The following is a 121,711-nucleotide window of genomic DNA, read 5'->3' as shown; positions in this document are numbered from 1 at the left end:
CAGTGCAGGGGACACGGGTTCGAGCCCTGGTCCAGGAAGATCCCACATGCCACGGAGCAACTAAGCCCGTGCGCCACAACTACTGAGCCTGTGCTCTAGAGCCCGTGAGCCACAACTACTGAGCCCATGCGCCACAACTACTGAAGCCCATGTGCCTAGAGCCTGTGCTCCGCAACAAGAGGAGCCACCGCAATGAGAAGCCCGCGCACTGCAACGAAGACCCAACGCAGCCAAAAATAAATAAAATTTTAAAAACCAACAAAAACACCATTAAAAAAAAATAGCTATCTGGAATGATCTTTACAAACTGGTCTTAAAGATCAAGTTCCATTTTTAAAATTTCCCTTTTCTTTCTGCCATTTAGTACGTTTATTTCATAATTTTCATAGGTACTTTTAAACATTTTGCTTTTAGTTTTCTTACATTCTTTTCAGCACATCTGTCTGTTGCTGATGACATAGCAGAGGACTGCAAGAACCTGGTCTAAAATTGCTGCTATGTAAAGAAATACTTGTGGAGACTAATGATTCTTTTCACTGTTACCAGCTGAGAAGGGATGTGAATTACACCCCTATAAATAGAAATTTTTATTTAATGCTTGTTACAAGAGTACAGAATCATCAGACCACTCCATCCTTTTAAATTGGGGACCCTGCAGGCCCCCAGTTATTCATAACTGGCTTGGGATAACTGAGTCGGTCTTGTATGGTTAAACCTCCCGACATTTAGGAATAACAACAATGAAGCAGGTAAAGCAACGTAATGTACAAAATATGCCCACTTCTGGGATCCCAGCACCCGGGAGGACAGGTCTTGGAGTGAAACCAAGTGGTAGTAAGTAGTGGGATGAGTACTGGCCAGCATCAAATCACCTTCCCGACCTGCTACTCATTTGCCGTTTGGGCTTTATTTCTATTTCCTGATCCATAACTTGGGACTTGGTCTAGGTGACCCCTAAGGCCCTTTCCACATCTGAAATGTCTGTAATTTTTAAACCCCTAGTTCAGACAACTCTGAGCTGTAAAGTCATCTGGGTTCAGACATAAATGAGTTTGAATCCTCTTGCTTCCTGCAGAACACTGGGCTTGTGAAACTCCTTCAGAGGGTGTCACAACATGTCAGAGAGTCCCCAGGGTTTTAGGTGGTAGTGGGGCTGAGTGGATTTGATTGTGCATCTTGGGAAGACTTTTTTCACTGAAACGTGAGCTATTTTTTTTCCCAGCAGGTTGGTGAAGGAACTTTGTGAAAAGGCTGGTAAGATCCCCCTGACGGGAAGCTCTGTAGAAGGCTGTCTCCAGGCTGGGGCCCTGATGGGAAGCTCTGTAAAAGGCTGTCTCCAGGCTGGGGCCCTGATGGGAAGCTCTGTAGAAGGCTGTCTCCAGGCCGGGGCTCGGGGAGCTCAGCTTGGCTGAGCAGTCTGACGTGACGTCCAACTTCAGAATTTGATTCTTTACTGGGTCAGACCCCACTGCCGGTCGCCGCCCTGCAGCCCGATGTGAGAGAGAGAGAGAGAGAGAGAGAGAGAGAGAGAGAGAGAGAGAGAGAGAGAGAGAGTGTGTGTGTGTGTGTGTGTGTGTGTGTGTGTGTGTGTGTGTGTGTGTGTTTTGGGGGGACGGGCCGCAGAGGCCTGAGTGCCCAGACCAGGCCGGGACGAGCCCTCGGGCACCACCCCAGCTCAGCCCTTCACGACAGCACCTCCCCAGCCATGGGCACTAACCCTGCTGTCCTGTGGAAGTCCTCCGGGTCTTTAAACCCTGGCGTTTCCTTCCTGGAGTTGACCTCAGTGGTCTGGGGGATGGCGCTTCCAGCGGTCCCTGATGATCAGAGTCCACGGCGTGGCATGTCCCATCCACCTGCTTTGCATCCCGGGCGGCCAGACTTGATTTCTCTGGTTGCACTTGCCCTGAGTGGCCCGTCGCCCGGGCTGGGAGGGCAGCTGCACGCACACTGCCTCTGGACGGGCCCAGAGACCGCCATCCCGCCATCCGTCTTGCGCTGCGCTAACCCTCCTCTCCCCCAGTCAATATGTCTCTCTCCGATGGGAAAGTTAATAAATTTTGCTCTAGATTAAAAGTATTGATCATTTCATTTGTAAACGATAAATAAAAAGGGGGAACTTTTCATCGCAGCAGGGGTAGCGTCAGGTGTGTTCTGCGGGTGAAATTGCGCTGGCTGTTGAGGGGGTGGGCTTCTCATATGCATTCCAGCCGGCCAGCGGCATTGATTTCCTATTAGTCTCCCAGCACCACCCAGTACCACATCATTCCGGTACCTGCTATTAATGGTCTTTTGATAAATAATCACTTGTAAGTCAATAAATTTTTATTAAACAGTGTGGCTCTTTGATTTATTAAAATCCGACCATGTTTGTCTGGGAGAAAAAGGATGCTGAATTGAAGTGGAGGTTTTCATACATCTTCCTGACGCCGAGCGGTCACGGCACTCCAGAGAAAAACAATTGCGTTTTAACAGAAACGAAACAGCCGAGTTTGGAACTTGGGCCCAGGGAAACTTTATCTCCAGCAGCCTTGAGGCTCACTCTGCAGGCAGCAGCTGCAGGCCGGGGGCACCGAGTCAAGAACTTGCTGTTTGCTTCCGAGAGGGGCGAGGTGCCGGGGCTGGGCCCCCGCGATTGCCACCTGGGCAGCACAGACCCTCGTGCTGCAGGCGACCCGCCATGCACCCTGGAGTAGTCACCCTGGACGGACAGACGTTTGGGATCCATGAGAAAAGTTGGACGGCGGGACCTCTTAGCTTCCTCCCTGGTCAAATCACCAAAGTCACATCTTGTGGCAGGAAATGCCAAGAGGTGGTTCATGTGTTAGGTGGAGATCTGGCTATACGGATTATCTTAGAAAGTGGGCTAAAGAGTTGAAGATTGGAGTCTTTTTTTGGTGAGATTGTCATTGGCATAAAATTCGCTGTAAAGGATTTGGCAAGTTTTCACTGAGACTGATATGGCCCCAAACAGACTTGTGTACAGAGAGGCCCAACCACTGGGTACAGAACCAGAACTCCCAGCCCGGAGTGAAGTATGAGACCCGGGAAATGCTCTTATTAGGACTGATGGCCGTCCCCAACCCTGCCCTGATCCAGGCCACTGCTGCACCCTCTTTTCCATTCATAACCAGCGTGACAGGTGTTAACGGGAAGGGGCTGCTGAAGCGACGGTGGCTAGTAAGAAGTTCAGCTGAGGGCTTGAATGTTTTTAAACCTATTATAAAACGTTTAAATCACACTTTAAGATGTTTTAAAATTTTAATATTTTAAACCTGCTGCAAGGTTTCTCTTGTTGCTTGAGTTCCTTTTCTGTCCTGGTCTTGGGGGTGACAGCTGCGGCATCGGGGACCCTGAAGGTGGGCAGGATTCAGGTGCGCAGGGCAGGTGAGTGGTGACACGGCTGTCCTGGAGCGTGGCCCGTTCTGCCCCATTTTGAGGGGTTGCCCGAGATGCCCAGCCTCTCCCTAGAGGAGCTTTGGGTCCTGTCCCTAGGGGTTGGTCCCACCCACCCCTAGTGGGGCGTAGAGGTAAGCCCAGGCCAGAAAGCCACAGGACAGCTGTCTAGAACGTGAGTAACAGTAAGTATATTCTGCACTTCACACGTGCACAGTTCAAGTCCACTTTCAAGGTGAAACTGGAGACGTGGCCCATGCTTCACCTGGGCTTCACTTCTAGCCTTTGTTAGTTCTCCCCGACTTCCCTCCCCTGTCCTTGCTCATTCAACTCTGCGTTAGGACTTCAGTGGGGCAGCTGGAGAAGACTCATCTTGGGGTTTCTTGCGCTCTGTGAGTTTCCTTCCGGGAATTCTGAGTCAAGTACATTAACTTGGGAGAGAAGTGACTCCTGCTGTCCGGCTTCTGTTCCAGCTGACGGCGGGGGGTCGGGGGCGAGTGAGGTCGGCACAAGGAGTTAGAGGGGCATCTGGCCAGCGCCAGGCAGGCACCTGCCGCTCCTGAAGGCACAGCCAGGCAGGAGGCGGCGGGGAACGGTGGACGGTGGGAAGCTCTGTTTCCCTAGAGAGTAAGAGTGGTGGCCTGAAGCTTCTAGAATGGAAGACCCGGTGATCCCGGAGACCTGTGACCCCAGGGTCCGCAAACTGCACTTCACTGCACATAATGCTCCGCGTACTGCAGACTCAGCGCCGAGGGGCGGGGACTGGGGTCGGGAGGTGAGCTGGTACCGTCGCATCAGATGCCATCCGGAGCCCTGGGGCAAGATGTTCTGCTCCCCCCCCGCCCCCTCCCGCCCTGTTTTGGGGGTCTGGACAGACACCGACCCTCCCGAGCTGAGGAGCGGCTCTGCAGGGGGGCCGAGGGCGCCCAGCTCTTGCGGCGCCTTCCCGGGCTCGGGAAGGGCTGCGAGCCCTCGGATTGATCCCCCAGCCGTGATCTGTCATTTCTCCGAGGCAGGCGCTGTTTTCTCTTGCTTCAGGAGCCCCTTCGACACCTGCTTTATTTTTCTTCCTGTGCTGACGTGACGGGAGACAGGTGTTAAACTACTTAATCACTTTAAAATTGTTTTAATTTTCTGGTTTTTATTGATCGCTCCAGCACCAATTAATCAGCTCACTGGACCAGGCAGTTAGTACATTAAAAATTGTCAGGGAGGCCGTGCATCTTGCAAAATGTCTAAAAAATATTCGGCTAGCAAATTTCGTTTTTCTTTGGCACGCAGCAGCCCTTGGGCCGCAGAACTCCCACTCTCGAGGGGCCTCCGCCTCTGGGGCTCGAGTCCGGGAGTATTCGGGGTGCAGGGAGCTTCCGGTAGGAAGGACGGAAGCAGGTGCCTGTTTCATCACTGATTTGCATCTTTCCTTCCACTTTTGTTCTCTGCTTCCAGAACAACATTGAATCTCCTTTCCCCAAGAGGGTTGGTAATTTTCGGGGATGCAGTGCTCGCTCTGGACCCCATGTCTGGACCCCGAGGACTCTGCTATCTGTAACTGCCCTTGCGACTGGCCGGGCGCCAGGCCCGCAGCCAGGGTCCCTTTCCCCAGCACTTTTAACTTGTCCCGCTGACGCCAAAGCCACCTCTCTGGGGCAGCGGCGCTGCTATACTTGGTAAACTCTGTGGCAGGTGGCTGCGGGTCACGCCGCCTTGTCCCTGGCAGCCGGCAGTGCGCCTGAAGTCCGTCCATGGAATGTTCTGGACAGCCCCACCCCGTTGGTCACCCGGTCCTGTGCGGCAAACCTTTGCCACTTGTCTTTTATCACCTGATTAACTGCTTGGCTGTACTTTCTTTTTTTAAAAATTCATTTATTTTAAATTTAGATTCTATTGGCGTCTAGTTGATTTACAAGGCTGTGTGAGTTCCAGGTGTGCAGCAAAGCCATGCGGTTATACATATACATATATTCATTCTGTTTTAGATTCTTTTGTACTTTCTAAATTAAATAAAACGTGGACCGAATAAACCAGGGGCTTCCAAAATCATTTCTTGGGGGTAGAAATTTGTTTTCCGGTTTTCCCATTTTTGCCATTTTTTGCCACTCACTTTCCAAAAGCGAGCACCTTATATCTTCTGTGGCAAATGAAGTATCAAGCAGCCTGTCTGCGTGGTCTGAGTTGCTTGTCCCCTTCCAGTGGGTACCACCCTCGCAAGCATCTCTCACCCATCACACCCTCTTCCTTCTACTCCCAGCTGACTGAGGGAAGCTCTCTTTCTCTTCTTCTCCGCTTCCTTCCCCGACCCTTCACTGTTCAGTCTGGGGCCCCCTCTGGAACCAGGGCCTGCAGCCCCATGTGAGCCGGGGGCAGGTACAGGCAGCGCCCGCCTGTGGCTGGGGGACTTATCTCCCCCGGCACCCGGCCGCACCCGTGCTTATTAATTGGTATATGACTGGGCTCGGGCGTATAATCTCATATTGATTTTCCCTCCGGACGCCACAGCTTTATTTGCTCACATCTGCCCTGTGTTTAATTGGTGCTTTGCTCTGGAAAGGAGGGATCTTATCGGCCGGTTTGGGTTCTTTTCCTGGGGCACACAGGCACACACACACCCTCACACTCAAGTCAGTGGCCCAGCCCGGCTGCTCCCTGCCCCTCCCTCAGTGAGCCATTCCTGGGGCGGGGCGGTGGAGAACGACCCAGAAGGGCCTTCTGGAGTCTTCCCGTCTTTACACTTACCCTCACGCGCGTTGTACCTGATCCCGCCTGCAGTGAAAGTGCCTGTGTGAGGCTTACTGGGGAAATGCTGGCTTTGGAGTCGGACCTGGGTTCAAACCCACCTGCTCTCCATGTGTGGCCTCGAGGCTAACCTATTGCATTTTTCTGCACTGCAGTACCTCCCTTTTTAAAAATTTATTTATTTATTTAGTTGAAGTATAGTTGATTTACAATGTTGTGCTAATTTCTGCTGTACAGCTTGCCGTATCTTCTTTATCTGAGAAAAAGGCAGCATACCTGCTTTGGAGGATTCTTGGGAAATATGGGTCAGTCACCACACACAGTGCCGGGCACTTAGTAGGTGCTCAGTAAACAGTGGCCCCATTCAGCCCGTGCTGGTGTGAGAGATCATAGCCTTGTGTGCTGGGAAGAAAAAGAAAAAGGTGTCTCTCAGCCACTGTGTCCCCGCGGGGTAGGGAGCATGTGTCCCTAGGCCCACGGTGCAGGGAGAGAGGCTCTGCCCCGATGCACTGCTGTTACCACCCCCTTGTCTGCGGCCAGCACCTGGGCTGTGAGGTTTTGTTTTTCTCTTCTAACTACAGTCCCGCATCTGGGCGGTCCCGCACCCCACCCTGGGGTGTTCATAGCAAAGGGAAGACATAAAGGCCAGAGGTAAACACGAATTTCCTATTGACACAACATTAATTCTCCTGCTTGGACAGGTGAATGTGCTTTCACTCACTTTACCAAGATTAATGATGTGTGTTTGCCCACTAAGAGAGGCCTAATGAAGGGCCCTGAATGAGAGCCTTCTGGGTTGGCTGTGGGAAAGAGGCCGGCAAGCTGCTCTATGTGGGGGGCAACCAGCCTCTCCACCACTGCCAACATCACCGCCTTCCCCCTGGAACGAGTAGGACGAGACAACTGTTGGTTTAAGAATGTGTCCTGGGGACTTCCCTGGTGACGCAGTGGTTAAGAATCCGCCTGCTAACGCAGGGGACACGGGTTCAATCCCTGGTCTGGGAAGATCCCACATGCCGCGGAGCAGCTAAACCCGCGCGCCACAACTACTGAGCCTGCGCTCTAGAGCCCGTGTGCCACAACTAGTGAGCCCATGTGCCACAACTACTGAAACCCACGCACCTACAGCCCGTGCTTTGCAACAAGAGAAGCCACCGCAATGAGAAGCCCGTGCACCACAACGAAGAGTAGCCCCCGCTCGCCGCAACTAGAGAAAGCTCGTGTGCAGCAACGAAGACCCAATGCAGCCAAAAAATAAATAAAAGTAAAAAAAAAAATTTCCACATATCAAAACATTAAAAAAAAAAAAAGAATGTGTCCTGCCCCAGGGGGTTCTGCTGGAGGTTAGCCCGCCCAGCCCGCGCCCCCCCCGTCCTCTGAAGCTCTCTTCCCACCTGTGCAAACTGGGTCCTCGCCCCACCTGCCCCCAAAGCTGTCGTCAAAGGTCGGGTCAGCCTCTGGTTCATTGCTCTGAAGAGTGACAGAGTATTGGAGGGGCCAGGTCAGGGCATCTAAGGTGGGGCTTCTGGGAGAGAAGCATCAGGACCACCGAGGATGCTCTGAGCCCTTAGGGCAGAAGGCTCCTGGGCCTGCAAGTGACTGGTAACAAGACTGGATCTGAGCAGCTTCTGTTCTGTTACTCGTAGACTCGGCACAGCTCAAACATGGCAAGAAGGGGCCTGCAGCTCGACTCTTCTCAGCAGAGCAGCACAAGACAGATGATAGAGGAGGCTGCAGGGGGTGGCACGGCAGGGGGTGGGAGGCAGCTGCTACTCCAAATCCTGGACTCTTAGGGTCTCTGGAGGATTTCCTCAGCCTTGGGGGTGGGGCGGACAGACCACCCATCTCCTCCCAGGCAGCCTGAGCCGGCAGACATGCCGCCACCCACCGGCCGCAACATAAGTGTGGCTCCCCACCAGGGCTAGGCGCTGCTCTCATCAGGAATCTGATCACGGCTTGGAAGAATAAAAGCTGGGGATGGGAGGTTTAACCCAGTCCCTTCCTGTCACGAAGGATGGTCCATTACCGGGGGCCAGAGCCGAGAGAGGAGAGCTGGGGAGTAAAGAGAGGAAGTGCGGGGACAGCTGTCAAGGAAGGAAGGCAGGGAAACCCGAACCCAGGGCAGCTCCCCTTTGGCCATCTGTCCCCATGTCCCTACAGGCTCCCTGGCAGGGCCAGCCTATAAGCAAACAACAGGGGTAAAAGAAACATTTTTTTACTCCAATAGTGTTCTTTGAGCTGTAAATTATAGAAACCCAGCTCAACCAGACTGAAGACAAAAGGGTGTGTCTTGTCTCCTGAAAAGGCTAGGCTTGGCTGAAACACTGTCACCAGTTCAGTCCCGCTCTCAGATCCTCTTTCCACCGGGCTGGCCCCTTCCCGGGCAGGCCAATGGCCAGGCCACTTGGCGCTCCAGGTAGAGAGGGAAGCGGGCACTCCCCAGAGCAACCTGGTCCTTCGCTCATTGGTCGGGACTGAGCCGCGGGCCCATCCCTGGACCAATCCATCACGTGACCAGGGAGGTGGCATTCACTGATTGGCTTAGAGTGGTGTCAATCATCCGTGCCCGGAGATGGGGGTGGGTCGGCCTGCCCACACAAGATCAATCAAAAAAATGGCAGGTAGGTTGTTCTCCAGGGTGGCCTTATCAGAGGCCGCAGGGGTCCACACCCGGCGAGCCCAAACCACAGAAGCGCGCTGTGCCCTTTTCCTCCTCGCAGAGGGGAAGCTGCCGTTTACTGGGCAGTGCACAGCACTCTACAGTTTTCCCGCAGCTGGGCTGCAGAGCCCTCTGCCCTGGCTGTTTTCACCGTGGCATGTGGTGTCCCGGCTAAAGCAGCGCTGGAACTGCAAGGCCAACGCTGCTTTCTCTTCCAGAACATAGAGGCAGCGGGTTAGCAAATTCCTTAGTTAGGGCAGGGTCTCTCCCAAGAGCCCTTGGAGGTTTGAGTGTATCAGACCTTTCCATAGTATCACAGGCACAGGACTGATGCCAGTGGCAGCAGGAAACCAGAAGCGTCCTGCCATCTCTCTGTCCTTCCTGAGGAAGAAGACCCAGACCCTTTGCACCTTTTCTTGCACCCCTGCTGCCTTCCCTGACTATGTGGGTCTTTGTCTCCTGGGCAGGAAGGAAAAGTTGTAGAATTCAGCGTGGGTCACAGAACAACTCAGGGAGAGCCAACGTGAATTGAAGTCAAGTTGGGCTTCTAAGATCACCATTTGCCAAATCTGTCCACTGCCAAGTCCTGGGGCACTTGTTAACCAGGCATATTCCAGGGCCACACCCGCCCAGAATATCCCGGAAAGGCCCTGGGTAGCTGTATGTCTGACAAGGCCTAGCGTCAGGCGAGCTTAGGAGACTGCCTAAATGAATATTTTCTCCGGCTGTGGCGTGTCTGCTCCACCCAGGGATACTGGCCATCAGTTATAAAGCATCAGAAACCATACCGAGAAGAACGGTGTTCACTGTAACCGTGCACTGCAGTGCCCTTGGTCAGGGAGCCTTTGATGAGGGGCCCTCATCTAGTCCGCTTGTGTGCGCTGCAGTGCCCTTGATCAGGGAGCCTTGGATGAGGAGCCCTCATCTAGTCCGCTTGTGTCCTCTGTAACTTGCAGGTCCTCATACACCTGGCAGCTGACACAGCCCTGGCCTTAGAATGGAAAGACAAGGAGTTTTGACCTTGGGTACGTAGATTCATAGCATTTGAAACCACGTAAAACACAGCTGGAACCTGACTGTGAGCAAAAGGAGAGATCATTCTGGGGACAAGAAAGCAGCTGCTACAAGGCACACGCAGCCCTCCCAGGCAAGGCCAGGGCCACCTCAGGTGCGGGACGAGGCTCAGAGAGGCCCAGAGCCGAGACGCAGGGCGGCAACTCTTAGCAGTGGCTGACAAAGGAGAAAGGGGGATTGCAGAAGCACAGGTCCCCGTGGGCATTTGGTGATGGGATAGAAAGCCCAGCTTAGGTCAGTGCATCTCTATGTATCTAACAGTTTTTTGTTGAGCACCTAATTTGGGCCAGGCTCTGTGCTCTGAGAAAAGGAGGGTCGTCCATACACACTCACACGGTCCTGCCCGCCGTCCATCTTCTCGCGCCTACAGACCACCTGGGGATCTGGCTGCAAACGCAGATTCGGATTCGGGAGGGTTGAGATGGGACCTGAGAGTCTGCATTTCTAACAAGTGCCCAGGGGAGGCTGCTGCTGCTCGTCCATGGACCATGTCTTAGGGTATCGAGGCTTCAGAGCAGGACGTATAGACCCACATGCCTTCAGGGATCAGGCAGGGGATGGACCCTGTGGGGACCAGGCCGGGGATGTGCCAGGAAATCGTGAGGGTCACTCACGGCACCAGGCTTGCTTGGCCTACAGACCAGCTAAAGTTTCTGTAAATGCACTGTTCTGCCCCCCAAACAAACACGTCTGCAAACTGAATCCAGCCCTCAGCATCTGACTTGACTCCGTGCCCCAGAGTCCAGAACCTCAGGCTTTTGGCAGGTAAATGAATCTGGTCACACGCGAGGCCTTCCATAACCTCCCGATAGCAGCTGACCTGCTGGGGCTTGAGTACTTATAGGAATGGGTAGCTGTGACTTTGAACCTGCCTGTCCCACTGTGAAGAAGACCCGCTTAGGACTGGCTCTGCCGCTTCCTGGCAGAAGGAAGGAGAGGGTGTGAGCACGCCGCTATGGGAATGCCCGCCCCCTTTTACACCTTGCAGGTGATTTCAGTGCATCTTCTGCTGGGTCTTGCTGATAACCATATCAGCTTCACTTTACAGATGAGGAGACTGGATTTCAAGAGGTTACCTAACTTGGTCACGGTGACCCAGCGACTACTTGGTGACATGGGGACCCAGACTCGGGCCTGTCGGCCTCCACAGCCCTCTTGAAATAACATAGCAGATACTGTTGGGTGTCTGTATATGCCATGCATGCTCGTGAGTTCTGATCTTACAGAGACCGTGTGAGGTATGTATAATTACTCCCATCTTACAGATGCGTAAACTGAGGCTCAGAGGTTAAGTCACTCGCCCAGTGACACAGAGAGTGGTGGCGCCAGTGTTCGAGCCCAGCTCTAACTGAACCCAGTCCCCTCTGCCATGCTCAGGCAAAGACTCGGGCTGGCTGGTATCTGGGCTCAAATCCTGGGGGTGGCTGAGAAGGAGGAGGGATTGCCAGCAGTGAGATTTCAGTCCCCATTCTTTTCTTTGATTGTTGCCATTGGGATATGGCCATTCGGAACCTGCTAAGACAGTGTCATCCCTAGCTTCAGCCCCGCCCTGCTCGGGACACGTCAGGTCTTTCCTACACTGGAAGCCGCAAGCGGGAGGGCTGTGGACGGGGCAGAATCTTGCCTGCCTTGGGAGCCTCCTGGGCTGCTGGCAGGGCAGGACTCGGTCGCTCTCAGGAGCCTAGGGCTGAGCGTCTTTCTCTTTATTCATCCCACAGGAGAAAAGTTTCTCCTGTGATCAGAGGGAAGTTGCCAGACGCATGAATATTCTTAAAGTTGTGTAGTTTTCTTTAACTCAGCGTATACAAGAAGGCCCTTTGTGACCAGGAATGGAGAAGGAGAAGGGGGGCGCTATGACTTATGATTTCTTTATGATGGATGAAGTGAAATAGTCCTGAGTTCCTCCCAGCTACACACACACACACACACACACACACACACACACACACACGAGTGTGCACGCATCCACAGAGGGCAAAATTTATCCAAATTACCCTCGGGCATCTGGGCCATTCACCTGTGGCTCTTCTCCTCCTTCAAACTGGGAATCTGGTCCCTAGATGAGGCCTGAGCAGTGCCTCTTCCTCGCTTGACCCCATACTTGGGAGCAGGGGTGAGGTAGGGGGACTCCAGGAAGGCTGGAGGCCTTGACTCAGAGGTTCCAGTGGCAGGTGTCCCAGAACTTGGACATTGGAGGAAGTTTTGTTTAGCTCAGCAAATGTTTCCTCGGCAGAAAAATTTTTCCCTTCACTTGATATAATACTGACCCCAGACAATGTGAATCAGACATGCAAGAATTATAGCTATAATAGAGTGTTAGGATTGTAATACACTTATGAAGAAGGCAAACGAGCCCAGTTTTCTTGTCCCTGGCTTCTCCCCACGCCTGCCTCATGACTTTGCACCTGCATTATGTTGAAAGCCTCCTCTGGCCAGCAGGCCCCAGACTCTCCTCAAAGTGCTCAGGAAATCCTGGGCCCCGTCTGGCTCACAGAGTTTTTCGTCTCTGTGGCTGTACCCGGAGGGTCCTTGGGTCCTCCCAGGTGGCCATCCGGCCTGCTGCAGCTCAGGACCCCCGTGTCAGCTTGTGGCCAGGAGCACGCAGGGCAGGTGCGTCCTTATTTCCTTCCCACCTTACGTGGAGAGGGACCGAGTGTGGGCCTCATTGTGGAATGAGGATCACAGCTCAGAAGCATCCTATATCTTCTTGCTATGGCCCTCCATCCTCCGGGTCCAGCAGGGTTATGATGAAGCCTTGGTGCTGCTGTTTCCAAGAGGCCCCGAGCTGCGGTCTCCCTCCCACCCTCCTTCCCGCTCCAGGCCGACTGCACCGGCCCATTCTCCCACCCTTTGGGGCCCAAGGGACCACAGAAGGACTTGCTGGGACAGCAAAGGGGGCAGGCTTCTCACAGCTCGGAGGCCTCCTGGAGCTGGCATAGACGGTTACAGCTGGAAGGTCCTGAAAGCACATCTCATCCCAGCCTCTGGTTTTACAGGAGAGGCCTGTAAACGGCGCCGCCCCTCGCGGTAGACGTGAGGGCCTGGGCGTCAGCTCAGGGGGCCTCATCCCACTTCTGGAACTTGGTGTAGGTACCTTCTGGGCCTGTGTTTTCTCATCCATGCAAGAGGGACAAGCCCTCCTCCCGGGTTTCCGGTGGGGTCACGTGACATCGTCGGGCCTTCCACGTGGGAAGAGTTAGTAGGTGTTCAGTCGTTGTCATTGCTGCTATTCTCTGCCCCGGGATCTTTTCCTTACGGTACCGAATTCCCCACAGATAATTTCCCCCATGAGGCCATGAGCTCCTACAGGTCAAGGACCCTGCTGAACGCCTCTCGGGCTTCTGTACTATGGCGCTGCCTGGCGCATACCACCAAGACTTACCCACGCCTGCAGGTCTCCTGATTCCCAGAGCTCTGTCCCCTGGGGGCAGAGACGCTGCCCTCTGGAGGGGCCCCCCGGCAGCTGGCTCGCCTGGGACCCCACAGACAGTCTTTCGGAAACACATGAGCCATGGGGAGGTTTCTGGGACTTTTATTTTTACCCTTTATTTGTTAAAAGCCAGTGAAGATGGGCGACTGCTTGGTGCCTTTTGTGCTGCATTCCTCTAGGGCCTCACCCACCCCGCCTGCTGCAGCCCCCGTCCTTCCCACCTGCTGGGCAGCGCCCTCCGCAGCACCAGCTCCAAGGCCAGGCTGCTGGGTCCTCCTGGGAAGGGAGGGTTGTGGGTTCCATGCGAGCGCCTCCCGCCAGGTCCTCTCCTCTCCTACGGGGGTGCCCCATCGGAGGAACAGGGGCTTCTGAGGTCCCTCCCTGCCCCGAGTCCCTCCCCAGCGGGATGCTCCCTTCTCTCTGGGGGTCCTGTCTGTGCACTGGCAGGCACCGAGGGGAGCCCAGGTGGGAGGCTTTGGGGTGCAGCATGGGTGCCGGCGTTTCCCACCTTCTCTCTGCCTCTTACCCCAGTGGGCGCTTCTAATCTCTTCCCATCCTGGGTTGGGGGATCCCCTCTGAGGGCAGAGTGGAGAAGGGATCACAGGAGGACAGCTCCTCCCAAGGGCACGATCCTTGAGTTGGGTGTCAGGGGTATTCCTTCTTTGCTGGGACCCATTTCCCCTCCCTGGGGTGGGTTTCCTCCCGCCTGGATTAGGTTTTGGGCTCTGGCCCCTCAAGTGGGATCCTTCCTGTGCCAGGGTCCGAGGACGGTCCCTGGACATGCCAGCTCTTCTTCTGCAGTCAGCCCACAGGGAGACCCTTGCCGGAGCCAACGGTTTCCCTGGGGGAAGGCTCCCCCGCCCCCACAACTGCCACGGTGGCGTGTCTGGGACCCCACAGCCAGTGTCCTGGCCGCAGAGCCTGATCGCTTTTCATCTACCTGTGTACTTAGAATCTGCAGAGCTGGCAGGGCCAGGCCTGGGCCCACAGAGGTGCAGGACGGCGGAAGGTGTGCCCGGTCTCAGGACAAGTTCACGTCTCCCTCTTTGCCCCCTCCTCCCTTAGGAGACTGGCCCCCTCCCCCCCCTCCTTCCCCTCCGTCTCCTGCTTCTCCCCCTCCATCCTCCCCCCTCCCCACTCCTCCCCCGCAGCCCCCGTTAGCCTTTTGGGAACCGCGGGGACGCGGAGGCCGGCGGGGTCAGCTGTGCGCGCCCAGGCTGAGCACCGAGAAGGCGGCGCGGTGCTTGCGGAGCAGCAGCCGGATCTTCTCGTCGTCTGAGTCGGGGTCCAGCGGCTTGTTGTACTCGTCGTCATCATTCTCCGAGGCCGCGCGGTCCCCTCCCGAGGCCCGGGGCGTGGAGGACGAGGGTTCCAGGGCACTCTTCTTCCGCCACTTGGTCCTCCGGTTCTGGAACCACACCTGGGAGGAGAAGGGCCCTGAGGACACGCTGGCATGCAGCGTGCACAGGGCCCCTTTGGGGAGGGCGGCTCCACTCGGTGGCAAGTATCCCCCTAGCCTCATCTTTTTGTGTGTGTGTGCGGTACGCGGGCCTCTCACTGCTGTGGCCTCTCCCGTTGCGGAGCACAGGCTCCGGACGCGCAGGCTCAGTGGCCATGGCTCACGGGCCCAGCCGCTCTGCGGCATGTGGGATCTTCCCAGACCGGGGCACGAACCCGTGTCGCCTGCATCGGCAGGTGGACTCTCAACCACTGCGCCACCAGGGAAGCCCCCCCCCCCCAGCCTCATCTTGATCGTAAAATAAATGGTTCAGCAATGGACTAGGCTGTCATAGTCACACTACTTTTTTTTTCTGAGGGGGGCAATAAAATAAAAATAAATGTGAGTGCAGCAGCCCTTTCGTCTTAGCTCCAAGCCTCCCTGCGGTGAATCTGCCTCTCCTTTGCCATCTGAGTACTTGGGTGGAAGGGGCTGACGTGCTTTTAACCTCACAGACCTTCACTGAGCTTCATGAATCATTGCCCCCCAAATATAAAAATAACACGTGCTCATTACTGGAGACAGAAGCGTGCAGAAAGGACCCAAAGAAGCGGAGTGGTACGGAAAGGCCTTCCTCTTAGACTCGGCGCTTCCTCTCCTTGGGAGTTAACGTTGGCTGGAGGGAGCTGCCTGGGGGTTGGCCGGCTGGAGATGCAGCGCCCTGAGGGAGCCCAGGCCAGGGTCCCCGGCTGCCCCTGTGCTTCCTTCTCCCCTCAAGCCCGTCGCCTTGTCACAGTGCCGGGCAGTTACAGCATAGCCCAGAGCTTGCTTCTTTGGTGCCCCCCGCCAGAGCCCCTCAGGGAACAGTGAGCCTCAGGTTGCCAGGGGTCCCCCCGGGAGCCTGAGGGGACAGCAGCTGCCTTACCCACCAAGCTCAGGCCCGAGGTGTGCAGTGTGAGAGGCAGCCTTGCCCCGAGCTGAGCAAAGAGGCTCCGACTTCATGGGCAGGCGTGGGGGGCAGTTATCTTCACTTTCGAGTTTGGTGAACCAAGGTGGGCTCGTTTGCCTGGCTAACGGAACAAGCCTGAAGCCAGCTCTGATCCGGCCCGGAGGCTGCCATCAGCTCTTGAAACTTCTAGCCTCGACGTGCAGAGGAGGGGAAGGCATGAGGTTAGAGCCCTCTAATCCAGGGTACTCACTTACCAGCCGGTGACCTGGGGCAAAAGGCTCAGCTGAGATTGTTTCTTCACCTGTAAGATGGGTAATAAGGCCCACCCGCCAGGTTGCTGTGAGGTTTAACTGGGCTGCTACACATAAGGCTCTCAGAACAGGGCTCAGGAGATGACAGCCATTTGGCGTTAGGGTCATTATTACCGTCTTCAGGGCTAGGTGGGCAGGCGGTGCCCAAACACCAGGACGGCCTCCCACTGAGCTGCGGTTGCCAAGAGAGTGGGGCTCCTCGCTGCCAGGCAGACACCTTCTTGTCCCTCACACACTCACCTTGACCTGCGACTCGGTCATCCCCAGCGAGTATGCCAGCCGCGCCCTCTCGGGACCCGCCAAGTACTTGGTCTGCTCGAAGGTCTTCTCCAGGGCAAAGATCTGGTGCCCCGTGAAGGTGGGCCGGGTGTGCTTCTTCTTGTGAATGCTGTCGCTCAGGGGGTCCGGGGCTGGTGGGAGGAAGGAAGTGTGCGGTTCGCGGGGTTGGGGGTGCCAGCCCTGTCCTGCCTCTCCCACAGGGTGAGCGCCCGTACGGAGAAGCCGCTGAGGTTGCAGGGGCGCGGTGGCACCTCTCACCCAAGCAGCACACCTCCGCCATGTCTGGGTGGGCGGGGACCCCGAGGGCGCCTGCCCCAGGTTTCAGCTGATTAGGGCCAGAGGATGCTTGGAACTGGGTCTCCTTGTGCAATGCCCTCACTACGCAGTGATGCAGCCCAGCCCGAGGGGCGGTAGGAGTTTCCTCTGGGTCTCAGGGATGTTCTTTCAGGTCAGTGACGCAGCCACAGCCCGAGGGGCGGTAGGAGTTTCCTCTGGGTCTCAGGGATGTTCCTTCAGGTCACCGAGAAACGGACTTAGCACCTTCCACACACTGTCAGGGCCCCAGGGGCCTGGGAGTTCCCCACTTCCTTGCTCTTGAGATCCCCTTTTCCAGGTTTTTGGGAAGCTAGAACCCTAAGTTCCAAGTTACTGCTCTCCCCTGCCACCAGGCCTGGGAGTCATGTGGCTTCAACCCCATGGAGAGTCCGGACACGGAGCCTCAAGAACTGACCCCTGCCCGGCCAGGGCAGCCTCTCGGGAGCTCGGCGTGGGGGGCGGGGGGGCGGATAGGGACCAGGGGAAGCAGAATGCCCACGTGCAGGGCCTTGTGCAGTGCAGCCGACCCTCACACCCCATGTCCTCACTTTACAGGTGAGGAAGCCGAGGCACAGAAAGGAGACGAGGCCTCCTGAGGGGCTGCCACCCTCAGTCCCCCCGCCTTGTGTTAATCCAGCCACTGACTCAGATACTTCCCTGTGTGTATACGTGCATGCGGGGTTGAAGAGCAGGGGTGTGGAAACGGGGTGTGTGTGGGTAGGGGGACATGGAAGTGAGAGACAGGGACAGCTCAAGGCCTAAAGCACCCACAAACCAGGTTATAGAATAGCTTCCAAGAGATGAGGTCTCGGCCCCCTGTGGGACTCGCCGTGTTTCAGGCTGACGAGGGGTGTGAGGGTCCCGAGCAGCATAGTGGGCGGAAGGCAGGTTGCTTTGGGCTTTCCTGGGCCGCCCCAAGCCCCTGTGCCAGTGGAGGAGCCCCCAGGTGGGACGGAAGTGGAGGCCCCCTCTGCCCCTGCCTGATCCGGGCCCAGGGGTGGCTCCTGCAGCCACTGTCACTCCCCCTGCCTCCCGGGTGACGCTCCCCTGCCTGTGCACGACCTGCCACCTCCTCCAGGTCTGACTGGCATCCTGGGGGCCCCGGACCAACTCTCTGAAAACCATGGTTTGGGGATGGGTGGGTGAGGCCCCCCGACAGCGAGGGCCCAGTGGGGCTGGACTCAGCAGCTGTTTGCGGAGGCTGGGTGGTACGGGTGCTGTTGTTGACATAAACCCCGAGGAGCGAAGCAGGCCCCCTTGATGGCAGCGGGACCGAGATGGGCTCAGGGTACATTCTGTGTCCCTGAGTGCTGCCGGCGCACGCGGGGGGCTCTGGGCAGGTGATGCAGTGGCAGATTCTCGCTGGGGACGGCATTTGCCTGCTTGGACGAAGTGGTGACACGGGCTCTGGGCGGGAGACGGAAGGTGAGCAGGACCGTACACAGGGTGGGGGTGAGCCGTGTGGTCTCCTGGGACCCCGGCTTCCCCAGGAGGGCAGCTGGTGAGGAGTGAGGGCGGGGGTCAAGATGCCCATCCGAGAGAAGCCGGGGTGGGAGGGGGAGGGGAGAAGCCTGTGCTGCACCAGGTGGAGGGCCGGACCCTGGGGTCTGCCCCAGGCTGTCGGATGGAGGCCGAGGACCCCTGTGAGCATCCGTTCCCGTCCCCCGTCACCCCCCCTCCCCGTACTCACTGTTGCCGCACGGCCGCCCACCTCGCCAGTCCTGGCCCGTGTCCGCCCAGCAGTTCCGGGTCCGGGTGGGGTACTCGTTCCCCGCCTTGGAGAAATTCCCCACCTGGGGACCGTAGTAGACCCCCTGGGAGCCGAGCCCACCGAAGCCGGCCACGTGGGGGTAGCCGGAGAGGAGGCTGCTGTTCGGCGCGGCCACGGGCCTGCTGAGGATGTCCGTGATGCCGTGCGGGGTCCCGGCGGGCAGCTGGGGGCCCAGCCCCTGGGGGCTGAGCTTGTAGAAGGAGTTCTGCACAGAGTACTGGCACACAGGGGCCTTCACCTCCGAGAACTGAGCCAGCGGCGCGTTGTTCAGCAGGAACGGGCCCTGCAGGTTGGACTCCATGGCCCCGCCAAAGGGCCAAGGGGAGGTGGGAAGCCCAAATGCAGACCCCTAGAGCCCCCGAGCTCCGGCCCAGAATCCCATGGCAGCTCCGGAGGGTCAAAGCTGCCCGAGCCCCAGGCCGCCCTCCCACCCAGGCATCCAGCCCAGCCCTTGCCCGGGGCCGCGACCACGTCAGCCTCGGGAAGTCAGGTGCTCCCAGGGCAGGTGCGAGCCCTCTGTCCCTGCCCGGCCTGGGGAGAGGCGGCTCCCCCCGCCTCAGCTCAGGCCCCTTCTCTGCCTCAGAGTCTAGGGATCCTCCATGAGAAGTTTCAAGTTCAGAGAAGCAACATTTCCCTGATAAAGATGGGGCCCATTAGAATACAGACCCGAGACTGGCTGAGCTGCTCCAGCCGCGTCGCCATTGGTGGAAACCCTCACCGGCCTCACATTGGCTTTTCCTAGACAAATTGCACTTTGAAAGATTGACTGTAAAATCAGCCAGCGTGTGTGTGTGTGTGTGTGTGTGTGTGTGTGTGTGTGCACGCGCGCGCGCCAGAGAGAGAGAGAGAGAGAGAGGGAGAGAGAGAGATGGGGGGGGGGGGTGTGGGGAGAGAGAGGGGGAGAAAGAAAAGAGAGAGTGCTCTGGAACCTATGTTCATTCTCAGAGGGTCCACCAGCTCCTGGTCCCCCAAGTGAGCATCTAGGAAAAAGCGCTCCGGGGGGCCCCCCCTGCGGGCTCAGGGGATGCTGTTCTGAGGTGTCCAGGCCCCTTTCTGTGCACATGCCCAAGCCTCTGGGGGAGTGTGCAGTCTGGACACGATGCTTCGCTTCCCTCCTCCGTGCTGGGCCGGGTAAGTGGGGAGGCTGGACTTTGGGGCCTGAGAGCCTGGGGGTGGGAACCTGCCCGGCAGCCTGGGGCAGGGGGTGGGAGCGGGGCATCTCTGGGAGTGCTGGCTGCGGGTGCTTCCTGGCTCTGCCTCTGCCTCTGGGCAGCCTTCCCTGATCCCTCTGTCCTCCCTTTCTCCTCCTCTGAGGACTCATTTGTGCCTCTGTCATGTTCTGCCTGGCTGGGCACCTGGGATGGAAACCTCTGATGGCTGAGATGGCCGCTGATTCAGTGGCGGCGCCTGTGCCGGGCTCTAGGTTGGTGTTCAGTAAATATTTGACGGATGAGACTAGGTTGAATCGCCGAGCACCCATATGACTTTCTTTTCCTAATGAATTTTTACAACATACAAGGCTCTACTGGGGTCTCTCTCCTGTTTTACCAACAGGGAAAATGCAGTAACTAACTTGGGTCATTTCTGCACGGAGCAGCATGCTTTCCTGCAGTTTTTTTAAAAATGGCAATCAGCATGTCGCTGGTCCGGACACGCAAAATGACAGGAGAAACAGCGGCTGCCTGACAGATGGACTTCTGTCCCTCCTCTGCCTGGCCGTCCCAAAGCCGCTTCTGACCAGCCCACGGTCACCCTCTGGCAGGTGGAGACAAGCCTGCTCCCGGGTTTCCTGCAGGAGGCCAACGGCGCAGGCTGAGGGGAGGCTCCCCTCTCACAGAGAGCCGGCTCTCCCCATGCTGCTGTTATCTGCTCGGGCTGGAATTGGCCATGACCCTGTAGCGTAGATGACGTAGGTTAACACAAGAAAGACCCCAACAAGGCTGTGGACCTTGTTTTTCTGGAAGTTTGGATTAAAAACGAGAAAATTTCTTATCGGTCTGAATTGGCTGCACTCCGAAACTGCCCATCACAACCATTTGGGAAACAGCTCCAGTTCCCAGTGTTGCTGCAGGAATCACCTAGGCATTTGTGATCCTGAACCTGTGCTTTACAAAACCCTCTGGGCGAGGCCAGTGCACAGCCATGGCTGGTCCCTTGGCCTGGATGTCTTTTCTGATGCTGAGAGAGAAGCTTCACAATCAGAGTGAGGGCGGGGAGTGCTCCTAGGACACTGTGACTGTGCTTGGCCACCCCCCGACCCCCCACCAATGATGGGAACTCGTGAGGAGGAAAACCTGCAGTAAATAATTTTATTCTTATTTATCGCCAAGCTTAACAAAGGCATTTGTGTTCAGGACTCCCAGGATGACAAACTGAAGAGACTTTTGCAATCGCTTAATCCCTTCCCCCATTTGACAGATGAGGAAACTGAGGCCAGCTTGGTGACCAGCCTTGCATGAAGTGTTAGGAGCTAGTTGGGAACAGGGCGATTTTCTTGGAAGTTCTTGAACTCTGAATGGCATTGCCTGCAGTGGCCAGATGCCTTCACAGGGAGCACTGTGGGGGAGGTTCCCCCTTAGTGTATGCCCACTGTGGGCTCAGCCACGTACCCTGGTGCTTGTGGTGCGCCCCCCTCCCAACATCTTGGACTTGCCCCATCACATGGTCCTCAGGTGGGACAGAAATCTGCTCTACCATCTGCGGGCTGGGGAGTGCCTCTCCTAGAGTGGGTGGTCCTGATTAAGGGGCTGTCCAGGTTTCCAGAGAAGGTGGGCGCCTCCCTGCAGACTGATCACCCCCAGACTCCCCCAGCGCCCCCTCTCCACACTCCCCAAAGATGCGCCGGGAAGGAGAGATGGAGGCCTGTGCCATGAGTCGAGTTCTTTATTAATTTTGACATTTGTTCAGCTGGTGTAGGGAGAATGGTCTATACATCAGAGTGGAGTGGGGTGTGCGGTGGGAAGTCCCTCCCAAGAACAGAGCGTGTGGGAGTCAAGAAAAGAATCATTTTCATAACAATTTAAAAAATCAAGGTGATTCCAAAACTTCTAAACAGCGTCTAAGGTGCAGACTGCAGCATTCTCTAGGCATTATGTGGCGACCCCAAACCTCTCCCCTACAGCTCCTACTAGCAGCGAACGCAGCATGCCGCCGAGGCCCGGGGGCCGGCGGGCCAAGCAGCCAAGCCAGACAGAGCGACGAGCCAAAGCGCAACCGGGGCCGGGGCCGCGGCTCTACAGGAGCTACTGGGTCGGCGGCGGCAGATCGCGGCGGGAGGCGGCCCTGCGCCTGTCTTCCTCGGCCTTCACTGAGTCCGGCCGGCCGCGGCGGGGCGGAGGGACCGGCCGGCGGGGATGCTCTGCGCGCGGCCCCCGCGGGGGTTGGGTCTGGAGCTCGCGGACCGACGCGCGCGCTCAAGCTCCCACTCCCCGCCCGCCCCTCGGGGAGCCCGGCCAGCCCCGCCCGGACCCACCAGAACACTTGTGCGCCGGGGCCAGCCGGGGCCTCGGGGGTTGGGGGGCTCTGACATCGAGGGAGCTTCTGTGCTACTTGGAAGGTTCGGCTGTGTTCTGAGGACATCTCGGCAGAGAGGCAGGGAGGAAGGTGACCGGACATCCACACACAGTGGCCCTCGGGCGGACGAGAAGAGCCTGCAGTCTCCCTCCTGGCCCGGAGGGTGCCGCGCGGGGCAGGCGCGTTGTGCTGATTTGGGCCTCCCTCTGCCGGGGGCTCTGGTGTAACTTAAGGCTCTTCCCCGATGGCACCGAGGCGAGGAACAGCCAGCCGCCGTCTCCGTCCTGCCCTGACGGGGCCCTGGCCCAGGAAGGTCTCCTTCCAGGCTGGGGCCTCCTGGTGGTCAGCCGTTTCTCCCCCTGCGCTGCCTCTCCAGGGGGTTCAGGGTGGGGTGTTGGTCAGATGGGGGCACTGAGGCTGCCCAGCCCAGGCCCCGCATCCCGCGGCTGCCTGGACTTACAGCACCAAGTTCGCTCTGGGAGACCTCGGGGCGGCGGCTGACCTGAGAACGGGCAGGTGCATTCCCTAGGCCTACTCCCTTCCTTCCTCTTTCACTGAGAGACAGGCTGTCTCCTCCCACAGCCTGGAGAAGTCCTCAGGAGCTGAGCTGTTAGTGCTTTGTACATACTGCTGAAGTGTTTCTATTGGTTTGCATAGTATTTATTGTTTTTCATATACACAAGGCTGCTTACTGTACAGTTGACACTTTGAACACGGACTAGGATATAAGTGCTTGAAGATATAGAAAACCTCTTCTCTATTGAACATGCTGGTGCAATCCTGGGACAGCCACCGGCCTTCCCCCAGCTGGGAGTGAAGACCCTTCTGGATGGGCACTGGCTCCCTCGGAGCCCTACAGCTAAGCCTGGGGGTCCTCGCCTCAGAGTCTTAAGTCCCTAACACGAGGAACCCCGAATGCACTCTGAAGGTAATGATTTTCCATTGGAAGATGATTAATACTGAAACTGGCAGAGAGAGAGAGAGCGACAACATAAAAAATTTCCAGTTTATCCACAGGAGAGTCTATACAACTTCGGATGTCACAGTAAAATCTGTGTGTATACTGAGCAGAGGGGAGAGGGGTGTGTGTGTGTGTGGTGTGTGTGTGTGTATGCGTGTGTGTGTCCTGATGCCATGTAGAGAGTTCTGGAAGGTTCGGTCCACAGGGCAGCGGCAGGGCTGGTCACACGTGGAGCGTGGAGGTGTGGGGAAGGCTGGTGGATGAGGGTAAGGGATTAAGGTGTGGAACTGATTTCATGTCTAGTTTTCTTTTTTTTCTTCCTTTCCAGGAAGCTCACATGGATTTCTTACAGATGAGGTTGAAAAAAAAGTACCCTGTAACAAGTCGAAATTGAAATGATTTAAAAAAATATCTCATCCCAGCCACAAAAGAGCCCTTGTTTGCTGCTGCGTTCCGTGCTCTCCTGCGCTTGTTTTACGTCCCCCTCTCTCTCTCCCCCCTCTTGCTGCTTCCGTCCAGACTCCTGAAAGAGATCCACCGTCGCCAGAGGCAAGATAGAGGACTGTAGGTCATGCGTCTACAGTCGGTCGTTCATGCGAACAGGTGACTAAAGGACGTCCCTTACAGAGGTCATGCCGTAAGCCTCCAGGGATGTGTGCGCGGCTTCCGGGGCCTCGGTCCAGCTCTCGGGTGCGTGGCAGAGTGTGTGGAGTTCAAGGGTTGGGTGTCGAGGTGTGATCCTGAGGGACACAGAGAGGAGCCACTTAGAATCTAGAGGCGCAACTCCCAGCCAAAACCCACCATGCAGAGTTTTGTGCTGGCGGCTCAGGCAGGGGTGAGTCAGGAAAAGCAGCCTCCCCAAGCCAGGCAGGAGCTGAAAGGCACTGAGCTTGGCCCGGACCTTCCTGAAACACCAGCCATCCTTATCGCACTGCCCGACGCAGAGGCTGCCACTAGCTCCGTGCCCATCGATGAGCTCCCCGGGAGACCCTCCTGTGGGGTACTCTGTGCCCGCGCGGTCACCTGGGGAGATGTCCCCGTGTACCCAGCACCTAGGAGAGGGGCCGTGTGCTCGAGCCCAGCAAGGCCCAGGCTAGGCGGTGGCAGCACCCTGGCTTGCTCGGTTTGGTTCAGCCAACATGCATTGATGTCTCCTGTGTGCCAGCCTGGGGACCCGGGGATGGAGCAGACACGGCCTCGGGAGCTCACGGCCTCAAGGGACCTTAGCGCCTCTTCGGCTCTGGTCCACAACCCTTACTGTCGGGGCCTCGGGCTCCTCTCCCCGTGCCCTTTGGACGGACAACCTCTATTGGGGCAAAGAGATCTTTGAAAACCAGATGGCTTCTCCCCAGGGGACGATGTATGTTAGGCTGGAAGACAGCAGCTTTGCCAGAGTGAAGTTCAACGCTGCAGCCTGGGAATCACAGAGACACGGGGCTCCTGCCACCCCGTGGGGCCTGCTCTTCCAGCCTGGGGGAGATGGGGGGACAACCCCATCTCCAAGCCCAGCCACGCAGGGTTCTGCCTGCAGGGACTTAACGTTAAGAGGAGCTGACAATCTCCTGGGTGGGGTGGGAAGTCACTTGAGGCACAGCTGTGTCCCCGGACAGGGAGCTCGTCGTGGGTGCTACCAGTGCCAGGGCTGGAGGTGATCAAGGGGAGCTCGACCCTGAGTGGCTCCCAGGCATGGAGGGTGGGGCTGAGCTCCTCCCCAGAGCAAAAGGCCAGGCCTCCTACTGCCGTGGCTTGAGCGAGCGGTTGCGCAGGAGGGGACTGTCCCATCACCGCCAGCCAAGCCCCTCCTCCAAGTCCAGAGCCTGCACGCCCGCCTTTGTCCTCGGCTCCCCCGTCAAGGACACCATCCAGTCTCCACTCGGCTGAGGTTCTGCCCACCACCCTTCAGACCTCTCCTCCACAAGGCCTTCCTGAAGCCTTCAGCCTCCCCTTCTCTGTCCTCTCCTGCTGCTGCCTTGCGTGCAGAGTAACCTCAGAGTGCAGTGAAGAGTATGAACTCTGAAGCCGGTCTGCCGGCGTTCATATCCTGTCTCTGCCAAGTTCCTGCTGTGCGGCCTCGGTCAAGTTACTTACACTCTCTGGGCCTCAGTTTCCTCTGCCGTAAGACGAGGGCAGGAGCAGGACGTACCTCGTTTGATTGTCGTGATGCTGGAGAGCTAACGACCTAGGAAGCGCTCAGGATACTGAGCGGTACTGGATGCCGCCGTGCTTGGGCTCCAGAAATGCCCTGTCCTGTCTGTCCTCTCTCTTGTCTGCTTACTTCCCTGGCTAGAGTATAAACACTCTGAGGGCAAGAGCAAAGCCCTTACCCTTCCTACCAGTCCCACAGCGCCTGCCCCAGCGCTCAGCACGCCACATAGGAGATGTTATGAAAGCTTGAGCCTGGGGAAGACAGGCTACCATCTCCCTCCCACTCTTCTGCCCGGACACAGAGCAGAGGAGAAAGTTCAAGGCTGAGAGGTCATTCTAGCGTAACCGTTCTTCCCATCTCTGGGTGAGCTGAGGCTCCAGGAGGAGCAGGGACGGGCCCGGCGGGAGCCCCCCGGCAGCAGCAGGGGTGGGAATACAGTGCGTCTCTATTAGTCTCTAATAGAGCCGCAATCTGCAGCTGCGTCCAGTACTCTGCCACCGCCCTGGGTGCCCCCGGACCCGGTCTCACCCTATAAACGCTTAGAAAATAGCCTCCTGCCACTTCGAGTGGCTGTGCCGGTCGGGCTTTTTTCCTCATGTCATCTCTCTGTGCTGTGCCACCTGCCCCTCCCCCGCCAGCGCCTGCGGCTCTCGCCTCTCTCCTCTCTCCTGCAGCCCCAGACTCTGATACACCTGCCGGGGCTGGCGAGTGAGGGTGGACTGTCGCTTAAAAGAGCAAAGTAAAACACGACCCCTGGCCTCCTTGCCCCCTCCTGTTGAGATTACTAATAGGCGAATTTTCAAATTTACTAAAACACTCTAGTCAGTCAGAGCCAACACAGGTCTTGCAACCACAGTGCCTAAATGGAAAGTGTCTCTTAAAAAGGGAAACAAAACAACAACAGCCGTCGCATGGGTGGTACCACCAGCGCCCGGCCAGGTGCCTCTAACCCGAGGACACAGGCTGCCTGCTCTCCGCTGTCCTCTGGCAGCGCCGACACCCTGGTTCTTGGACCCACGTACTTGGGCACAGCTGCTACTGTCTGCTGCACCCCATCAGGCTTGACTCCACAGCTATTTTCTAACTGCTTAAGTACAACCAGAAAGCACCCCTCACGCCCACGCCGGGCCTCCTGCAAAATCCTTCCCGAGGTTGGGCGTGATTGCAGGGGAATCAGAGCAGGCGCCTAGGATTGGGGTGTTCGGCCCTTTGGGGCGTTCCACGGCTTTGAACACTGTCACCATCACTCATCTCTGCTCACCCTTCAGGTGTAAATTCTACAGCTGTGCCACGGCACCTCTGGGAGGTTTGGGAAGGAAAACCAGAATTGGTCCTAGTAACCCACTCTTCAATCGGCATCAGAATCACTCGAGCTTACGGCCAAATCCCGAGCTCCAGACCTGTCATGCAGTAGGTGCGGGTCAGGGGCCAGGAGTCTGCATCCTAACCAGACTCTCGGGCGACTGGGATGCGGAAGGCACTTTGAGAATTGGTGGATTAGGACTTGACAATTCAGAAAGTCCTCTCACGAAGAGAAACCCATCATCGATCGCCGTACAAAGGGAATAGCGGCGTTACTGCCATTTCACAGCTGGGGCGCCTGGGGCTTGGGAGAGGTCAGCTGACCGCCCCGGTCACGCTACAAGGAAGACCTGCAACTGGTTGAGCGCCAGAACACACTGTTCTTACCCCTCTCAGCCATCCTCACAGTTACCCTGGTTATTTTTAAGCCTTTTTACACCAGTGTGACACACAGAGGGACTCATTTCATCCTCCCTCGAGGAGAGGGAAGCTTAGGGAGTGAAACAACATGTAAGGTAACCTGGGAACTGGAGGAGCCAGGCCTGGACCCTGGGCCCCAACCCACTTTCACTCTCTCCGAAACAGTCAATACCCCTTGTTCGCAGGAGGCATGTTCTCTCAAGTCGCCAGGAGCCCTGAATTAGCCAATACTGGGACCACCGCTCCCGAGGACAGTACAGTGCAGGGTTCCTGCCAGCCTCTGGTCACAACGGTTTTGTCAACCAATGAACACACAACCTTGTGTGTCTCTCTTTAAAGACAACGTATTTCATGTACGATTGACCCTTGAACAATGTGGGTTTGAATTGCACGGGTCCCCTTCTGCATTGTTTTTCTCCAATAAATACAGTGTCTGCATTTTCATTTTACAGACCTTTAAATGAACTAAGTGTGGGGACAAGTTTGTATTGGATTACAGATCACAACACATAGAAATAAAAGAACTAGAGTTTGAGCCCAGGATTCTAGCCGCGCTGTTTCAGCTTCCCGCCCTGGGAGTGAGTCCTTCATCAGTTCCTTTACTTTTGAGGCAGAGAGAGGGGTGCTGGGATTTTCAACTGCCTGGGGGTTGGCGCCCCAACCCCCGAGTTGTTCAAGGGTCAACTGTATACTGTTGCTTTATGAACACTGCACTCACGTCCGACAGAGCTATAACTCGTGCCTGAACGAGGCTCCCCTAAACACGACTTCCCACGCACGGCCCATCACGGCCCTGCCGCTCTTAGGAACACAAGACAGCAGGGCCATTTCAAACAGCGAAATCACCAACAAACAGCATAAAAATGCAAAAAAAAAAAAACCGTGACACTGAATAGACCGCAAAAAGGGCAATTGTTCAGAGTGTGAGCTGAAACGGGGACAGAGAGAAGGCCTCCTTGTTTGACCTCAGCTGAGAACAGGCACGCAGGGCATTCAGTGCTTCACCACTGTGCGCGCGTCCCTGAAAGGCCACGGGAGGGAAGTGCTGGGAGCGCGACGTTTGGGGGTACAATAAACTGTAGCTAGTAGGCGAATTTGCAAGTTTGCAGTCATTTGGAATCCATCAATGCTGGGGGCCGTGCATGCTTGCGAGTGGCAGGCGGTGCGTCTGGAGGACCAGAGAGCCCTCAGCGGTCTTTGTCTTGTTCAGACGGCAGGCTGTCCCCTGGGCTGTCCCTCCCGCACGCTGGCTTCCGCACCACGGTCCCCACTGCACGCTCCCCTGGCCTCTTCCTGGCAGAGGCCCCGGCCCTGTGCTACGGCCTGGCTGCTCTGCTCCGTGTCCCCTAACACCCACGCCCGGGGGTGGGGGGTTCAGCCACTTTGCAGATCACCTACAGAAACATTTTTTGAAAAATGTCTGGGTTCCTCCCTTCCCCTCGCCTGGCTTCTGGGCTGCCTCTCTCCTGTTCAGGAACACCAGCAAAACCTGAGCCAAACAGAAGCTGGGATTGAAAGCTTCAGTCTCTGCCCTAAGGAAAATAAGGCCCAAGAGTGTACTTTTCCTTCCACTCTCTGGTTTTTCGAATTACTTGCACCTTTGGACTATTTCCAGGACTGATCACAGCTGACGTCCTAAACCAGCAGCCCGGCGGACCCCTGGCAGTGCGGGGGTTAACAATGTGACCTCCTTAAGCTGCTGAGAAGTCAGGTCTAATTTTATCCTATAACTGGATAGGCCAGACCTTTTTCTTTTGCCCAAGTGCTGAGGGAAGCCCGGAGTCAGCACTTCTGGGGGCTCGGGAGGCGGCGGCCCTGCTTTTTGCCGAATGCGGAAGGGGAGGCTGCTGGCCGCGGGCCCAGAGCCGGGCCCTGGGGGTGTAGGTGACAATAACCCGGTGCCAGCGGGAGCTGGGGCCACGTGCTTCCTGCTTCCGGCCGACTCCCACCCCGACGCGCCCGGTACTGAGCTGGCCCGAGCTGGGCACAGCGAAGGGCCTCGGGGCAGCTCAGTACAGGACCCCTCAGGGAGGACGGAGGTCCGAGCTGGCCCCGAAGCCCCCAGCACTGCTCAGCCCGCTGGAGAGCCTTCGCCGCGTCTTCTCGGCCTCCCTCCCTCCCTCACTGCACATCACGCCCCCGCCCCCCAGCCGGCAGTGCTCCCACAGCCTCCTGTTAACTTTGCCTCTTCCTAGAAAGCAAGGGCGTAACAGCTTCAGGAAATACCACGGAGGATGGGAGCCTTGGGTTCAAGGTTCAAGGCACAGCTGGGTTCCAGGCCTCTCCCTGTCCAGCTCTTCCTGGCCACGTGCACTGAAACAGCACAGCCTAGCAGACCCCGCTGCACCCTCCAGGGCCCCGCCCCTCCTCCTCCAGACCCCCTTGCTGGGCTTCCAGGGCAACATTCCTACTGAGATGTACCGAGTGCTTCGCACTCACGGAAGCACTTTTTCAAATCTGTATTTTTGCGCTTGCCGAGGAACAGGTCAGCAGGTGCTGCTGTTTTCTCTCGGAGGCAATGGAGCTCAGAGGCACCGTTAGCAGGTGGGAGTCTGTGCTTGGAGCCCACAGCGGTGCCTGGTCCTCCTGTGTCATGCTGGGCAGCGGGAGGGGCTGGGAGGGGAGGGAGTTCCAGGAGGAGCGGGGTAGGGGTGCGCAAGTCCGCAGCCTCTCAGCGGGGCGTCGCGGGGGACCAGGCCATGCAGAGAAGACGGAGAACGACGGCATTACCTCCAAAGAGGCCATTCCACAGGGAGGGGCTCGAGATCACTGTTTCCCCCTTTTGAGGCTGGCCCGCTTCACTATCTGAGCCCCCTTCCTGCCCTCTATCAGGTCCGGCTGCAGGCTACTGTACCCTCTCAGCTCCACCTGGAGACAGCATTGCAGACACAAGGCAGGACAGATCACACACAGAGACGGCAAGAGAACACAGGCGCCCTACGGAGGTGGTGGGAACAGTGCCACCGGGGGCAGGAGGCTCGAGGGGGAGCAGAGAGGTGAGAGGTGAGCCCCAAGGGGGCTGGCGCAGAGGGCAGCAGGAGTCACGGGCCGGCCCCTCGGAAGAGCGAGGGCCTGGGAGGCTGCAGCTCAGGCAGTACCTTGGCGTGAGTCATAAAGTAATCAACACCGGCCTCCATCTCACTAGGGTCCTCCAGGGGCCCCCCAGAAATCACCTCCTCGGGCTCCTGGGTGCCATCGGCTCCGGATGGATCGACGTGGAGAACAACTTTGCGAATGATCTGCAGAAGAGAGGGAGGGCAGAAGGGGCTGGGGAAGCCGGCCAGACAGAGCTCGAAAAGAGCAGGTCCCGGAATGAGCTGGGGGGTTAGAAGCAGCCTTTGTCCCCAGGTGCCCTTCCCTGAGCGGTCAAGATCGGGGACGGCCTCTCGCCCCCATCGGGTGGGGAATTCGCACTGGGCAGCCTCAGAGGGGCTGGAATTTGCGGGGGGTTCTTACTGAGGCTCATGGATGATCGGGGTCTCACCACCGCCCCCCCTGACTTCTATCTCTAGCCCAGGGCGGTCCATCCTGCCTCCTGGTGTGCTGGAAGTTTACGCCCTCCGTCTTCCCCTTAGGACTGGGAGCCCCCGAAGGGCAGGGCGTTCCTGTCCCTGGGATCCACCTGTTCCCTATTCACGCATCCAGATATTCCAACGACAGTCTGCTCTGCACCTACCGCGTGCAAGCAGTGGGAGGTGAGAACACACACGAGCATGAAGCTCCCCGTGCAGGAGGGAAGACGGGGTCCTGCTCTGACCTAGCATGAGCCCCGGAGCAACACAGGTCTGCCTTCTGCCCACACCTAGCACCGTGCCCAGCACCCGTTAGGCAGAATCACGTCTCCTGGTGTAAACCTACTGCCAACCCCATGCATTCCCACGTCCTTTTATCTCAGGAGGCCCACAGGGACCCCCGTACTGCTGTCATACAGCTGTTTTCAGGAACAGGCATCACAGGACTAGGTTTGGGGGGTTCCACGGGGCCCGGTCATTCTGGAACCCAGTCGGAGGAGCTGAATTCAGGCTGAATCAGGCAAGGTGGCTGTAAGGAATGTCACATCTGGACTGTGGCAGGTGCCTACCCCTCTGCTAGGGCAGCAGCAAGAAGCTGGGGGTGAGTCCACCACCTCTGTAAGCTTCTAGCCCGCCGGCCTCTGCCCAGCTCAGGGGGACTCTGCACCCACCTTCTTGGTGACGACGTTGCCCTGCTCATCCGTGAAATGCTCCTCTGTCACCTGCTCCCCTGGAATATTCTGAAGCTCATCCCCCTGGAATTAGAGAAAGGGAGAAAACTCAAGATTGATAAGCGGGAATTTGGGAATAAGGACAGAGGATGAAGAAATAAAGTGGCGCCAGCAGTAGCCACAGTCCCACAAGTCCCCATCCTGGCAGAAAACTGCAACTCGGCCGCCAAACCAGGCTCTGCATGAGGGGCACCCCGGGGGGTCCTGGGCCCAGGACAGGAGGGAGCCCTGGGCTCCCAGGAGCGCTGCCCCGGCAGCGGGGGTGGGCAAAACAGGGGCGATTATGCGGGATTTACGGAGACGGAGGGAGGCCCCCGATTTCTACTCCAACGGCACTTGACAGGAAAGAACCCCCTGCCCCAGACGCCTTTGCCCGGAGGGTGACTTGCTGCCTCACTGGGCTGGCTGGGGACAGAAGCAGGAGGGGGCCGGCTTCCTAAGTCCCGGAGCCGAGCTTCCTCTGCCGCGCCGGGGAGTCGGGGGTGGGCCGGGCAGGGAGTGCCGCCCAGCTGCGGCCCTGCACGTTCCACCCGAGGCCCGCCCGGCCTCTTCCAGCAGGCGTCCTCGCCAGCGTCCCGCACATCCCGGCGCTGCCCCCGCCTGGGTTACCTTCAGGAGGACCCGGCGCCGGACCACCCTGGTGGAGATGGTCTCCTCGTCGTCGCTCAGGCCCTCGCTCTCCCCCAGCTCCTTGTCCAGCTCCTGGTGGACGTGCTTCAGCACAAAGCACAGGGAGCCCCGGACGATGTGCATCACGTTCTGGCAGCTGACCAGAAAGAAGCCCAGCAGCACCAGGGTGACCAGCAGCTGGGTGATGAAGGTCCACATCGCCACCTCCTCACCAGTCTGGCCCTCCGGGGCCTGCGCAGCCAGGGGGCCACCAGGCGGGGGGCCAGCCTCTCATTCTCCTCTGGGACTCTGGAGGCCCCCTGGGACACCCTCCATTTTCTCCACGCGAGGGAGGCGGCAGGGCCCCTAGTGGAACTGCCGCCAGAGTGCCCTCCTGCTGAGAGCCCAGCTCTGCCCTCGGCCCGGGTGACGTCAGGCTCCAGTAATTTTAGCTCCCAAGCCAGCTGCCGGGCTGTCCGGCAGGGCTAGAAGGAAGCAGGCAGGTGTGCATGTCCTGGGCGCTGGAGGCGCGTGTTAAAGTCACCGTGTGCGACACCAGCCCTGAGAGCCGGTGGCCCCGTGACAGCTAGAGGCAGCTCTGCCCAGGAAAACTGTCCCGTTCGGACTTGGGAAAATAAGATGTCTCCAGAACGTGGCTACTTGTGTGTGTCCCTGGGCTGCTACTGGCATGATCAGAATGATGTCACCCCGCTCGCTCATGGGATGGGGCCGGCTAACACCCTGGAGGGTGCAGGGTTTGTTTCAAAAATAGCCCCTGGTGAGTGATTTGCTCAGGCCCAGCTCTGGGAGTGCAGGCGTCCAGGGAGGGGCCTGGGAGCCCGTGCAACTCCATCAGCCCCTCTGGCCTCGGTCCCCGCTTACACGGCACAGCAACCCCAAATGCGAGCGTGTCACTGGTGTGTCTATTTAAGGCCTGTCCTTAAAGGCTCTTCCCAGGCTGGGCTGTCAACACCAGGGCAGGAACCATGCGCATTAAACTCAGCTTTGCAGAGCTGACTCCCTAATGCAGCCCAGCAGCTGCGGCTGAAAGGAATTCCCCTCCTGGGATCAGGCCGTTCCTCTCTGGCCTGCAGCCGGCGTGGCAGAAAGAACCAGGAACTGGACCCGGCACACTGACCCTGCGGCTTCCCGCTGAGGGGCTCAGGGAAGCGGGGCGCCTTCTCTGGGCCTCGGTTTCCCCGGCGGTCAAACAGGGGCGGGTTCAGGAGCTCTCTTCCCGTTCCGAGAGTGCCGGGGGGTCGCACGGTTTGTGAGCCCACCGCTAGGGGTGGTGACAGCAAACACCCCACGCAGCCCGTTGCCCAGGAGGGGCTCTGTGTGCGTTTCACACACTAACGGTTACGCCTGCAGCACCCCCCATCGCGTCTCTGATTTTCCCATCTCACACAAAGGAAACAGAGGCACAGAGAGATTGATAACTTGCTACGTGGAAGAGTAAGGAAATGAGGGTCAGATTTCCAGCTCCGACCCCGGCACAATCCTGCCTCATCTCCACAAGAGAGCACCTGGGACACAGAAGCCACACGTGCAAGGGGGCACGAGAGCCCTGGGTCTGAGCCCAGCCTAGGAGTTCAAGGTCAGATGCTGCCCGCCGGGGCCGCAGAGAGGGACTGGCTGCCTTGCAGGTTCAGGCCCCCAGTTATACCCCACTCCCCGACCCCGTGTTTTTTGAGACTCACTGGAAATCCTAGCAAACAGGTGCTCTGCAAACCGTCACCGTAAACAGGGCTCGTTATCGTCCCTGGAGCCCTGGCAGGTGATTAGGAAACAGCTCACCTACCCTCCCATCCGCCTTAGGCAGGGAGGTGCTGGCTCACTGGGACTGGGGGTCAGGAGGTCCCAGACTCTCCTGGGCCTCAGTTTCCCCATTTGTAAATGAGGCAGTTGGGCCAAATGACCTAGAGGGTTTCTCTCGCGGTCCCCTGGGGTGGTCCTGCTTCCTCTCCAGGCCTCCCCTCAGCAAAGCCAACCGCAGAGACGCTCCTTCCCCGGGACTCCGGGCGGGGGTCGGGGGCACAGACCCGGAGCGGGGCCATCTGTGCTATGGGACAAGCGCTCACTACCGGGAGAGGCAGCAGAGGGTCCCGTGGAACAGCCCCTCGGCCAAGAACGCACGGGGTGACCTGGGGTTAAAAAATGGGTGCAGCCGCCCAGCCGTCGGTGGTGCGGACTCGGCAGGGACGCCTTCTAAGTACCACCCTGTTTAATTCCTGGCAGCGCGTGGCAGCCAGCAGCCCAGGTCATCGTGGAGCCCGCCTGGTCCTGGGGTCCTCAGAGGTGCCTTCGAGGCTCGGGCTTGGACAGGAGCGAGGGGAGGGGAGGAGAGGGCAGTGGAGGGGAGGGAGGGTGAGGAACCGATGCTGACCGAAGAGAAGAAGCCAGGGAGGGCGGAGCACATTGTTACATACGCGTTAAAACCACACGTGCACAGAGCAGCGACGCGAACTTTATAAAAACGCACGAATTAAAAAGACACGTTCGTAAGATGTCTGGGATTAACGTCAAGATAACGTGGGGGGACCCCTCGGGGGTGAGGGTGGGGTGATGAAACCAGAGGGCCGCCAGCAGGCAGGGGCAGCGCCTGGGCACTGCGTGCGCGCAAAGGTGACAGACTGTTCTGTCTGGTTTGGTATCTATTTGCAATCTTTCGTAATAAAACTGTTTCCAAAACCACATTAAAATGATGTCTATGGGAATGGGGAGTGAAGATAAAAGCAAATAAATAAAATAAATAAGTAGGGAGGACTGAAGGGAGGCCAGGAGGGCGGAGGGTGCAGGCAGCTGGAGCCTGTGCCGGGATCGCGCCCTCGGTCCCAGCCTGTTCCACCCAGGGAGCCCACCCGCACGGGCAAGGAGTCCCCAGTGAACCCTGGCGACAATCCTTTCTCTACCTCGTTTACACAAGGGCACCCGGGGCGGGACAGTGGCTGGTCCTCGCCCCTACAGACACGGCGGGACCCGAGTTAGCCTGGCCTCCAGGTCTCTGGTGCTAAGCCCTTCTTCCTAAACCACGACGGAAAAAGAAAGCAAACAAAACTAGGGCTTTGGGGCTTCCCTGGTGGCGCAGTGGTTGAGAGTCCGCCTGCCGATGCAGGGGATGCGGGTTCGTGCCCCGGCCTGGGAAGATCCCACATGCCGCGGAGCGGCTGGGCCCGTGAGCCATGGCCGCTGAGCCTGTGCGTCCGGAGCCTGTGCTCCGCAGCGGGAGAGGCCACAGTGGTGAGAGGCCCGCGTACCGCAAAAAAAACCCCCAAAAACAAAAAACTACGGCTTTGGCAACGGCCCTGCAAAGCCAACCTCTGACCCTGTGACCCTGGGCATCTGGAGGGCAGTGGAGGGGAGGTGCCTGGAAGTCTCATCAAGGTGAGCCTCTCCCCTCCCTCTCAGGGATCAAGGAGGCAGACACGTGGAAAGAGAAAAAGATAAGCCACTGCCACGATTTTTAAAGCTGGAAAACACGCCCGGCTAGGGGCCTGAGCAAGTGAGCAGCTGCCCCAGGCCTGGCCCTCTGGCTGGAGCATCAGTGGCGGCTCCCCGCGGGCTCTCACCTGTACGTGGTGGGAGAAGGTGCTGACAGCCTCCTGCATCCACTCGCTGGGGCCCTGTGGTCTCCGGTCCCTGCCGGCCTCGGGCTGCTCCGTGTGTGCGCGCTCCGGTGCAGAGCCCAGGACCTCTTCGTGCTCCCAAGACCTGCTGACGGTTCTCTGGAACGAGTGTGGGCCTTGCAGGGTCTCCTCCCCCCAGGAGCCTTGTGTGGCCTCTTGCAGATAGGAGACGATGGAGCCTTCCGCATCCCAGTCCTGCAGTCTGGGGCCCAGGAAGAGACCGAGGACACCAGTCACCCCCAGTCTCCGCTCTCAGAGACCCTCCCCCTCCAGAGCCCTGGCCCATCCAGGACGGATCCTGTCCCGCCCACTGGAGGTCGGGAGAGCATGAGCTGTCGCACAGCGACTGCCCTGTCCAGAGGCCCGCGTGGGCCATCCTTGCTGTCCTGGTGGAGAGGCCCACGGACACCGGTGGCGCTGGGCCCCACCCTGTGAATGGATGGCTCCACGCTCTGGGCTCCCGAGGCACGTGGCTCACGGTCCCGTCATCGGGGTCCCCACACCCGTCATCCCACCCACCACCCTCCAGTCCCTCAGGTCACTCCCACCGCACGGTCCTCACGCCTGGGCTCAGCTGGCAAAATGATCACCCCTCCCCCTTGACGCAGGCTCTTCCACAGCCTCCGGGACACATGTGCCTGTTTTTCCCTCCCTCTCTGGCCGTTCCTTCTCAGCATCCTTTGCGGGATCCTCCTAATTTCCCTGGCTTCTGACCCTGGAAGGCCCCAGACTCAGTTCTTCTCTGTCTACACCCACGTGCTCCGCAAGCTCATTCAACCCGTGGCCTTAACCCCAGATGTGGGTCCCCAGCATCTCTTCCTTGAACTGCAGGTGTGCGTGTCCAACTGCCTCCTTGACGTCTGTCCTTGGGGTTTCTGATGGGCATCGCATGGGCAGCCCAGCCAAGTTCACACTTAGGGTCTTCTCCCCGGACATGTTCCAGCCATCCTCCCACTGCAGTAGATGGCAACCTCGTCCCTCCAGGTGTCAGGCCAAGGACACCCGTGTCGTCTTGGACGTCCTTCTTTCTCTCACACTCTATATCTTATTTGCCAGGAAACCCTTTTGGTTCAACTTTCAAAAACACACCCTGAACACGACCACTCCTGGCCACCAAACAGCCACCATCTCGGTCCACGTCACCATCGACTCCTGCTTCCAGCTCATCTTCCTGCCTCTACCCTTGGCTGTGGCCGGCCGTGGCCAGATCACCTCGCTCCTCTGCTCAAAACCCTCCAATGGTTCTCCATCCCACCCAGGAAATGCCAGTCTCTCCAGGACCCCGAGGCCTGACATGTCCGGCCCCATCACTTCCCTGACCTCACCTCCCGTGATCACCCTGCTCTAGGCACAGGCACCTTCTCGCTGCCCCTCGACAGTGCGGGTCGCACGCTGCTCCGAGGCCTCTGCCCTGGCTGAGCCTTCTGCTGGCTCCGCTCAGGCGTTCACGTCGTTCATCACCTGAATTCCTTTATGTCTTTCCCGCGAGCCACTCTCCGGTGTCCCTGCCCGCCCCGTCCATGATTTCAACCACCCCCTTCCCTGCTTTATTCTTCTGTTTAGCACTTAGCATTAATTAGCATCTCTCTTTTAATTACTTTTAATTCCATTTACTTTATCTGTTTATATCGTCAGTCTCCCCACTAGAACATAAACGTCTTGCACGTAGAGACCATCTGCTTTGCTCAATGCCACAGCCGCGCTCCGAGGCACTTCACACAGGGGCCTGGCGCACAGTAGGCATTCAATACACACTGTTGAGTGAGTGAATGAAATTCATCCGTCCCCATGGGAGCGCTGACCCCGGTCACAGAGCCATCCTGTAACGTTCTGAGGCCCGGCCCCCAGGCCTCTGGTCCCTGTCTAGGGACCCTGCTGTCACAGTGGTGCAGTGGGCGGCGCACGGGAACATCCAATCAGTGCTTGTTGAGTGAACGGCCATCGCCAGCGGTTGGAAGGTGGGATTTCACTTGAATCCTCACGGCTCAGTGTGCCCGATTTTCCCGAAGCGTCGAAGGATTCGTTTGGGACACTAAATGAATCCTTGCTGTCTTGTCTCCTAAGCAACTTCGTTTTCCCTCCTGCTGGGGGATGCGGGCCACACCGAGTGGAGCCTGGGGAAGGGCCGTCTGCCCGGGCTTCTGGGAGGAGGATGCGGGTGGGAAGAGGAAAGGAGAATAGATTTCCCACGGCCTGGCTGGATCTGAGCTCCCTGGGTGGCCACAGCCTTCTGGGAGCACAGGAACTATCTCCTTGCTTTAGGAAAATTCAGGCAGCAAAGCGACACAGAGGAAAGGGCCTTTGCCCCTCCCTTCCTGTGCCAGCCCCGGAGGCCAAGGCGATACCTGTCACTGTCTGTCTCTCTCGCTCCAAGCCCCACTCTGCTCTCAGCCCAGTGCTGGAGTGTGGCGGATGTCCACTGCATGCACGTGGCCTGGGGACTCTGTGTCTCAGAGGGGCATCAGGCCATCTGCCTGCACTGCCAACGGGCATCCTGCTGCTGGACCTGTCATCACAGGCCTTCTCATCGCAGGAAGGGTGGTAAGGAGCTACCCAGGAGAATAACCATCTTCAACAGCTGAAGCTCTGTCCTGCCCCTGATAAGCCCGCTGGCCTCACTCCTTCAAAAGGGTGTAAGTAGAAAGGGCAGCCTTATCAGCTCTGTCACACGCAGGCTGTGTGACTGCACACATAGCTTCCCTGGGCCCTGGTGCTTCTAGGTTTCCAAATACGGTTTGATTTCAGCAATCAACACACAACAGCGACGGGGGCCCAGAGCACCCAGCTCAGCTGTACTTCAGGGACGTGGCTTCTCCCAGCCTTACAATCTCTCTCCCAGGGATGCTCTCCCTTCTCCCAACACCCTCAGCCTCTCTCCTGCTGGCCAAAAGATGGGGCTGGCGAGGGGGGTGGGGTGGGGGTGGTTCTGGGGGAGGGACTGGCCTTTGCAGACACAGCTCCACTCTCACAAGACAGAGGCCTGAGCGCGGGCTGGGCGGCTTCAGAGGCGAGCTGGCGCCTTACTGAACTTATTTGCGCCAGTGTATTTAGAACACAGCATCGGGGGACAGCGGCGCCCGAGTTCCCTCCGTACTCGCTGCCAGAAGCCCAGGACGGTGAAAGGCATCCCGCACGGCGGCCCAGCCCTTACCTGTCCTGGCTGGAGTCCATCACCCGACTCACGGTGTGGGATTCTGTGATGCGGGCTTGTACCCTCTGCTGGCCTGAAACAAGAGACACTTCATTCCCTGAGCCCTGCCCTGCACCTGTCGAGTCCTCCTGCCTCTCATGACCTGGCAGCTTCTCTTCTGACCTCTGACCTTCCTCCTGGTCAAGCAAATCGATAAGGCCATTTGCGGCATCTGAATCCACTGTGTCGTCCTCCACGAGGTCCAGAGAGCCCAGCATGGGGCCCTGGGGTCCCTCGGAGAGCGCCCCCTCCAGCTTCCACTCGTGGCCGGTGGCGTCCGAGTCCTCGGCCTTGCTGCACTCCAGAGAGGAGTCCTCAGCAGTGACCAACGAGGGCGTGAGGCCCGCGGACCACACCTGCATGTCAGACATCTCCAGCATGGCGTCATGCTCCGTGCCCGCCACGGGGATGGCGTCTAGGACGGCCACCTCGCTCCAGTACTGGTCTGCGCGCAGCGGAGAGGGGAGCGCGTAGTGCAGGGAGGCGGGGGACAGCAGCTCGTCCTGCAGCGAGGAGTAACCTGGATGGGCAGACAGAGGGCGACATGCTCCAGCTGTGACCTTCCGTCACGCGCGCTCACGTGCCGGTCACGCGCGCACAGGCACGGCCACTGAGGCGCATGCGCATTCCGGCGGTGCGGGCCTCCCCAAGCCTTGTGGCTTCTGCCCAGGCACCCGGGCAAGAGAACAAGGCTCTGGGGGCTGAGGAAGAGGGGGCAGCCAGGGGTGAGGGCGGGGAGGGGGCTCCTTTGCTGGACGCAAAGAGAAGAGGTTGGAATGCTTTCTCTTCCAGTCCAGAGCGCGGATCAAGACGTCTTGATCCAGAGGCTGGGGCTCGAGCCGTCCGCAATCAGGTGAAAGCGCCACTGCTCAGTGGCCGCGCGGAAGGCAGGGCTGCTGTCTCTTTGCACCAGCGTCCCTTGGGCACAGCCCTTGGGGGCTCTGTTAGGAATGCACCTCCAAGGGAGAGGGCAGCCCCAGAGCCAGGGTCGCTGACCGAGCCCCGGCGGGGCTGGCGAGCACACCGAGTATCCACAGACCTCGGTGCAGCGGTCAAACGGGAAACCGCTCGGTTTGGGATGAAGTCGCTTAGCCGCAAGCAGTGTATGTGTTCCCAGAACTGTGAATGAGCCAAAGTGGCACGAGGGCGTGTCCTCAGGGCGCACGAGGTCCCGGGCACAATGCTGTTTCCTCAGAACTCTGCCTGCCGATCCCGCCAGGTCAGCTGTGACCCAGGGGAAGGGAGCCGGCGGGCCCAGGCCCCTACCGTGCAGCCCTGTGGTCAGCAAAGCCTGTTCCCAAGCCTGTTCCCTGGGGACGGGCTCGGACACGAGTCGGTGATAGTCTCCCGGTTGGGTCTGGTGTGCAGACCAGGATGCTGAGGGGGCAGCAGGTTTAAGTGTGGGATCAGTGTGCGTGTCCTGGACGGGGTTCCCTTGGGTGGGGCCTCTGCTCTCCTCCAGCTTGGGGAGGGGGGCGGTCCCTGCAGCAGGGGAAGAGGGCCTCTGCCTCCCCTTCGGAGCAGGTGCCAGTCTGAGGGGGGCCTAGAAGGCAAGATTCTCCACTTGGCCCAGCCTGTCTGGGGACCCGGGAGCAGGTGTGTGCTCACAACCTCTGAAGATCCAGCAGAGCCGAAGGGGACCCTGGGCATGGGTGGGGCTGCCCCTGCAGGGTCTCCAGGGACCTTCCTGCCACGTCCCGAGAGGCCCCTAACCCAGTGTCTGCAATCTTCATCCTGCCATTCAACCCTCACCGCTCCCCACCCCTGCATCTGGCTTAACCTCTCTCCTGGCCAGACGGGCCCTCGTCACTCCCAACTGAGCCTCAGCTCCTGTCCTCTAGCTTCTCTGCTTCTGATAGAACTCAGCTGTCCTCCTTCACTCACTTCTTCAACCAGAAAATATGAAATGAGGTCTGCTTCCACGCCAGGCACCATACATGCTAAAGGGTTGGGGATTATAAACACACACAGACACACACACACACACGACAGGTTCTCTTTGTCCTCTTTCTTTCACAACGTTCTCCCAACGACTCCAGCTCACCTTGGATTCCCCCATCTTTGAGCCTGTCCTGGTTCGCATGACTGTCAACTCCAAGAACAGGGAACCTGTCTATGCTGTCCCACTGCAGAGCTTTCAGATGTGAGGGGGACACAGGAGCCAGAACCGATGACCTAGCCCATATGCAGTGAAACCGAAATTGCCAACGATTACAGGTGTTCAAGGTGCCGGCAACCAGGCCACGTGCTTGACATTCATTCTGCCTTGTAATCTTTCCGGAGAGTTTTCCTCCTGACTGATCTCTACAAGTCTACGTGGTTCCAGATTCCAAAATTAGGAGAACGAGAAACAGACCATGGCGGGGGGGCTGGCTGGGGGTAGGGCTGTGCAGTGACAGGGACCAAGGGACCCCTCCAGCTCTGGCCAAACTCGGAGGGACAAAGAGAGGAGGGTGGTGGGGGAAATGGGTGGGTCAGATCTTCCCACGACAGTAACACCAAGTCACTGCACGTGAAACTGTGACCTAACTGGGAAACCAGGGCAAATGGCCTTCCAACCCTCTACAGAAATCTCTCCAGATATCTGCGAGCAGAGCATTTAAGAATCACATAATTTTTTTTCTTCTTGAAAGCATTATTCTATTATTACCATTACTAATTGAGCTCTCTTTCATATGAAATATATCCAACATGTTATTTTTAATTGTCACGACAACATTATTCCTACTTTATAGATTAGGAAACCAGAGATTGAGCAACTTGCTTAAGGAACACAGTGAGAGTGGTCCTTTCACTAGATTTTGCCATTAATATATTTTAAAGATAGCTTCAAGGAGGTATAGTTGGCATACAATAAATCCACATATTTAAAGTAGATAATCTGATCATTTCTGATACAGGGAAACACCCATGAAACCATCACCACCGTGAAGAGAAGGGCCATTCATCATCCCTGAGAGGTTTCCTCAGGATCCTTTGTACTCCTTCATTCTGCCACCCGACTCCCAGGTAACCACTAATCTGCATTCTGTCACTATACAGGAGCTGCATTTGCCAGAATTGTATATAAATGGAACTATACAGTGTGGAATCTTTTTTGTCTGTTTTTTTTTTCACTCGGCCTAATTTCATCCATGTTGTTGCATGTATTGATAATTCATCCATTGTTATTGCTGAATGTCTAGATCACACTGTAGGTATATGTTTAACTTTTTAAGAAACAACCAAAGTTTTTCCAAAGTGATTGTCCCATTTACATCCCCACGAGCAGCGCATGGGCTCCCAGTTCCTCCACATCCTCAACACTTGGTATGTTTTTCGTTTTTTTCGTTTTTTGTTCTAGCTCTTCTTATAGATGTGTAGCGTATCTACTTATAGTTTTAATTTGTCTTTCTCTGATGACTAATGACGCTGAGCATCTTTTTGTGTGCTTATTTGCTATTTGTCTATCTTCTGGGTTAAGTTCAAGTCTTTTGCTCACTCTAAAACTTGGGTTGTTTTCTTATTATTGAGTTTTGAGAGTTCTTTATGTATTGTGGATACAAGTCCTATATCAGATGATTATTAGCCAATACTTTCTCCCAATCAGTAGCTTCTTTTTCTTCTTCATTTTTTTAAACGGTGCATTTTAAAGTGCGGAAGTTCTAAATTTTGATGAAGTCCAACTTATCCATTTGTTCTTTTATGGATTGTACTTCGGGTGTTGCACCTAAGAAATATTTGCCTTATCCAAGATCTCTAGGGTTTTCTCTTATGTTTAACCAAGAATTTTTATAGTCACAGGTTTTACATTTAATCTATGATCCATTTTGTGGTAATTTTTGTATGTGATGTAAGGTGTGAATCCCAGTTCATTTCTGCATATGAATATCCAAGTGTTCCAGCACACATACTGTAAAGATTATCCACTGAATTGCCTTTGCACCTTTGCTGAAGAGCAGTTTTTCCTGTATGTGTGGTTTTATTGTTTCTGGATTCTATCGTGTTCCATTGACTTATCTGTCTTTATGGCAATACCACACCGTATTGATCACTGTAGCTTTGTAATAAATTTTGAAGTCAGTGTAAGTCCTCCAACTTTGTTCTTTTTCAAAGCTGTTTTGGATGTTCTAGGTCTTTTCCATATGAATTTTAGAAACACTTTGTCACTTTCCACAGAAAAGCCTACTGGGATTTTGACTGGGGTTGCATCAAATATATAGATTGTTTCAGGGAGAACTGACAAAGTATCGAGTCTTCTGACCCATGAACAGGGGTGTATCTCTACATTTATTTAGGTCTTTTAAAATTCCTTTGGGCAACGTTTTGTAGTTTTCAATGTGTGTCTTTCACATCTTTTATCAGATTCAGCTCCAAGTGTTTCAATTTTTTTCAGTGCTATCTTAAAGGGTATTCTTTTTTCAATTTCAATTTCCACTTGTTCATTCCTAGTATATAGAATTCAATTGATTTTTTTAATATACTGAAATTGTATCCTGCAACCTTACCAAACTCATTTTTTAGATTCCATTGGATTTTTATATATATCACGTTGTCTGTGAACAAAGACAGTTTACTTCTTCCTCTCCAATCTGGCTGCCTTTTATTTCTCTTACTTGCCTTATTGTACCGGCAGCACCTTTAGGACAAGGTTGAACAGAAGCCAGGGGAGCAGACATCATTGGCTTGTTACTGCACTTAGAGGGAAAGCACTCGGTCTTTCACCATTAAGTGTAATGCTAGCTTCAGGTTTTTTGTAGGTGCCCTTTTAGGGCTCTGCTAGCAGACTCTCCAATTTGGGGGACAGCGATTTGCCCTAAGTCCTCACTTCTCTTACAGACCCTAGAAGAGTTACTGATTTTTCAAACCGTGTGGCTTTTTACTTGTTGTTAGCATGGAGTGGTGACATCCAAGCTCCTTACATGCAGAACCAGATACTGATTTATTTTAGAATATTCAACCATTTTGCATTCCTTGGATAAACCCCACTTGGTCATGATGCACTTTTATATAGTGTTGGATTTGATTTGCTAAAATTTAGTTTAGAGATTTTTGCATGAATGTTCATGAAGGATATTGGTCTGTAGTTTTCCTGTAATGGCTTTCTTTTTTTTCACCAAAAATGTAATGCTGGCCTCATAGAATGAGTTGGGAAGCATTATGTCCTTTACAATTTTCTTAACGAGTTATTTCTTCCTTAAATGTCTGGTAGCATTCACCACTTAAGTCCTCTAGGCTTGGAGTTTTCTTGGTGGGAATATTGGTTATTTTTTAAATTTATTTTATTGAAGTATAGTTGATTTACAATGTTGTGTTAATTTCTACTGTACAGCAAAGCGATTCAGTTATACATAAATATACATTCTTTTTCATAGTTTTTTTCTATCATGGTTTATCACAGGATATTGAATATAGTTCCCTGTGCTATACAGTAGGACCTTGTTGTTTATCCATTCTATACATAATAGTTTGCATCTACTAATCCCAGCCTCCCATCCACCCTTCCCCCACCCTCCCTCCCCCTTGGCAACCACAAGTCTGTTCTCTATGTCTGTGAATCTGTTTCTGTTTCATAGATACGTTCATTTGTGTCCTATTAGATTCCACATATAAGTTGTATCATATGGTATTTGTCTTTCTCTTTTTTTAAATAAATTTATTTATTTATTTATTGGCTGCATTGGGTCTTCGTTGCTGTGTGCGGGCTTTCTCTAGTTGCGGTGAGCGGGGGCTACTCTCCGTTGCCGTGCGCAGGCTTCTCATTGCAGTGGCTTCTCTTGTTGCAGAGCACGGGCTCTAGGTGCGTGGGCTTCAGTAGTTGTGGCGTGCAGGCTCAGTAGTTGTGGCTCACGGGCTCTAGAGCACAGGCTCAGTAGTTGTGGTGCATGGGCTTCGTTGCTCCACGGCGTGTGGGATCTTCCCGGACCAGGGCTCGAACGCGTGTCCTCTGCATTGGCTGTCTTTCAGCCAATGCAGAGGACAGAAAGGACTGTCTTTCTCTTTCTGACTCACTTCACTTTGTATGATAATCTCTAGGTCCATCCATGTTGCTACAAATGGCATTATTTCATTTTTTATGGCTGAGTAATATTCCATTGTATATATGTACCACATCTTCCTTATCCATTCGTCTGTCGATGGACACTTAGGTTGCTTCCATGTCCTGGCTATTGTGAATAGTGCTGCAGTGAACATTGGGGTGCATGTATCTCTTCGAATTATAGTTTTCTTCAGTCTTTAGTGATGTTGCCTCTCTCAGTCTGGCTGGATGCTTATCAATTTATTGATCATTTCAAAGAACCAGCCTTTGGTTTTATGGATTTTCCCTAGTGTTTTCTGTTTTCAACTTCATTGATTTCCGCTCTGATCTTTATTATCTCCCTTCTGTTTACTTTGGGTTTAATTTGCTCTTCTTTTTCAAATATCTTAAGATATTATAAAGCGGAGGTCACTGACTTGAGAACTTTTCTCTTTTTTAATGTGGACATTTAGCGCTATGAATTTCTCCCTAATACTGCTTTACTGGCATACCATACATTTTGATATCTTGATTCAAAGTACTAATTTCCCTTTTGCTCTCTTCTTTGACCCATGGGTTATTTAGAAGTGTATGATTTAGTTTCCATATGTTTGAGATTTCTCATGTAGCTTTCAGTTATTGACTTGTAATTTAATTTCACTGTGGTCAGAGAACATACTTTGAATGACTTGAATTCTTTTATATTTATTGAGACTTACTTTATAGTCTATAACACGGTCTATATTGGTTTGTTCTAGGGGCAATTGAAAAGAATGTGTATTCTGTTGTTATTGGGTGGAATGTTCTACATTTTCCAATTCCTAATGTCAATTAGGTCAAGACGAAGGACAGTGTTGTCCAATCTTCTATATGGTTCCTCCTTTTTCCACTTGCTCTATCAATTATCAGGATGGAGTATTGAAATCTCCCACTGTAGCTGTGGTCTTGTCTATTTCTCATTGTGCTTTTCTGTTTTTGTTTCATGTATTTATAGCTATATTACTGGTACATAAACATTTAAAGATTGTGATGCCCTCTAGATGAACTACTTTTTATTATGAAATTATTGTCTTTATCCCTGGTAATATTATTTGTTCTGAAATCCACTTGTCTGATATTAATATAGCCACTTCAGTTTTCTTTTGATTAGTGTTAGCACAGTTTATATTTACTCATCTTTTTACTTTTAAGGAATTTGTGTTTTTATATTTGAAAGGCATTACTTATAGGCAGTATATATTTGAAATTTACCTTTATATCCAGTCTATCTCTGCCTTTTTTCCTTTAATTAATTAATTAATTAATTTTGGCTGCATTTGAGTCTTCGTTGCTGTGCTCAGGCTTTCTCTAGTTGCAGTGAGTGGGGGCTACTCTTCGTTGCTTTGCGCGGGCTTCTCATCGCGGTGGCTTCTCTTGCTGCGGAGCGTGGGCTCTAGGTGCACGGGCTTCAGTAGTTGTGGCACGTGGGCTCAGTAGTTGTGGTTCATGGGCTCAGTTGCTCCGTGGCATGTGGGATCTTCCCAGACCACAGATCGAACCCGTGTCCCCTGCATTGGCAGGAGGATTCTTAACCACTGTGCCACCAGGGAAGTCCCTATCTCTGCCTTTTAATGTGGGTTACTTAGGTCATTTACATTTAATGAGATTATTAATATGGTTAGGTTTAAACCTCTCATTTGCTAATTTCTACTTTCGTCCCATCTGTTCTCTTTTTCCTCTTTTGGATTAATTGAAATTTTCCACTTTATCTATTTTGATTGCTTATTAGCTATAATTCTTTGATGATTTTAGTAGTTACTTTAGGACTTTAGGACTTTTAGTATACATCCTTAAACTATCACAGTCTACTTTTAAGTGATGTCATATAACGCTTGGCATATAGTATAAGAACCTTACAATAATATATTTCTCTCTCAAATTTTTTGACTTTTGTACCATTGTTGTAATATATTTTACTTTTACACATGCTAGAAACCCAACATTATATTGTTATTTTTGTTTAAACAGTTATCTTTTAAAGAGATTTAAATAACAAGAAAATTATGTATTTGTTCTTATGGTTAGCATTTTGGCAGTTCATTCCTTCGCGTAGAGCTGTATTTCTGTTGCTGTCGTTTCTCTTCGGCCTCAAGGATTTTGTTTTTAAACTTTTCTTGTAGCAGTCACCTCCTGGTGATGAATTATCAGGTTTTGTGCGTATGGAAAAGTCTGTATTTGCCTTCGTTTTTGGAAGTTATTTTTGCTGGATATAGAAGTCTACATTACTTTAGAGATGTGTTTCTTTCAAGATGTGTTCTACTTTAAAGATATTGTTCCACTGTCTTACATCCATTGTTCCTATGAGAAATCTTATGTAATCCTTATCTTTATCCCCTTGTATATAACAGGTCTTGCTTTTTTCCTCTGGCTACTTTTAACCTTTCTCTGTCACAGGTTCTGACCAATTTGTTTAAAATGTGCCTTGGCATAGTAGCTTCCATGTTTCATGCAGTTAACTGAACTTCTTGGATATGTGTATTTACGGTTTTTGTCAAATTGTAAAATTCTGGGCCATTAATTCTTCAAATACATTTTCAGCCCCCTTCTCTGCTGGAAACTCTAATTTCACAAATATTAGGTCACTTGATTTCCCCACAGCTCACTGATGCTTTTTTTTTTTTCTTCCTGTGTTTCATTTTGGAGTTTCTATTGCTATGTTGCCAAGTTCCCTTCTTCTGTAATGTCTAATCCCATTCAGTGTACTTCATTCATCCTATACCTTATAGTTTCATCTCTAGGAGATTGGTTTGGGTCTTTAAAAAATATCTTCCAGGGCTTCCCTGGTGGCACAGTGGTTAAGAATCCGCCTGCCAATGCAGGGGACACGGGTTCGAGCCCTGGTCTGGGAAGATCCCACATGCCACGGAGCAACTAAGCCCATGCGCCACAACTACAGAGCCTGCGCTCTAGAGCCCGTGAGCCACAACTACTGAGCCCATGTGTCACAACTACTGAAGCCCGCGAGCCTAGACCCCGTGCTCCACAACAAGAGAAGCCACCACAATGAGAAGCCTGCGCACCGCAACAAAGAGTAGCCCCCGCTCGCTGCAACTAGAGAAAGCCCATGCGCAGCAATGAAGACCCAACACAGTCAAAAAAAAAAAATCTTCCAAGTCTCTACTTCACTTTTTAAACATCTGAAATAGTTATTAACTGCTTTACCATTCTTGTCTGCTAATTCTAATATCTGCGTCAGTTTCAGTTGATTGACTTTTCTCCTTATTATGGGTTGTGTTTCCCTGCCTCTTTGTATGTATGTCTGGTAATCTTTAATTGGATGTTGTGACTTTTATCTAGTTGGGTGCTGGGTATTTTTGTATCCCTATAACAATTCTTGAACTTTGCTCTGTTATGTAGTTGAGTTCCTTGGAAACAGTTTGATCCTTTTGAGTTTTGCTTTCAAGGTTTATTAGGTAGGAGCATTGACCAACCTAGGGCTAATCACTCTCCATTTCCGAGACAGGACCATTCTGTGCTCCCTATGCAGTGTCTGTGAACGATCAGTCTGCCTATTGGGAACAGATGATGAATATTCAACCAAAACTTGCGGGGAACCTTCTGGAGGTCTCCAGAGCTCTCTCTGTGTGCAGCTGTCTCTCTAGGGAACTCTAGCTGCCCTGGTCTCCTTGGACTCCCAGCGACTTCTCCTGAACCAGGGAGTCTTCTTGGATTTCTCTTCCTTCTGCCATGACTTAGAAACTCTTTCGAGGCAGTGATCTAGGCAACTGTAGGGTTCACCTCATTTATTTTCCATGTCTCATAGATCACTGTCCTTTGCTGCCTGATGTCCAATGTCTCGAAAACCGTTGTTTCATATAATTTGTCCATTTTTTGCTTTCAAGCAGGAGCGTATATTCAGTCCCTGTTGCCTCATCTTGGCCAGAAGTGGATGCATCACAGACAGTCCCTCAGATACGGCCGGATAAACATGTTCACTCCTGGGAATCTCAGTAAGACTTCATAAAGGCTGGGAGAGGGTAACTCTGCTGGTCACAGAACACCCGAGGCTCATTCTTGGTGACTTTTCCACCTTGAAACTTCCTGGGGTTCATGTGAATGGAATTTCACCCAAGCAAAAATGTGTCCATGAAGGGAACTTGTGCAACCCTCCCCCAGGACTTCTTTCTGCCTTGTGTTTTGTCCTGGAGGCCCTCCCCTGGTCGCAGTGTTTAGGGGCTACGCCCCCTGCTCCCTCTCAGTCTCCAGAAGACCCCGCTGACCCCACTCTCACCCCCGAAGCGTGGATCTGGGGCTGTAGGTGTCCATACTCAGTGGAGTGGGGATTACTGCTCATAGGGGCCATGCTCAGCGAGGGCCGTCTCACACGGTCTGGGGTGGACCACAGCACAGGAAGGTTTGCTGAGTCCCCTGGGTTGAGCTCCAGAAGTGCCTGTCTCTCTGGCAGTCTCACGTGGCCCTGCCATACCTGGGCCACCAGCCCATCCCTCAGTCTAGAGCTCTCCTCTCTGGGGCTGCCTTTTGGGGAAATCAGGTAACAGGCAACCAAACACACAGCTTTGGAGCAGAGCCGTCCAGCAGTGGCCCGCCCCCCAGCCTCCCCTCATCTGGGCTGTCACACTGGGTCTCCGTTAACCTAGGCCTAACGCTGCCCCCACTAGTTTGATGTCAGCAGCAAACCAGACAAGGGTGGACAGACAACCCTAACTCAGGCAGGAGCCGCACTTCACTAGCCGTGTTCACTAAGAGTCCGTAGAAATGAGACATACTGTATTTCTAAGTAGACATTGTGTCCAACTCATCACACCAAATGGAGTTGACCAAACAGGATGTGAGATGTCCATTTTTTCCTTTTACATGAGAAATCTGTTTTATTTTTAGGAACATGCTTTTTTTTCGCTCCACGGGCAATTGTTTTTCATGTTTATTCCAAGGGCCTGGGGTAGTTCCCTCCTGTGCAAGAGAAGCAAACTTGCTTTTTGACTTAAAGCCCCTTCTGCTCTGGCCAGTCCAGGCAAACACAGCAAGAAGAGCCAGGAAGGAAGGACAAGAGACCTCAGGTTCCTATCTTCCTGACACCACAGAGCAACCAGTCACTGCCTCGAGTGCCCACAGGGAGGCTGAGACGAGCAGAGAACGAGGTAAAGCACAGAGGAGGCAAGGTGCCGCCGTGGCCATCGGCGCAGAGGCCTGGGCCGGCCCAGGACAGAAAGCCAGAGGAAGCGCAGGAGGCTGCTGTCCCCCTGTCCTTCCACCTCTGATCCCTCCTGCTCCTTCTCTCCGGGCCAGAAGGGCACCCACATGTGGGATGGTCTTCCTGGGACTGCAAAGAAGGCAGGAAAAATACACAGAAGCCAGCTCTGGTGCCCAGAAAGGCAGGATGGACCAAGCGGGCGTCTGCTTCTGAGCGTCTGCTCCGGCCTGGGGGAGCGTGCACACAGGGCACACGGCCTGCGTTTGCCGGGACACCTGCTGGACGAGGGGGTTCAGAAGGGCTGACAGGCGACAGAGCAGCCAGGAAGCACAGAAGCATTCAGAGTGTGACGTCTGCAACCAAAGCAGGGGAGGATCCCTTGTAAACTTGTTAGACCTTGTGACCCCTCTGCTCCAAACCTCCAGCGGCTCTCCATCACTCTCCCAGCAAAACCAGTGTCCTCAGGAAGGCCTGGAAGAGCCGCCCTCCTGCTGCCCCTGCCCTTTCTTCCTCCCCTCTGGCCCCTCACTGTTCTGCGGATGCACCAGGCACGCCCGCTCAGGGCCACTGCCCGGGACGCTTGTATGGTGCTCTCTCCCTCCTCTCCCTCCAGCCTTTGTTCAGATGCTACCCACTCCCACCCCACTATTTACTTCCCCAAGCCCAGCACTCTGATCCCCCTTGCTTGAGTCTGTTTTTTCCCAGCATCTACTTGCTAGTGCATTATACAATTCACTTAACATATTATATTTTTGTTTGCCTCTCTACACAAAAGGTAAGCTCCATGAAGGCAGAGTTTGGGACTTTTCTTTCTTTCTTTCTTTTTGTCTGTTTGAGAACTGACTTATCTGCCCCGCTTAGAACAGCTCCTGGCACGCGGCAGGTGTTCAGAAAATATTTGCCAAGTGAGCTGACCAACTGCACAGCCTTTCCACAGTCACGGAGCACAGGACCCAGGCCCACGGGGGGTCGGACTCTGCTCAGGCGTTAGATGAGAGTCTCCAGGCCCAACTGGAATCCTGAGGCCAGCGGAGACATTCATAAACGCCTGGGTCCGTAACTGCCCTTTTGAACAGTTTTTTTATTGTGATAAGAACACTTGACATGGGCTCTATCCTCTTGACAGATTTTTGATTGTTGTAACTGCCTTGTTTATACTCATGTAATTTTATGGGCCTGGTGTCCGTAGAACTGGGGGACAAAACCCCCAAAACTTGAGTTGACTTGATTGAAACAGCTCTGGGGATGTTAAGAAACCCAACCAAGTCACCGGTTATCACGTAAAAAAGGGAGAAGTGTTCTGTCACTTGACTTCTCCCAGTTTGCAGCAATCAGCCCCCTTCCCTCGCTCCTAGTGAAAGGGAGTTGGTCACTTAGCAGTCCCTGCTGTGTCCGCCTAGTCCCCCAAGAGCGGGGAGAGGGCCAGCCTGGGAGCCCTCAACGCTGGGTCTGAGGGGCAAGCCTCCTCCGTGGGAACAGCCCTGAGGGCACACAGGTCCCAGCAGGCAGCGAGGGCGCCCCAGCATCAGGGCGGGGGCCCTTGGTGACATGCATCAGTGGAGGCTGAGGGCCCCTGAACACCTGGCCCAGGTGAGACAGTGGAGACAGGCAGTGGGGGAGAGAGCGGACTTGCAGGCCAGGTGAGGTCAGAGGCAGAAGAGAAAGGCCACAGCACGCAGTCAGCAGATGAGCCCTGTGCCCAGGGGCCCTGGATGGCATGTTTCAGGAGACACAGGATGTGGGAGAGTCACCAGTGTCAGGGGCACAGCATCCCCCCGGACAGGGCCCCTGTCCCCACCTTCCACTCACAAGACCCCCGCCACAGGGGCCCACACAGCGCGCGCACGTGCGCGTGGCCGGGAAGGCTGGTGACCTAGGAGCTGGGGGAGGACAGCGACGCAGCTGCGGGATGGGGCATGTGCCGGCCTCATGGAAGCCGGTTCACAGAACCATATTGCTTTTCAAGGCCTGTGAGGAGCCTCAGGTCTCTAATCCAACTTGCTGATTTTAGAGAAGAGGCTGATGACTCAGCAGTGGAGTCAGGCGGAAAGGGGATAGAAGCCAGCCTCGCGGCTCCCACTGCAGGGTAGGGCCTCCGCCCTGCTTCTGCACCCCTGGTCAGCGACAGAGATGGAGGGGCAGTGGGGGTCCCGGCCCTGCTCCTCACTTGGCCGCTTCCCCTGCTAAAAGGAAGGTGTCCTCAAAGGCCGCAGGGGTGGGTGCTGGGGGCAAAGGTCAGGACCCCCCGGGGCCCGGTCACATGGGGGCTTCTTGGCATAACGAACCACATCAAAACGAGTCAGGGGAAAGAGATGGGGCGAGAAAAAAGGGAGAGAAAAGCAGAGACCAGGCTGAAGAAAAGATCCCGCTTAGTCTCAGAGAAGGGGCGGCAATAGGGCTTCAGGACGCCCCCTGGCTGGTCCCCATGGGACCTGCGCCAGAACCTAGCGCCCTTGCGTCTCCCCACCGACTGGGTCGATGGGTGCGCGCATGCGCAGAGCTGGGGGGCGTGCGGCACGCGGGGCGTTGAGCGGGGCCTCGGCTCCTCCCGTCCTGCCCGGGCCCCGGGCGCCCCCCACCACCTCTGCGTTCACCACCGCCCGTCCAGAGAGAGACTGACCTCCGGTCACCGGGAGAGAAGGTTCCAGGGAGGGTCAGGAGGCGGCGGCTCGGCCCCTTCGTCCAGGAGACACTCACCATTCATCTGGGAGGGGGACGACGAGTAGTCCCGGTCCGTGGGCCGGCGGTCGGGCTTCAGGTTGCGGCCCTGCCTGCCCGAGCCCTCCAGCATGTTCACGATCTCGCCGCGGTCGATGTGCCGCAGGGCCGCGTACAGGTTCTCCACTGCGGGCAGAGGGGAGGAAGGAAGGCGCTGGGGGGACCGCTACCCATCGCAGGGCGCGCGGGACGCCCAGCTCTGAACTCTGGTGGGGTGGGGGGAAGACTGCGAGGAGGGGGATTGCAGGCCCCCGCTTTTGTCGAAGTCAAAGCAAACTACCTCTTTGGAGAAGACGGCAGATCTGGGGACACTGCGGTTCCCGTCCGGCCCACGCAATAAAGCCAAAATCGCGGTAAAGCGAGAACACGAATGTTGTTGTTTTCCCAGTGCATATAAAAGTTGTGCTTACACTACACTCTACTCTATTAAGTGTGCAGTAGCATTCTGTCTAGAAAGACAAGGCATCAACCATACCTTTAAAATATTTTATGGCTAAAAAACGCTAACTGTCCTCTGAGCCTTCAGTGAGTCTTAATAGTCACATAAGGATCACTGATAACAGATCAGCGTAACAAACGCAATCATAATGAGAAGTTTTGAAATACTGAGAGAATTACCCAAATGTGACAGACACGAAGTGAGCAAATGCTGTTGGAACAGACCTGCTGAATTTGATTGGGAAAAAAACACAGTATCTGCGAAGCGCCGTAAAGTGAGGTAGACCTGTGTTTTGTTATCCTTTAACCGATCTTTTCCAGACCCTAACAGCGGCGAATTTCAAGGCATGGGAAGTGTTTTTTTGTAACCTAAGAGGAATACTACAAGAAGATGAGTGAGAATGATTGGATTCTGTCTTCTGGAAATCCTTGGTCCTTGCCAGCTGATTTGCCATGCAAACGTGAACACTCAATTTCCTCTTAGCGCTTTGTATGCGGGAATGGGGTGGAGGAGGGGCTGAAAAGAGTGAGACAAATCTTCCCTCCCCCGTTGGAGAAAATCCTGGAAGAAGAACTCCATCCGAGGGGTGACTCCTCACTGGGCTCTGTCCCGAGGGGACAATCCTCATTTGTTTGAGAAATTCAACCGGAAGGCACACACCCTACACAGATGCTGTCTGTCTTCTAGGGGTCCTGGTGCGCTGTGAACTCATTCTGAGGATGGGAAGAGATCACGGCCAAGATTCTCCAAAATCCCCTCCCGGCAGCCTTGCCCAGAAGACCAGGGATCCTGAGGGGTGCATGTGTGCGTGACTGTGCGTGTATGTATGTGTGAGACAGAGTGTGCAGAAGAGATTGGTTCCAAAGGCCAACACCACCCAGGGAATTTGGAGGGAGAACTACTTGGTGAGAAGAGGTCCTGGCACAGGCTTTGGGGAGAGAAGGCTCCCCAGCCCATCGGTACTGACTCTTTGCATCTTGGCCTTCACGGATGACCCAGAGGTTCAACAAGGCCACGCTCTGCTCCAGCAAGGAGTTGGGGTTCTCCACGCGGATCCTGTTGATGTCATCCACGCTGAACTGCAGCTCGCGGGCCAGCTCTGCGCACAAAGAACCAAGACCGGGTGTGAGCCCAGCCAGAGCCCAGCCCCGGCCCCCGAGCCCGCGCGTGGAGTGGGGCGCCCGGCAGGGACCAGGAGATAAAGAGCAGTCTCCCTCTGGATTCGGTATTCCTTCTTCCCAAGGAATACCTGGTGAAATGCTGACACTTACACTGTTGTATCCCCCGGGAACGAGCCAGGAGGAGGCACGTGCCCAGGAGAGTAAATAGGTATTGAATGAATGAGACTGAGCCACTTATCCAAGGTCACAGGACAGGCTGGGGCCACAGCGGGAGAGGGACGGACCCACTGACTCCCTCGGTGCTGTGGTCTGCGCTGCATGCCACTGCCTTTCCCGGGAGAAGCAGTTACAATGGAAATGCATTACTGTGTTTACGTTTCTTCCCGGAAAGGCGTTATTCACATTTAAAATGAAAATACAATTTCCCATCTAAATGCAAGGCAATACAGAATGCTAGCTCTTCCCCTCCCGTGATTTTTATTGTTATTTCTCTCAGGTGCTTTAGATGAGAGAACAGCATCGGAGTCTCATTTCAAGGATGAGGAAGACCAGAGGGGAAACTGATGGTGAGAATCAGCATACGCATGTACCCCCTCCACACACCCACACACACACACACATACACACACACACACCACACACACACCACACACACACTCACACACACCACACACACACACCACACATACACACACTCTCACACACCACACACACACCACACATACACTCACACACACCCCCACACACACACCACACACACACTCACACACACCACACACACACCACACATACACTCACACACACCCCCACACAACACACATACACACACTCACACACACCACACACACACCACACATACACACACTCACACACACCACACATACACACACACACACCACATGCATCACATATGCACACCCACACACAACACACAAGCCACACACATACACACCACACATACCACATCTCTCACACACACCACATACAAGCCACACACACAAACACACACAAAACCAAGAAGCAGCAGCAGATGTGCTTTTCGGGCTTAAAGGAGGAGCAGTCTCAACTTCTACTGTGAGCTCCGCCACGCCGCCTTCCAGGAAGTTACTGCTAAGGTTTCCGAGCTTGTCTGAAGCCCTCTCTGCAGGTGGCTGAGTGAAGGGGGCCTGTTCATCCAAAATCTCACAGGAAAGTGGGGATTAAGTCACAGGGCCTGCGACTGAGTAGGACGCAGCCTGAGCTGTCACCGCCTCAGTTGCGTCAGGTCTCCCCTCATGGTGGACGGGGCTCATGTATGACTTCAGCCACGGCCAGAGATGACAAATGAAAAACGTCCAGACTTGATCTTCTTCCCTCCCTTCCTTCAGCCACACCAGCCTGTGGGGCCGGCGGCGTGTGCGGGGCCGGGGCGGTGGCAGGCAGGCGGGACGCGCATGTACGGGGCGGGGGCGGTGGCAGGCAGGCGGGACGCGCATGTGCGGGGCCGGGGCGGTGGCAGGCAGGCGGGACGCGCATGTACGGGGCCGGGGCAGTGGCAGGCAGGCGGGACGCGCATGTGCGGGGCCGGGGCGGTGGCAGGCAGGCGGGACGCGCGTTTTTTGTTTGCTTGTGTGTGTTCTCGGTTTGCTGGCTTTGCAGGGCTCTGTCACTAACTCACTGCACAACTGAAGTCCCCCCAGTTAGCTAGGTCTCAGCCTCCCCATCTGTAAAATGGGCAGCCTGGATCCATGCTAAGGTCTCCTGTAACGTCTGCAGTTGAGTTTCTAAAAAGGAAAACCAGAGAGAAGTGGGGGAGGGAGGGAGCCCCCCTCTATTGGTAAACCATGGCGACAATCCCAGATCAGGGGCACACCGGTGGAGGGAAGAGGTTTAGAAACGCCTTCACCAGCTGCTCTTTAGCGGAGAGGAGGTGCAGAGGTAGGTGCAGACAGGCAAAGTGCTCTTCTGCCCCAATTGCCCCACTCACCGGCCCAGCTGAGGCCCAGGTGCTCTGATATAGTAGCCATCTTCATGTCAGCCCGGTCTGCGCCGCTGAGGACACCTGGGGGGAAGCGTCGCGTTCCATTTAGTAGCCTTGGCGGGACACAGAGCCGACAGGCATGGGCGAGGGACCTCAGAGGGGCTCGGGGCCCGCTCCATGTCCACCCGATTGCTGGCTAGGCCTGCGAGGGTCAGTGGAGACCCCAGCCAAGGGCTGAGCCAATGGTGTCAGCTCGGAGCTCCCGTCGGGGTGAGGGGACGCTGCCTCCCTCACCGCCCCCGGGAAGGGAGTGAGCACAGAGAGTCACAGAGAGGTTGGTACCCAATGTGGACTCGCTGAGGATGCTGTATCTCAGGGCCAGTGGCGTCAGGGTCCTCCTCCGGTCATCGGCTCCACTGCCCTGCCAGAGAGAGACCAGGAAAGAGCGCTGTGGGTGCAGGCGGGGAGGACGCCTGGCCTGGCAGGCGATGGGCAGCTGCACTGCCTGGAGCCTCGACACACAGGGTAGAAGTGTGGGCAGAGGGGGGGCGAGAGGGAGTCTTAACGTACTTTATTATTATTATCATTAAGGATAAGCTCACACGGCCCTCATCACGTGCCAGGCCCTGCTTGATGGACACAACTCCCTATGAGGTAGGTACCATCATTCCTCCCATCTCACCGGGGAGGAGGAAACTGAGACCCAGAGGGCAGACTAACCCGCCCAAGGTAACTCAGCCAGTAAGTGGGTGGAGCTGGAGTTTGAATTTTTAAAAAAGTTTTTCTTTTTGGATTCCTTTCTGCTCAAAAGACCGGTTTTTGATGCCCAAGCCTTCGCACGCTGTGGCAAAGCACCGGGATGCTTGTTCAAGGCTGTGGGAAACCCGCCTGTGAAAGGGAAGTCGGTTCTCCCTAGTCCTCAGACAGAAAGGAGAAAACGAGCCTCAGATATCTGGATGTGACCTTGTTTGTCTAGTTCGGCATGAAAGGCTGATGATGAAACTGACAGGACGACACCAGCAAGAGAGACCCTCCCTCCAGCGCAGCGGAGACTCAGCTGCTCCCAGGCACCAGTGACGCTTGGTGCCCACACCTCTGCTGAGCTCAGAGCCCTGGGCGAGCGCAGGGCTGAGACACCAGGCTTCCCTTCTCTGAGGGCCTGGGCAAGACAAGTAAGTAGAGGAAAAAGAGGCTCCAAAAGAGCCCTGACGTGGCTGGGACACCTTGAGCCACCGGCCACCCGGTTGTCAGGCCTCGCCTTCCAACGTCCTGGAAGGGGCACCCTGGGGAGCTCGGGGCCTCGGTGTGAACACGCGCGTCGCCCTCACACCCTGACGTTTGTTCCCGAGCTTTGCGGGAAGGGCTGGGCCACAGCCCGTGTCGGGGGAGAGCCCAGGGCCTTTCTCCACCGGTTCGGCTGACAGTCCCGGCAGGGCGCTCACCTTGGTGCAGGGTGGCATGGTGATGTTTAGGTGGCAGAGGATGTGCTGCGTGTCCTCGTACTTCATCGCCTTGCGCAGGAATGACAAGGACCCTGCTGGATCTCGACTGCTGTCCCTCACCTAGACTCGGTCACACAAAAGGGAGAGTCAGGGGCCGCCCCACTGGCCACCAGCCCAGCTGGCTCAGAGCTCTCCACCTCCCGGACTTCTAGACCCGGGCGAGGGGTGGGCGAGAGGAGGCCGCACCTTGACAGGAATGGCCAACCGGCTCTCCCGGAAAGACTGGAAGAGGAAACTCCGCTGCTGCGCGGCCTTCTTGATGGGCACCAGGTTCCCGGAGAGCTCTGCGAAGAGGGGCATTCCTTCCAAAACCTGCAGGAAAGGGAAAGCAAACGCAGCTGGTCAGGAGCAATGCCCAGATGCCCGGGCCCGCCTGTCCGCTCCCGTCTCTGCTTCCCCACGACCCCCCAGGGGCCGTGCTCTGGGAGGCCCCACTGGCTGTTTCGGAAAGGTTATGGTGGATGCTCCCTTCCTTCAGAGGAGTTTATAGTAAGCAGGACTCTTCACGTGTCCCTGCATGGTTGGTCAGCGTTGCTGTCAGAATACTCTAGAATTCCACTAGGAAATCACAATATGGCTTCCGAAACACATTGATCTCTTTTAACACCATCCAACCATGTTTACTTTATATGAGCGCCAGGAGGACCACGCTGTGGTTTAATCTCACCCATGATACAATGATCCCTACTGTGTATATAATGCTTTCAACTGAGACGTTATCGTGAACCCATTTGACAGTGGAGGAAACTGAGGCCCAAGGAGACTGGTTAGTGCCCAAAACAGCACTAGAGGCAGGTCCCAGCCCTGTGGTCCTTCTTCCAGGCCCTCCGAGCCCCCAGAAGGCTCAGCACAGCCTCTGAGGCCAGATCTTCAGAAAGGCCCTGCTTTGTCACACATCTTAACCTGAGTGAGGACCCTGGGATGGGTAACAGGTTCAAACCTAGTCCCCGTTCTTTACTGCTCCCCCATCTGCCAGCCCCTCCCCTGCTTCCTCATCTGGGTGCTGCCCCTGGCGTGGCAGGGAAAGTGGGCTCTGTGGTCAGACTCCTGGGACAAATCCTTTCTCTGCCATCTACTTAGCTGTGTGACCTTGGGCAAGTTGCTTAACCTCCCTCAGTCTCGGTTTCCTCATCTGTAAACGGGGGATAACAAAAGGACACACAGTTATGAGAATCAGGGGAGATGACGCCACTCAAGCACTTTTTGCTTTGGGGCCACACGGTGCGGCACGCGGGATCTTAGTTCCCTGACCAGGGATTGAACCCGTGACCCCTGCAGTGAAAGTGCGGAGTCTTAACCAGGGGATGGCCAGGGAAGTCCCACTCAAGCACTTTTAAAAGTACCTGGGGTGTAAGAACTTTAATAAATGTCAGCTCCTAGCACCACAAATCACTGGGCTGACAGCCTGCTCTCTCCTTGACCCACATGATGTCCCTCGGCTCTGGGGAAGCTTCCCGCTGATGCTTCTTAAAGGGACATGGCTCAGGAGCCCCTTTGCAGAGGCCGCCCTCCTGATAGCCCTGGGTCCCAAAGGTGCCGGCTGCCCGCGAGGCGGGAGCCCAGGGGGGCCAGGCCCTACCTCTGTGTCCCTGCTCCGGGCCACGAGACAGGAGCCCAGGGGGGCCAGGCCCTACCTCTATGTCCCTGCTCCGGGCCACAAGACGGGAGCCCAGGGGGGCCAGGCCCTACCTCTGTGTCCCTGCTCCGGGCCACGAGGCGGGAGCCCAGGGGGGCCAGGCCCCTACCTCTGTGTCCCTGCTCCGGGCCACAAGGCGGGAGCCCAGGGGGGCCAGGCCCTACCTCTATGTCCCTGCTCCGGGCCACCTCCACGAAGTTCTCGTGCTGCTCCAGCGTCTTGTCCACCCTGTCATCCGTCGTCATGCAGTAGCAGCGCAGTCGCCCTTCTCGGGGGTCGTTCATCTTGGCGAAAATGACAAACTTGGCCATGTAGGGCACCGCGGTGAGCTCCTTGTACAGCAGGGTGGCGAAGTTCACAGCTTCAGCCGTCCGAGGGCAGTCCGACAGCCAGAACCTGAAAAGAGGGCAGCCGTGAGCCTGTCCCTAAGTGCCTGAGGGGGAGCGTCTCCCCCATCCAATGGCCTGTAAGCCGGGCGGTGGCCTCTCTGACAGCCCCGGTGGTGGGGTGGGCAGGTGACGGCCTAAGCATGGCCACCCATGGGGACAGCGCTGCCCCCTCATGCGGGGCCCGGGGACCCATGGCGCCGGGCAGGCGGGGTGTCACCTGGCAGAGACGTTGGTGGTGAAGGTGGCGCACTCGTTGGCGTACATGAGCTTGGTGGTCCCCGTGATGTCTTCCCACTGGGCCTGGTCTGTCCCTCCTGTGACAGCAGTAGAAAGGGCTTGGGGGACCGTCTCCAGAAGCCAACGCGGGACGTGCACACCCGGCCGTGGCCCCGAGAGCACACCTACCCCTCCGCCCCTCCCCTCGCAGCAGCCCTCCTCCGGGGTCAGAGGGCTCTTTGGGGACAAGGCAGCTCTACGCGGACGCAGCTGCTCGTCCCTCCGAGGAGCCCATCACTCCCTAGCTCTGTGTCCTCCCGTCTCCCCAGGTGTCGTGGAAGGAGCTGCTGCCCAGAAGGCGGGGCGGGGCGGGGGCACCGCTCACCAATGACGCTGCAGAGCAGCCGCAGGCTGGTGGTGTCTCCCTCCCCGCTGTCCCGAGGGTTATCCGTCCAGGAGGGCGGCAGTGGGACGCGAAGCCCGATGGGGCGGTGGAACTTGCGGCGCCTCGGCTCCACGGTGACAATGGGGCTGAACGTGGCCTGGTTGCCCAGGAGTTTGGTGACCAGCTCATCGGGTACGGGCTGGGCCTGTGAAGTGCCGAGGGGGCACACTCAGCCCCGGAGCAGCAGAGGGGCTCATGGACGGAGGAAGAGAGCGGCTGTCCAGGCAGGTGCGAAGGCTCCCGGGGCGGGGGGCGGGGGGCGGGTCCCGCTCCTGCTGACGGCCAGCCCGGCTGTCCTCTCTGAGCCCCCGTCCCCATCTCCTTGCTGCTCCCCACTCCCGGGGGCCTTGCTCTGCTTCAGGCACCTCTCCAGGAAGCCAAGTGGCTTCCCCTCACGCTAAGCCTGTGGTTTAACACGTTATCTGGGGTTTTCTGCAAGTTACCAGGGCGTCTGCCCTATCTCACCCACCCAACTTTCTTCTGAGCTTCAAGGTCAGGGCTCTAATGGGACTTTTCAGGCCCTAGACCAACGGGTGGAGATGTCCTGGGGAGGAGGGTCATCTCTGAGCGCCCTGACGCCTTCCATCCCTGAACCCGGTCCAGGTGATGGGGCCCCAGCAGGTAAGGAGAGGCTGTGTCACCTGCAGGGCCAGCTTCACTTTCTTGGTGACAGCATTTTCTGGGAAGGTGGCCTGCACCAGGGGGACGAGCGTGCTTTTCAGGGAGCCCCCCTCGGGGCCGATGGTGTCGTAGTCCTGGTAGAGCCTTGACATAATCACGAAGTACAAGGGGAAGTCGGTGGTAACGATGCGGCAGACCCTCTTCTTCTCCAGCTCCTCCAGGCTCCCCAGCTCTGCAACCACAGGCCCGTGCCCGCCCATCACCATGGTGGCTTCCCAGGGCCCCTGATCCCCACTCTGGCGCCCCCTCCCCAGGCCCCGGCAGGGGCAGGAGGCTGGGCCACCTGGAAGGAGAAAGGTCCTGGCCCAGGGGGTCCTGCACAGGACACCAGGCTGCAGGGGCCCGGGCGCCGGAGCTGGGCCACGTCTAGCCTCTCAGGGGGTCCCACACTCCGGGAGACCCCGACAGCCCACCCCAAAGTGCAACCCCAAACCCCGTCCTCCAGGAGGAGGGCTGTGCTCCGGATCCCTGGGGCTCGCGCACCTTCGTCCATCCCATTGAGGATCTGATCCAGGTAGCTTTCTCCGTAGCGGTTCTTGTGTTCCTTCCACACGGAGCCGTTTTCACTCCGCAGCACCACGAGCTCGCGGTCCCCACGGCCTTGGGAGGCGAAGTGGGGGACCTCCACGATGACAGGGCTGGGGGGACAGGGGACAGTGGAGAGGGGCCCGGACGCAGGTGTGCGTGCCGTGTGGGCGGCAGCCATGGGCTCAGTAGGGAAGAGTAGCCGGGTCCTGCCTGGAAAGAGGCTGTCCCGTCTGCAGCCTGGTCCTCACAGTCCGATAGACCCGCCTCAGGTCCCAGAGAACCCCCACCCCTGGACCCTCTAGCTACCCACCAGGCCCCAACCTCAGTTCACAGGGGGCTCTCCTGCCATGGCCACACGGCCGAGGCTCAGCAGAATAAAGCTGCCCCTGGACCTGAGCCCGAGGGCCCGCCTGACGTCCTAGACGGGCGACCCAACCCCTCTGAGCCTCAGCTTCCTCCCGTGTCAGTGTGTGAAAGGACATTTCCTTGGGAGGACGGCTTTGAGGACTACATGTGAAGGGGAAGTCAACGTGAAAGCGTTTCACAGCTGCTTTACAATCGGTGGATGAAAGCTTGGCAGCGGGGACAGGCCGTGGATGGAGATGGGAGGGCAGGGCCTCCTGGGCAAGACCCGTTCCAACACAGAGCCCGTGGCGCCTGAGGGATGCAGAGCTCCAAGGAGAAGCCCTTCTGCTGCGGGAAAGGTGAGGAGGGAGCCTCTGAAACCATCAGTCCTGTCCTTGGGGGCCATGCTGCAGGGCCGCCTTCTAGGAAGACCGTTTCAGAGCTTAAATAATCAAACCCTGGGGGCCCCGAAAGTGGCCATCTTCATCCCCCCTCTAGTGTCACACAGGCGCTGAGGGCGTTAAGCTCCCCCTGGGGAACAGACCCCTACGTGTACCTAGAACAGGCCGTGGAAGGAACACATGGACCCCTGGCTCTGACCGGTCAGGACACAGAGAACACGGGTGCGGGCTGCAGGCTCGCCTCCCCTCTGCCCGGGCTGGGCTGGGGCTGCGTGGTCGCAGCGCAGCAGGGACAGGTCGGGGGCATGGGAGTGACCTCTCACCTCAGGAACTGGACTCCCGTGGGGCCCAAGGCGATGACCCTGCTGGCCAGGCCCTCCTCCTCGGCCAGCGGGGGCGGCGTGGGCAGCTTCTGGGGCTTCACCAGGCGGCAGGTGATGCGAGTGGGTGCTGCGCACGTCCGGGGCGGGACCACCACCCTCAGGCCATTGTGCCTGCTGCCCCGCATGGAGCCCCCGCGGGCGTCCACCATGAAGCTCACCAGGAACCTAGGGCACAGCGGGTCCGCGTTGGCTTCTCCTGGGTGGGCGAGCAGGGCCAGAGCCGCCAGCCCCTCCCAGGCCACTCACCCTGTGTGCACAGGGCTGGCCACCGGGCTGATGTTGTCTGAGGTCTCTGTGGCCGGGCTGCTGGGGATCAGCGAGTCTTCATCATACTCCTTAGACGCCTGCAGAGGGGACAAAGGCCAGCTGTCCTGTCACCCCCGGGCCACGGCTGATGGTCTCGGCCAAGGTCGGGGAGGCTCAGCCGTGAACCAAGGGGCCCAGCGTAGGAGGCGCTGATCTGGAAGGGCTCCCACCACACAGCTGGGCCCTGCGGTAGTCACCCTCCCTGCACGCTGAGCCCCTCCCCAGCTGGACCGTCTCCTCCCACATCCTCCCACCCCAGACGGGGCACAGCGGGACGCCAGGAGACCCAGGTTCATGCCTCGGGTTCATGACTTAGGCAAGGACTCAGGGCACGGTTGGCCAGGGAACAGCAAGACCTGGGTCCGCTCGGACCTTCTCACTGTCGTCTTCGGCGGCCCCCGGGGAACGTGCCACTGCAGCCCCAGGGCCACGTTTGACCGGGTCTCCCAAATGTCACCCGGGGCGTGACACCAACGTCACACCACTATGATGTGCCCGAGGGTGGAACGGCGGATTGGACGGCGTCACAGCCGCCTCCCTCTGGCTCCACTTTCGGGTCGAGGGGATGCGCGTGCCTTCAGTGGCAGGGGAAGAGACCAGCCTCAGCTGGAAAACGGACAAGCCCGGCTCGGTGATCGGGCCTCAGGGTGGCCGGTCCCAACCTTCAAATACCACACTGCTTTCTTTTTACCCTAGAAAACCCCTTTGCCCAGGTGACAAAGTGCCAAATGGCCTAAAATTAAACCAAGAGGAATTACATTGTTTTAAACCATCCCACCGATCTTGGAGACAAATTCAGGTGGCATCCAGGGAAGCCACAAAATAGGGTATTGTAATGAGTAACAGCCCACGCCGGGAACAGCTCTCCTTGACGTCCTCTTTCCATCTGTATTGGTATTTTAAGCTCCCGGTAATCCCTTGAGGAAGGTGAGGCAGAAACTGTCCCCTTTTTTTATGGACGTGAAAGAAAAAAAGCTCAGAGTTCCAGAGCCGCCCGCAGCTTCACAGAGAGCAAATGCCGCCTCAGGCTCCCTCTCTGGCGCTGGGACCCTTGGCCCCAACAGGTGCATAAGGCGTGTGCTCAGGGGCTGTGGCCCCGAGAACATGGGCTTTGGAGCCAAAACTTCTGGAGCCAGTTCTCAGCCCCACTGAGACCAGCGTGAGGGTGTCCCACACGCCCTTCGGCTCTCGGAGACCCAGATCATCAACAGCTAGGATAAGAGCACTGACAGCACAAGTGCTACCAAGAACACGTGGAATCTGGGACCTGCGGGGCTTGGTAAACGCTGCCAGCTCTCAGCTATGAGTTCCTATTGTCCTGCTGGTCGTCTCAAAACAATCACTGTCCAGGGGACCTGCTCCCTGCCAAGGGGAAGTAAGAGAAAGGATGCTTCTTACCTGCTCTGGCTCTTCAGATCTGATCACCACTGTCTCAGGTGTGACGCAAGGAATCCGAGGGATGGCTGGGGATTCCACCCTGTGTGCCGAGAACGTTGGGACATCAAGGGATGATCCTTATGAGTAGCCCCCCTCTTCCACGGAAGGCCTTAGTGAAACACTTCTGTACCCCCAGGATCACCTATCCGATCCGACCGCTCGCCACCACCTGAATCCCACTGGCACATGTGGTACATCCTGGCCTTCACACACTGACCAGCCTCCTCCCTCTGCCCCCATGCCTGTCCCCAGAGCCTGACTGTCCTGGCTGAGTGAAGGACCTGCCTCCTCCAGGAAGTCTTCCTGCATGCACCACCCCTGTTCTGCAGCCTTCGACCCCTTGGTGAGGGAACCCTCGCTCTGGCCATTACATCTTATTCTGCGTCACGATCTGTCCACTGGGTGTGTGTTTTGATTCTACCAATATATCTGTAGGTTCTCCGTGGTCAGGGTCCGAGTCTCAAGTTTCTTTCTAAACGAAGTTCAGTAAATACTAATCATAGTTTTCCTTCTCCTTGGTCCATTGCCCTATTTTGTATAAGCCCTGGGACCAAGCTGGCACACGCCTATCTTTTCAGAAAATACCGAGGGCTCAGTGTTTCTAGAAAGTTGTCACTTTTAGATTCATTCACAAAGTCCCCGGGTGTGGCGATGCACCCACGTCGCAATAGCTCACAGCATCTCAGGGAGGAATGAGAAACACAGGCAGACACAAACCCTCCGTGGGTCTTCCCTAATGGACAGGCCAATGGAGGGACGTGGCCAGCCTCTGAGGCCAGCTTGGCAAAAGTTCCTTTCTTTTTTTTATTATTTAAATTCTTTTAATTGAATGAAAGCTTTTAAAAATTCTGTAGTGCTTTGCAATTTTCAAGTTTCACACACATGATTTCATATAATCCCATAATGACACTGCCCCCCCGCCCTTTTTTGGCAATGGTTTCTAATGGCAATCTCCCTTGGTGGATTTTTTCTGGTGAGAAGCTGAGTGTGTGAGAGGGGGAGGGGTATGGAGACTGAGCGAGGAGAGAAGGAACAGTGGGGGGCAGGGACCCCTGAGAGGGTGGCTTGCGGTAGGAGAGACCTCTGCGCCTGCCTGGCACCCCTGGTGCAGGGCTAGCTTATCCTAAGGTGCTGGACCAGCGCTCCATCCGGGCTCGGCCTTCCTGGAACCTTCCAGCTCTGGAATCTTCCTACTCAGTCCCCGGGGTGGACCTTGACCTGCCTCGGCGTGAGCATTACTTACACTTGGTCCAGCTTCGGCACAAAATCCAGCAGCTCTTTCTCTTCATCTATATCCCTGGTATCCTGCTTCTCAGCCTTGAAGCCAACAAGTTCTTCCCCTGAAACCGCACAAGTTTAAGTGAGTGACAGGACGGAGATTCCCTCTTTCTTTTTCAAAAGAAAAGAGGGAATCTGCTGCTCTTCTCAACGCTCACCCCGAGGAGTGGGGGAAGGTCTCAGATGCTCCAGGAGGACCATAGCAACGTCTTCAACCAGCCCTGACCCTGTTCCTCCAGCCCTGGTACCTGGAGCGGGGCAGCCAGCCCCTGATATCTTAGTCTGCACCAGGCTTTGGAGAAGAAAACAGTCCCATCAAAAAAAAGAACTTTTTCTGCCTGACAAGTTCCACTTCAAAACAGCCCTTGTGGCGTGTGCACTGACACCAAAGAAAGAGGTGCTTCTGTTCTTTCCACACCACACGCAACAGAAGAATAAACAACTGTGGAACCAAACCCATCCATTTTGAGAGGCTCTAGGAACTTTAATAACCATGGCGGCTGAACCCTCATTATTTCCTAAGCGCATCACCAGGAGGTTCAAAGTCTGTCTGCAAACCAGACTGCCTCTTTGTTTCTCTCGCCTCCTTGAACTGGAGTTGGAGCCCTGGACCTTGCAGGGTCCTTTACTGCCCCTCAGCAGTGTGTGTCCTGGCGTTGTGATCTGGAGCCGACAGGATGGAGTCACAGCAGCTCATGCAGTTATGATCACAGACACAGTGGCATGGGCACAGACACAGACATGGACAGGTTGGAGCCGCCGCCAGGGCACGGATCTTACGGATGGAAATTTCCTGTTTTAGTCAAGCTCTGATTGTTATGAAAACCAGGGATGGATTAGTGAGATCTTGGATTGCTTAGAGTGAAATGCACTTGTGAGAATGGACCACAGGGAACAGAAAGTGTTTCATACCCATTATAGTTATATGAGCAGTTCCTGGAAAGCAAAGAAGAGCCAAGTTTAAGGATGGATAGGATTGAAGTCAGTTAAATTAAGAGGCATATCATCAAAGGGGATACAGGAGAGCTTTCATCGCCTAGCTGACAAAACTACATGACCCCTGGGTTACTGATATGCAAGGGGCCAGAGAGAAATCTGATCCAGCCCCACCCTTTTTTATCACGATCTTTCTCTTCCAAGTTCAGTGGGAAGACAGGCTTGCCTGGGGCAGGAAAAATGCCATAAGTACCCGTGGCCACAGAAGTTGAAACTATAGTCGTTTCATAATGACTGACTGTCGACCCAGCGGGTGGTTAGAAGAGCAGCTTATGAAAAGCAATTCTTCCAGATTTTAAATGAAACAAGCTTTGTTCAAAGCACAAGGAACACACCAAGTGGAATTTTATGACAGCTCCTTACAGCTCTGAGAGTTGACTGAGTTGAATCACAGTCCTTGTATGATATAGGCAGACACACATGTATTTGTGAAACTTTGTGGGATTTTATATTTTAATCCCTGCGATGTAGATTTCCTTCTTCTAAAATCACATTAAAGGGGTCTTTTGGATAACGGACAGCATCTTTAGAGCGTGGTTCTGTCCAGCTCTTACTAGGTCGGCAGAGGTGGGCATGCTGTGAGGTGCCCCGGGGCGACAGCAGGGCCCCCCCACACCGGAGTGTTCAGAGCCCCGAGCACCCCTTTCAGCCTGACTTGACCCAGACGCGGTGTTGATCCCAGCCTGTACCTTCATCTTCAGAGACGTCCAGGATCTCATCCACCGTCTCGGGGAAGCTCATCCGGTGCTTGTCGCTGACCAACTAAAAGGAGAAAAAGCAAAGACTTCAACCCAAACACAGCAGTGGGCCCTTTCACCCATTCAGCAGTTACCTGGTTATGAGTGTGGAGACAGGAAGGAGACGGCAAAGGATGTTTGTCCCAAATGAAGAAAATGACAGCTAAGAGGGTCTCTGGGGTCTGGCAGGAACCGCAGAGGGATGAACGGAACCCCAGCTTCCCGGCGCCTGGTACCTGCCCCCAGTCCCATCCAGGGCTACCCGCTCCGGTCTGGTGGCGGCCCCTACTCCTCCGGCCGCTAGGTGGCAGTAAAGACCCGCCTGATGAAGGAGGAGCCCCGCCCCCCGCGCCCCGTCCCCAGTTCTTTTGGCTCTGAGCTTCCCGCGGGAATCCTAGGACACCTAGGCTCCCTTTCCCGGGGTACCCCAAGGGGCGCCCTGCGGCCAGGCTGTGTGTGTCCGGGGTAGGGGTGCAGGGGAGGAGCAGACGTACCGCGACACTGGTTTCATCGGTGACAACCTTGAGCACGTCTGTTACAGAAATGTAGCCCAAGCGCTTGGCTATGGCCAGAGGTGTGGTTCCATTCTGGGGAGAACAGCGGAGGGAGGGCGAGGTCAGACCGAGCTCACGCCCCAGTCGTTCATACCCAGAGCAAGACCCCTGCACACGCGTGGGCCCAGATGTGTGTCGCCGACGCCCACAACGACGCTGCAGGGCGAGAGGAGGCCACAGTGCGCCAGCCTTGAATGGGAGCAGGGGAGATCTTACCACCAAAGTCAAGGGTGGTCAAGAGGAGAGCCAGAGGGAAGGTCAGGGTCAGGGGGGCACCAGATGCAGTTGTAGGAATAGGAGGGCACCGGGCAGTACTGCCCATGGCTCCCAAGGCCGGTTCTTTGGGTGTCAGTTACTGAGCATTCAAATAGTTAGAGTAATCCACATACTTCAGTGAACTCTTCTCAGGCCAATCAGAAATCACGAGTCACCAGAAACAGGGGAGGGGCCTATTTCTACTCTGGTTTTAAAAGGCAGAGCTAAGCGACACTAAACGGATACTGAGGCTTTCTTTTCTTCTAAGTTCTCTGGTCCCAGGGGGTGCCCCGCTCCGATTCAGCCCCATCCACAGTTACACGGTTTCAGCAACCGCACCCACAAAGGCCTGCACGCTTGCTGAGCTGGAAGCGGCCGCGGCGACAACCTAGTAAAGCTGACAGTCGCGTTATCCAGGGCAGGAAGTTCACCCTGAACAGTGACCACGGACGTGGCTGAAGACACCGAGGCCCCCAAACCTCACACACCACTCAAGACATTTGGCTTTGTTCACTCCCACAGATTTCAGAAAGGGTTTTGACAATATTTTAAAAAACATAAAAAGGGGGGAGGGGAAACAGTGCTACCAGGATAACCTTCTGTCTTCCAGAAGGAGGAACTAATCCCAACAGCCCACGCCCTGGGGAGCCCGTCCAGGCCCCAGACACACAGGAGGATGACCCGAGTTTCCCTGGTGAAGGGATAGCGCATGGGGCCGCCCGTGAGAGCAGGTCTCTGAAATCAGGAACCGGGCGGGTACTTACCGAGCTGACCTCGTTTGGGGAAGCACCATTTTTGAGAAGCAGTGTCACGATGTCTGTATGGCCTTGTTGAGCTGCCTGGTGCAGGGGACTGTATCCGAGCTGTAAAGCAGGCAGACATTTGGCAGGGTGAGCTAGCTACGAGAGAAAGCACTGCCCACTGCCACAGAGCGTGTGCGTCTTCTGTGTGTAACGTAGAAAGGCGTTTTCCCCATTTCCTCCTCCAGCGTCAAAGCTGAAAGTTGTGGTGGGGCCCCAAGTGCGCCCGGAGTGACCCTGGCTGCATCTGAACTTGGCACTGCTCTCAGGCAACCCAGTACCTTAGTCTTGGCATTGACGTCCGCCTGGTGCTGTAGCAGGAACTTCACCAGCCTGATATTCCCATAATGGCTCGCCACGTGGAGTGGAGTGTAACCCATCTGGAAAGCAAGAGAGGAGACAGGGTGACCAGCAAGGCTTCAGGGGACACCACGAGCCGTTCTGAGCTGGATGGGAATGAAAGTCTCATGACAGTGGTGACTGAAAGAGAGGATGGACGAGGAGGCCCTTTGCAAGGTCAGCAGTGGGGCACCACGGGCCTGGGAGGGACAGGGCTCGGTGTCAGTCAAGTGCAGTGTGAGATGACTAGGAGAGACCCAAGTGGAGAGGTTAAGTAGGTGACTGGAAACCGACACTGAGCCCGGGGAAGAGGGCAAGGCAAGGAGGCACCTGAGGGGAGTTGAAAGTCTTGGAGGTGAGAGACATCCCCCAGGATAAGTGTGGAGAGAAAAAGTGGGGCCCATGGACTGAGGCAGTACTTACAGGGAGGTCAGAAAAGAGGATGGGGAGGGAGCAGCAAAGAGGAGGGAGGAAAGCCAGGAGAGGCCCGTGTTACGGAAGCCAAAAGGGGTCAACCCCAGAAGGAGGGAACCGCCAGCAGACCCTGGGAGAGCAGCAGACTCAGATGAGCACAGACAGCAGTGCAGAGATCACTCCCGACCCAGACAAGACCTGCCTTGCACACTTATTTCCACTAGAAAGCTGAAATCCCACTGAAAAACTCCCCAGAAGGCTGTCTAGGTTACAGAGTTGTACCATAATGGAATTTATAGGAACTGGCCATGGCTAGAAATCGGTGGCTTTGGGCATTTGTTCATTTGAGTTTTGTCTGCAGAGGAGGTAATTGTCAAGAAAGCCATTCTGCTGAATATGTTAATGCTCCCTCCAAACGCCAACAAGCCAAGGCTCTCTGGGCTCCTCAGTGTCCCTGGGGAGCCCAGTCCCAGAGGTGATCTGGACCCAGACCCTGCAGGCTGGATCTGGAGTGATGGGATGGCTTTGGGACCCCCAAGTTCTAACCCACAACATAAGATCTCTCAGGACAGGACCCCAAAAGACAAAACCAGGCCCACAAAAGAAGCCTCAAAGATCCAGAACATTCTTTGGTTTAAAGCAGGTTCCTTTTGAAGCTATAGGCAGCTGGGGATAAAATATGTCTCTGGATTTTTCTCAGGGAGGCTTCAATGTCACACTGCTGCCCGATGTGCCGGAGGAACGCTGGAAGGGGCTGGGGCTACAGGGTCGTCACTTTGTCCCTTCCTTTGAATACAGTTGCCTTTTGGTGAAAAAGAACAAAATGTCACTTCTTCCAGGAAGCCTCTTCCTTCCACCAAATGGAAACACCCTCTCCTCCCTCTGTGCTCCGTGGGTTCACGAGAAGCCCCCTTGCACCGCATATCACACCGGCTGTCCCTTCCTGACTCTTATGTCATCTGCAGATGCCTTGAGGCTCATTGCACTGTGTGCTGGGCACTGGGTCATCCTCCACCCAACCCCCACCCCCAGAGCTCCCTGCACACACAGAGGCTCAAAGAATGCTGACCTGCTTTTAGCCAAATGCCGGAGTAGAAGGGGCGGAATTTTCCAGTGCATCCTGACATGTTGATACCTTGCTCATGTAAGACAGGGCTTGGAATCATGATTAAACGTCCTTTCACTACAGAGGATCAAAGGTCTAGCCAACTTTTTAGACTCCCCACTGGAAAGCGAGCCCATTGGCCTGGGGTCCTCAAACTCCACTGCCGCCCCTAGGAAGTGGCAGACAGGAATGGGCCACTGGGTCCTCGGGGTATCCAATATCCTCAGATGGACCAGTGATGGAGGCCAGAGTGGGTAGGCCTGTGGGTGCAGGGGGAAAGGGGAGTCCCTGTGGACAGAGTGCCGGCTGCTGGCCTTACCCGGGTGGCGGCGTCCACCGTGACACCATGTTTGATCAGCACGTCTGCCACTGGAACGTGACCTTCTTGTGCGACCAGATGAAGGGGAGTGAGTCCACTCTGGAAAGGAAAAGCAGTTCATCAGCTTGGAGCCAGGAAAGAATTCCAGGCGACACTGAAAGAGCACTGAGGTTTGGGAGTCGAACTTGGCTTTGCACGCTCCAACCAGTTGTTTGACCTTAGACAAGCTCTTCTAGCCCCGCCCCCCCCCCCCCATCCTTAACTAAAATATGAGGTGGTTAGACTGAATCAGAGGTCAGCAACAGTTTCTGTTAAGGGCCAGATGGTCAATATTTTAGGCTTGTGTCTCTCTTGCAACTACCCAGCTCCGCCAGTTATAGTGAGAAAGCAGCTATGCCAACACGTAAATGAATGGGCATGACTGGCTTCCAATAAAACTTTATTTGTACAAACAAGTGGTGAGCTGGATTTGGACCCCAGGCCGTAGTTTGCTGAATTCTGAACTAGATGAACTTTATGATCCTTTCCAGTGGTAACATTTCCTATTTCCATGACTCGAGATGAGCTTCAAAGCCTTGGTTTGCTTATCGAGAAAATCGGGATTATAACTGACGAATCTCAAGGGCAAAGGAAGGCTCACTTGAGAAAACAGACGAAAATGCATTGTAAACCACGACGGGACATTTAAATGCAGCCTGTGATCAGCACATCCCAGCCAGTAAACAGGGTGGAGGATCCTGCTGGGACCGAAACCCCCAGATTCCTGGAGTTTTCATCACAGCTTTCTCACGAGGATGGTGACGCTCCAGCGACCTTGACTGACACGTGCGCATTCACGCAAAAATGCCAGGAAAGGCTTCCCTCCCCCGGAGCCCGCTCAACACGCCTTCCTAACCGTGGGGCAAACAGGGCTGCAGCTCCTCTGTCATCGGAGCCAGTGGGCAGGGCCTGCCCCCTCTCCAGAGACTCCACTCGCCCTCCCCTGCCGTCTGCGCTTCCCCCAGGCTGATGGGAGGCCCAGCTGAAGCCTGCGCAGGCAGGTGGGGCTGCCCACATAAGAACAGGTCCTGGGTCGATCACAAGCGTCCGGGTGCCCTGCCTGATCCTTGGGATAACGCGGTAACCTGACTGGTGAGTGTGGATGTGGATGAGTGGGGATGTCTCAGGGCAGGGCACCCCCCTCTCCTCCTGGCTCATTTAAATGGTACCAGCAAGAAACCAAGAGTCCTGTCCAACACAATGGTCCTGCCCTAACAGTTCCCTCCTGGGGTCACCTGTCCAAAGCCGTCCCGATAGAGCCAATGGATCCACACGCTTTTAAGAAATCTTAAGTTACCCTCAAAACGCTTGCCTTTCTGAAACTGTATTATGTTCATCTGTCGTCTAAAGAAGTGACTCTTCATATCGTATGATTCCACTTGTACGAAATGTCCAGAACAGGCAAATTCATAGTGACAGAGAGGAGATTAGTTGCCAGGGGACGGGGGTTTGAGGGAAATGGGACGTGGCTGCTAATGGGTCTGAGGCTTCCTTTGGGGGTGATGGAAAAGTTCTACAGTTAGACAGTGGTGGTGTTTGTCCAATTCTGCAAATATACCAAAAAACCCACCGAATAGTACAGTTCAAAAGAGCGAATTTTATGGTACGTGAATTATATTTCAATAAAATTGGTGTTTAACAAAAGAAGTGACTCAGTCTTTCTTGGGTCATGCGTTCTTTTGAGAAGCTGATGAAAACCATGAGGGTGTCCCCTGGGAAACGGCTCCCACGCCCATCCTCCCACGTGCCAGGTACACCACATAGAGGGTTTCCTGCTCACACGTCAACAGTCCCTGGACTGAGACTCCACTGAAGGGACAGGTTGGCACTGAAAACAATATCTTCCTCACAGAAAAAGACTATTTAGTCCCAGCTTACTTAGTACATTCCTGAATGTAGACACTGGCCTATACTTGGGAAAGCATGCAATGGATTTCAGTAGTGATCTTTTTGTAGATTCTTGAGTCAACCTCTTTAGAAAGGACCAGCCAAAGCTTTGGCATCAGGTAGGCTTGGGGTCCTGCAATCTTGGAATAAGCAACCTTTCTGAACTTGTTTATTCATTTACAAAACTGAGATAAAACCTACACAGGGGGACTTCCCTGGTGGTCCAGTGGTTAGGAATCCACCTTCCAGTGCAGGGGACGCGGGTTTGATCCCTGGTCGGGGATCTAAGATCCCACATGTCACGGGGCAACTAAAGCCCGCGAGCTGCAACTACTGAGCCCATGTGCCACAACTAGAGAGAAGCCCACACACTGCAACGAAGAACACGCACACACACACACACACACACGCGCGTGCACGTGTACGTGCGCATCACCTGATTCAGAACCGGGGCACACAGCAGGTGCTTGATCCTGAGATGCAGTGTGTCGTCAGCTGACCCCCCAATGTGATTGAGTCTGTAGGGATATTTGCAGACGCGTGTTTACCTTGTTGCCCAGGTTGCCGTTGGCCTGTTTGGAGAGCAGGAGAGCCACCATGTCCGCGTGACCCTCCTGGGCCGCCAGGTGGAGGGGTGTCACGCCTTGCACGGACTCTGCGTTCGCCGAGCCCCCGTACTGCAGCAGGTTGCGGGCCACCTCCATCTGGTTCTGCTTGGCAGCGATGTGCAGAGGGGTGTAGCCGTTCTGAAATAGAAGGGGCCACCGGAGCCTGGTTACAGGAGTGCTGAGTTGACAAGCTTAGCACATGCCTTATGTTTTAGATCCTCTGAGGAGGGGCCAGGAGGCCTGGTTCCGGGCTGGTGTCACCTGGGAGGGCCATTTCAGTAAACAAACCAACCAACCGAGTCCATTTGGTTTGGAGAGGCTCCCAGAGCCAGCAAATGCCCTACCCGTTCTCTCCATCTATCTTCTGTGGTTCTGTGGTTCTTCTCTGGTTCCCAGAGCCAGCAAATGCCCTACCCGTTCTCTCCATCTATCTTCTGTGCACAAGGTGCTCTGTCCCAAACAGATGCTAGGATTCAACCAGGCAGCAGGCCTATAGAACACCCAGCAAGCTAGGCACACAAGTAAATGAAAGGCTTCCATGCCCTCTTTCCTAGAGTGAGAAACATGCCCCCCAAAGCCAGTTCATAGAGGAAAGGAACAGAGCCCTTCTCTCCTCGTGATGTTGGGCCAAAAGCTCCCCCTGGGCCTGGTGGCTTCAGGCAGGTGGCGTTAAGAGTACATGTCCCCAGCAAGGGACCTGGGGCTGTGGAGTCAGTCCTTGGTCCACTTTAACCGGCCATGTGACTAGGGGCAAGATGGTCAACTAGACTTCCTTTCGTATTTTTTAAGCCATTGTAAGAGGACAGTAACATCTACCTTGTTCTTAAAGTTGTTGAATGGATCAAATATGATAATATATGTGAAGGTGCTTTCCAAAATTGAGATATAAAATTAATAAAACCTTTGTATGGTTTTGCAGTGCCCTGGTTCACAAATCTGTTAAGTCCGTTATGAGATGAGGAGATCGGTCCCACAGTAAATCAGCTACGTCACTGTGCACTCTCTATTCAGCTGGCTTTCCTTTCCCCTTTGTCTTGGGAGGAAGACTTTCTCAATGAAGGAAGCAGTGCCTGGGAGCAAACTCCATACCCCACTGCAGGCAGCCTACTTTGATTATCACTGTTGGAAACCACTTCCACCTACATCATCCTTTTTGAGCTTCACTGCAACCCACGTACAGCAAGTAAGACAGGCATTTTTATTACTACCCTGCTTTCTGGATAAAGAAGCCAGTTCTCGGAGAGGTTAAACGCCTTTTCTAGTGTCACATAGTAAGTGAAACAACGGAGAACCCAAGTCTGGTCTTGTGACTCCAGATTCCAGGTTCTTTCAACTGGAGCAAGATTCCACTTGGAATCTCCGTAAAATGCAGATTCTGACTCAGACGGGATAGGGAGGCCCTGGACTCTGCATTTCCAACAAGCATATGGGTAAGGCTGATGTTGTCGGCCACAAAGCATTCAGGGCTAAGGGGGATGCCAGGCCTGAGGACCCCTGTGCCGGACCCAGGAGCTTCCAAGCATATGCCCACCCAGTCCTAGAGCAGATGGCATAAGGCATATGGTCTCCTGCCACGGCCAGCATCCTTCTGGCCATCCCACAGAACTGAATCTCCTTTGCCAGCCACTGCCTTATTGTGGAAACCAACATTTCTGATTCTGCCAGGATCCACTGATCAGGGAAAAGAAACAGAAAAAAAGGGGCCGACCAGTACAGTAAAATCCCAGTTTAAAGCACTGGGGGACACGGTGAGACCCGTCTGTCTGCAAAGTAGATTTTGGGGAAAGGAAAGTTGTCATCTACCCAAAGAATAAATTGAATAATAAAAATCATTCTCTCTGAGTAATTATGTAAGATGATTCATCCTACTGTTCCTCCTTTTAAATTTGATTATGTTATGAGAAAACATTAAATTCTTTGTAGGTTGTGTTCCCCTGACAAGATCGGCATTTTGACTGTAATAAAATTAATTAAACAAAATGAGTTTTGTACTGTATCAAAAGGGAGCAAAGAAAAGCGGTGTGGTTCAGTGGATCAGGCCTGGGATTTGGAGTCATCCCCAAATGGAGATCCTTCTCGCTGAGTGTCAGAGAATCTTCCGACTCCAGAGCCCAGGTCTTTTAGCTGGAGCTGTGCTTCTCAAACATGAATGTGTGTGAAATCACTTGGGATCTTGGTAAAGTGCAGATTCTGACGGGGGGGCCCCAGATTCTGCATTCGTAACAAGCTCCCAAGTCAGGATGAAATGGGGTGAGGCCGCTGCTCGCCTAGGGTGCCGACTGCAGCCTGCCTTCCATTCCCTGCATGGAAGCAAGGATTATTAGGGCCTCTTTTACTGAACAAAGGACAGGAACTTGAGTACTTATTCACGTTAGCATTATCAGGAGTCCAGGCCACTTGGGCAATGGAGGATGTCCGCACTGGAAGGACGGCATCCCGTCCAGGTCAGGCTGCCAGGTGACCCGCAGTTAAAACCAAGATACAAGAACAACCGTCAGTCTCAGATCAGGGACCAACCCCTGTGAGCTTTCTCCAAGCTGGGACTACAGGGAATGAATGACCTTCTGTAGGTGACAAGGACGAGGGGCAGGGAGGCAGGAGCGTCGGGGTGGTGGTGGGGGGAAGATTCAGGAACGGTGTGAGCCAGTAAAAGGCTCCTCTTCCCCAAGGAAATGCGCTCGTCCAAAGGAATGCGCACGCTGGAGAGAGCTCTGCCCAAACAGTAAAACAACATTAGCATCAAAATTAGAAAGGGGTGGGTTTGGTTTGGGTGCAGAGAGACTTGCATGTGAGATTCTACAAAATTGCCAGACTGCTTTGGAAACTATTTTTTGCCATGGAAACAAAACCCATCTGTGCAGGGTTTGTGCTTGGATAAAGCTCCCTTTAAATACCATGAGCCTGGTTCTGATGTCTTTTATATAAGGAGCGGTGCGAGTCCAGCGTTTTATTTTTAGAAGCAGGAGTAAGTCATGTCCCAGCAGGGCTGCATGCTGTCTACACAGTGATGTGGGCTCTGCTACAACAGCGCGGGACCGGAGCCCAAGGAGAAGGGGTGTCTGGGAGATGCTGTGTCTGCAGGAACGGGAGGCTGTAGAATTCAGATGAGCAGCCGTCCTGAGAGGGGAACTGAAGCCCCGCCCTGCCTTGCCCTACGTCCCCGTGGAAGTCAGCAGGCGTCGGCTGGAATCACACTGACCCACCCATGGCTCCCTCCTGCCACAGGGCTGAGCACTGTGGCGCGCTCAGGGACCGCGATGTCCTTTGCACCCGAGCCCTGCCCCCTCTCCTCGCCCCTCATCTGCGTGGCCACCAGCCCCCTCGGCCCCCCTCCCCTCACAGACCCTGCACACCTTCTCACCCCACAGGAGATGGCCTGTCCCCCCAAAATGATCCTCGTGCCCAGCTTTATCCCTGTACCTTGTAGAGCGCCTTCTCAGTCCACTCTTACATAAGCCCCATCCACTCTCTACACTCCGGGTCCCTCAGGGGCGATGCACCACCCATGGCTCTGAGCATCTCAGGGGCTGGTGTGAGGGTGCACGCCAGCCACACCTCAACGTGTAACGTGTGTACAGAAACGGCACCATCTCAGAGCCGGAACTCCAGAGAGAAACAGATGTGGGGGGAGACTCCGCATTCAAGACAGGTTCCTCGCTCCAAGGTTCTGGTGAGTTCACCCCCAGCCCTGAATATTCTCCAGGTGTGGCCCTGGTCCCGGAATCCACGAGCACGCTGTACATGCTGACCTCTGACACCAGTTTGGGGTACACATTAGTTGTGTAAAACGAGCTCCACATCTGCGAGGTGACCTGTGGCTGAGAAGCGCTCCCCACTTCCCGGCCCGCTCCGGCTCCCAGTCAGCAGCCATCGCACTGCAGGCAATCGGGCTGCTTCTGCACAGCCCTCCCTGAGGGGTGGCGGCTGCCTGCTGTCCTGGGTGGGGGCGGGGTGGGGCAGGAGGCTTACCCAGGCCAGGCTGTGCGGGGAGCTGCCCCGGGGAAGCAGCAGTTTGACAATGTCCAGGTGGTTGTGGTGCACGGCGACATGCAGGGGCGTCAGGCCATTCTGCGGGGAGATGGACAGGGGACAGCCTTCGCTCAGGGGACATCCCACTGGCCATGCCTGTGGCTCCAGGCAGCACCACGTGGGGATCCGTATCACTTCTGTTACACAGGAAATCTGCTTGACACCATTTCAGAGCCAGTCTGGAGCTGAAGTCACTAAAGAACACACCAGCTGGACCTGGGTCACCTCCGCATTCCTGGGGTCACCGCCTCAGTCCTGGGGTCACTGCCTCATTCCTGGGGGTCACCTCCTCAGTCCTGGGGGGCCACGTCCTCAGTCCTGGGGTCACTGCCTCAGTCCTGGGGTCACCGCCTCATTCCTGGGGTCACCTCCTCAGTCCTGGGGTCACCACCTCATTCCTGGGGTCACCGCCTCAGTCCTGGGGTCACCGCCTCATTCCTGGGGTCACTGCCTCAGTCCTGGGGGGTCACCCCCTCAGTCCTGGGGTCACCGCCTCAGTCCTGGGGTCACCTCCTCAGTCCTGGGGCCACCTCCTCATTCTGGGGGGTCACCGCCTCAGTCCTGGGGTCACTGCCTCAGTCCTGGGGGTCACCTCCATTCCTGGGGGTCCTAGGGGCTGATGGGGCAGTGCAGCATCCTCACTCAGAGGGGCCACCGGGTCTTTGTAGAAGGGCAAGGCCTCTGTCAGAAAGATCTGCCTCCCCAGAGGCCATTCTTCCTGGACGGCTGCCCATGCGCAAGGGGGACACAGTCGGCTCAGGCAGAGATGACCACCCAGGTGCAGCTGCCCCTCTGCCCCGGGTCCACCCTGGCAGGAGGGAAGGTCAAGCTCACCTTCCCGGCGGCGTCTGGGTGCGCGTCATGGTCCAGCAGCAGCTGTGCCACGCGCACCTTCCCGTACTTGGCCGCCACGTGGAGAGGGGTAAATCCTTTCTGAGGAGAAACACAGGCCGTCGGAACCGTGGGGAGGCCCGCCATCCTCCCTGGAGAAAGGGCCCGCGGCAAAGGAGGTGTCCCACCCCGACTGGCGTGGAGACGCCAGTAGAATAAAGGGCGCAGAAGGTGTGATCCCGCTGAGACTCCCAGAGCCCCGGGGGCTGCCACCTGCCCCTCTCGTGACGGAGTCAAAACCACTGGTGCTGTTATTTGACAGCCAGCTAGTTGCGGGCAGGGCCTGGGCCGCCAGCCTTCTCGCATCCCAGAGCCTGTCTGGTCTGGCCAGAGCAGATCCTGAGCCATTCCATGATAAACAGACGAAGGCTGGTGGCTGGATGAGAAACGACAGTTCACCTTCCTGGGGAAGGACGGGACACACCCAGCTCACAGGTGGTGGCCAGTCCTGTGGGTCCATTCCTTCCAGCAGCCCTCAGCACAGTCAAGGCAATACGGAGGACCAGATGGGAACGCCCTCCCCTGCCCCAGGACCAGCTGGGACCAGCCTGCCGCTCTGGAGAACGGGAGGAGGAATGCTGTACCTTGGTCATGCACGCCTGGGACGCCCCCTTTTCCAGAAGGGCCAGGGCCGTTTCCACGTGGCCCTCTCGGGCCGCGATGTGCAGGGGGGTGTGCCCGGCAGTGGTGGCCAGGTTGGGGTTGGCGTCGTTTTCTAGCAGGAGCTTCACCATGTTTGTGTGGCCAATGCGAGCTGCACAGTGAAGTGGGGTCTGGTCATCCTGGAACCCAAAGCAAAAACAAAGAACAGGGAACACTAAGGTTACCTAACCCAACTCTTCATTTTATAAAGAAGGCAGGTGAGGCCCAGAGAGGTTAAGTGACTTTCTCAAGGCTACACAGCTAGTAAGAGGAAGAGCTGAGGTTCAAATCTCTGAGTTATGTTCTACATAATATGTTCTATATTATTTAATCCTTATAACAACCTTTCAAGTTAGTTGTTATTCCTACTTAATTGCCCAAAGGCTCAGCCTTCCCATCTGTAAAATGGGAATAATGGTATTGACCTCATAGGGCTATGGTTAGGATCAAGCAGACAGCGTGTATAAGATGTTTCACACCACGTTTGGCACACACTATACATTGTGGTTGCTCTTACGGGCAGACCTCGGAGACATTGTGGGCTCAGTTCCAGACCACTGCAATAAATTGGGTAACAGAGTAAAGCGAGTCACATGAATTTTTTTGGTTTCCCCGTGCATATAAAAGTTATTTACACACTATTACACTCCATTATGTGTGCAATAGGATTATGTCTAAAAAATACACTTACCTTAATTAAAAAATACTTTACTGCTAGAAAAATGCTATCCACCTGACAACACGGGGTTGCCACAAAACTTCAAATTGTAAAAAACACTTTATCTGCAAAAAACACTTTATTGCAAAAAACACTTTATCTGTCCACACTAAAGTGAAGGGCAATCAAACAAGGTGAACTGTACTGTCTCCCGAGTCCTGTCTAAGCATCCACTTGTCTTTCTGTCTGAAGGCTACTCTGGTTTTCTCTACGCCAGGGGCAATGGGAGGGTCAGACCTGGGGAAAGATGACTTTTCATCCCAGCTCCCGCCCCCCCCCCACCCCTTCCAGTTTCCTCCGGAAGCTGAGGGGGTCAGTGGGCAGGGTCTCTGTGTTACTGGGCCCAGCTAGGGGCCTCCCTCCCTTGGGTTTGTGGCTCAAACCCAAACCACAGTCCTGACACTAAACAGAGGCTCTGTGGTCTGTGCGGTAGGAAAGCCTGATCCTGGCCAAAGCCAGATTGCAAACTCGGCATCACTCAGTACCTCAGAGATGCCTTTTACATCGCGAGGGCATCTTGATTTTCACCGGCAACGCTTTCTTCAAAAAGTTGCTTCTCTTCTGATACTGTGACTGTAACCACCACGCAACCTTTCAGCCCGCCCCGCCCCCCCCGCCCCCCGCAGTACTGTTTCTTGGCCTTTTGTTGATGCCAACACATCTCTGGGCTTCTCAGAACCCTTGCAAAGCAGAACCAGAGCGTGTGCTGCAACCCAGCAGGTGTGACAAGGAATCTCGGCGCCACGAGCCCTGCAGCCTGGTCTCCGATCAGGGAGGATTGCTCCTCCCGCGCTTGAATTGCTTCCGTCTGGGATCCCTCCCACCTCCAGAACCCACCTTGGCCTTGGCATTGACTTTGGCTTTGTTCTGGAGCAAATATTTGGCCACTTCCGTGTGTCCTGCTCTGGCTGCCATGTGTAGCGGGGTCTCCACTTTCTGTAAAATAACAAAATTATGGAAGTGTTAACACCTGCTGGGTTTGCCAAAGGGCACACACAGGGCTCCGCAGTGCCAGCCTGGAGTAGCTCGGCGGACATTCCTCCAAGAGGTGGAGATGCCCCAGCAAAAAGCAACTTCAGCCTTTAGTCTGCTGATGCCTGGGGGTGTGTGTGTGTGTGTGTGTGTGTGTGTGTGTGTGTGTGTGTGTGTGTGTGTGTGTGTGTGTGTGTGTGTGTTACACTTAAAGGTAAACCCCAGAGCTAAGGAATGTTTAAAAACATACATGTATTCCCAGATACCACTCACAGACATTCCCAAATGATCGTCCAAAATAAAACCCCCAAGACTTACACATGGGTGACACATTTAACTGAGAAAGCGTCAGTACATACAGTCATCTCCCCAAGTCCGAAGCGCCTGCTATTCTGAGAATTCTACCTCTGTCCTCAAGAGGAGAGCTTGGGATCGCTGGCAAACGCTCGCCTCTGAGCCCTCCGTCCACAGGAAGGGCCTGCTCTCCCCACGGACTCACCACATTGGAGACGTTGGGCGATGCTTCCCGCTGCAGCAGGCTCTTCACGATGGGCAGGTGCCCCATGAAGGAGGCCACGTGGAGAGGTGTCAGGCCAGACTGGAACAGACCAGACAGGAGTGAGACGGGGGAGACTTGCCCACTCCTCCAGACACATAGCCAGATGGAGCTTAAGCTTTCCTGCCTCTAGGGGCTCCAGAAGAGTCTTCCAAGGAAAGGGAGTTCTAGGAAATGGGTCTGCTTCTAGGAAAATGGCCGGAGGGGGAAAAAAACACTGCAGGGTGATTCCACCCACATGTACAACTCAAAACATTTTGCAGCTGACCTTGGACAGCTCCCTGAGATCTGACACCAGCTCCTGGTCTTAGCGACCCCTGATGTATTCCTGAGAGTTCTAGACTAGCATACACACACACACAACACACACACACACACACACACACACACACGCAGCCACAAAGAACAACTCTCAAGATGGCTATTGGAAGAAGGCCCGCGGAGACCGTCCACTCGTCTGCGGAGTTTCTCCTACCTCAGTGACAGCATCAATGGAGGCCCCCGTCTTCAGCAGCAGCTCCATGACGCGGATATGGTTCTTCTTGCAGGCGATGTGTAAGGGGGTAAAGCCATTCTGCAGCCCCACACAAAGGGAGACAGGCAAGCAGGGGCTCGCACTCAAGCCCAAGGAACACCCAGACCACCCTGCTGATGGAAAGGGAGCCCCTGCCCAGCCTAAACGTCAATCACTGTGAATCACGGAAGGGGCGGGTGGCTCTCACTGTGCACCAGGCGAGGTCCTGGGTATGTTGTCTGTAAACCCTTTTTCCAAATTTCGTCACATTTTTGGACGCACTGAAAGAGCCTGCCGTTTAAAGTTTCCTTAAGGGGAAATTTACAATAAAGAGAACTGCTGTGAAGCCCAGCACGTTCCCTGAAACCGCCGTGCGTTTCTAGTCAAATGGGTTTCTGAACCTCAGCCCTGCTCGAACATGATACGCTAGGATGTAAACTCCACCAGGGCAGGGATTTCTGTTTGTTCGCTGGGTTTTGCCCGTCTGCTTGTTTTTTCAGTGCTTTAACCCCTAGGGCAGTGGTTCTCAATGTGAGGGGAGGGGACTTTGTCTCACCACCCAGCCCCCGCCCCGGGGACACTTGGCAATGTCTGGAGACGTTTTTGATTGTCACAAGGAGGGGAGGAGTGCTATCAGCGCCTAGTGGGCGGAGGCCAGGGATGCTGCTAAACATCTATTCACGGGTCAGTCTCGCCACAACAAAGAACATCGGCCCCAAATGTCAGTAGTGCTGAGGTTGAGAAACCCCGACTACCCCAGACAGTGCCCCGCAAGTGGGGACTGCTCGGTGAAAGCTTTCTGAACAAATGAATGAATAAATGAATGAACGAGCCATCCTGGCGGCCTGGAGGCTGTCCGGCCTTCTAAATTCTCCTCCTCTGGGAATGGGCAGAGGGGAGATGGCGGGTGTGGGCAGGCTCCGTGCAGCGCTCCGGCCCCGCCAGCAACTTCCCCGGGAGCCCCCGGCCTGGGGCGAGCGAAAGGAACCACAGTCCCAGGAGGGAATTTGCTTTAGGCCTGAACTCACCTCTGCTCAAGCACCATGACCACTGTGAGCCCCTCTGCAGAGGAAGGATGCTTAGCTGAGCCCATTTCACTCGCCCCCAAAGCAGGTCAAAAAGCCAGGCAGTCGCTAGAAATCACCAACCCTCAGCTCTGGGCACGGACGGGAGTGACATCCCGCATACCTACCGCACACACTGCCTGTGAGTCAGGTGTCCTGGGCCCAAACCCACCCAGACCTCAGCCTGTTACGGGGGCTCGGTCATTATGTGTGGGATGCGGCAGGGAGTAAGGTCACATCCGCCTGTGCGCTGCCACGCCCCGTGGGCCTCAGTGCCCCGCCCCCTGACACTGTCCCCGCCCTGAATCTCCAGGGCAGCTCCAGGCACCAGTGGGTACCTCCCTGGGGGGCTCAGCCATGCAGCTCTGGCCCTAGCCCCTCTGGCTCCTTTTCCGATAGCCTCCTACTCACCAGGGCTCTGGAGTTTGGTTTGGCCCCTTTATCCAACAGGACCTTGGCCACCCTGTGGTGGCCGCAGTGGGCAGCCACGTGGAGCGGGGTCAGGTGGTCCAGTGTGATGTCGTCTATCTCTGCATTGTATTGCAATAGGAGTCGGACACAGTCAAGGTGGTCTCCCTGAGCCGCCATGTGGATTGGGGACAAGCCATTCTGGTGAAGAGGGAAAACAACCAGTTGCATAGGAAATGAACATGGAAATTCAAGGCAGGCAATGATTCCAACCTCACTTCCCACCTCCTCCCTACACAGGGCTTCCATGTGGCTCCCGGGTGAGCCTGGTTCATTCCGGCCTCCGCGTTCCTGCTGGTCTCTGATTGCAAACCTCCTTCTTCTCACCCCACCAAATCCTCCAGGCCCGCTCTAGCCAGGCCCACGTCTTCCACGAGGCCTCCCCTGGCCACCTTTGATTCCTGTGGGCTTTTCTCATCTGTACCCCTCACTCGGACCGTACTTATATACTTGCCGAATTGTTTTCATAATTAACTTTTCAGGTGTATGTATCTTCTCTCCTTCCTTAGAAGCTTCTTAAGATCAGTGACTGTGCCTGGTATCTCTTACACGCCCCACGCATGCATGTAACACACACAGTGGTCCTTAATCAGTGTGGTCTTGAATGAATGCATGATGCTAAAATGGAATTTGGATCTAAAACCCTCCGTTCTTTGTCCTTGACAAGTGCACATCACTTTAAAAAACTGTTAAGGATCCTCACTGTTTCTTAAATAGCAATTTATTTCAAACAATTAAAGACAGAGAAGACTCACTCACTCATTCATTCAGACATAAATTCAGCAAATATTAAGTGATTAAAGTGCATCAGGTATGGGATAAGCTCTGGGGAAACAGAACAGACAGAATTCCAGGCCAAGGAAGCTGGCAGACTAGTAGGTTAAAGATGGGAAAAGAGATACATTGTTGCCACTCCGTGTGGTGACATCAGGAAGGCCTGATAAAGCACAGAGGAGCAGGGGAGTGTGGAGTCATGATGGGGTCGGGGGGACATGCGGAGAGAAGGCTTGCCAGGGAGGTGATCCCTGAGCTAGGACCTTGCCAGGAAGACGACACAGGAAGAGCATCCCCGAGAAGGGAATGGCGTGTGCAGTGCCACAGAGGCAGCCGCCCTGGGACCCAGGGAGCTCCATGCAGGTAAGCACGCGGGAGGCCAAGGGCATAGAGCTGGACTCCAGGGGCAGGCAGGAGCTGCACCATGAAAGCCCCTGAGCGAGGAAACTGGGACGTTAGGTTTTAGCAAGAGACAACTGAAAGCAGGATTTTCAGCGAGGGAGGAACACAATCAAGCGGCATGACGGCTATTGTTAGTGACTGAATTGAACTGTGTCCCTCAAATTCACATGTTGACGTCCTAAAGCCCAGGACCTCGTGATGTGGCCTCATTTGGAAACAGGATCATTGCAGATGTAGTTAGTTAAGATGAGGTCACTGGTGTAGACCTTAATCCAATATGACTGCTGTCCTTATAAAAAGGGGAAATGTACACACACACACACACACACACACACACGCGACAGCCTGGGCCGTGAACATGACCCAGATTTCAGCGAGCTCCACTGAACACTCACATAACCCTCGGTCAGGGAATAAACTGCTCCTATGGTGTAGAATCTTATGACAGGGAGCTGCGCACAGAAAACCTCGGGAGTGGCCATGGGTGGGTCTGGTTTCTGCCTTGCTCTGCTCTGACCACCTTCTAAATTCACCCCAAGAACGAGGCAGTAGGCCTGGAGGCGGTGCAGGCAACACCAGGTAGTCTGACAGCTTCGGCCCCAGTAAGACTCAAGACCTCATGTTAGAACTGAGGGCTGGGCTTTTGCTCTGGCCCCGAAAGGACCTCGAGAAGAACCGTTTTGTTTTCTTTTCAACATCATCCAGTCCGGCCCAGGCCCTGAAGACTCCCCGAGTGCTTAGTTCCTGTCTTTTCTGGAGCCAGGGTAAAAGAGATGAGGCCTGATCTCGAGCTGTACAGACACATGACAGCCCATGGGACAAATCCAGCCTGCTGCCTGTGCTTGGCAAGAAAGTTTTACTAGAACAGGGCTGCTAGTTTGCACGTTATCCACGGCTGCTTCCCCACTACAGTGGTAGATTTGAATTGTTGTGACATTGACCAGGGCCTGCAAAGCCTAAAAATATTTACTCTCTGGCCCTTTAGAGAGAAAGGTGCCAACTTTGATCTAGATAATAATTAGAGCCGAGTGCCTCCTGTGTGACAGACATCAGGGTCAACGTCACACACACTGCTGAGTTAGTAGAATTAGCATCTCTGTTTCTCAGAAATGGGATTCGACCCGGGTCGGCCTGAGCTGGAGCCCCGCCTAAGAGATGCTCCTTGCAGAAAGGAAGCTCGCACCTTGGTTTTGGCTTGGATGGGCGCCCCGTGGTCCAGCAGGATCTCTGAGATTCGCAGGTGCCCATTCCGAGCTGCACAGTGGAGAGGTGTCAATTCATCCTTTAAAAGACAGTCAAAAAGAGAAAGCCCCAGAGGCACCCATCAGAGGTCGCTGGAGAGAAGGCACCTGTGGCATCATTCCAGCCGGAGAGGCACGAGAAGGCTTCCTTAAGGACCAGCCCGATGGAGCAGTCTGGTCTCCAGCTGCCCCTGTGGGCTGTTCTAGAGGCTGGACGCCCTTCCCTAGCTGGTCATGGGGAGCCCACTACCTGGGTGGAGCCCTGGAAGGCAGCACTCGCTCCCCTGGCCTTGCCGGGCAGCTGGCTGGCACCCACCTTGGTCCTTGTTTCTATCTGGGCCCCGCGGTCCAGCAGAAGCCGCACCATGATCACGTTCCCCCTGCGGGAAGCAATGTGCAGCGGCGTGATGCCGTTCTGGAAGGGAGGAAGGGACTGGTCAGGGCGTGTGTCCTTGTCTGGGAGGCAGCTGCTCTGCGCCCTGCTCCCCTGTGGCCCTGCCCCAGCCCAAGGCAAGTGGTCATCGGAGCCCACTGTCAGGACTCTTCTCGCCTAAGACAGATTTCAAAGCCTCTAAGGACACGCCAGCCTCTTGGTTCATCACAGCAAGCTGGCTGAGCCCAGGTCCCCCAGAATCAAAAACACAGGCTGCAGTTTCTTAGAAACCCACCCAGGGCTGCTTCACCCGCAGGCACGTCTGCAGTGCGGGGATGTCCTTGGTGCCGCAAGAGGCGGGCACTGGGTTCTAGACGCCCAGTCCCCGCATGCATGGGCGGCCTCACCAAAGGGCCTCACCTGGGGCGTGAAGTTGACACTGGCTCCCCGGTTGAGGAGCAGCTGGGCCACGTTGAGGTTCTCGTAATGAGCTGCGATGTGGAGGGGGGTGAATCCCGTCTGGCACACAACAGAGGGGGACAAGGCGTCACAAGCCACATACTGTCATTTCTACCTCAGAATCAGCCTGGGATTCTGAAAAGCCGGCAGGACCAGAGGACCTCACACAGCAGGCAGATTCAGAAGGAAGGGGTCAAGAGATGTCCCACGGCAATTACATCCAAAAGTGAGGTGCTACCTCTGGGGACCCCCAGCCTCCGTGGTTCACATGGACAAACCATGGACCAGGGTCACCTCCCACCCTGCAGGCAGGGCCCGTTCCTCTGAACGGTTACTTCTGAAGAGATTTTAATGAATGAGTGAGAAGTGTTATGGGGTCCATGACCTTAATCCTCGGGACGGTTCCAGCCCCCATAGGGGTGCAGTGGCCCCTGGGTGGCCCCTGGGTGGCCCTTTGACCCTCGGTGGGTCCCTTGTCATCCTTCTGTTCCTAACCCCCGACCACGCCTAACCATCCAGGCAGCAGCTTTCCTGGCGGAACCCCGTGACCATGGGGCAGGGGCCTGTGTGACTGACTCGGTGCAAGTGCATTCGCAGCGGGAGGGAGGCATTAAGCTTAGACGTTAAGTCTAAACTTACAGGTAGTGAAAACATCAGACAGCGTGTGCAGATGGCGGGCTGTCCAGGCCCCTGGGAGGCCCCTCTCCGGTCCCATCTCCATGTGGGGACCCTTCCCTCCCTCCCTCCAACCGGGGGGAAGCTGGGAAAAGAGCTGGAATAAACTTCTAGAACACCACCTGGGGGGGGGATGGGCTGCAAAGTCCTGCTCTGGCCAGAGGCCCCTCCTGCCCCGCCTGGACGCTGTTCTGGGTGACCTGGAGCCACAGCGAGCACACGTCCTTCAGCATTGCCCGGGGGTTAAAGGGGGGCGTCCCCTGTGGCTCTCAGCTGGCTGGTGGAACGGCGGGCGCAGCGGGGCAGGTGCTTGGGGTGCACGCTGGAGCTTCTGTGGTCTGGCTGGTTCCAGGTAACTGCCGGAATCGGTGGAGACCCCGAGGGCCCCGGGTCCGGGCCCCGGCATGATCCCGGCCCCGCCGGCCGCCTCACCTTGGAAAGCACGTCGGGGTTGGGGTCGTTCTGCAGCAGCACCGCGGCCGTCCGCGTGTCATCGTTGCGGGCCGCGATGTGCAGGGCCGGCAGGCGCACCTTCCCCTTCGTCCCGTAGTTGATGAGGTGCGCCACCACGTTCTCGTGGCCCTGCTGCAGGGCCACGGCCAGAGGGGTGAAGCCGTCCTGACCGGGGAGGGGGAGAGGAGAGACCGTTGGCTCTGACCGTCCTGACCACTCGGTCCTCAGGGCAGGACACGCGCTTTCAAGCTCAGGGCTCTTGCCCTGTGCCCGAGAAGACCTCCCTCCTCCACAGCCTGCGAGCTCGGCTGGGATGCCACCTCCTCCCTGACGCCGCTCCTGGCCCTGCTTTCGTGCCTTGCCGTCTCACGGCACCTCCAGGAATTTCCCTTTGGCGCGTATTTAACTTTTCCTTTAGGACGTGCTCCTAGTCGGAGCGTTGATGAGAGTTTTACTGCCCTGTCTCTTTGCCTCCCTCTCACCCCATCACCCGGTGTCAGGACAGTGCCGTGAACTGATGGCCGACCAACATTCCTTCATTCATCTCACAAGTATTATTGAACGCCTACCAAACGCTGGAAACCACACCAGGCACCGAGGTTTCAGTTGTGAGCTACTGTTATTAATCTCCTCGGTGTGCGCTAGGGGCACAGGGCCCCCTGAACTGGCAAAGTAGATGTCATCTGATGCTAAGAGTCAAGAGAAGCTTTGGTTCCATCTAGTCCGATTTCATCATTTCACCAGTGACAAAACTCAGGGTCGAGTGACCTGTCCAAGAGTGTACGTGGGTTCCCGGCAAGAGCCTTTCTCATTAAGGTCCTAGGCAGACCTGTCACCCACACGTGCGCGCGCACGCGCACACACACACACACACACACACACACACACACACGTGCGCGCACGCCTCCCACCCCAGCCCGGCCTCCAGTGTTTGTCACAGTGGGAATGACAGGCTCACCCCTGCTGTCACTTCTCTGGCACGTGTCTGGGCATCCCTCAACGGCCATAACTTTGTCTCTTGCCCCCTTGCAGGGTCCAACAGCACCCAGGACATTGATCATGGCAGAGAATGCATCCCAAGCCATGTCCCAGGAACACACTCCCCTGGGACCGTGTCCTCCCCCCAAGAGACATTCAGCCGTGAGGCCGCGTCCCCAAGGTACTTACTTCTGTGGCTACATTCTGATTAGCTCCGTTTTCCAGCAAAAACTTAACCACCTCCAAGTGATTCTCTTGCGCTGCCATGTACAGGGGTGTGAAGCCTTTCTGCAGGCGAAGAGAAAAAGCCATTGGCGTTCCCCCACGTAGTGACAGACGCTAAGACCAACGCAGGATCCTCCAGACTCGCAGACAGCTCTCCCTGCAACCTGTTTCCACCCAGCCCTTGCGGCAACATCCCCGCCTGCGTCTCCAGCTATAAAAACACACGGACACTCTGCAGTGGCGGAGCGGGGTTACTTCAGAAGGCCACCAGGTGGGGGCGATCCTCTCCAGAAGTCTGCTCCTGCCCCTCCCAGAATGGTCAGCCTCTTCTGCACACCCACCCCCCGCTAATTTCACTCCTTTCCTCATCCCCCCTCACGTCCCCCCATGCACAGATGAGCCACAACTAAATATATTATTCAGCTAAAGGAACAGAGACGGGGTCCACAATGACCCACCCCATCGTGCTTAGAACGTCCACCGTGAAGCAGGAAAAAGCAAGAAGGTGCTTGGGGACATTTGAATACATTTGGACTCCGCCACACAGCGTGTCCACCCGGGTGAAGGGTACGGGCAGCCCCACCGCCCAGGGCCCTGAGCATCACCTGTGACTGGGCGTTGACGTTGGCGCCATAGTTGACGAGCTCCCGCACCACCTGGTCCTGACCCGCCAGGGCGGCGATGTGCAGCGCCGTGTTCCCCTTCTGAAACACGGGGAGGGAAGACAGGAGGTTCCCAGGGGCCCATCACAGGTACAGGGCTGTCACAGGTGTGGGATAAGGGTGTCGTCTGCGGGGAGGCAGCGGGCTTCCTTTATGGCCCCAAGGGGTGGACAACACACACTTTTGTGCCTGACCCATCAGACATCATGAACAGCCCTGGAAACCCAGGGAGGGAAGTTCTTCCCGTTCTCCTGAAAAAAGAATGCCCCAGAACAAGAACGCCAACTTCTCAGCACGGATCTGCTGCTCTTGGGCTCGGCGTCCCGACACCGGCCGACGGGCAGTCAGGATTCCCCGGGACACCTGCGGAAGAGCTGCCAGGCCAGCTGACTCCCTGGACGTCCGGCTCCTCCCGGGCTGTGGCCCTGCAGGACGGGACGGAGGCCCCGAGCTCCAGGGAAAAGGAGGCCACAGATCCCGCGGGCCCAGCTCCCTCGCGCCATTACAGCAACATGCACCGGCCAAAGGCTGGACCAAAGGGGGCACGGGGTGAGGGGCAGTCAAGCATCAGATAGAAGCGGGAAGGGCAGAAATAGGTAAAGGAGTTGGGGGGAGGGTTAGTAAAAGGAGCTATATAATGTACGTAGAAGAAAAGAAAAATATAAAACCAAGTGCGGAAAAATAAACAGAATAGAACCTGGCAGAGGAAAACACAAGGAAGAATATGAATAAGTAAAATACAGTGAGTCAGAGTTCACCAAGTCGCAGAGGAGAGGAAGGCCGGAGAGAAGAAACATTAGAAGCAAATGAAATTCACAGCTGTTTTAAGGTAAACTTTTCAGAAGCTGAGAACTGGTAACAGAGACTAAGACACCAGGCAGGCTCTGAAGGTGGTGGTAGTGGGGGGACGTGTGAGGTTTCTTGTTTGGATCCATCCTGGGCATTTAACAGCACTTCCTGGATGGGCGGGCTCAGGTCCGGCAGGTGGCTTCCGTTTCCAGGATGCGCCTCCCTGCCAGGCTCCTTCCTGCCTCCCTCCCAAGTCCCTCTCCCCGACGTGATCCCACGGGCATCCCTGCTCCGGGAGGGGCAGGCGGGGCAGGCCCACCTGACAACGTCCATCAAACAGGGGCCACAGCTGGACCCATCTGTCCCTCTGCTACTTAAGGCGCACAGATCTCACACGACCTCACATTTTCTAATTCAGACGGCATATAGTTTTTAACTAAACTACATGAACACTTGCCAATCCAACTCAGGAAACCCACCAAACAGGGACTTCAAATCTAGTCTGTGCGCTGGGGCCACCGGCCACTGGGAGCCAAGCGCCTCCCCCAGGGGGTCTGAGCATCACAGGGCCACCCGGTGCCCCAGGGCTCATGTTTCTGTCTCTAAAGCGTGGCCTGTTTCAAGCAGGAGGGTCCTCTCGTTACCTCCCAAATGTGTCTTTCTGATTTCTCCTTAAGTCCCACTTGATAAGCAGAAGGGTTCTTCCTCAAATATCCATCAGAGAATAAGTGTCAGAAATGAGCATAAAGATGCTAAGTAATCTTTTCTCCTTCGAAGTCCGAAGAGCCTCCACTTAGACACCTTGGCACCTGGGTCCAACTCACTCGCTGTACCAAGTGGAACAGGGCTGCTGGCACCAGAACCTTCTCTAGGAATCAGGACTCAGACCTCCACGCCTCCCCACCTAGAAGGAGGCATGCCGTGTCCATCCATCCACTCACCACACGCTGAGCACGTGTGTGTCAGGCACTGGGCCAGCTCGAGAAGGGAATTTCAAACATTTCCTTCCGTCTGCCCCTTCCTGCCTGAAATCCCACGACGACAGGACTCGCCCCATACAAACCCACGTGGAGGGAAGCTGGCCAGGGAGAGATGTGGAGGCCTGGCCGTGGGACTCAGCCCGTGACGTCTTCAGAACCTGGGCTGAGAGCAGCCCTGGTGAGGAATGCATGCCCCGCTCCACACACACATGCACGCGCCGCAAGGCTCAAGGAGACCCCCAGCCTCAGGTCCGGAGTCACAGGGAGATGGTTTTTTTCTGCTCCTCCCGCAGCATGAAGGAACGTGCCCTCAAAGAAGCAGGAAAAAGTACTTAGCTATATTTGGATCCACAAAGACCCAATTTCTCCATTTCCAGGGAGTCCCAGAGCTCACGGCAGGGAGGGTGGCTGCAGTGGGTGCTGAGTGAGTGCCCGGGCTGGGGAGGGGGGTGCAGGGGGAGGCAAAGAATGCATTTGTTTCACGCTTTTAAATTTTCTAAGCACAGTTTAGGAACCTATATTGGTTTTGGCTTTTTAGTCTTGTCTTTTTTAATCTCGCTCCTGCTTGCGAGACCCGTTACAATTCCCCAATCTGTTGTGGCTCTTGCTTTGCCCACGGTTCCAGCTTCACCCTTTTTTTCCTCCCTCTGTTGGGCCCTCAGAAACCACGTTGGCTTATACAATTTCTATAAATACAGAGACACACCAAGCGTTCGCTTGCAGAATACCGATCCAAGGGGGAAATTCGGAGAGAGTAAACGTGCTGAAGCGTAGTGTTTCTGCAGCTCTTGTGGGGATGCCAGGGGGAGGACAGCCACTCTGGCCACCACAGCCCGTCAGATGGTACCATGCTTGCGGCCAGGCAGCTGACAGCATCGGATGAGAAATAACCACGTCCCTTTCATCCGCAGAAGAAGCCGGGTGGAAACAATTGGTATTTGTCACGGGGTTAGAAAAAAAATGCTCTGTACACGTTCAGAAAGAGCAAATCAGTCTATTTCATCCGTGAGATCTTTTCACCTTTGGGAAATGACATGAAAATTACAGAATTTTCCCTCGAGAGATGAGTCTACCTTCATAATATTTTGGAAGTTCACTTCATAACCATAAATTATATCTGTTCTCTACCTGTTGTTCTTCTGGTTCTCTGCTCACGAGGTGGTAACTGCGTGGAACTGAAATCGGGGCTGTGCGTGAGACCACGCTGAATAAACAGCAAACGGAAAATAAGAGGCTGCAGGGACCAGCCCAGGAAGAAAACCATGGGATGTAACACAGGAAGGGGGAGAAGAGGAAACAGTACTTGACACGGTAAACAGAGGTGATTCTTTTGGTTTCATTTTGTTTGTTTTTAAAAGCTGGCTGCTTGTAGCTTAGTAAACAAATAAGATGCATAAGAAATGAAACTGATCTTGCAACATGTAGGTGCATCAATTTCATGACTGCAGTTTCTGGACTTAAGTCACTGGTGTTTATAATCTACTGCTTTGGGGAGAACCGTCCTGCTGTGAGAGGTGTGACATCACACAAATGCTTGCAGTAAACAGAACACTGTTCACTGTTCAAGGGACCCAGTAAGGAGAGGAAATGGGTTTGGGGCTGACCAAGGAAGACTCAGGGTTGGAGAAGGATGTGGAGAAGGACTCTTCCACAGCCCTCATGAACGACATAGTCACCAATATTTATTGATTTCTTCCTATATAGGCATTATATATTCACTACCACATTTGATTTTCATACCAATCCTGCAACTACATATTATAATCTCCATTTTAAAGATGAGTAAACTGAGGCTTCTCACTGGCTGAGTGACTTGCTTCAGGTCACAGAGTATGAAACATCTCAGCGAGGATTTGGACCCAAGGCACCTGCCTGTGGACCTCTTAGCTTGGGAAAGCATGAAGCCATGGGGCAAAGGGTTTTATTTTTAGATTTACAGTCGAGTGATGAGGATAAAGGCCCCCTGAATCCTTGTGGAAATGGGGTCCTGTGTTTTTCAGGTGACTTCAGGGGCTCACAGGGCTAGGAAGTGACTGGAAGGATGAGAGGAGTTCAGAATCAGGCTTGGGTCTCTGTCATGAAGGGCTGGTTTCTGTGTCTTTAGGGTTTGGTACGATATGTGAATTTTGATGGAAACCTCCCGCCCCGCCCCCCACCCCCTGCCACCAAGAGACGTACCTTGGTTGTCGTTTCCAGGATGATCTCTTTGTGCAGAAGTTCGACCACCATCTTCACGTGGCCTTCTTTAGAGGCCAGATGCAAGCCGTTCAGCCCATTCTGTGAAGAGCAGAGAGGCAGGGACGGCGGGGTCAGAGGGTCCGTGCGTCCTGCTGGTCCAGGCGGCTGGACCGAGGTCCCTGACCGCGAGGGGCCGTGCAAAGGGCCCGAAGGGGAGACCCCGAGTGGTGTCGACATAGGCGCAGGGCAGAGCCAGCCTGTGACCAAAGCTTGTCTGACAGTTAAATTTTAGGGGAAAAAAACCAAGCAAACATTTTCCAGGGCCAACCATCAAGTCCACAAAAGCAGAACTCTCACTGGGTAGTTAAAGTTCCAGCCGCCCGGGCTCTAAAGAAAGCAGCCAGCGCAAGCTCACTGGTCCCCTCCTGCTTCAGACCCTTCTGACCCTTGCACTTAGATGTCTTGAAACTTTCTGGCAAAAGCCGCCTTCAAAGAGAGCTACTCAGAACACAAATAACTGACTACACGATGGAACTAGCTTTCAGTTCCAATGGAGAAGTAGATCTCGGCTCCGCACAGAGAATGATTTTCATCAGTCAGTGATCTCCACCCCCCTCCCTCTCCACCAGCAATCTCCCCTCTTCCCATCTCCTCCTTCCTGTCTCCTCTGCTGGTCAACTCTGTTCTCCCACGTCCCCTTTCGGGGGGAGCCCAGGGCCACCGTGGGCTCTGGCTGAGAAGAAAGACCCTCATCACCAAGATGGAGGGGTTGGTTCCTGATGATGTGAATGGAGGGGTCCCTGGCTCACCCAATATCTCTGCATCCCCACCATGGGGTCCTGAAACTCCCACTCTCCCTTTGTATCAGGGCATCATTTTCAGGAGATTCCAATTAAAACACAAATATTCTGCCTGGGAGTTCTAGTGCATTAACCCATTAACAGATTAGCCCTATTGCTTTGCTAAAACCAGCACTGGAAAGTACTGAGTGATTACTGCTGTAACGCTGTAACCTTTGCAGCTAGTCCCGCTAACCTGACAGCAGTGCCTCATCATGGGAGAATGGAACACGTATAAGAGGGCCTTGGACGGGGCAAATATAACTGGTGCCTTGGGTGTCAGAGAACAGCCCAGAGTAGGCTTGAAGGGAACTTTACCTACTTCCTATTTAGATCGGACCCGCCCTGCGCCCCAAACCCACAGAGTACAGCTGGCCAAATCTTCGCCCGTCAGCACAGCCAGCCTTGCCAGGGTGGGTGTATGTGGAGGGGATGGGAGAGCCCGCTGCAATATTTCCTCTCGCCAATGCCTGAAAAGCTCCGTTAGATTTCTTCCTCTTGCAGACTTTGGACACCGTGAAAATGTAGGGTCCAAAGCGGTGTGAGTAATCCACACCCCAGAGTGAATGAGTTTATCAGATAAAGGCGAGGTCAGAGCCCGTTTTGATAACAGAAAGGGAGAAAGTGGTTGAAGGCAAGACAGCAGGTCTGTGACTGCAGGAATCTGAGGGAGGGGAGGAGCTTGGGGCTGAAGCCAGTTCCCCTCAAATCATTCTGCAAAATACAAACTTGCAGAAAAGCCTTTGTCAGGCGACCCGCTCGGGGGGCCTGGAGCCACTCTCTCCAGCTTTGCGTCCTGACTGTACCCCGGGGAAGGGTCTGCACCGGAGGGAGCCCCTCCTTCCCCAGCGCTGCCATCTGCAATCCCCTCTTCACACCCGGCAGCGCCTTGTCTGGAAGGTTCCGGGCGCTGAGCGCAGGCACCCTGTGGTCATGTGGGAATCCGGGGTGGGCATACCACTGTGGGCGTCACAGTCTGCTCACTGCAGGGGACTCGGCTGGGGCTTCGAGCGTGCGTGTGCTGACCGCGGGGCTTTCAGCGCTCCCGGGGGGTGCAGTCACTTTCCAGAAGCAGTCGTTGGTCCTGAATGCCTCAAAGCTGGGGAAGTGGCCAGTCTACAAGGAAAACACTAATGTTTGCTGCTAACACCCCAGGGGTGGCTGTCCCTGCTCTTTGGAGCCAGAGTCAGGATCTCAATCCACAGGGATTCTAGACACACAGTCTGCCCAGAGGATGCTGGCGTCCAAAGGGTTATTGGAGATCCCTGAATGCTGAGGAAACCAAGGCCCAGAGAAGTCAAATGATTGGTTCAGGTCACACAGCCTTTCTAGGTCACAGCCACATATAGAACCAACCTGGATGCCCCAGGAAGAAAGAGTTTGGGGCTTTTTTTTAACCCGAGGAAATGGTATGTTTCTTTTCATCAGCTGATGAAAGCACAGGTTCCCTTTGTGATTACCAGGCAGCTTAGAGGGACTGCTCAGTCACCATAACCATCCGTGTGGGACTGGTCACGACCGCTGTAGGTGGTCCCCAGGATTTTACTCGCTGCCCTGGTCCCTAGGAAGCCCCTCTGCTTCCCTCCCTGGTCACACACCCCCTCCCAAAGCTGAACTCTGGCAGAAGGCAAGGGACCGTCTAAATATCAATAGATCTGTGTCTCTAATAGTTTTACTCAGCTTCCACCTCGGATCCTGGTTCAAAGATCTCTTTCTTCTTTATGACTTTATTTTTCTTACTTTATCTTTGATTTGTTTCCAACATAGTCACACTAAGTTACTTCCAAGTCCATTACTGTGATGATCTGAATCCAACTCCCTCACCAGGGCCACAGAAGAAGCCCATGTGGCACAGCTATGACGGGTGTGCAAGAAGACCCAGGAATCTAATGCAGAACAAAATCACACAGGGGCACGGCTATGACAAACTCCTGTCCCAACTACGGTTACCTCACGCCGAGCAGGCACTAAATCCGCTTCAGCAAACGTTTACTGAGAAGCTGTTCTGCGCCTGGCACTACGCTAGGGATGCCTGAAGCACAAACCCTGACCCTCAAAGAACTCAGTTTAAGACAGAAAGGAGATGCATAACAATAAATGCAAAATCACGTGAAAAACGCCCAAAATGCAGGTAGAAGACTGAAAGTAGCACAGAGGAGAAAGGAGCTGCTTGCTTAAGGGGTCAGGAAAGCTTCGCAGAGGGCTTTTCGGGGCAGTCTGCACACAGCCAGGGGTGCAAGTCCGTTAACAATGGCAACGTGAGTTTAAACATGTCTGAGTTTAAATTCTAAACCCATGAGCTCAGGTTTTAGAAACTATGCTCCCGGCCCTTCTCATCAAGGGCCCTCCTCTTTCTTCCATGAAGCATCTGGATTCCAGGACCGTACAAACATCCAGACCCACTGCAGCAAGTTTTCTCCAGCAACTGGCCTCAGCAGATGGACGGATGGCCACATCCAGCAGCTGAGGTCGCTGAAAGCCTGAAAGCAAGTTTAGGGCATATGTACCCAAAGGAGCTTGTACAACTGTCTTATTGGAGGCATAACTAGTCTAGGCAGGAGACCACTTCCAGTATTTCAAAAGAGCGTTTCATGGATAAATACTACATTTCATACTTTCTTTTTCTTTAAGCAGACTTGTTATTGCTCAGATCTGAAGTGGGGAGGGGTGAAAATTCTGGGAGCTGCTCGTTCTTAACTAAAACTATGGACAGAGACGAACTGCAATCTACCACCTCTTTAAAATCAGGATCCGTGTGGTGTGTTTGAGTCAAATCAAGTTTAAGTTATTGGCTAAGAGTAAAAGGCAGGCCGCTGAATCTTCCTCGCACCTTTGCAGCTAGTCCCGCTAACTTGACAGCCACTCCACTCCACGCTGAATGGCAGACAGAATACTGAGGGGGATCACGGGGAGAAATCACATATTTCCTCCCCCAAACAACTGGGTGTAGAAGATAAACAAGAAGGAGGTGGAGGGATATTAGAGGAACTTCTTCAGCTAAATTAGAAGCTAGGGAGCAAAGCAGTAGCTACTTGTGGGCATTTTTTTAAACCACACGCTTTTCTCAGGAAAATGCCAGCTTGCCACATTCTTCTTCCCAAAGACACCTGCTTCTGCGTCTCCAGTTACGTGCATGTTAGACTAACTGATTTTGTTCCACAGCCCTTGACTGCTCTTTTCTGTTTTTCTTTCATCACTCTTTTTCTATTTTTTGTTTCAATTTTGATCATTTCTACCGACATGTCTTCAAGTTCTTTGATTCTTTCCTCAGCTGTGTCCAGTCTACTCTGGAGCCTGTTGAAGAAATTCCTCATTGCCATGAAAGTTTTTAAAAATTTCTAGCATTTCATTGGGCTCTTTCTTACAGTTGCCATCTCTCTGCTGAAATCCCCTATCTGTCCATGAACAGTGTCCACTTTTCCTACTAGATCCTTTAACATATTAAGCATAGTTATTTCAAAGTCCATCTGATAGTTCCAAAATCCAGGTCATCTCTACGTCTGGTTCTGTTGATTGCTTTGTCTATTGACAATTCTTTGTTGTTGTTTTTTTCTTACTGTGTGTATTGTAATTTTTAATTGAATGCCAGACACTATATATAGAAGAGCAGTAGAGACTGAAATAATTTGTGCCTGGAAATGGACATGCCTCTGCTTCTGTGAAGCTGTTAGCACAGGGCTGAGGATGGGGGCTGAGCCAATCTAGTCAGGAGTTGACCTGCGTCTGGGTTTTGTTGTTACCACAGGTGCACACGGCCTTCAGATTATTCCAGAGGTAGGCTGCTGTCACGCGGAGCTCAGAGTAGGAGCTAAGGTGCCAGAGGGCTGTTCTGTGATCCTGAGTGCCGCTCAGCTTCCAGCCATCCTTATGCTGCCTGTGCCTCAGTTGGGGTCTTTCTCCACGCTCTTGCCCCCTGCCAGCAGTCCTATGCTCTTCCTTGTTTCAAGGTAGGAGCAGAGCTTCTCTTTTGTCCTGCTCCAGCTTCAGTCTTAGGCAGGCGTTGCTCCTGGGCCTCAAAGGTGGGATTTTTTTTTTCATCATTTTTCCCCTCTTCTCTGCAGCAGCAAAACCTGCCTTGTCTCTATACTTGGTGCTGAGTGAGATTCCCCTGCTCCTCCCCCAGTGGCAGCAGACCTCTGCTTTTTATTGGTATAAGGCAGTTAGTTATTTGTCCCAAATGGCTTCCCGCCCTCCCTGGGAGTACAGGGGGTGTGCCTCCCCCTTTACTGAAGCAGCACTGTGTCTCTGCCTGTCCTGGGGCTGGAAGGCTTCCTACCCTCCCCAGGGGCAGAGGGAGTTTGCCACTACTCCCCCTCTGGAGAAGGGATTTTGCCTGAGGTCTGAAGGGGAGAGGGTCTGTTTTGGCTTCACACAAGGGAAGGGTCTGGGGCCACGCCCCAACCCCACAGCCACAGGCACCACCTGCTCTCCTGTGCTGCCCATGGGTGTCCTCTGGCCTCCTGGTTTACCCCACTATTTCTCCACCTGGTGGAGGCCTGGGGCTCCAGACACACTCAAGCCACACCGGCCTGCGGGAGTCTGTGACGACTTCGCTTGTATGGTAACTGCTTTTCTCTCCTGCTTCTGCCAAAGCTGAAATGGTGGCCCTCTCCCCAGAGGGCTCAGCGCTTTCTGGAATTCAGCTAAATGTCCACTGCCTTGTGGCCTCAGCCCTCTGATGGGCTCAGGGAAAACTGTCATTCTGTAGATTATCCAAGCTCTTCTCTCTCTGTTAGGGTGGGAGCAACGTTCTTCGAAGCTTTTTACATCCTAGAGACTCCCTATGCTGAGCCCCTGAGGCCACCTGGTCCCATATGATCTCGTCCCACATGGTCTTAACACGGCAGACAACCATTTTAGGATCTTTTGGGCAAAAATGTTCATGCCAAACATGCACGCCTGGAGTTTCTCATCTGCCTTTGCTCTGTTTTTTCCAGGCAAAATGTCAGTCTAGAGGATCCTTCTGAGCAGTAATCTGTCTGATGGGAAGGGAGGAGATCTCAGCCAGGCCGTGTTTCTTTTAACATTTTTAAGAAGAAGAAGAAGAAAAATAAAGTCTCATTCAGCCTGAATGATTTAATTTGGAGTATTTTCTTGTACCAACTGTGAGAAATTCCACCGGCAAAATAGACAATTCCAGACATTTGTTCTCAGTAAATGATCCCTCTGTTGCACGTCTCCGATTGCCCCAATTACACTAATTGATTTCTCAATGTACAAATCCAGTAGACGTGTCACAGGAAACTAAACTCTCATCCTGTCCAGAGCAGAGGACGATTTCAAACCGAGAGGCCTTGGTGTCCGGAGATCCTCTGCCTCTTTGAAAACTCCAAGAACACCTCCGAGGCTGCTGCTGGCGTTCTCGTGTGGACACGCCCCGTTCCACTCCTTTTCTCACACCCGGTGATTTCACGCACACACACACAGGTGGCCCTGGAGCAGCCTCAGGCTGTGTCCTGAGGACCCTCCTGCCCACCTGCCCCTGCCGCCCCACAGCCCCTGAACCTCATGATTCCAGCCCCTACACCCTTTCTTTGAGCTAAGCAGTGTGTGCTCCTGTAGCAGCTGGGAAGCATGGCCTTTTTATTCATAAGCACCTACTACCCTGTTATTGGCTCCGCTTAGCAGATTAATTGGCTGCCCTATTATCAGAGGCTATGGAGCCTTGGGCAGGGGAGGCTTCGATGGGGAAGGAAAGGAGTGGAGTCCTGGAAGAATAAGCCAGAGCAGCAGCGGCAGAGAAGGCCAAGAAGCCGAGGGCCCCAGAGGGGAACAAGACGCAGCGGGGGAGGGGTTTCTAGGTAACTTGCCTTCAGGCCACACCCACTTTACCCAGGCAGTCAGCCAGGAGTGAAGGTCTCGCCCATAAAGGACAAGGATGTATACACAGAGGATCTCGCACCCAGTTCTTATATTTTATATGCTACTTTCCCATCCAGTCCGGATCCTCTAGTAGCTTGTTATATCTGTCCAGGGAAGATGAGTGTTATACTCTACGTTACGGAAGCTTAATTCCCCGAATAACAACCCGCCTGTACATTCGGGATCTCTAGCTTTGCTCTATTATTGGTTCGTATCTGTGGGGCACGATCACTGACATTACATATTTCCAGGTCTGCAGCCCTGAAACAGAGTAGGAAATAAAAATCTAAACAGGGCTATGGAGAGAGAAAAGGACTGAAATGGTTGCCATCCCGACTCCGAATCCTGAAATTGATGAGAAAGAGAGAAAGAGGGAGGGAAGAAGGAAAGGCAGAGACCATGGAAACCAAAGACAGAGGGAAAGATGAGCAACAAAGGTGACGGGAAAGGAAAGACGGAGCGACTGTCACTCTGGGCTCAACGACATGAGGGCATGAATGAAGCTGCTGGCAAAGAAACTGCTACAACAATATAAATCTTGGGTCCTCTCCTCAAATTGCCTGCATTAAATTTTCAGCCCAAACAGAAATGAAATCAAAAGGGAACAGGGGTTTTCCCATCTTCCCTTCTCTTCTTGTTCCCGTCCCTCACCTCCCAGCTGGAAGATGCTGGCATCTGAGGAAGCAGGACAGTGAACCGGAGGGGTGCCCTGCAGAGGCATCTGAGAGGGAGGAGGGGGCCGCTCTGGAGTGTTTGGGAGGTTGGCACATCGAGCGAATAAACAAACATGTTAAGGATGATGCAAATCCATGGAAGTCAGATTTCTCACTGTCTGAAGGGATTTAAAACCTGGAAAGAAGAAAGGCTGGGAAGAACCCTGAGGTCTTGGACCAGGATTACAAGTATTGGCTTGATCTCATGGGTTTTTAAAAATACACATACACAGATAGATGTAGAAACAGTTACAGATGTGTGTACACACATGACTAGCAGTAGCAGTGGGCACACTGAGTGATCAGATTTTGGTGTCTACGTACCAGCCTCCACTGAAAGGAAACAGGGGGCCTTGGAAAAGTGGCTGATCCAGGGCTGGGGCAGGGCAAGTACAAAATGCCACTGGGATAACTTATGCCAGAGAGTAAGGAAATCAAGAATGATGCAAACACGTCACATAACACAGAAGCCCGCTTATTGAAAGGGCTCCCAATGGCCTGGTTTAGACCTGAACATCAAAATAAGCCATGAGAGTATCAGATTACAACGCATCAAATAAAACAGGAACCCATGAGTCTGAAGAGACTCGTTATAAGTAAATAATGAATAAAAAACAAATCAATGAGGGAGAAGGGAAAGCTTATCCTTCAGTGGAATGCCAGCTAATAAACGCAGAAGAAATGATGGAGATGGAGAATCACTCCTTGGAACCACCATAGTGGTAGTGATGCAGGCAGAGGTCATCCGTGTATGTGCCAGGAATGGTGGCTGGGAGTTTGATGAGGGACAGGATACTGGCATTATATTGGAATATTACCGTCCCCAAGAAAATACTGATCAACTACAGAGGGAAAAATTGATGATTTCACAGTAGAAAAACTTGGCAGACACCAACTTCAGCAGGTGATCAAGGCTAACATCCTTGGAGTGGAAAGGGAGCATGATTTCTATGGGATCCTGCTAGGAATGCTCTGCCTCTGCCTGGTCACCAGGAAACATCAGCAGACGCAGCTGAGGTGCAAACTACAGAACGGAAGATGGTCAGAAAGAGTAGAAACAGGCCAAGGCTGAGGACGCATTCCAGGTGGAAGGAGGCCGATAAGACATGACAAGTGATCCCAGAGGGGCTTCTTGGAGAGACTCTGTGTCCTCACTACTGGGTGGTACGCACCGGCTGTTTAGGGGTGACGGGGAACTCCATCATCTGTAGTACATATTACAGATCAATAGAGAGGAAAGGTCACAGAGAATCTGGGTGAGGGAGATGTGGGGATTCTTTGTACAGTTCTTGCAAATTTTCTATAGGTTTGAAATGTTACAATTTTAAAAAAGAAAGTGGGGGGTAGGAAGGAGCCGTGTGGGAGGGGTAGAAGAGGTTGTCAGAGAAGCGGACGCAGAGCTCTGCGTTACTCTGGGCTCTGGCTCTGGTGGGAGAGGATGGGCAGCCCGTTGCGGTTCCCGCGCGTGTAAGGATCACAGCCAGAGTGAGAGGCTGAGCACGCACATCCCTCCTATTTCACAGGCCCCGCGAGGGGCGACCTTTACCGGAGGTGAGAAGACCGTTCTAGGCTGGAAACCCCGGAGAGCACCTGAAGCCCCACGTGGGAACCAGCGCACAGGAGGGCAGGGCAGGGCCCCCACACACCTCACCGCAGCCTCCTTCTGACCCGGCTATCACGTGGCTCCCTGGAGACCGCTTGGTGGGAAAGGTCTGCTAAAAATATATGACCCTGGGTCTAACACATCGGAAGCCAGAAAGAGCTGAAGCGATTGCTGTCACCCTGGCGGGAAATCAGCCCTCGTCTGCTTTGCCATCCTGTCTCCGGTCCAGGGCCGGGGAAGGTAGAAGCAGCTCAGAAACGGAGAGGAAGGCGTACAGTCAGAGGGAAAGGAACAGGACCAGCTCTGCACGTGCCCCTGCTCTGCTCTATTACAATCGAAGTTTACCTCCTTACCCAGGCAGCGCTTATGATTTAGAGGTTACTGGGTATTCACAAGGAGAAAAACACTTGAGTGCTTTCATTATCTTAAGAAAAAAAGAAAAGAAAGAAAAAACCAGAAACCCACACCTCTTTGGGAGCTCCGGGAGGAGATGCCTCGACCCGGTGCCCTTCCCTCTCCTCTCCATACACACCTGGGCAGCTTCCTTGTACTCAGCAGCTCAGCGGCCGCAGGGGCTGGAGGCCCTTGGGGACACAGAGGAAAGTGTGAGCTCAGGTTAATGAGACAACGGGACTAACGGGACTCTAAAATTCAGCTCAGCAGCTAAGAATATCTCCTGTGGACTAGAAAGAGAACCCACGTCCGAGATCTCAGCATTCCTTTAACAGGATAAAAAGAACCAGCTCTTCAGAAGCAGGGCAGTGGGGTTTACAGGCAAGAACGTCGGACACGGGACGAGGGCCTCTAAACTGTCCTCCTGATGTCTAGACATGTCACTTCACCTGCCAGGCCTCAGCCTGTGAATCTTCAAAATGACAGGCCTGCTTCTCTTAATTCCATAATTCCAGAATCGTGTACGCACTCTCAGAAGACAACTAAAATAGGGGAGGGTGGGACGAATTGGGAGATGAGGTTTGACATAAATACACTACCATATGTAAAACAGATAGCTAGTCGGAACCTGCTGTATAGCGCAGGGAGCTCAGCTCGGTGCTCTGTGATGACCTAGATGGGTGGGATGGGGGATGGGAGAGAGGTCCAAGAGGGAGGGGATATAGGTATACATATAGCTGAGTCGCTTCACTGTACAGCAGGAACTAACACAACATTGTAAAGCAATTTTACTGCAATAAAAAAAAACATATGTGTTTTTGCACATAGAGATGCAGAAACACATACGACAAGACTCCTGCCAAACTGTTCACAGTAATTTGGGGGGGTTGGGAGCAGAAGGGGAGACCAACAGAAGACTGACTTTCTGTATTTCTGTAAAGTGTGAATTTTTCAACAACTACCCTGCATTCGTTTTGCTGTTAAATGAAAAATCTCAAAACACACTCAGGGACATGGTTGTCACAAATGACAAAAACGGGCCTGGCACACACCGTGTGTTCCCTAAGAGTTGATGGAACTGAATTCACACGCATGCAACCTGACACACACACAGAGCTATCTTTCTTCTTAGTCTCTCGAGACTAAGAATGCCACATCTAGTCTTCACGTTGTAAATTCACGGCAATCAAACCATAAAGTGGACTTTGGAGGGTGTGCTTTCCTTGTAACATGTTCCAGATCCTTCCTGACGATGCTATCACCCTTTCTAGTCCCTCGGATCCCAGAGATGTCCCCGTTGTTGCTACAAGTGGACATTTTTATACACCTGAAGCAGTCAGTTAACTCTCCCTTCACCAAGAGGGAAGGGAAATGAAAACAAAACCAGTCAGCCTGTCCGCGGGGTTCGGTACACAGAGGCCAGGCTAGGGGTTGGGAGGCCCCGGCTCCAGCTCAGGAAGACTCTTTGCCTCTTCACCGACCTCACTTATCAAGCACCTGCTCTATCCACTCCACAGGGGTGATGTGAGCCTTCAAAGCGGCCATGCCTGGAAGGGCTTGGGAAAGCAGAGACACCAGAGAACTGAAATCACCGTGGGTCACTCTGATTCATGTCAGGCAATCAACTTCCTTTCCAACTATAAATTAGCCACTGTAACTAGCAAGAGGAACACCAAGTAGCTCATTTCTGCCACGATGCAGAAGTCATTTACCTATTTAAAATAATTCAGGGGAAGGAGGTTTTCAGGTTCTGTCTTTTTCACTAGTACCTTTTCTAGCAGGAACCGGAGCTCCAGAAGAGTCCCTGGAACCAGGCTCTGGGGCGTCTAGTGTTCCCCTTGTACACCTGCACACCCCGGACCACCACTCTCCCACATGGGGGGGCTGCAATCACACACCCTTCCCCTTGCTTCTTCACTATTCCAGAGCTGCGACAAACAGCACATTTCCAGAAGCCTTAACGTTACCACGTGATCGTATGGTATACCACGTATCGAGAGGCTTTCTGTGTGAGTTGGGGGGTGCAGGTAGAATTAGGGAACAATGTAGTTGAACATGATCTCTACGCCTGTCAGCAGTTCCTAAGCAAAAGATGATGCCAGAGGGGACTTCCCTGGTGGTCCAGTGGTTAAGACTCCACACTTCCACTGCAGGGGGGCCTGGGTTCGATCCCTGGTCGGGGAACGAAGATCCCGCGTGCTGAGCAGTGCGGCCGAAAAAAAAAAAAAAAGATGATGCCAGAGAAGACTAACAGCCTCCATGCTGGCCCTGATCCAGATGCACCCTCCTTAGCCTGGTCACCCCATCCTCCCCTCTTACATTTCATGTACCCCAAGCTCACCAACCTCCCCGCTGCCTGTGCCCTTGGCCACCCCTGCCTCTGCACAGTCTGCTCCTTCCCGCTGCAGTTCCCCGTTCCCAATTTCCCTGGCAAACTCCCACTCTTCCTTCCAGGGCTTTCTCTGACTCACCGCAGCCACCACCCCCAGACTAGAAGTGATAGCGGAGCACTCACTGTGAGTGGCTCGCACGTGGCTTAGTAGAGCAGCTCAAGAAATGTGTTGAGTGAATGAATAAGTGAATGAGGACAGCCTCATTCTGGATGGCGCTGGGTCTGTAACCTTCTGTTTACAAGCTGGACTTCTTCACTGGCCTCCAAGTTCTTTGAGAGCAGGGCATGGTTGAATTTAGTGTTTCCCAAGGTCCTGGGGGTGTTCTAAGTGCTCAATACATGTTTATAGACTATGGTATAGAGAACGGGAAGCAACGAGGTCCTGCTGTGTAGCACAGGGAACTCTATTCAATATCCTGTGATGAACCAGAATGGAAACGAATCTGAAAAAGAATATATATATGTGCATAACTGAGTCACTTGGCTGGACGGCAGAAATTAACAGAACATTGTAAACCAACTCTACTTCAAGAAAATAAAATGCATTTTGAAAAAGGAAAAAAATGAATTAAAAGAAAAATGTAAACATACATGTTTGTTGAGTACCTGAACGAGCAGAGAAACTTCAGGGGGTCTTTGCCAGCCCATCTCTCCAAATCCAAAGTTATAAAGCTCAGAAGATATTCAGAAGTAACCTCTAGACCTCAGCTCTCTGAGCTATAAAGTGACACAGAGTTGAATGTCAAGATCTCCTCTAAGTTCTAAGACTATAATTTGGAAAGGTAGCAATTATCACAAATCCTGATCAAAAGACTTGGCATTTGGCTGCTGTAGAAGAGATTATTCTGTAGCTCTTGTTCAGGTGCACCATTTATTTGAAATGCTGAAAACCCTTCACCTTCAAGATAAACAAGTACCCAGCAATGCTGGGTGCATGTGGAAGGCACATGTGGAAATTTAGGGAACATCAGTGGAACTAGCATGGTTTCACATGCTCTCGTGGGCTGTGTCGGAAATTTATGTTTTTGTGATGGCTCAGATGGTCGAGCTTCTGGATACGGCAGCAAACACTGCCACGTATTTGATGAGTGTGGCTGGTGCCAGAAGCACCATCATGCAGGAGGGTCATTATCCTAAGAGGGACTATTTCACGCTGCTCTTAGAAGTGGCACTGCTTACGACGACGTGGATGGACCTAGAGATTCTCATACTAAGTGCAGTAAGCCAGACAGAGAAAGACAAATACCATATGATATCACTTATATGTGGAATCTAAAAAAAAAAAAAGATACAAATGAACTCACTTACAAAACAGAAATAGGCTCACAGATATAGAAGACAAACTTATGGTTACCAAAGCAGAAGGGAGGGAGGGATAAATTAGGAGTTTGGGATTAAAATATACACACTACTGTATACAAAAGAGCTAACCCCCAAGGACCTACTGTATAGCACAGGGAACTATACTCAATATCTTATAATAAACTATCATGGGAGAGAGTGTAAAAAAAGAATATATATATGTATAACTAAATCACTTTGCTGTACACCTGAAACAAACACAACATTGTAAATCAACTATATTTCAATAAAAATTTAAAAATAAATAAGTAAATTTTAAAAACTCAAAAAGAAAAAGTGGCAGTGCTTAGATGGAGTTCCTACATGGGCTAAGCGTCAAATAAATAAGGCTTCATCTTTAGTGGTTACAGCAGACTGGAGAGCTACTGACTGATTTTATGAGCACCTACTACGTGCAAGGCAGAATCCTGACAAGGAGTGCTGAATAAAGCAAAGTCCTCTCCCTTCGAGGTGCCTCCACTGTAGCAGGGAAGACAGACAGTAAGACACAGACGCATAGCAAGTCAGGCAACAGTAAGTACCATGGAGAAGAAGAAGACAGGCTAAGGGGATGGAGGCTGCCTGGAATGCTCCAGAAAACCCTTCTTCTAACTCTCTGCCTCATGCCAGCGCTGCAGACAGGGCTTCTCCTGTAGGAGTGAAATTTCCTTTATTCCTATCAGGAAGGCCAATGAGCCAGGGTTTGTGAGCGTCATAAGAACAGCAGAAACCTAAAGTAGTGAGGCTTTTCGCCCCTGGAGTTAGAGCTGGCCGTTCCCAGTGGAGCCCCATGTAGACCGGGCAATTCTAGGAATTCGGGAGAACAGAGGCTCTTGACTTGCGGGCCTCTCGTTCTCTTTTTATTGGGCTAACTGCTAAGCACGTAAGGTCGATGAGTGCATCCCAGAAAGTATGTTTTTTTCTTGCTATGGCCGCCATAATAAAATATTTTAATTTGATGTAAGTAATCTAGCGATAATTCTGGAAATTGGACACACGAGGCTGCTGTTAGTGGGTGTCTAATTACGGAGCCATTTATTCAAGCCAGTATCGACCATATGACACGTCGTGTGCTGGGTGTTGAGGGGCAGAGGCAGCCATGGGCTTCGCCACCAGGTCGCTTAGCATCTACTACGACAGATAAGACGACTCTGCTATGCTCTACAGTCGGACACGGCTGAGCTGTGAGGGGATCAGGGTGACGACAGTGGACATTGCTTCAGGCCCTGGGGACAACTGTGTCTTCACAATGGCTTTTGAGCTGAGACATGACCCAACCAGCCCACCGCCATGTGCAAGAATGACACGGTCCCAGGCTGAGTCAGGGCCCCTGGCCCCCAGATGCCCTGTGCCGTGTGTGCTGAGACCACCACAGCCAGGGTGACAACCCTGTGAGCCTGGCGGGGGCAAGTCCCTGGGCTTCGCTCCCAACCTTCTCCCCCCTTATTCAGAGCCCCCTCGGGATTCTGCCTGGTCCCCTGCCTCAGCTTCCCCCCCAAGTCTCCCCGCTTCTGTCCCTGTGCCCCAAGTCGATTCTCCACACAGCAGCCAGGGCGATCTCTTAAATACCTAAGTTAGATGGAGTACCTTCCAGAGGCGTCCCATCACCCTTGAAGCAAAATCCAAATCCTCACCGAGGCCCGAAAGCCCTTCAAGATTCCGCCGCGGCAATTTCTCCCACCTCCCCGCCTACCATGCCTCCCTTCCATCCTTCCACTGCAGCCACACTGTTCTTGTTCTTCCCCAAACAAACCAAGCTCACCCCTGCCCCAGGACCTTAGCTCATCCCCTCCTCCAGGAACACTCACCTCCAGAAAGCACATGGTTCTCCCTTACTTCTTTTTAAATCATCCCCTTAGAGAGGCCTGCCTTAACTACCCTCTAGATGGGCCCCTTTCCCTCCCTCCTTCATGGGATGTCTCAGTAGCTGATGTTATGTATGTTCCTTTTCTTGCTAACTCTCTGTCTCCTTCACCAGCGATAAATGTCACGAGGGCACAGACTTTGTCTCTTTTGTCTATCTCGCTCAGTGCCTGATACCTGGCACAAACAAGGTGTTTAATAAATACGTGTGAAATGAGCCCCACGACGACACTGGGGGATTAGATTCAACACACCTCTCGGCCCTGTTCTCATGCGCCGACGCCCGCTTCCACGAGTGCTGAGTGGCTCCCAGATCTCTCTCTGGGTTGGGCCTCTTATCTGAGTCCCAGGCTCAAATACAGCAATTGCTTACTGCATATTCACTGGATTCCTCAAAGACTCCCTAAGAGGATGCCCGCCAGCCCTGCACACACCGAGGCTGCTCCCGCTTCTTCTGTCCGTGAGCAGTGCCAGCCTCCACGGCCCGCACAAGCCAGACACCCTTCAGCAGGGTCCCTGGAAGCCTCCTTCCCCTCTCCCAGCCCCTTCCAGCTCACCCATCCCCATGGCCACGACCCTGACCCAGGCCCCCGACGTGTCTCTCCTGCACTACTGCTGTCATCTTATAACCCAGGGGTCCCCCACCCCCGGGCGCGGAGCACTACTGGTTCACGGCCTATTAGGAACTGGGCTGCACAGACGCTCCCTGTCGCTCGCATTACCACCTGAACCGCCATCCGTGGAAAAACTGTCTTCCACGAAACCGGTCCCTGGTGCCAAAAAGGTTGGGGACCGCTGTTATAACTGGCTTCCCTGTATCCACCTGTGGGCCCTTCCACCTGTCGTGCTCACAGTGGCCACCTGCGGCCTTGTCACTCCTGTGCTTGAATCTGTGGTCGCTCCCCTCGGCTCTTAGGATAAAGAGCAGAATCCTTAACCGGATGCTCTACCAGGACACACGGATGCAGCTGTGCCGGCGTGCAAAGGCTGAAATCCCTCCATCCTTCTCGGTCAGTCCCCCACTCCTGCCGTTCTTGTCCCTCCCCAAGACCCTTCTCCTCACTCGGCAACCAGAGGGTCAACGTGGGGCTCGGCAGGAAACGGTGGCGCACACGTGCCCACACTCGTGATGCACACACACAGGGCTCGGGCCCTGGGGCACGCTGACCCAGTTGTTGGCCGCTGTTGACCATTGCCCCTGCCTCTCGGGTCCAGCACAGCCCTGAGGTCACCTCTCCGGCCTCATCGGGTCCCTGTTCTCTCCGCCTGCAGCCGTTCTGGCTGCCACTAAACTCTCCAGGCTTTTCTCTGCCTCTGGAATGTTCTTCCCTCCCCTCCCTCATTAACCCCATCTCACCCCTCAGCTCAGTATCTCCTGTTCTAGGAGTCTTCTCTGACCTCCAGCCCTACCCCACATCTTTCTTTTTTTTTTTTTTTTTTTTTCCCACATCTATCTTACACATTCTCCTAACACCCCCTGCCTTTCCTCATGGCTCCTAACATAGTTTGGTCTGCAGACCCATTTGCGTGATTATTTGATTTAACGGCTCTCACAGCCAGTAGACTATAGTTCAGAGACGATGAGGATGATGGCTTTTTTCTTCTTTTAACCACTAATTTCCTAAAGCCCAGCTCTACACGTGAGGAGGTATCCAGGGAGACACTGGCTACCCGGGTCTGAAGGCGGAAAAATGCTTGGATCAATGAAAGACGCGGGTATTCATGGAAAGATACTGGCGTAGGCACATGTAGACATGTGTCCTTGCGTGTGGACTTGTTCTTTTCTATAACTATAATCATGGTGATCAAAATCAGTAGACATAATCTATGCAATAAGAAAGCTGCCCTGAATATTCAGATGTCTCTTAAATAAGCCTCTTTTCACACTGCTTAGCGTTATTATTTCTGAGGATGGCAAACAACTCCCATTCTTTCCACGAGACACACTCTTTGAAAGCGTGTTGCTTATATAAGCATCAGCATTTGCCATATTACTGCTGTCATGGTCCACTGGCTCCAAAGAGTCAAGCAAAAGCAAATTCTCGAGCCACGACCCCAGGACAAGAGCCTGTTTTTATCTTCTCAAAACAGTGAACGCGCGCTTTAAAAAGAAGAAGCTCTCATCCCATAAGGAGGACGGGTCTGTGCGCATCACAGGGCAAGGGCGTTGCCTGGATGGTGTGCTGAGGTTCACCGAGGTTCAAGTTCTGGCCCCGCTGCGCCCCACCGTTCAGTCCTCTCCCCCCTCCCCCGCCCAACACACTCCACTCAGAGCAAAAGCCGAATCACCCGGCAACAACAGAAGGAGGTTCCAGCGATGCTGGCACTCCTGGGCGGGTCTGCAGCTCTGCCCCTGCGGCAGCACAAGACAAAGAGCAGCGGGGCCCAGATCTGGGGGAGGGCGCGGAGGAGCCGCGGGGCTAAACCAGTAGGAGGGGCTGTGCGCCACGGGGAGCCCTCCTTTCGCACTCCCGCCCCCCACATCATTTCCTCGCCGGCAGCAGTTAGCAGTTTCCTCTGGCGCTAAGCCCATCGTAAAGCGTGTCCATGAAGCGCAAATATTGCCTCATGCTCGTGGAGCCTCAGATGAACCGAGGAGGTGCCTTAGAGGAGCAACGGCAGAGGGACAGGCCACCCACACGCCGGGGCCTCACCACCAGCAGCCCGATCAGGACCGAGCCCCTCCCGGTGTCATCAGAATCTTCCAATTTCACACGGAAAATCAGCTCTGGCTCAGCGCTTAGGGACATGCAGTTGCCCCCACTTCTGCTAAGTGGCTCCTTTGAGAGCTGGCGTCTTAACCCTTGGAAGGCCTTTGAGGGGCTGGTGCGTCTCAAGTGGGCGCGCTGCGGACACTCAGCTGGGTTTCTGGGCCTGAACAAAGGAAGCCAGAACTCGCATCCCTGCCGCCCAGAGATGCATCCGCGGGTGTCCCCACGGGGCTGGGGGGTGGTTGGCGACACCGCAAGGACAACTCACACAGCCCCTCTCCTGAGCCCTCTGACCTCAGGACTCTCCCGTGGCCCCCAGACTTCGCTCCTACTGTCTCTCCCCATGAAAGCAACGGGTCCAGAGTGTCAACCTCTCCAAAGGCAACCTTTAGGGCTGTACGTTTACTTAGAATCACCTCGAATGTCCTCAGGCCTGTGGACGCGCGCAGGCTGGGATATTTGGGTGGAGGGATGACAGAAGGGGGCTTTGCTTCTCCCCATCTAGTTTGCACCCCCAAGTCTGTCCACACGCCTGTCTCCCCTCTGAAGTTCACGGCCATGGCTGCTCCTTCGTATCACACACCTACTTGTTCCCCATCACACCACCACCCCCGCCCCATCCTCTCTGATCTTCCAGCTGTGGATTTAGACCACAGAAGACCAACTGGATCCAAAAGGAGTCTTGGCACAGGGTATTGTACACCTTAAGTAGGATGAGGGCCAGGAAAGTGAGGCTGAGGGGCCGGGGCCAGAGGCACGCCGCCAGCGGAAAAGTTAAGCTGCATTCCTGGTATTTCCCCTGCTGGCTTGTAAAAGTCATCCAGTCCAGCACAACACGGATGGACCCTGAGGACACCGTGCTCCGTGAAATAAGCCAGTTACAAAAGACATACGCTGCATGAGTCCACTGTTATGCGTGAGGTACCTGGAGCAATCAGATTCCTAGAGGCAGACAGGAGGTTGGTGGTCTCCAGGGGCTGGAGAGGAGGGAAGGGCGAGCTGCTGTTTAATGGGTGCAGAGTCTCAGTTTTATGAGATGAAAAGAGCCCTGGGGATGGAGTGTGGTGACATCCATGGATGTACTTAAGGCCACTGAACTGTACACTTACAAACGCTTAAGATGGTCGATTCTATGTTATGTGCTTTTCACCACAATTAAGAACAATTTTTTTAATGGTTAAGATGATTTTTTAAGAAGTCACAATTGGTAACTTTCTTCTCAATCAGAAACGGAATCAGCTGTGTACGTGAACAACTGGCAGAAACAAACAAACACAACAAAAGTCATCCATCCACAGCCCTAGCCACACCCCTGTCCTCCTCCTTGGGAGTAAGATGCTCTCTATTCAGTCAGTGCCTAGATTTCTGGCCCCAAACCTGACTCTCTGTCTTCCGATCCATCCCGCACACTTTCAGTCCCCTCCCCCTCTCCAAACCAAGCCCTGTCACTCAGCACCAGAAACATCCAGAGAAGCCCTTTCAGCCGCACTAGTTCTCAGTCTCTGTCAGCATAGGACAGAGCAAGTCCTCAGCACTGTTTCCTTCTCAGCCCAGCAGCACACCCACAAAGCCCGCTGGTGGACAAAGGAGATGAATGTCACCACTGACACAGCATCCTTCAAAGGCCCTTCCTCCAGCCCACTTTCAAAGGCCACAAATTTTAAGACTGAGCAGGGACCAGCCAGAGACTTCTAAGGGGAGAGGCCGCAGGGGATGGAGCCGGGTGCAGCCCACACTGTTCGGGCACCAGCGCTTCTCTATGGGGCCCTGGGCCGCTGCAGGGCCACAAACTCCCGCCCTGCTGAAGGTTAGGGCCTTCAGCGGGCGGGAGCCCAGAGGGATGTTTGAGGCCACTGGGAAAAGGTGAACAGAGGCAGATTCAAGCCTTCAGGAAAGGGCACCAGGCAAGAGCCGCTCTTCAGAGACTACATGCCTGCCTGCACCCTGCATCTCACTTACCTGATTACAGGTGTTAATGTCTACCCCATTCCGCAGGTGGTCCAAAGCTTTGTCCAAGTTACCTGATCTTGCTGCCCTCAGAAAGCTGGTAGCAGCATCGGCCTGTAAGGAGAAAGAGAAGCTGTGAGTGGGTCTGTGTGACAAAGATCTCACGATCCATTCAAGCCCAGAGCTGTGAAAAAGGGCCAAGGTCACGGCGGCAGCCAGCACACCCTCCTGTTCAGGTGCCCACCATGGTCCCCAGGCGCGTACGGGCCTGGAGCCCCTGGACAGACCGCTCTCCGCCCACGTGCGGGGCAGCCTTTAGAGCTCAGCCTCCCTTCCTGTTGGTGTTTTTATGAGCAAGCGATCTTGGCTAGGACCCGGGAGGGGCCGGCCTTCGAGAGGGTTCCCATTCCACCAGTGACCGCTCAGCAGGCCTGGCGTCTCACTGCCTCGATGCCTCCACGGGCTCCGCCCTCCTCCTGAGGAGCCCAAAGCGCACTGCCCGGCCCCACCCACTGAGTCACAGCTGGAGGGACCACAGGAACCACACGCAAGCTCTTCGGTGCTATTCTGTGGTTTTGTTTTTAAGTAAACAGCGCGTAGCCCTTACTACGTGCCGAGAACCATTATCGGCACTTGACATATAATACGTATCAACACACACACACACAGATGCATTTTGTCATTTAAAATATCCCCAAGAGGTAAGTACTATTGCCGTCCCTATTTTACAGATGAGGGAACGGAGGCCCAGAGAGCCCAAGTGACTTGTGCAGGTTCACACAGCAGGGAAGAGGCACAGCAGGCGGTCTGGCTCTGCCACCTGAGCCGGCAGGTGCCCCTCGCCAGTTTTCCTGAATGACAGTAAAGCACTTGGAGTCTGTATGCTGAGGCTCAGACACCTACAGGCACATCCAGACCCTGCCCAGGACATTGGTTTGTATTAGAGATGAATGAGAGCTGGGGGAATGGAAGACAACTGCAGGGGCTCCGAGCAGCTCCCCTGCGTCTAGGGGGGCCCTACAGTCTGCAGGTACCTCTGCTCCTGTGTTCTTATCTGTAAGCCAGGGAGGGAGGGGGACAAGGCCTGGCTGTGAAGCTGAGAGGAAATATTATACATGACTATAATTATTACATCAGCACAAGCGCGGAGCACGGTGCTCGCACACGGTGTGCACTCTGGGTGAGTTTAACAGGTGAGAACTGTCAGGTGACAAGCCACGTGTGAAGTGGGGGGAGGTTGGGGGGCTTATGCCGTTCCTCCAGAAGATCCACCCAGGGGTGCTCTGTCTGCTTCCACGCTCCCCTCCTCCAAGAACGTGCTGTAGTGGGCTGAACCGTGGCCCCCCAAGATACGCCTGCACCCTAACCCCTGGAGCCTCTGAATGTGACCTTACTTGCAAAAAGCGTCTTCGCAGATGTAATTATGTTATGGGTCTTGAGATGAGATTGTCCTAGATTACCTAGGTTGGCCCTAAATCCAGTGATAAGTGTCCTTACAAAAGACAGAAGAACACAGTCACACACACACACACACACACACACGCGCACACACACACGCGCGCGCACACACACACACACACACACACACACACACACACGAGAGGTCGGAGCGAAGCGGCCACGAGCCAAGGAAGCTGGCAAGCAGCAGAAGCTAGAAGCTAGAAGCGGTCAAGAGCAGTCTGCCCTGGAGCCTCCGGAGGGAGCGTGGCTCTGCTAACACCCTGACTCAGACCTCTGGCCTCCGCACTGTGAGAGAAGATACTTCTCCCGTTTTAAGCCACCAGGTTTGTGGCACCCTGTTAGAGCAGTCACAGGGATGACGGTCCCTAAACATGTTAGATTCAAAGTCTACAGCCGACAATCTCAGCGTCCTACAATGAAACCAACGCAGGCCTGCACACCTTCACCAATTAAACAGTTAATCCAGGGCAGGAAAGATTCTCCAGCCTTACAGATCTTCACACCAGAGGGCTGCCCCGTGCCCCCGTCCCTGCCACCTCAGGCGAGGATTAATCTGTTGGTTCCTCATGAGCTGGATTCCCAGAAAAATCAGGCTCAAGGTTCAGTCCCTCTGAAAATGTCTGTCTGTGCCTGCTGGTTCAGAAAGCCTGTCTGGACTCAGCTGTCTGGAAAAAAATATAGTACATTATTTCCCCAAAATGAGAGTATTAGAGAGAGACACATCTCCCACTTGTCCAAACCACAATCATAGGATGTGGGATGAAAACCTAAGCATGGTGGATACAAATAGAGGTAACACCAACTAAGGACACTGTCACTATTCAAAGCATTGAATCTAGGAAGCAAAGGAGAATATTTATGACAGACAGACAAGCAGATACACGGAGGGCTGGGGAAGCCCAATCTGGATGAGGTGAAGAAGGCTCAATAGTTTCTGTTGTGTCTAATTGAACCATGAAATTATAATACTAATATCAATCAGTTCTATCTTTCAATCCTGATCACAACCCGTGAGGCAGGTGTAATTATTATGTCCATTTTAGAGGTGACAAAACTGAGGTCTGGAGAGGTTAATAACACGCCCAAGTTCTGTGTTAGTTAACACTCAGGGATTCAGCCCAGGACTCCCTGAATCAAGCCAAAACCTGCCTACTGCCCTTGACCCCGAGGTGCATTCTCAGCGATTTCAAACCTGAGGGTGACCGGAAACCCATGACAGGTGTAGGGGCTGGGAGGGCCCCCATGCCTTTCCCAATTAAACAGTGAATCTATGGCAGAGAAAGGGTCCCTGGCAGGTCCCGGCTCTGACCCTGACCTGCTGCGTTGAGGCCAAGACAGGCCTCTAGGAAGGAATCATCCAGTCCCAGGCCTTCCCTTCCCTGATGATAAAACTGATGGTAAAAATAAAGTGACCGGCTAAGGTCACCTAGATAGTTAGAGGTGAAGTTCAATTGCTAAGGCTTTTTCATTTTCTTTTCAGTCTTCTCTGGGCATAGAGTCGTCAGGACCCAGGTAGGATCCTCAGGGTATCTTACAGGTGGATTATAGGTAATAACGGTGTCATTCCACTGTGTACCCCCCAGTTTTAATTCTACAACTTATTTCCTGAGGTCCTGTTTCAAGTCCAGAATCCTGCTAGGGCAAAGAGAGAGAGTAAAAATCCTGAATATAGGTCTCTGCCCTCGTGACTTGACAAGCAAAGTGATAGAGTTAGAAAGTGATCTATTCCACAGGCATGCAGTGGGCACCTCCTGGGTGCCAGAGAATACTTCAGCTGCAGAGCAAATGGCCCTCTTTGGAATATGAGACCCACTCTTGCCATCTTGTTCTGCTGAATCTCTAACTCAGTTTCCTGCAACTTAATGACCTGTCCTAGGTGCCGTTTCCTGGTGCGTCTAGGAACAGCCTGTAACCCAGTAGGGCAGAAAGAGAGTCAAAAGAATCCAATATGCTCCATTCAGAATATTTACCTGAGTAAATACCAACCAGAAAAACAACAATAATGACAAAATACGAACCAGACTATCTCAGTGCTAGGATAAATTGGACCAGAGTCCCCGGCCCTCCCTGAGCGCCCCGTCCCTGCAGGGCAGCCTCAGAGAGGCCTCTCTGTGTGGAGAGACCAGAGGAGCTAAAGAAAGCCGCTCGTTGCGTCCAGAAAAATCAGTCCACGATGGCCCTGAACCCTGTACCACCACCGAGAGCTGTCACCCCTCTGAGCACCCACACCAAGGCTGCCCACTTGCGCCTTTGCCCCTTCCTCATCTTGAGCTTTATTTTAACCTCATTTTCCCCTTGAGGAAACTGCCGGCACTGAGGGGAGGAGGGGGTCGCACACATCTCATTGCATACCCCGCCCACATCCCTACAGATTAACCCACGTGATGTCCCCGAACTTCTTTTCACAATGAAACAAGTCACCTTTATAAAGCCCTTCCTGTGTGTTAAGCCCTCTGCACCAACGACTTCACTGGCTCCTCCCAATAATCCCCAGAGGCAGGTACTTTCATTGTCTCCTCTTCACAGATGAGGTAAATGGGTCACAGAGACGTTAAGCATCTTGTCCGAGGTCACACAGCGAATCCTGGCTGGGCAGGAATCTAAGTAGTGCTTCCTCACTAGCCATGTTCTAGTGCCCAGAGATTCCACTCCAGTTCAGCTCTGGCCGGAGAGAGCCTTCCGCCTCTCAGCACTCAGAGGCTGTGCCCACTTCAGCCCTCGCTTCAGGAGGAAGGAAGCAGAGGGGAAAGGAAGGGAATGGAATTCCTCTTGGGACTCAAGTTCTCATCAGGGCTGCTCGTCAGAAAAGGGAGGTGAACCCTTGGTTACCTGAGATGCCCGACTATTATTAAACTTGCACTTCCTGAGTGGGGCAGATACGAATATAGCAATAGATAAGTAGCAGAGGGGACTCCAGTGTCCGGGGAGGGAGCGCCGGAAGCAGGGAGCTAAATGTCAGCAAGTCTGCACCCAGGGGCAGGGGAGGCTGCCGAAACACCGGAGCCAGGTGGAGTCTAGGTTTAGACCAGGTGGGAGAACCCAGGGCCTCCTCACGCCTTCTCTGGGGCTTGAGATGGCCTCAGTTTTCCCAGAACAAATCATGACTGACTTTTTCAAGGTCTCCCAGTGCAAAATCTCATCTCAAAAGATGAATGGAAACTGAGCTCTCATTAATTTCTGTAAACAGTGATAAGACAGTATCTCCTTCCCAAAGGGTCTTGCTTGGGCAAAAGGCAGAGTCACTGTCAGAACTCCCAGTAGAGGTTCTGGACCTTTTCCTGAGGGGCTGCAGCACATCCGGAAGACCAAGTACAGCAGGCGGCGTTTGGCCTGTATATGGGAGGTGCCCTTCACATCTGAGAGTGTCTTCATACTCAGCGCCCGGGTGCTCCTTGGAGCCCAGGCCGGGCCTCCAAGAAAGAACAGGCAGTGCCCGCCCGCACACACCTGTGTGGCCCCTGCATTAGGCTACTGACGACAGAGAAACAGAAGTGAACCCTGGGCCCCAGTGTGCGCTTTCATTAGGTTTCTTTCATTTTTCTTTCCAGAAAGTTGTGCTATTAAAGGTGTCACTGAGGAAACGAGATGCGTAAGCCAGACTCCCAGGTCCTCTTATGACCTCTCCGCACAAGTACAAGGCCTTGGGGAAAACCCCGTCCGTTCCTGCGCTCTTCCAGCCTCATGCTGGGAGGCTGGGTGATGCAGGATGTGAGAAAAGCCACAGTGGACCCTGACGTTGGACAGACCTGGCGTGAAGCCCCGCTCCGCCACTTGATGCTGTGCCTCGCACAAGTTCCCAGACCTCAATTCCATTAATAAAATGGGGACGGTGCACAGCTCGCCGGGGTGTCCCCCGGCTCCCTCTCACCCCCATTCATTTCCCGCTGACTCTGGACCTCTGGGCGCTCGTGTTTCTAAGGTCTAGGGCTCAGGCGTGCCGCGGGAGCCCGAGGCGGCCCTTCTCCGGCCAAGGCCAAGGCCGGGGCATCCCCGCAGGTCCGAGTTGGTCCCCGCGAGGGGCGGCCGGTCGCCCCGCACCGCAGAGTCAGCCCCGCGGGACTGTCCTCCAGGCACCTCCGCGCGCCCGCCCGGCCGCCCGGCCACGGGTCCGGCCGCCTCCCGGCACCAGCCCCTCCGCGGCGGCGGCCTCCAAGCCAGAGGAATTTTCCTCTGGATCCTGCTAGAAGCCTCGGCGCCCGCGGACGTGAGGCAACAGTAGGGCGGCTGGCGCGCGTCCTCGCCCGCGCCCGCGCCGGGAAAGTTGGTGGCCGGCGCCCGACGAGCCCGCGGCAGGGGGCGCGGCGGCAGGGACCCCGCCCGGCGCGGGCCGGCCTGGCACTCACCGCGGCGTCTGGACCCGACCTGCGCGGTCGCGCTGCCATCGTCCGGCGCCGGCGCGGAAATCCGAGGCCGCGGCCGGCTCCCCTCCCCCGTTATCTGCTCGGCTGCGCGCGGAGCGCCAGCAAGTTAAGCGGCATCAGGCTAAAAATACAGGCGCCCGCCGCTCGCCTCGGCTCGGCTGGGCTCCGGCGCGCGTACCCTGGCGCCCGCCCGCCCGCCAGCCGCTAGTGGGGCCTCTTCATTTCCTCCTCATCCTCGCGTCTGACGCGAAAGGTAACGCGGAGCGATCTCCGGAGACGAGGCCCCTGCGGCCGAGCCCCGCGGCGCGGGCGCGTGGAGGGCCGCGTCCTGCGGCGGCAGGCGGGAGGCGCACACGTCCAGGCGAGGTGAGGAGCTCCACGCTGCATGGCGCTCCCGCCCTGCCTCTTGTCTCCCCGACCGCCCGGGTGAGTGGGCCCCGGGGCCGGCGGAGATGGCCAGGACGAGCTCAGCAGAGGCTATTTATGCCCCATCACCGATCTGCATGTTTCCAGCTCTTGCAGCGTGTCCTGAGATGCCAGCTCATCAGCCTCTTCCAGCTGCTGCCGGGAGCCGCGAGGCGGAGTGAAGCTGAGACGCGAATCTGTTACTACGTCTCCCTCATCCCCCCAGTCTGACGCTGTTTTAGGGAATGTCACCCAAGGCCGGAGGAAGCTCCCAGATTCTGCTACGGGACCACCCTCACCTTTTCGTGTGGTCATTTCGGGGACAGATGTCAAGAGCATGTGTGTGTTGGGGGGGGGGGGCGGTGACACCAGGGATTACGCTGAGTGATGAGCAATGGCCAGCAGAAGCAGTGACAGAGATTGTCACAGCCGCTGGCGATACTGCTTGTCCCAACCTGGATGTTCTGTATCATGAGCCCAGCTTCATGCTCTCTTCAAATAGCAGTTTAGACACGGCACCAAATGCTCTTTTCCCACCCCTCCTGCCCCGAAGCATGGGGGGCACCGGACAGCTGTGTGTTTGGGAAGAATTAACCCACTGAGTACCTATTAGGTGAAGGACATATTGCGTTACCTCATTTAACCGTCGCAGGCGCCTCTTGAGGTAGAAGATGCTATTGTAGTTGTGTGGATGGAGAAGCTGAGCCCAGGGAGGTTAAGGTCAGGACCAAGGTTACTACCAGTAAACAGAGGGGCCAGCTGACCCAAAGCCCTTCCATTAGCAACACTGACAAGATCCCCAGCCCAAGTGTGCCCAGTGCCAGGAGGGGACAACGCGCGGGATACCCTGAGGTTAGAAAAAACGGAGTGTTTTCCACGGTAAGGTGCTCTTGTAAATTGGTGGAGCCACTGTGGAAAACAGTATGGAGGTTCCTCAGAAAACTAAAAATAGGACTACCATATGATCCAGCAATTTCACTCCTGGCTGTTTATCCAAAAAAACAAAAACACCAATTTGCATGCACCTCAGTGTTCATAGCAGCACTATTTACAATAGCCAAGACGTGGAAGCAACCTAAGTGTCCATCAACAGAGGAATGGATACAGAAGATGTGGTACATAGATACAATGGAGTATTACTCAGCCATGAAAAAGAATGAAATTTTACCATTGGCAACAACATGGATGGACCTGGAGGGTATTATGTTTAGTGAAACTGAGTCAGACAGAGAAGGACAAACACTATGCTTTTTCACTTATATGTGGAAACGGAACCGTAAAACAAATGAATATTAACAGAACAGAAATAGATTTACAGATACAGAAAACTAGTGCTTACCAGTGGGGAGAGGGGTGAGGGAAGGGCAAGATAGGGGAAGGGAATTAAGAGGTACAAACTACTGGGTATAATATAAATAAGATATGAGGATGTAATGTACAGCACAGGGAATATAGCCGATATTTTATAATAACTTTAAATGGAGTATAATCTATAAAAATATTAAATCACTATGCTGTACACCTGAAACTAAAAACTAATATAATATTATAAACTATCTCTACTTCAAGTAAAAGAAAAAAAGTAAGGTGCTCTTCAAATCCATTCGACAATTAGGGGAACGTCCCAAATAAATGGAATAAATAAAGATCAAGAGAGAAGGACAGGATGTTGCCGAAAAAGAGTGATCTGAAGTGTATAATGCAACTAACCTCTCCCATGTGGATGAAAACACTGGAATTTGAAGACAGCGGCATCAGAATTTTCCAGGCCTGAGACCCTCAACGCCATCAGAGGACAGGCAACCTCTGCAAGGTGGAAAACGCCACACCCCTGTACCAAAGGCAGGTGTCTGGCTGGGGGAGTCACCACGGCCCCTTCTCCGAGCACAAAAATGCACACATTTTAAAGACACGGGTTACCCTCCAGGTCTTTTGCTCTGTGCTTCTTAAAACTGCTTCTCAGATTTGCTAAAAGCCTCCACATAGAGAGCTTCAATTAATAAATTATGGTTACTGGAACAGCCCTGATCATAGCCCAGTGCAGGATCTCAAGGGATTCCAAAGCACTGTTCCAACATTAATATTTAGAGAGAGAGAAATGCCCTACTCAAATGGCAGATGAACAATATAACAGTTTCAAAAGCACTAATTCAATTGACTCACACGATGGACTGAAAAATAGACCATTTTTAACAGCCGTGTTGAAGTGTAACCAACACACTGTAAACTGCATATTTAAAATGTACCATTTAGTAAGTTTATATATATATATATAAAAACATCTCTACAATCAAGACAATGTACCTCCAAAATCACCTCCAAAAGTTTCCTTCTGCCCCTTTGTAGCCCCTCCCGTTGGTCCCTACCCTTGCCAGCACTTGGTAGAGT

At 54.4% G+C, this 121,711-nt stretch overlaps 2 protein-coding genes across 2 annotated transcripts; both read right to left on the bottom strand.

Annotated features, from left to right (window-relative positions):
* Positions 1–14,487: 14,487 nt before the first annotated feature.
* NKX6-3 (NK6 homeobox 3) lies at positions 14,488–18,653 on the bottom strand (the record flags this gene model as incomplete). The annotated part of the gene is made up of 3 exons (XM_079909261.1): positions 14,488–14,709; positions 16,228–16,397; positions 18,272–18,653. The coding sequence occupies 3 exons, from the start codon at positions 18,651–18,653 to the stop codon at positions 14,488–14,490; spliced, it is 774 nt and encodes a 257-aa protein (XP_079765387.1).
* Positions 18,654–28,902: 10,249 nt separating this feature from the next.
* ANK1 (ankyrin 1) lies at positions 28,903–119,137 on the bottom strand. Its single transcript, XM_079908882.1, has 42 exons — positions 118,901–119,137; positions 113,109–113,210; positions 93,433–93,531; positions 89,429–89,527; positions 88,788–88,886; positions 87,600–87,785; positions 86,454–86,552; positions 85,977–86,075; positions 85,603–85,701; positions 83,187–83,384; positions 81,673–81,771; positions 81,141–81,239; positions 80,507–80,605; positions 78,894–79,091; positions 78,253–78,351; positions 77,359–77,457; positions 73,330–73,527; positions 70,856–70,954; positions 68,960–69,058; positions 68,643–68,741; positions 67,564–67,656; positions 67,022–67,094; positions 65,302–65,398; positions 64,020–64,098; positions 62,562–62,659; positions 62,256–62,480; positions 61,142–61,296; positions 60,619–60,830; positions 59,918–60,122; positions 59,534–59,630; positions 59,092–59,323; positions 57,478–57,603; positions 57,232–57,351; positions 56,132–56,210; positions 55,796–55,870; positions 53,676–53,807; positions 52,249–52,395; positions 38,324–38,882; positions 35,116–35,374; positions 30,878–30,961; positions 29,868–29,933; positions 28,903–29,562 (listed from the first exon to the last, which is right to left on the bottom strand). Exons 1-42 carry the CDS (start codon positions 118,937–118,939, stop codon positions 29,461–29,463), a joined length of 5,622 nt encoding a protein of 1,873 aa, XP_079765008.1. The 5' UTR covers positions 118,940–119,137; the 3' UTR covers positions 28,903–29,460.
* Between the last annotated feature and the right edge of the window lie 2,574 nt (positions 119,138–121,711).

The sequence above is a fragment of the Stenella coeruleoalba genome (assembly GCF_951394435.1).
Source record: "Stenella coeruleoalba genome assembly, chromosome: 21".
Taxonomy (NCBI): Eukaryota; Metazoa; Chordata; class Mammalia; order Artiodactyla; family Delphinidae; genus Stenella; species Stenella coeruleoalba.
This window is presented reverse-complemented; position numbering and strand designations above follow the sequence as displayed.

Coding starts and splice junctions, on each gene's coding strand:
- ANK1 (XM_079908882.1), bottom strand. CDS start 118,939: ATGGCAGCGCGACCGCGCAGGTCGGGTCCAGACGCCGCG. Junction 86,076..86,453: donor GTGTCAACTTCACGCCCCAG/GTGAGGCCCTTT, acceptor CCTCCCTTCCAG/AACGGCATCACGCCGCTGCA. Junction 29,934..30,877: donor GCAACGTCGTCACCAAGAAG/GTGGGTGCAGAG, acceptor TCTCTTCTGCAG/ATCATTCGCAAAGTTGTTCT.